Here is a 140,093-nt window from a genome sequence, read left to right on the forward strand (position 1 = left end):
GAATTTGGGAGTGTGAGAGAGAGATTGGGAGTGTGAGAGAGAGATTGGGAGTGTGAGAGAGATTGGGAGTGTGAGAGAGAGAGATTGGGAGTGTGAGAGAGAGAGATATTGGGAGTGTGAGAGAGAGAGATTGGGAGTGTGAGAGAGAGAGAGATTGGGAGTGTGAGACAGAGTCTGGGAGTGTGAGAGAGAGAGAGATTGGGAGTGGGAGAGAGAGAGAGATTGGGAATGTGAGAGAGAGAGAGAGACTGGGAGTGTGTGAGAAAGAGAGACTGGGAGTGTGAGAGAGAGAGAGATTGGGAGTGTGAGAGAGAGAGAGACTGGGAGTGTGAGAGAGAGAGGGACTGGGAGTGTGAGAGAGAGATTGGGAGTGTGAGAGAGAGAGAGACTGGGAGTGTGAGAGAAAGATTGGGAGTGTGAGAGAGAGAGATTGGGAGTGTGAGAGAGAGAGAGATTGGGAATGTGAGAGAGAGAGAGAGACTGGGAGTGTGTGAGAAAGAGAGACTGGGAGTGTGAGAGAGAGAGTCTGGGAGTGTGAGAGAGAGAGAGATTGGGAGTGTGAGAGAGAGAGAGATTGGGAGAGTGAGAGAGAGAGAGAGAGAGATTGGGAGTGTGAGAGAGAGAGATATTGGGAGTGTGAGAGAGAGAGATTGGGAGTGTGAGAGAGAGAGAGATTGGGAGTGTGAGAGAGAGTCTGGGAGTGTGAGAGAGAGAGAGATTGGGAGTGGGAGAGAGAGAGAGATTGGGAATGTGAGAGAGAGAGAGAGACTGGGAGTGTGTGAGAAAGAGAGTCTGGGAGTGTGAGAGAGAGAGAGATTGGGAGTGTGAGAGAGTGAGAGACTGGGAGTGTGAGAGAGATAGGGACTGGGAGTGTGAGTGAGAGATCGGGAGTGTGAGAGAGAGAGAGACTGGGAGTGTGAGAGAAAGATTGGGAGTGTGAGAGAGAGAGATTGGGAGTGTGAGAGAGAGAGAGATTGGGAATGTGAGAGAGAGAGAGAGACTGGGAATGTGTGAGAAAGAGAGACTGGGAGTGTGAGAGAGAGAGACTGGGAGTGTGAGAGAGAGAGAGATTGGGAGTGAGAGAGAGAGAGATTGGGAGTGTGAGAGAGAGAGAGATTGGGAGTGTGAGAGAGAGAGAGAGAGAGATTGGGAGTGTGAGAGAGAGAGAGATTGGGAGTGAGAGAGAGAGAGATTGGGAGTGTGAGAGAGAGAGAGAGATTGGGAGTGTGAGAGACAGATTGGAAGTGTGAGAGAGAGATTGGGAGTGTGAGAGAGAGAGCCTGGGTGTGTGAGAGAGAGAGACTGGGAGTGTGAGAGAGAGATTGGGAGTGTGAGAGAGAGAGACTGGGAGAGGGAGAGAGAGAGAGATTGGGAGTGAGAGTGAGAGAGAGAGATTGGGAGTGTGAGAGATAGAGAGAGATTGGGAGTGTGAGAGAGGGAGAGATTGGGAATGTGAGAGAGAGAGAGAGAGAGATTGGGAGTGTGAGAGAGAGAGAGATAGATTCGGAGTGTGAGAGAGAGAGAGATTGGGAGTGTGAGAGAGAGAGACTGGGAGTGTGAGAGAGAGAGAGATTGCTAGCGTGAGAGAGATTGGGAGCGTGAGAGAGAGAGAGATTGGGAGTGAGAGAGAGAGAGAGTTTGGGAGTGTGAGAGAGAGATTGGGAGTGTGAGAGAGAGATTGGGAGTGTGAGAGAGATTGGGAGTGTGAGAGAGAGATTGGGAGTGTGAGAGAGAGAGAGATTGGGAGTGTGAGAGAGAGAGAGATTGGGAGTGTGAGAGAGAGATTGGGAGTGTGACAGTGAGAGAGATTGGGAGTGAGAGAGAGAGAGATTGGGAGTGTGAGAGAGAGATTGTGAGTGTGAGAGAGAGAGAGAGATTGGGAGTGTGAGAGAGAGAGAGATTGGGAGCGTGAGAGAGAGAGAGAGAGAGATTGGGAGTGTGAGAGAGAGAGAGATTGGGAGTGAGAGAGAGAGGGAGATTGGGAGTGTGAGAGAGAGAGAGAGATTGGGAGTGTGAGAGACAGATTGGAAGTGTGAGAGAGAGCTTGGGAGTGTGACAGAGAGATTGGGAGTGTGAGAGAGAGAGACTGGGAGTGAGAGAGAGAGAGAGATTGGGAGTGAGAGAGAGAGAGAGAGAGATTGGGAGTGCGAGAGAGAGAGAGATTGGGAGTGTGAGAGAGAGAGAGATTAGGAGTGTGAGAGAGAGAGAGAGAGATTGGGAGTTTGAGAGAGAGAGAGAGAGATTGGGAGTGAGAGAGAGAGAGAGATTGGGAGTGTGAGAGAGAGAGACTGGGAGTGTGAGAGAGAGAGAGATTGCTAGCGTGAGAGAGAGAGATTGGGAGCGTGAGAGAGAGAGATTGGGAGTGAGAGAGAGAGAGAGTTTGGGAGTGTGAGAGAGAGATTGGGAGTGTGAGAGAGAGATTGGGAGTGTGAGAGAGATTGGGAGTGTGAGAGAGAGAGATTGGGAGTGTGAGAGAGAGAGATATTGGGAGTGTGAGAGAGAGAGATTGGGAGTGTGAGAGAGAGAGAGATTGGGAGTGTGAGACAGAGTCTGGGAGTGTGAGAGAGAGAGAGATTGGGAGTGGGAGAGAGAGAGATTGGGAATGTGAGAGAGAGAGAGAGACTGGGAGTGTGTGAGAAAGAGAGACTGGGAGTGTGAGAGAGAGAGAGATTGGGAGTGTGAGAGAGAGAGAGACTGGGAGTGTGAGAGAGAGAGAGACCGGGAGTGTGAGAGAAAGATTGGGAGTGTGAGAGAGAGAGATTGGGAGTGTGAGAGAGAGAGAGATTGGGAATGTGAGAGAGAGAGAGACTGGGAGTGTGTGAGAAAGAGAGACTGGGAGTGTGAGAGAGAGAGATATTGGGAGTGTGAGAGAGAGAGATTGGGAGTGTGAGAGAGAGAGAGATTGGGAGTGTGAGACAGAGTCTGCGAGTGTGAGAGAGAGAGAGATTGGGAGTGGGAGAGAGAGAGAGATTGGGAATGTGAGAGAGAGAGAGAGACTGGGAGTGTGTGAGAAAGAGAGACTGGGAGTGTGAGAGAGAGAGAGATTGGGAGTGTGAGAGAGAGAGACACTGGGAGTGTGAGAGAGAGAGGGACTGGGAGTGTGAGAGAGAGATTGGGAGTGTGAGAGAGAGAGAGACTGGGAGTCTGAGAGAAAGATTGGGAGTGTGAGAGAGAGAGATTGGGAGTGTGAGAGAGAGAGAGATTGGGAATGTGAGAGAGAGAGAGAGACTGGGAGTGTGTGAGAAAGAGAGACTGGGAGTGTGAGAGAGAGAGACTGGGAGTGTGAGAGAGAGAGAGATTGGGAGTGTGAGAGAGAGAGAGATTGGGAGAGTGAGAGAGAGAGAGAGAGAGATTGGGAGTGTGAGAGAGAGAGATATTGGGAGTGTGAGAGAGAGAGATTGGGAGTGTGAGAGAGAGAGAGATTGGGAGTGTGAGAGAGAGTCTGGGAGTGTGAGAGAGAGAGAGATTGGGAGTGGGAGAGAGAGAGAGATTGGGAATGTGAGAGAGAGAGAGAGACTGGGAGTGTGTGAGAAAGAGAGTCTGGGAGTGTGAGAGAGAGAGAGATTGGGAGTGTGAGAGAGTGAGAGACTGGGAGTGTGAGAGAGATAGGGACTGGGAGTGTGAGTGAGAGATTGGGAGTGTGAGAGAGAGAGAGACTGGGAGTGTGAGAGAAAGATTGGGAGTGTGAGAGAGAGAGATTGGGAGTGTGAGAGAGAGAGAGATTGGGAATGTGAGAGAGAGAGAGAGACTGGGAGTGTGTGAGAAAGAGAGACTGGGAGTGTGAGAGAGAGAGACTGGGAGTGTGAGAGAGAGAGAGATTGGGAGTGTGAGAGAGAGAGAGATTGGGAGTGTGAGAGAGAGAGAGAGAGAGATTGGGAGTGTGAGAGAGAGAGAGAGAGATTGGGAGTGTGAGAGAGAGAGAGAGATTGGGAGTGTGAGAGACAGATTGGAAGTGTGAGAGAGAGATTGGGAGTGTGAGAGAGAGAGCCTGGGTGTGTGAGAGAGAGAGACTGGGAGTGTGAGAGAGAGATTGGGAGTGTGAGAGAGAGAGACTGGGAGAGGGAGAGAGAGAGAGATTGGGAGTGAGAGTGAGAGAGAGAGATTGGGAGTGTGAGAGATAGAGAGAGATTGGGAGTGTGAGAGAGGCAGAGATTGGGAATGTGAGAGAGAGAGAGAGAGAGAGATTGGGAGTGTGAGAGAGAGAGAGAGAGATTCGGAGTGTGAGAGAGAGAGAGATTGGGAGTGTGAGAGAGAGAGACTGGGAGTGTGAGAGAGAGAGAGATTGCTAGCGTGAGAGAGAGATTGGGAGCGTGAGAGAGAGAGAGATTGGGAGTGAGAGAGAGAGTGAGTTTGGGAGTGTGAGAGAGAGATTGGGAGTGTCGGCCTTCGGAACCAATGCAGCCCGATTATACAAGAAAATTCCTTGGGAAATGAAGCTTCAAACTTTTCAAACAAATCGTTTTATTGACATAATAATACAAGTTTTACAGAGAGAGACTTGTACAACCTCAGTGGTGCAACTCAAAACTCAGAATGTTCAATTCTTCTGCTTCGGGAGAGGGAGAGATGAATTATGAGTTGGTGTCCTCCTTGTTTTTTTTCTGGTCAGTGTTCCAGATCTCCACTCCGTTTGTCTGTCTCCTGGCCTGTCTCCTGGAATGTGTTCTGCTTTTCACTTTCGAATGGCAGCTCTTGTACCATTGCTGCTGACAGAAAAAAGCCTTCCAGTGACTTTCCATTCTCTCTCTCCCATGGATACACAGACTGATGCTACCGGACAGCACCGAGTTTATGGGAAGTTACCTCAGAGACTGTCGAGGCCTCCTTATCTGGAGCTTCCAGACAATCTGCAGAAAACCTTTGGAATTCGGTCAGCAAACCTTCTTGAAGTAAGTGATCCAGTTGTCTCGGCAATCCTTTATTTTCCTTAAAACCGGCATTGAAAATTCCAAAATCCTCCCAGAGGGAGCAGATTGAAGAAAATAATTTACTTGACGTAATTAATTATCATAATGAGAAAACCCGCTGCGAGCAGGGCTCGTATCTGCGCGGGGAAACCCCATTGGATTTCAAGTCCAACGCATTAACCACTCGGCCATCGCAGCCGCGAAAATGTCGGCTCCAAGATACTAAATTCTCAAATCGCTGACCCTGTTTATTGTTGGCGATGACGGTTTCGTGATATTTAATTTGCTGCAAATTCAGCAAGTCCAGAAGAATCGCAGCGGTCATTACATTAAAAGAAAACTTCCGATATTTAACGGAATGTAAGACCTTGAGAACAGTATGGAATATTCTGCAGGGTAATGAAAATAAACAGCAGAAACATTGTGTTCTGCTCCCACATGACACAGATCAGCCACAGCCTCTGCTCCCTGCCCGCCGGCTGCAGAAACCTTGTCTCCAGATTAGAAACTGATTCTAGGTCGGAGATAAATATTCAGGGTAGAGCCTAAACACAGCGGGTGGGATCAAATAATAAAGCAGTTATTTTAGACCAGAGACAGCGATAAATGTCCTATATTGCTCACATGCATCAATTTGTGAATCTGACATTAAATGGGTTGAAATACAGTGGGGGGATTTAAATTAGATTCGGGCCAATAGTTTCCAAGTTGATCTTTCCTGTGTCTCTCTTGCCTCTCTGCCCCCTTCCTCCCACAGGCTGCCGGTTTTTAAACCTTGTTTTAAATCTGCTGCTTGCTGGGCCAGTGCATTCCACAGTCTCACAACCCTTTCTACAAATACCCTTTCAGTGCTTGACTTCTCTGTTTATTAGTTATGAATCACCTTGAGGTGCAATGGTGGCGTTTGTGACGTCAGATTAAAAGGCAGGCTATTGGAAACACGTTGGAGTCACAGTTTCTTTGCACAGAATTGAAACTGAAACTTTTAAGATGGAATATTGTATTTGCTGCATCACAGTAAACAATATCGTGTTCTAACTGTTGGCTTATTTGTTCCCCAGTGTCAGAGGAAGAGTTGTCTGATCCCCCCATTTATTTCATATAAGACACAAACATAGGGTAATCATTCAGAATCACCACACAGATTGACACTGAGATAAATTAAGCGGGAGATACAGAGAGCAATGGGACATATGGCGGAGTGGACAAGAGAGCTGGAGAAATAAGAAACGGCCTGAGAGTCCAGAAGACAGTGACCGGAAGCTGATAGACATCTGTGAGTGGGGGCGAACAGTTGTGCCAGCATTCGGCCCCGTGGCTTAGCTGGTCAAAGCGTCTGTCTAGTAAACAGGAGATCCTGGGTTCGATTCCCAGCGGGGCCTATTTTTAAAGAATCTCCAGGGGTGAGTTTCTTCTCGTGTGAAAAGGCTACAATTCTTTTAAATGTAACTGTGCCTGCACCAGTTCCCATTCTGGATGAAGGCTCCAGTGGCTGCGAGCCATGCGCTGAATTTCACCGCTTCTGTATTTCTGCCGGTGCTGGTTTTGGACTCTTCACCAAAAATCCCTGTTTCCTAAGCAGTGCCATGCGATACTTTGCAGAGCTCCAGTTGTTGATGTGTGGTGCCGTGCTCGTATAGTGATTAATAATCTGCATTCTGGCCGCAGCAACTTCGGCTCCAAACCGAAACATAACGCAGACTTTTCTTCCGTCCACAATCAATAGCTCTCGTTTACTTACCCCCTTCAATTTCATTGTAATTTTCCTGCGGTATTTCCTTAATCTAACATTCACTTTCAGCCACTTAAACTGCTAAGTATGCTCTGCTACCACCGCTCTTCCTGGGCCACATGTCCCATACGCCCCAATCTGAGTTGGTGCTTTGAAACCAGTCGATACATTTAGACCTGCGGGACCTCTCGACAGTCAAGTTCTGCGAAAGCAGAGCCGGCATTCGGAACCAATGCAGCCCGATTATACAAGAAAATTCCTTGGGAAATGAAGCTTCAAACTTTTCAAACAAATCGTTTTATTGACATAATAATACAAGTTTTACAGAGAGAGACTTGTACAACCTCAGTGGTGCAACTCAAAACTCAGAATGTTCAATTCTTCTGCTTCGGGAGAGGGAGAGATGAATTATGAGTTGTTGTCCTCCTTGTTTTTTTTCTGGTCAGTCTTCCAGATCTCCACTCCGTTTGTCTGTCTCCTGGCCTGTCTCCTGGAATGTGTTCTGCTTTTCACTTTAGAATGGCAGCTCTTCTACCATTGCTGCTGACAGAAACCAGCCTTCCAGTGACTTTCCATTCTCTCTCTCCCATGGATACACAGACTGATGCTACCGGACAGCACCGAGTGTATGGGAAGGTACCTCAGAGACTGTCGAGGCCTCCTTATCTGGAGCTTCCAGACAATCTGCAGAAAACCTTTGGAATTCGGTCAGCAAACCTTCTTGAAGTAAGTGACCCAGTTCTCTCGGCAATCCTTTATTTTCCTTAAAACCGGCATTGAAAATTCCAAAATCCTCCCAGAGGGAGCAGATTGAAGAAAATAATTTACTTGACGTAATTAATTATCATAATGAGAAAACCCGCTGCGAGCAGAGCTCGAACCTGCGCGGGGAAACCCCATTGGATTTCAAGTCCAACGCCTTAACCACTCGGCCATCGCAGCCGCGAAAATGTCGGCTCCAAGATACTAAATTCTCAAATCGCTGACCCTGTTTATTGTTGGCGATGACTGTTTCGTGATATTTAATTTGATGCAAATTCAGCAAGTCCAGAAGAATCGCAGCGGTCATTACAACAAAAGAAAACTTCCGATATTTAACGGTATGTAAGACCTTGAGAACAGTATGGAATATTCTGCAGGGTAATGAAAATAAACAGCAGAAACATTGTGTTCTGCTCCCACATGACACAGATCAGCCACAGCCTCTGCTCCCTGCCCGCCGGCTGCAGAAACCTTGTCTCCAGATTAGAAACGGATTCTAGGTCGGAGTTAAATATTCAGGGTAGAGCCTAAACACAGCGGGTGGGATCAAATAATAAAGCAGTTATTTTAGACCAGAGACAGCGATAAATGTCCTATATTGCTCACATGCATCAATTTGTGAATCTGACATTAAATGGGTTGAAATACAATGGGGGGATTTAAAGTAGATTCGGGCCAATAGTTTCAAAGTTGATCTTTCCTGTGTCTCTCTTGCCTCTCTGCCCCCTGCCTCCCACAGGCTGCCGGTTTTTAAACCTTGTTTTAAATCTGCTGCTTGCTGGGCCAGTGCATTCCACAGTCTCACAACCCTTTCTACAAATGCCCTTTCAGTGCTTGACTTCTCTGTTTATTAGTTATGAATCACCTTGAGGTGCAATGGTGGCGTTTGTGACGTCAGATTAAAAGGCAGGCTATTGGAAACACGTTGGAGTCACAGATTCTTTGCACAGAATTGAAACTGAAACTTTTAAGATGGAATATTGTATTTGCTGCATCACAGTAAACAATATCGTGTTCTAACTGTTGGCTTATTTGTTCCCCAGTGTCAGAGGAAGAGTTGTCTGATCCCCCCATTTATTTCATATAAGACACAAACATAGGGTAATCATTCAGAATCACCACACAGATTGACACTGAGATAAATTAAGCGGGAGATACAGAGAGCAATGGGACATATGGCGGAATGGACAAGAGAGCTGGAGAAAAAAGAAACGGCCTGAGAGTCCAGAAGACAGTGACCGGAAGCTGATAGACATCTGTGAGTGGGGGCGAGAAGTTGTGCCAGCGTTCGGACCCGTGGCTTAGCTGGTCAAAGCGTCTGTCTAGTAAACAGGAGATCCTGGGTTCGATTCCCAGCAGGGCCTATTTTTAAAGAATCTCCAGGGGTGAGTTTCTTCTCGTGTGAAAAGGCTACAATTCTTTTAAATGTAACTGTGCCTGCACCAGTTCCCATTCTGGATGAAGGCTCCAGTGGCTGCGAGCCATGCGTTGAATTTCACCGCTTCTGTATTTCTGCCGGTGCTGATTTTGGACTCTTCACCAAAAATCCATGTTTCCTGAGCAGTGCCATGCGATACTTTGCAGAGCTCCAGTTGTTGATGTGTGGTGCCGTGCTCGTATAGTGATTAATAATCTGCATTCTGGCCGCAGCAACTTCGGCTCCAAACCGAAACATAACGCAGACTTTTCTTCCGTCCACAATCAATAGCTCTCGTTTACTTTCCCCCTTCAATTTCATTGTAATTTTCCTGCGGTATTTCCTTAATCTAACATTCACTTTCAGCCACTTAAACTGCTAAGTATGCTCTGCTACCACCGCTCTTCCTGGGCCACATGTCCCATACGCCCCAATCTGAGTTGGTGCTTTGAAACCAGTCGATACATTTAGACCTGCGGGACCTCCCGATAGTCAAGCTCTGCGAAAGCAGAGCCGGCCTTCGGAACCAATGCAGCCGATTCAGAAAATTCCTTGGCAAATGAAGCTTCAAACTTTTCAAACAAATCGTTTTATTGACATAATAATACAAGTTTTACAGAGAGAGACTTGTACAAACTCAGTGGTGCAACTCCAAACTCAGAATGTTCAATTCTACTGCTTCGGGAGAGGGAGAGATGAATTATGAGTTGGTGTCCTCCTTGTTTTTTTTCTGGTCAGTCTTCCAGATCTCCACTCCGTTTGTCTGTCTCCTGGCCTGTCTCCTGGAATGTGTTCTGCTTTTCACTTTAGAATGGCAGCTCTTGTACCATTGCTGCTGACAGAAACAAGCCTTCCAGTGACTTTCCATTCTCTCTCTCCCTTGGATACACAGACTGATGCTACCGGACAGCACCGAGTGTATGGGAAGGTACCTCAGAGACTGTCGAGGCCTCCTTATCTGGAGCTTCCAGACAATCTGCAGAAAACCTTTGGAATTCGGTCAGCAAACCTTCTTGAAGTAAGTGATCCAGTTCTCTCGGCAATCCTTTATTTTCCTTAAAACCGCATTGAAAATTCCAAAATCCTCCCAGAGGGAGCAGATTGAAGAAGATAATTTACTTGACGTAATTAATTATCATAATGAGAAAACCCGCTGCGAGCAGGGCTCGAACCTGCGCGGGGAAACCCCATTGGATTTCAAGTCCAACGCCTTAACCACTCGGCCATCGCAGCCGCAAAAATGTCGGCTTCAAGGTACTAAATTCTCAAATCGCTGACCCTGTTTATTGTTGGCGATGACGGTTTCGTGATATTTAATTTGCTGCAAATTCAGCAAGTCCAGAAGAATCGCAGCGGTCATTACAGTAAAAGAAATCTTCCGATATTTAACGGTATGTAAGACCTTGAGAACAGTATGGAATATTCTGCAGGGTAATGAAAATAAACAGCAGAAACATTGTGTTCTGCTCCCACATGACACAGATCAGCCACAGCCTCTGCTCCCTGCCCGCCGGCTGCAGAAACCTTGTCTCCGGATTAGAAACTGATTCTAGGTCGGAGATAAATATTCAGGGTAGAGCCTAAACACAGCGGGTGGGATCAAATAATAAAGCAGTTATTTTAGACCAGAGACAGCGATAAATGTCCTATATTGCTCACATGCATCAATTTGTGAATCTGACATTAAATGGGTTGAAATACAGTGGGGGGATTTAAAGTAGATTCGGGCCAATAGTTTCCAAGTTGATCTTTCCTGTGTCTCTCTTGCCTCTCTGCCCCCTTCCTCCCACAGAGCTGCCGGTTTTTAAACCTTGTTTTAAATCTGCTGCTTGCTGGGCCAGTGCATTCCACAGTCTCACAACCCTTTCTGCAAATACCCTTTCAGTGCTTGACTTCTCTGTTTATTAGTTATGAATCACCTTGAGGTGCAATGGTGGCGTTTGTGACGTCAGATTAAAAGGCAGGCTATTGGAAACACGTTGGAGTCACAGTTTCTTTGCACAGAATTGAAACTGAAACTTTTAAGATGGAATATTGTATTTGCTGCATCACAGTAAACAATATCGTGTTCTAACTGTTGGCTTATTTGTTCCCCAGTGTCAGAGGAAGAGTTGTCTGATCCCCCCATTTATTTCATATAAGACACAAACATAGGGTAATCATTCAGAATCACCACACAGATTGACACTGAGATAAATTAAGCGGGAGATACAGAGAGCAATGGGACATATGGCGGAATGGACAAGAGAGCTGGAGAAATAAGAAACGGCCTGAGAGTCCAGAAGACAGTGACCGGAAGATGATAGACATCAGTGAGTGGGGGCGAGAAGTTGTGCCAGCGTTCGGCCCCGTGGCTTAGCTGGTCAAAGCGTCTGTCTAGTAAACAGGAGATCCTGGGTTCGATTCCCAGCGGGGCCTATTTTTAAAGAATCTCCAGGGGTGAGTTTCTTCTCGTGTGAAAAGGCTACAATTCTTTTAAATGTAACTGTACCTGCACCAGTTCCCATTCTGGATGAAGGCTCCAGTGGCTGCGAGCCATGCGTTGAATTTCACCGCCTCTGTATTTCTGCCGGTGCTGATTTTGGACTCTTCACCAAAAATCCCTGTTTCCTAAGCAGTGCCATGCGATACTTTGCAGAGCTCCAGTTGTTGATGTGTGGTGCCGTGCTCGTATAGTGATTAATAATCTGCATTCTGGCCGCAGCAACTTCGGCTCCAAATCGAAACATAACGCAGACTTTTCTTCCGTCCACAATCAATAGCTCTCGTTTACTTTCCCCCTTCAATTTCATTGTAATTTTCCTGCGGTATTTCCTTAATCTAACATTCACTTTCAGCCACTTAAACTGCTAAGTATGCTCTGCTACCACCGCTCTTCCTGGGCCACATGTCCCATACGCCCCAATCTGAGTTGGTGCTTTGAAACCAGTCGATACATTTAGACCTGCGGGACCTCTCGACAGTCAAGTTCTGCGAAAGCAGAGCCGGCCTTCGGAACCAATGCAGCCCGATTATACAAGAAAATTCCTTGGGAAATGAAGCTTCAAACTTTTCAAACAAATCGTTTTATTGACATAATAATACAAGTTTTACAGAGAGAGACTTGTACAACCTCAGTGGTGCAACTCAAAACGCAGACTGTTCAATTCTTCTGCTTCGGGAGAGGGAGAGATGAATTATGAGTTGTTGTCCTCCTTGTTTTTTTTCTGGTCAGTCTTCCAGATCTCCACTCCGTTTGTCTGTCTCCTGGCCTGTCTCCTGGAATGTGTTCTGCTTTTCACTTTAGAATGGCAGCTCTTGTACCATTGCTGCTGACAGAAACCAGCCTTCCAGTGACTTTCCATTCTCTCTCTCCCATGGATACACAGACTGATGCTACCGGACAGCACCGAGTGTATGGGAAGTTACCTCAGAGACTGTCGAGGCCTCCTTATCTGGAGCTTCCAGACAATCTGCAGAAAACCTTTGGAATTCGGTCAGCAAACCTTCTTGAAGTAAGTGATCCAGTTCTCTCGGCAATCCTTTATTTTCCTTAAAACCGGCATTGAAAATTCCAAAATCCTCCCAGAGGGAGCAGATTGAAGAAAATAATTTACTTGACGTAATTAATTATCATAATGAGAAAACCCGCTGCGAGCAGGGCTCGAACCTGCGCGGGGAAACCCCATTGGATTTCAAGTCCAACGCCTTAACCACTCGGCCATCGCAGCCGCAAAAATGTCGGCTTCAAGGTACTAAATTCTCAAATCGCTGACCCTGTTTATTGTTGGCGATGACGGTTTCGTGATATTTAATTTGCTGCAAATTCAGAAAGTCCAGAAGAATCGCAGCGGTCATTACAGTAAAAGAAATCTTCCGATATTTAACGGTATGTAAGACCTTGAGAACAGTATGGAATATTCTGCAGGGTAATGAAAATAAACAGCAGAAACATTGTGTTCTGCTCCCACATGACACAGATCAGCCACAGCCTCTGCTCCCTGCCCGCCGGCTGCAGAAACCTTGTCTCCAGATTAGAAACTGATTCTAGGTCGGAGATAAATATTCAGGGTAGAGCCTAAACACAGCGGGTGGGATCAAATAATAAAGCAGTTATTTTAGACCAGAGACAGCGATAAATGTCCTATATTGCTCACATGCATCAATTTGTGAATCTGACATTAAATGGGTTGAAATACAGTGGGGGGATTAAAAGTAGATTCGGGCCAATAGTTTCCAAGTTGATCTTTCCTGTGTCTCTCTTGCCTCTCTGCCCCCTTCCTCCCACAGGCTGCCGGTTTTTAAACCTTGTTTTAAATCTGCTGCTTGCTGGGCCAGTGCATTCCACAGTCTCACAACCCTTTCTACAAATACCCTTTCAGTGCTTGACTTCTCTGTTTATTAGTTATGAATCACCTTGAGGTGCAATGGTGGCGTTTGTGACGTCAGATTAAAAGGCAGGCTATTGGAAACACGTTGGAGTCACAGATTCTTTGCACAGAATTGAAACTGAAACTTTTAAGATGGAATATTGTATTTGCTGCATCACAGTAAACAATATCGTGTTCTAACTGTTGGCTTATTTGTTCCCCAGTGTCAGAGGAAGAGTTGTCTGATCCCCCCATTTATTTCATATAAGACACAAACATAGGGTAATCATTCAGAATCACCACACAGATTGACACTGAGATAAATTAAGCGGGAGATACAGAGAGCAATGGGACATATGGCGGAGTGGACAAGAGAGCTGGAGAAATAAGAAACGGCCTGAGAGTCCAGAAGACAGTGACCGGAAGCTGATAGACATCTGTGAGTGGGGGCGAGAAGTTGTGCCAGCATTCGGCCCCGTGGCTTAGCTGGTCAAAGCGTCTGTCTAGTAAACAGGAGATCCTGGGTTCGATTCCCAGCGGGGCCTATTTTTAAAGAATCTCCAGGGGTGAGTTTCTTCTCGTGTGAAAAGGCTACAATTCTTTTAAATGTAACTGTACCTGCACCAGTTCCCATTCTGGATGAAGGCTCCAGTGGCTGCGAGCCATGCGTTGAATTTCACCGCCTCTGTATTTCTGCCGGTGCTGATTTTGGACTCTTCACCAAAAATCCCTGTTTCCTAAGCAGTGCCATGCGATACTTTGCAGAGCTCCAGTTGTTGATGTGTGGTGCCGTGCTCGTATAGTGATTAATAATCTGCATTCTGGCCGCAGCAACTTCGGCTCCAAACCGAAACATAACGCAGACTTTTCTTCCGTCCACAATCAATAGCTCTCGTTTACTTTCCCCCTTCAATTTCATTGTAATTTTCCTGCGGTATTTCCTTAATCTAACATTCACTTTCAGCCACTTAAACTGCTAAGTATGCTCTGCTACCACCGCTCTTTCTGGGCCACATGTCCCATACGCCCCAATCTGAGTTGGTGCTTTGAAACCAGTCGATACATTTAGACCTGCGGGACCTCTCGACAGTCAAGTTCTGCGAAAGCAGAGCCGGCCTTCGGAACCAATGCAGCCCGATTATACAAGAAAATTCCTTGGGAAATGAAGCTTCAAACTTTTCAAACAAATCGTTTTATTGACATAATAATACAAGTTTTACAGAGAGAGACTTGTACAACCTCAGTGGTGCAACTCAAAACGCAGAATGTTCAATTCTTCTGCTTCGGGAGAGGGAGAGATGAATTATGAGTTGTTGTCCTCCTTGTTTTTTTTCTGGTCAGTCTTCCAGATCTCCACTCCGTTTGTCTGTCTCCTGGCCTGTCTCCTGGAATGTGTTCTGCTTTTCACTTTAGAATGGCAGCTCTTGTACCATTGCTGCTGACAGAAACCAGCCTTCCAGTGACTTTCCATTCTCTCTCTCCCATGGATACACAGACTGATGCTACCGGACAGCACCGAGTGTATGGGAAGTTACCTCAGAGACTGTCGAGGCCTCCTTATCTGGAGCTTCCAGACAATCTGCAGAAAACCTTTGGAATTCGGTCAGCAAACCTTCTTGAACTAAGTGATCCAGTTCTCTCGGCAATCCTTTATTTTCCTTAAAACCGGCATTGAAAATTCCAAAATCCTCCCAGAGGGAGCAGATTGAAGAAAATAATTTACTTGACGTAATTAATTATCATAATGAGAAAACCCGCTGCGAGCAGGGCTCGAACCTGCGCGGGGAAACCCCATTGGATTTCAAGTCCAAAGCCTTAACCACTCGGCCATCGCAGCCGCGAAAATGTCGGCTTCAAGGTACTAAATTCTCAAATCGCTGACCCTGTTTATTGTTGGCGATGACGGTTTCGTAATATTTAATTTGCTGCAAATTCAGCAAGTCCAGAAGAATCGCAGCGGTCATTACAGTAAAAGAAATCTTCCGATATTTAACGGTATGTAAGACCTTGAGAACAGTATGGAATATTCTGCAGGGTAATGAAAATAAACAGCAGAAACATTGTGTTCTGCTCCCACATGACACAGATCAGCCACAGCCTCTGCTCCCTGCCCGCCGGCTGCAGAAACCTTATCTCCAGATTAGAAACTGATTCTAGGTCGGAGATAAATATTCAGGGTAGAGCCTAAACACAGCGGGTGGGATCAAATAATAAAGCAGTTATTTTAGACCAGAGACAGCGATAAATGTCCTATATTGCTCACATGCATCAATTTGTGAATCTGACATTAAATGGGTTGAAATACAGTGGGGGGATTTAAAGTAGATTCGGGCCAATAGTTTCCAAGTTGATCTTTCCTGTGTCTCTCTTGCCTCTCTGCCCCCTTCCTCCCACAGGCTGCCGGTTTTTAAACCTTGTTTTAGATCTGCTGCTTGCTGGGCCAGTGCATTCCACAGTCTCACAACCCTTTCTACAAATACCCTTTCAGTGCTTGACTTCTCTGTTTATTAGTTATGAATCACCTTGAGGTGCAATGGTGGCGTTTGTGACGTCAGATTAAACGGCAGGCTATTGGAAACACGTTGGAGTCACAGTTTCTTTTGCACAGAATTGAAACTGAAACTTTTAAGATGGAATATTGTATTTGCTGCATCACAGTAAACAATATCGTGTTCTAACTGCTGGCTTATTTGTTCCCCAGTGTCAGAGGAAGAGTTGTCTGATCCCCCCATTTATTTCATATAAGACACAAACATAGGGTAATCATTCAGAATCACCACACAGATTGACACTGAGATAAATTAAGCGGGAGATACAGAGAGCAATGGGACATATGGCGGAATGGACAAGAGAGCTGGAGAAATAAGAAATGGCCTGAGAGTCCAGAAGACAGTGACCGGAAGCTGATAGACATCTGTGAGTGGGGGCGAGAAATTGTGCCAGCGTTCGGCCCCGTGGCTTAGCTGGTCAAAGCGTCTGTCAATAAACAGGCGACCCTGGGTTCGATTCCCAGCGGGGCCTATTTTTAAAGAATCTCCAGGGGTGAGTTTCTTCTCGTGTGAAAAGGCTACAATTCTTTTAAATGTAACTGTGCCTGCACCAGTTCCCATTCTGGATGAAGGCTCCAGTGGCTGCGAGCCATGCGTTGAATTTCACCGCTTCTGTATTTCTGCCGGTGCTGATTTTGGACTCTTCACCAAAAATCCATGTTTCCTAAGCAGTGCCATGCGATACTTTGCAGAGCTCCAGTTGTTGATGTGTGGTGCCGTGCTCGTATAGTGATTAATAATCTGCATTCTGGCCGCAGCAACTTCGGCTCCAAACCGAAACATAACGCAGACTTTTCTTCCGTCCACAATCAATAGCTCTCGTTTACTTTCCCCCTTCAATTTCATTGTAATTTTCCTGCGGTATTTCCTTAATCTAACATTCACTTTCAGCCACTTAAACTGCTAAGTATGCTCTGCTACCACCGCTCTTCCTGGGCCACATGTCCCGTACGCCCCAATCTGAGTTGGTGCTTTGAAACCAGTCGATACATTTAGACCTGCGAGACCTCTCGACAGTCAAGTTCTGCGAAAGCAGAGCCGGCCTTCGGAACCAATGCAGCCCGATTATACAAGAAAATTCCTTGGGAAATGAAGCTTCAAACTTTTCAAACAAATCGTTTTATTGACATAATAATACAAGTTTTACAGAGAGAGACTTGTACAACCTCAGTGGTGCAACTCAAAACTCAGAATGTTCAATTCTTCTGCTTCGGGAGAGGGAGAGATGAATTATGAGTTGGTGTCCTCCTTGTTTTTTTTCTGGTCAGTCTTCCAGATCTCCACTCCGTTTGTCTGTCTCCTGGCCTGTCTCCTGGAATGTGTTCTGCTTTTCACTTTAGAATGGCAGCTCTTGTACCATTGCTGCTGACAGAAACAAGCCTTCCAGTGACTTTCCATTCTCTCTCTCCCATGGATACACAGACTGATGCTACCGGACAGCACCGAGTGTATGGGAAGGTACCTCAGAGACTGTCGAGGCCTCCTTATCTGGAGCTTCCAGACAATCTGCAGAAAACCTTTGGAATTCGGTCAGCAAACCTTCTTGAAGTAAGTGATCCAGTTCTCTCGGCAATCCTTTATTTTCCTTAAAACCGGCATTGAAAATTCCAAAATCCTCCCAGAGGGAGCAGATTGAAGAAAATAATTTACTTGACGTAATTAATTATCATAATGAGAAAACCCGCTGCGAGCAAGGTTAGAACCTGTGCGGGGAAACCCCATTGGATTTCAAGTCCAACGCCTTAACCACTCGGCCATCGCAGCCGCGAAAATGTCGGCGCCAAGATACTAAATTCTCAAATCGCTGACCCTGTTTATTGTTGGCGATGACTGTTTCGTGATATTTAATTTGCTGCAAATTCAGCAAGTCCAGAAGAATCGCAGCGGTCATTACAATAAAAGAAAACTTCCGATATTTAACGGTATGTAAGACCTTGAGAACAGTATGGAATATTCTGCAGGGTAATGAAAATAAACAGCAGAAACATTGTGTTCTGCTCCCACATGACACAGATCAGCCACAGCCTCTGCTCCCTGCCCGCCGGCTGCAGAAACCTTGTCTCCGGATTAGAAACTGATTCTAGGTCGGAGATAAATATTCAGGGTAGAGCCTAAACACAGCGGGTGGGATCAAATAATAAAGCAGTTATTTTAGACCAGAGACAGCGATAAATGTCCTATATTGCTCACATGCATCAATTTGTGAATCTGACATTAAATGGGTTGAAATACAGTGGGGGGATTTAAAGTAGATTCGGGCCAATAGTTTCCAAGTTGATCTTTCCTGTGTCTCTCTTGCCTCTCTGCCCCCTTCCTCCCACAGAGCTGCCGGTTTTTAAACCTTGTTTTAAATCTGCTGCTTGCTGGGCCAGTGCATTCCACAGTCTCACAACCCTTTCTGCAAATACCCTTTCAGTGCTTGACTTCTCTGTTTATTAGTTATGAATCACCTTGAGGTGCAATGGTGGCGTTTGTGACGTCAGATTAAAAGGCAGGCTATTGGAAACACGTTGGAGTCACAGTTTCTTTACACAGAATTGAAACTGAAACTTTTAAGATGGAATATTGTATTTGCTGCATCACAGTAAACAATATCGTGTTCTAACTGTTGGCTTATTTGTTCCCCAGTGTCAGAGGAAGAGTTGTCTGATCCCCCCATTTATTTCATATAAGACACAAACATAGGGTAATCATTCAGAATCACCACACAGATTGACACTGAGATAAATTAAGCGGGAGATACAGAGAGCAATGGGACATATGGCGGAATGGACAAGAGAGCTGGAGAAATAAGAAACGGCCTGAGAGTCCAGAAGACAGTGACCGGAAGATGATAGACATCAGTGAGTGGGGGCGAGAAGTTGTGCCAGCATTCGGCCCCGTGGCTTAGCTGGTCAAAGCGTCTGTCTAGTAAACAGGAGATTCTGGGTTCGATTCCCAGCGGGGCCTATTTTTAAAGAATCTCCAGGGGTGAGTTTCTTCTCGTGTGAAAAGGCTACAATTCTTTTAAATGTAACTGTGCCTGCACCAGTTCCCATTCTGGATGAAGGCTCCAGTGGCTGCGAGCCATGCGTTGAATTTCACCGCTTCTGTATTTCTGCCGGTGCTGATTTTGGACTCTTCACCAAAAATCCATGTTTCCTAAGCAGTGCCATGCGATACTTTGCAGAGCTCCAGTTGTTGATGTGTGGTGCCGTGCTCGTATAGTGATTAATAATCTGCATTCTGGCCGCAGCAACTTCGGCTCCAAACCGAAACATAACGCAGACTTTTCTTCCGTCCACAATCAATAGCTCTCGTTTACTTTCCCCCTTCAATTTCATTGTAATTTTCCTGCGGTATTTCCTTAATCTAACATTCACTTTCAGCCACTTAAACTGCTAAGTATGCTCTGCTACCACCGCTCTTCCTGGGCCACATGTCCCATACGCCCCAATCTGAGTTGGTGCTTTGAAACCAGTCGATACATTTAGACCTGCGGGACCTCCCGACAGTCAAGCTCTGCGAAAGCAGAGCCGGCCTTCGGAACCAATGCAGCCGATTCAGAAAATTCCTTGGCAAATGAAGCTTCAAACTTTTCAAACAAATCGTTTTATTGACATAATAATACAAGTTTTACAGAGAGAGACTTGTACAAACTCAGTGGTGCAACTCCAAACTCAGAATGTTCAATTCTACTGCTTCGGGAGAGGGAGAGATGAATTATGAGTTGGTGTCCTCCTGTTTTTTTTCTGGTCAGTCTTCCAGATCTCCACTCCGTTTGTCTGTCTCCTGGCCTGTCTCCTGGAATGTGTTCTGCTTTTCACTTTAGAATGGCAGCTCTTGTACCATTGCTGCTGACAGAAACAAGCCTTCCAGTGACTTTCCATTCTCTCTCTCCCATGGATACACAGACTGATGCTACCGGACAGCACCGAGTGTATGGGAAGGTACCTCAGAGACTGTCGAGGCCTCCTTATCTGGAGCTTCCAGACAATCTGCAGAAAACCTTTGGAATTCGGTCAGCAAACCTTCTTGAAGTAAGTGATCCAGTTCTCTCGGCAATCCTTTATTTTCCTTAAAACCGCATTGAAAATTCCAAAATCCTCCCAAAGGGAGCAGATTGAAGAAAATAATTTACTTGACGTAATTAATTATCATAATGAGAAAACCCGCTGCGAGCAGGGCTCGAACCTGCGCGGGGAAACCCCATTGGATTTCAAGTCCAACGCCTTAACCACTCGGCCATCGCAGCCGCGAAAATGTCGGCTCCAAGATACTAAATTCTCAAATCGCTGACCTTTTTATTGTTGGCGATGACTGTTTCGTGATATTTAATTTGCTGCAAATTCAGCAAGTCCAGAAGAATCGCAGCGGTCATTACAATGAAAGAAAACTTCCGATATTAACGGTATGTAAGACCTTGAGAACAGTATGGAATATTCTGCAGGGTAATGAAAATAAACAGCAGAAACATTGTGTTCTGCTCCCACATGACACAGATCAGCCACAGCCTCTGCTCCCTGCCCGCCGGCTGCAGAAAACTTGTCTCCAGATTAGAAACTGATTCTAGGTCGGAGATAAATATTCAGGGTAGAGCCTAAACACAGCGGGTGGGATCAAATAATAAAGCAGTTATTTTAGACCAGAGACAGCGATAAATGTCCGATATTGCTCACATGCATCAATTTGTGAATCTGACATTAAAAGGGTTGAAATACAGTGGGGGGATTTAAAGTAGATTCGGGCCAATAGTTTCCAAGTTGATCTTTCCTGTGTCTCTCTTGCCTCTCTGCCCCCTTCCTCCCACAGGCTGCCGGTTTTTAAACCTTGTTTTAAATCTGCTGATTGCTGGGCCAGTGCATTCCACAGTCTCACAACCCTTTCTACAAATACCCTTTCAGTGCTTGACTTCTCTGTTTATTAGTTATGAATCACCTTGAGGTGCAATGGTGGCGTTTGTGACGTCAGATTAAAAGGCAGGCTATTGGAAACACGTTGGAGTCACAGTTTCTTTGCACAGAATTGAAACTGAAACTTTTAAGATGGAATATTGTATTTGCTGCATCACAGTAAACAATATCGTGTTCCAACTGTTGGCTTATTTGTTCCCCAGTGTCAGAGGAAGAGTTGTCTGATCCCCCCATTTATTTCATATAAGACACAAACATAGGGTAATCATTCAGAATCACCACACAGATTGACACTGAGATAAATTAAGCGGGAGATACAGAGAGCAATGGGACATATGGCGGAGTGGACAAGAGAGCTGGAGAAATAAGAAACGGCCTGAGAGTCCAGAAGACAGTGACCGGAAGCTGATAGACATCTGTGAGTGGGGGCGAGAAGTTGTGCCAGCATTCGGCCCCGTGGCTTAGCTGGTCAAAGCGTCTGTCTAGTAAACAGGAGATCCTGGGTTCGATTCCCAGCGGGGCCTAATTTTAAAGAATCTCCAGGGGTGAGTTTCTTCTCGTGTGAAAAGGCTACAATTCTTTTAAATGTAACTGTACCTGCACCAGTTCCCATTCTGGATGAAGGCTCCAGTGGCTGCGAGCCATGCGTTGAATTTCACCGCCTCTGTATTTCTGCCGGTGCTGATTTTGGACTCTTCACCAAAAATCCCTGTTTCCTAAGCAGTGCCATGCGATACTTTGCAGAGCTCCAGTTGTTGATGTGTGGTGCCGTGCTCGTATAGTGATTAATAATCTGCATTCTGGCCGCAGCAACTTCGGCTCCAAATCGAAACATAACGCAGACTTTTCTTCCGTCCACAATCAATAGCTCTTGTTTACTTTCCCCCTTCAATTTCATTGTAATTTTCCTGCGGTATTTCCTTAATCTAACATTCACTTTCAGCCACTTAAACTGCTAAGTATGCTCTGCTACCACCGCTCTTCCTGGGCCACATGTCCCATACGCCCCAATCTGAGTTGGTGCTTTGAAACCAGTCGATACATTTAGACCTGCGGGACCTCTCGACAGTCAAGTTCTGCGAAAGCAGAGCCGGCCTTCGGAACCAATGCAGCCCGATTATACAAGAAAATTCCTTGGGAAATGAAGCTTCAAACTTTTCAAACAAATCGTTTTATTGACATAATAATACAAGTTTTACAGAGAGAGACTTGTACAACCTCAGTGGTGCAACTCAAAACGCAGAATGTTCAATTCTTCTGCTTCGGGAGAGGGAGAGATGAATTATGAGTTGTTGTCCTCCTTGTTTTTTTTCTGGTCAGTCTTCCAGATCTCCACTCCGTTTGTCTGTCTCCTGGCCTGTCTCCTGGAATGTGTTCTGCTTTTCACTTTAGAATGGCAGCTCTTGTACCATTGCTGCTGACAGAAACCAGCCTTCCAGTGATTTTCCATTCTCTCTCTCCCATGGATACACAGACTGATGCTACCGGACAGCACCGAGTGTATGGGAAGTTACCTCAGAGACTGTCGAGGCCTCCTTATCTGGAGCTTCCAGACAATCTGCAGAATACCTTTGGAATTCGGTCAGCAAACCTTCTTGAAGTAAGTGATCCAGTTCTCTCGGCAATCCTTTATTTTCCTTAAAACCGGCATTGAAAATTCCAAAATCCTCCCAGAGGGAGCAGATTGAAGAAAATAATTTACTTGACGTAATTAATTATCATAATGAGAAAACCCGCTGCGAGCAGGGCTCGAACCTGCGCGGGGAAACCCCATTGGATTTCAAGTCCAACGCCTTAACCACTCGGCCATCGCAGCCGCAAAAATGTCGGCTTCAAGGTACTAAATTCTCAAATCGCTGACCCTGTTTATTGTTGGCGATGAGGGTTTCGTGATATTTAATTTGCTGCAAATTCAGCAAGTCCAGAAGAATCGCAGCGGTCATTACAGTAAAAGAAATCTTCCGATATTTAACGGTATGTAAGACCTTGAGAACAGTATGGAATATTCTGCAGGGTAATGAAAATAAACAGCAGAAACATTGTGTTCTGCTCCCACATGACACAGATGAGCCACAGCCTCTGCTCCCTGCCCGCCGGCTGCAGAAACCTTGTCTCCAGATTAGAAACTGATTCTAGGTCGGAGATAAATATTCAGGGTAGAGCCTAAACACAGCGGGTGGGATCAAATAATAAAGCAGTTATTTTAGACCAGAGACAGCGATAAATGTCCTATATTGCTCACATGCATCAATTTGTGAATCTGACATTAAATGGGTTGAAATACAGTGGGGGGGTTAAAAGTAGATTCGGGCCAATAGTTTCCAAGTTGATCTTTCCTGTGTCTCTCTTGCCTCTCTGCCCCCTTCCTCCCACAGGCTGCCGGTTTTTAAACCTTGTTTTAAATCTGCTGCTTGCTGGGCCAGTGCATTCCACAGTCTCACAACCCTTTCTACAAATACCCTTTCATTGCTTGACTTCTCTGTTTATTAGTTATGAATCACCTTGAGGTGCAATGGTGGCGTTTGTGACGTCAGATTAAAAGGCAGGCTATTGGAAACACGTTGGAGTCACAGATTCTTTGCACAGAATTGAAACTGAAACTTTTAAGATGGAATATTGTATTTGCTGCATCACAGTAAACAATATCGTGTTCTAACTGTTGGCTTATTTGTTCCCCAGTGTCAGAGGAAGAGTTGTCTGATCCCCCCATTTATTTCATATAAGACACAAACATAGGGTAATCATTCAGAATCACCACACAGATTGACACTGAGATAAATTAAGCGGGAGATACAGAGAGCAATGGGACATATGGCGGAGTGGACAAGAGAGCTGGAGAAATAAGAAACGGCCTGAGAGTCCAGAAGACAGTGACCGGAAGCTGATAGACATCTGTGAGTGGGGGCGAGAAGTTGTGCCAGCATTCGGCCCCGTGGCTTAGCTGGTCAAAGCGTCTGTCTAGTAAACAGGAGATCCTGGGTTCGATTCCCAGCGGGGCCTAATTTTAAAGAATCTCCAGGGGTGAGTTTCTTCTCGTGTGAAAAGGCTACAATTCTTTTAAATGTAACTGTACCTGCACCAGTTCCCATTCTGGATGAAGGCTCCAGTGGCTGCGAGCCATGCGTTGAATTTCACCGCCTCTGTATTTCTGCCGGTGCTGATTTTGGACTCTTCACCAAAAATCCCTGTTTCCTAAGCAGTGCCATGCGATACTTTGCAGAGCTCCAGTTGTTGATGTGTGGTGCCGTGCTCGTATAGTGATTAATAATCTGCATTCTGGCCGCAGCAACTTCGGCTCCAAATCGAAACATAACGCAGACTTTTCTTCCGTCCACAATCAATAGCTCTTGTTTACTTTCCCCCTTCAATTTCATTGTAATTTTCCTGCGGTATTTCCTTAATCTAACATTCACTTTCAGCCACTTAAACTGCTAAGTATGCTCTGCTACCACCGCTCTTCCTGGGCCACATGTCCCATACGCCCCAATCTGAGTTGGTGCTTTGAAACCAGTCGATACATTTAGACCTGCGGGACCTCTCGACAGTCAAGTTCTGCGAAAGCAGAGCCGGCCTTCGGAACCAATGCAGCCCGATTATACAAGAAAATTCCTTGGGAAATGAAGCTTCAAACTTTTCAAACAAATCGTTTTATTGACATAATAATACAAGTTTTACAGAGAGAGACTTGTACAACCTCAGTGGTGCAACTCAAAACGCAGAATGTTCAATTCTTCTGCTTCGGGAGAGGGAGAGATGAATTATGAGTTGTTGTCCTCCTTGTTTTTTTTCTGGTCAGTCTTCCAGATCTCCACTCCGTTTGTCTGTCTCCTGGCCTGTCTCCTGGAATGTGTTCTGCTTTTCACTTTAGAATGGCAGCTCTTGTACCATTGCTGCTGACAGAAACCAGCCTTCCAGTGATTTTCCATTCTCTCTCTCCCATGGATACACAGACTGATGCTACCGGACAGCACCGAGTGTATGGGAAGTTACCTCAGAGACTGTCGAGGCCTCCTTATCTGGAGCTTCCAGACAATCTGCAGAATACCTTTGGAATTCGGTCAGCAAACCTTCTTGAAGTAAGTGATCCAGTTCTCTCGGCAATCCTTTATTTTCCTTAAAACCGGCATTGAAAATTCCAAAATCCTCCCAGAGGGAGCAGATTGAAGAAAATAATTTACTTGACGTAATTAATTATCATAATGAGAAAACCCGCTGCGAGCAGGGCTCGAACCTGCGCGGGGAAACCCCATTGGATTTCAAGTCCAACGCCTTAACCACTCGGCCATCGCAGCCGCAAAAATGTCGGCTTCAAGGTACTAAATTCTCAAATCGCTGACCCTGTTTATTGTTGGCGATGAGGGTTTCGTGATATTTAATTTGCTGCAAATTCAGCAAGTCCAGAAGAATCGCAGCGGTCATTACAGTAAAAGAAATCTTCCGATATTTAACGGTATGTAAGACCTTGAGAACAGTATGGAATATTCTGCAGGGTAATGAAAATAAACAGCAGAAACATTGTGTTCTGCTCCCACATGACACAGATCAGCCACAGCCTCTGCTCCCTGCCCGCCGGCTGCAGAAACCTTGTCTCCAGATTAGAAACTGATTCTAGGTCGGAGATAAATATTCAGGGTAGAGCCTAAACACAGCGGGTGGGATCAAATAATAAAGCAGTTATTTTAGACCAGAGACAGCGATAAATGTCCTATATTGCTCACATGCATCAATTTGTGAATCTGACATTAAATGGGTTGAAATACAGTGGGGGGGTTAAAAGTAGATTCGGGCCAATAGTTTCCAAGTTGATCTTTCCTGTGTCTCTCTTGCCTCTCTGCCCCCTTCCTCCCACAGGCTGCCGGTTTTTAAACCTTGTTTTAAATCTGCTGCTTGCTGGGCCAGTGCATTCCACAGTCTCACAACCCTTTCTACAAATACCCTTTCATTGCTTGACTTCTCTGTTTATTAGTTATGAATCACCTTGAGGTGCAATGGTGGCGTTTGTGACGTCAGATTAAAAGGCAGGCTATTGGAAACACGTTGGAGTCACAGATTCTTTGCACAGAATTGAAACTGAAACTTTTAAGATGGAATATTGTATTTGCTGCATCACAGTAAACAATATCGTGTTCTAACTGTTGGCTTATTTGTTCCCCAGTGTCAGAGGAAGAGTTGTCTGATCCCCCCATTTATTTCATATAAGACACAAACATAGGGTAATCATTCAGAATCACCACACAGATTGACACTGAGATAAATTAAGCGGGAGATACAGAGAGCAATGGGACATATGGCGGAGTGGACAAGAGAGCTGGAGAAATAAGAAACGGCCTGAGAGTCCAGAAGACAGTGACCGGAAGCTGATAGACATCTGTGAGTGGGGGCGAGAAGTTGTGCCAGCATTCGGCCCCGTGGCTTAGCTGGTCAAAGCGTCTGTCTAGTAAACAGGAGATCCTGGGTTCGATTCCCAGCGGGGCCTATTTTTAAAGAATCTCCAGGGGTGAGTTTCTTCTCGTGTGAAAAAGCTACAATTCTTTTAAATGTAACTGTGCCTGCACCAGTTCCCATTCTGGATGAAGGCTCCAGTGGCTGCGAGCCATGCGTTGAATTTCGCCGCCTCTGTATTTCTGCCGGTGCTGATTTTGGACTCTTCACCAAAAATCCCTGTTTCCTAAGCAGTGCCATGCGATACTTTGCAGAGCTCCAGTTGTTGATGTGTGGTGCCGTGCTCGTATAGTGATTAATAATCTGCATTCTGGCCGCAGCAACTTCGGCTCCAAATCGAAACATAACGCAGACTTTTCTTCCGTCCACAATCAATAGCTCTCGTTTACTTTCCCCCTTCAATTTCATTGTAATTTTCCTGCGGTATTTCCTTAATCTAACATTCACTTTCAGCCACTTAAACTGCTAAGTATGCTCTGCTACCACCGCTCTTCCTGGGCCACATGTCCCATACGCCCCAATCTGAGTTGGTGCTTTGAAACCAGTCGATACATTTAGACCTGCGGGACCTCTCGACAGTCAAGTTCTGCGAAAGCAGAGCCGGCCTTCGGAACCAATGCAGCCCGATTATACAAGAAAATTCCTTGGGAAATGAAGCTTCAAACTTTTCAAACAAATCGTTTTATTGACATAATAATACAAGTTTTACAGAGAGAGACTTGTACAACCTCAGTGGTGCAACTCAAAACGCAGAATGTTCAATTCTTCTGCTTCGGGAGAGGGAGAGATGAATTATGAGTTGTTGTCCTCCTTGTTTTTTTTCTGGTCAGTCTTCCAGATCTCCACTCCGTTTGTCTGTCTCCTGGCCTGTCTCCTGGAATGTGTTCTGCTTTTCACTTTAGAATGGCAGCTCTTGTACCATTGCTGCTGACAGAAACCAGCCTTCCAGTGACTTTCCATTCTCTCTCTCCCATGGATACACAGACTGATGCTACCGGACAGCACCGAGTGTATGGGAAGTTACCTCAGAGACTGTCGAGGCCTCCTTATCTGGAGCTTCCAGACAATCTGCAGAAAACCTTTGGAATTCGGTCAGCAAACCTTCTTGAAGTAAGTGATCCAGTTCTCTCGGCAATCCTTTATTTTCCTTAAAACCGGCATTGAAAATTCCAAAATCCTCCCAGAGGGAGCAGATTGAAGAAAATAATTTACTTGACGTAATTAATTATCATAATGAGAAAACCCGCTGCGAGCAGGGCTCGAACCTGCGCGGGGAAACTCCATTGGATTTCAAGTCCAACGCCTTAACCACTCGGCCATCGCAGCCGGGAAAATATCGGCTCCAAGGTACTAAATTCTCAATTCGCTGACCCTGTTTATTGTTGGCGATGACGGTTTCGTGATATTTAATTTGCTGCAAATTCAGCAAGTCCAGAAGAATCGCAGCGGTCATTACAGTAAAAGAAAACTTCCGATATTTAACGGTATGTAAGACCTTGAGAACAGTATGGAATATTCTGCAGGGTAATGAAAATAAACAGCAGAAACATTGTGTTCTGCTCCCACATGACACAGATCAGCCACAGCCTCTGCTCCCTGCCCGCCGGCTGCAGAAACCTTGTCTCCAGATTAGAAACTGATTCTAGGTCGGAGATAAATATTCAGGGTAGAGCCTAAACACAGCGGGTGGGATCAAATAATAAAGCAGTTATTTTAGACCAGAGACAGCGATAAATGTCCTATATTGCTCACATGCATCAATTTGTGAATCTGACATTAAATGGGTTGAAATACAGTGGGGGGATTTAAAGTAGATTCGGGCCAATAGTTTCCAAGTTGATCTTTCCTGTGTCTCTCTTGCCTCTCTGCCCCCTTCCTCCCACAGAGCTGCCGGTTTTTAAACCTTGTTTTAAATCTGCTGCTTGCTGGGCCAGTGCATTCCACAGTCTCACAACCCTTTCTGCAAATACCCTTTCAGTGCTTGACTTCTCTGTTTATTAGTTATGAATCACCTTGAGGTGCAATGGTGGCGTTTGTGACGTCAGATTAAAAGGCAGGCTGTTGGAAACACGTTGGAGTCACAGTTTCTTTTGCACAGAATTGAAACTGAAACTTTTAAGATGGAATATTGTATTTGCTGCATCACAGTAAACAATATCGTGTTCTAACTGTTGGCTTATTTGTTCCCCAGTGTCAGAGGAAGAGTTGTCTGATCCCCCCATTTATTTCATATAAGACACAAACATAGGGTAATCATTCAGAATCACCACACAGATTGACACTGAGATAAATTAAGCGGTAGATACAGAGAGCAATGGGACATATGGCGGAATGGACAAGAGAGCTGGAGAAATAAGAAACGGCCTGAGAGTCCAGAAGACAGTGACCGGAAGCTGATAGACGTCTGTGAGTGGGGGCGAGAAATTGCGCCAGCGTTCGGCCCCGTGGCTTAGCTGGTCAAAGCGTCTGTCTCGTAAACAGGCGATCTTGGGTTCGATTCCCAGCGGGGGCTATTTTTAAAGAATCTCCAGGGGTGAGTTTCTTCTCGTGTGAAAAAGCTACAATTCTTTTAAATGTAACTGTGCCTGCACCAGTTCCCATTCTGGATGAAGGCTCCAGTGGCTGCGAGCCATGCGTTGAATTTCACCGCTTCTGTATTTCTGCCGTTGCTGATTTTGGACTCTTCACCAAAAATCCATGTTTCCTAAGCAGTGCCATGCGATACTTTGCAGAGCTCCAGTTGTTGATGTGTGGTGCCGTACTCGTATAGTGATTAATAATCTGCATTCTGGCCGCAGCAACTTCGGCTCCAAACCGAAACATAACGCAGACTTTTCTTCCGTCCACAATCAATAGCTCTCGTTTACTTTCCCCCTTCAATTTCATTGTAATTTTCCTGCGGTATTTCCTTAATCTAACATTCACTTTCAGCCACTTAAACTGCTAAGTATGCTCTGCTACCACCGCTCTTCCTGGGCCACATGTCCCATACGCCCCAATCTGAGTTGGTGCTTTGAAACCAGTCGATACATTTAGACCTGCGGGACCTCCCGACAGTCAAGCTCTGCGAAAGCAGAGCCGGCCTTCGGAACCAATGCAGCCGATTCAGAAAATTCCTTGGCAAATGAAGCTTCAAACTTTTCAAACAAATCGTTTTATTGACATAATAATACAAGTTTTACAGAGAGAGACTTGTACAAACTCAGTGGTGCAACTCCAAACTCAGAATGTTCAATTCTACTGCTTCGGGAGAGGGAGAGATGAATTATGAGTTGGTGTCCTCCTTGTTTTTTTTCTGGTCAGTCTTCCAGATCTCCACTCCGTTTGTCTGTCTCCTGGCCTGTCTCCTGGAATGTGTTCTGCTTTTCACTTTAGAATGGCAGCTCTTGTACCATTGCTGCTGACAGAAACAAGCCTTCCAGTGACTTTCCATTCTCTCTCTCCCATGGATACACAGACTGATGCTACCGGACAGCACCGAGTGTATGGGAAGGTACCTCAGAGACTGTCGAGGCCTCCTTATCTGGAGCTTCCAGACAATCTGCAGAAAACCTTTGGAATTCGGTCAGCAAACCTTCTTGAAGTACGTGATCCAGTTCTCTCGGCAATCCTTTATTTTCCTTAAAACCGCATTGAAAATTCCAAAATCCTCCCAGAGGGAGCAGATTGAAGAAAATAATTTACTTGACGTAATTAATTATCATAATGAGAAAACCCGCTGCGAGCAGGGCTCGAACCTGCGCGGGGAAACCCCATTGGATTTCAAGTCCAACGCCTTAACCACTCGGCCATCGCAGCCGCGAAAATGTCGGCTCCAAGATACTAAATTCTCAAATCGCTGACCTTTTTATTGTTGGCGATGACTGTTTCGTGATATTTAATTTGCTGCAAATTCAGCAAGTCCAGAAGAATCGCAGCGGTCATTACAATGAAAGAAAACTTCCGATATTAACGGTATGTAAGACCTTGAGAACAGTATGGAATATTCTGCAGGGTAATGAAAATAAACAGCAGAAACATTGTGTTCTGCTCCCACATGACACAGATCAGCCACAGCCTCTGCTCCCTGCCCGCCGGCTGCAGAAAACTTGTCTCCAGATTAGAAACTGATTGTAGGTCGGAGATAAATATTCAGGGTAGAGCCTAAACACAGCGGGTGGGATCAAATAATAAAGCAGTTATTTTAGACCAGAGACAGCGATAAATGTCCGATATTGCTCACATGCATCAATTTGTGAATCTGACATTAAATGGGTTGAAATACAGTGGGGGGATTTAAAGTAGATTCGGGCCAATAGTTTCCAAGTTGATCTTTCCTGTGTCTCTCTTGCCTCTCTGCCCCCTTCCTCCCACAGGCTGCCGGTTTTTAAACCTTGTTTTAAATCTGCTGCTTGCTGGGCCAGTGCATTCCACAGTCTCACAACCCTTTCTACAAATACCCTTTCAGTGCTTGACTTCTCTGTTTATTAGTTATGAATCACCTTGAGGTGCAATGGTGGCGTTTGTGACGTCAGATTAAAAGGCAGGCTATTGGAAACACGTTGGAGTCACAGTTTCTTTGCACAGATTTGAAACTGAAACTTTTAAGATGGAATATTGTATTTGCTGCATCACAGTAAACAATATCGTGTTCCAACTGTTGGCTTATTTGTTCCCCAGTGTCAGAGGAAGAGTTGTCTGATCCCCCCATTTATTTCATATAAGACACAAACATAGGGTAATCATTCAGAATCACCACACAGATTGACACTGAGATAAATTAAGCGGGAGATACAGAGAGCAATGGGACATATGGCGGAGTGGACAAGAGAGCTGGATAAATAAGAAACGGCCTGAGAGTCCAGAAGACAGTGACCGGAAGCTGATAGACATCTGTGAGTGGGGGCGAGAAGTTGTGCCAGCATTCGGCCCCGTGGCTTAGCTGGTCAAAGCGTCTGTCTAGTAAACAGGAGATCCTGGGTTCGATTCCCAGCGGGGCCTATTTTTAAAGAATCTCCAGGGGTGAGTTTCTTCTCGTGTGAAAAGGCTACAATTCTTTTAAATGTAACTGTACCTGCACCAGTTCCCATTCTGGATGAAGGCTCCAGTGGCTGCGAGCCATGCGTTGAATTTCTCCGCCTCTGTATTTCTGCCGGTGCTGATTTTGGACTCTTCACCAAAAATCCCTGTTTCCTAAGCAGTGCCATGCGATACTTTGCAGAGCTCCAGTTGTTGATGTGTGGTGCCGTGCTCGTATAGTGATTAATAATCTGCATTCTGGCCGCAGCAACTTCGGCTCCAAACCGAAACATAACGCAGACTTTTCTTCCGTCCACAATCAATAGCTCTCGTTTACTTTCCCCCTTCAATTTCATTGTAATTTTCCTGCGGTATTTCCTTAATCTAACATTCACTTTCAGCCACTTAAACTGCTAAGTATGCTCTGCTACCACCGCTCTTCCTGGGCCACATGTCCCGTACGCCCCAATCTGAGTTGGTGCTTTGAAACCAGTCGATACATTTAGACCTGCGGGACCTCTCGACAGTCAAGTTCTGCGAAAGCAGAGCTGGCCTTCGGAACCAATGCAGCCCGATTATACAAGAAAATTCCTTGGGAAATGAAGCTTCAAACTTTTCAAACAAATCGTTTTATTGACATAATAATACAAGTTTTACAGAGAGAGACTTGTACAACCTCAGTGGTGCAACTCAAAACGCAGAATGTTCAATTCTTCTGCTTCGGGAGAGGGAGAGATGAATTATGAGTTGTTGTCCTCCTTGTTTTTTTTCTGGTCAGTCTTCCAGATCTCCACTCCGTTTGTCTGTCTCCTGGCCTGTCTCCTGGAATGTGTTCTGCTTTTCACTTTAGAATGGCAGCTCTTGTACCATTGCTGCTGACAGAAACCAGCCTTCCAGTGACTTTCCATTCTCTCTCTCCCATGGATACACAGACTGATGCTACCGGACAGCACCGAGTGTATGGGAAGTTACCTCAGAGACTGTCGAGGCCTCCTTATCTGGAGCTTCCAGACAATCTGCAGAAAACCTTTGGAATTCGGTCAGCAAACCTTCTTGAAGTAAGTGATCCAGTTCTCTCGGCAATCCTTTATTTTCCTTAAAACCGGCATTGAAAATTCCAAAATCCTCCCAGAGGGAGCAGATTGAAGAAAATAATTTACTTGACGTAATTAATTATCATAATGAGAAAACCCGCTGCGAGCAGGGCTCGAACCTGCGCGGGGAAACCCCATTGGATTTCAAGTCCAACGCCTTAACCACGCGGCCATCGCAGCCGCAAAAATGTCGGCTTCAAGGTACTAAATTCTCAAATCGCTGACCCTGTTTATTGTTGGCGATGACGGTTTCGTGATATTTAATTTGCTGCAAATTCAGCAAGTCCAGAAGAATCGCAGCGGTCATTACAGTAAAAGAAATCTTCCGATATTTAACGGTATGTAAGACCTTGAGAACAGTATGGAATATTCTGCAGGGTAATGAAAATAAACAGCAGAAACATTGTGTTCTGCTCCCACATGACACAGATCAGCCACAGCCTCTGCTCCCTGCCCGCCGGCTGCAGAAACCTTGTCTCCAGATTAGAAACTGATTCTAGGTCGGAGATAAATATTCAGGGTAGAGCCTAAACACAGCGGGTGGGATCAAATAATAAAGCAGTTATTTTAGACCAGAGACAGCGATAAATGTCCTATATTGCTCACATGCATCAATTTGTGAATCTGACATTAAATGGGTTGAAATACAGTGGGGGGATTTAAAGTAGATTCGGGCCAATAGTTTCCAAGTTGATCTTTCCTGTGTCTCTCTTGCCTCTCTGCCCCCTTCCTCCCACAGGCTGCCGGTTTTTAAACCTTGTTTTAAATCTGCTGCTTGCTGGGCCAGTGCATTCCACAGTCTCACAACCCTTTCTACAAATACCCTTTCAGTGCTTGACTTCTCTGTTTATTAGTTATGAATCACCTTGAGGTGCAATGGTGGCGTTTGTGACGTCAGATTAAAAGGCAGGCTATTGGAAACACGTTGGAGTCACAGATTCTTTGCACAGAATTGAAACTGAAACTTTTAAGATGGAATATTGTATTTGCTGCATCACAGTAAACAATATCGTGTTGTAACTGTTGGCTTATTTGTTCCCCAGTGTCAGAGGAAGAGTTGTCTGATCCCCCCATTTATTTCATATAAGACACAAACATAGGGTAATCATTCAGAATCACCACACAGATTGACACTGAGATAAATTAAGCGGGAGATACAGAGAGCAATGGGACATATGGCGGAGTGGACAAGAAAGCTGGAGAAATAAGAAACGGCCTGAGAGTCCAGAAGACAGTGACCGGAAGCTGATAGACATCTGTGAGTGGGGGCGAGAAGTTGTGCCAGCATTCGGCCCCGTGGCTTAGCTGGTCAAAGCGTCTGTCTAGTAAACAGGAGATCCTGGGTTCGATTCCCAGCGGGGCCTATTTTTAAAGAATCTCCAGGGGTGAGTTTCTTCTCATGTGAAAAGGGTACAATTCTTTTAAATGTAACTGTACCTGCACCAGTTCCCATTCTGGATGAAGGCTCCAGTGGCTGCGAGCCATGCGTTGAATTTCACCGCCTCTGTATTTCTGCCGGTGCTGATTTTGGACTCTTCACCAAAAATCCCTGTTTCCTAAGCAGTGCCATGCGATACTTTGCAGAGCTCCAGTTGTTGATGTGTGGTGCCGTGCTCGTATAGTGATTAATAATCTGCATTCTGGCCGCAGCAACTTCGGCTCCAAACCGAAACATAACGCAGACTTTTCTTCCGTCCACAATCAATAGCTCTCGTTTACTTTCCCCCTTCAATTTCATTGTAATTTTCCTGCGGTATTTCCTTAATCTAACATTCACTTTCAGCCACTTAAACTGCTAAGTATGCTCTGCTACCACCGCTCTTCCTGGGCCACATGTCCCATACGCCCCAATCTGAGTTGGTGCTTCGAAACCAGTCGATACATTTAGACCTGCGGGACCTCTCGACAGTCAAGTTCTGCGAAAGCAGAGCCGGCCTTCGGAACCAATGCAGCCCGATTATACAAGAAAATTCCTTGGGAAATGAAGCTTCAAACTTTTCAAACAAATCGTTTTATTGACATAATAATACAAGTTTTACAGAGAGAGACTTGTACAACCTCAGTGGTGCAACTCAAAACGCAGAATGTTCAATTCTTCTGCTTCGGGAGAGGGAGAGATGAATTATGAGTTGTTGTCCTCCTTGTTTTTTTTCTGGTCAGTCTTCCAGATCTCCACTCCGTTTGTCTGTCTCCTGGCCTGTCTCCTGGAATGTGTTCTGCTTTTCACTTTAGAATGGCAGCTCTTCTACCATTGCTGCTGACAGAAACCAGCCTTCCAGTGACTTTCCATTCTCTCTCTCCCATGGATACACAGACTGATGCTACCGGACAGCACCGAGTGTATGGGAAGTTACCTCAGAGACTGTCGAGGCCTCCTTATCTGGAGCTTCCAGACAATCTGCAGAAAACCTTTGGAATTCGGTCAGCAAACCTTCTTGAAGTAAGTGATCCAGTTCTCTCGGCAATCCTTTATTTTCCTTAAAACCGGCATTGAAAATTCCAAAATCCTCCCAGAGGGAGCAGATTGAAGAAAATAATTTACTTGACGTAATTAATTATCATAATGAGAAAACCCGCTGCGAGCAGGGCTCGAACCTGCGCGGGGAAACCCCATTGGATTTCAAGTCCAACGCCTTAACCACTCGGCCATCGCAGCCGCGAAAATGTCGGCTTCAAGGTACTAAATTCTCAAATCGCTGACCCTGTTTATTGTTGGCGATGACGGTTTCGTAATATTTACTTTGCTGCAAATTCAGCAAGTCCAGAAGAATCGCAGCGGTCATTACAGTAAAAGAAATCTTCCGATATTTAACGGTATGTAAGACCTTGAGAACAGTATGGAATATTCTGCAGGGTAATGAAAATAAACAGCAGAAAAATTGTGTTCTGCTCCCACATGACACAGATCAGCCACAGCCTCTGCTCCCTGCCCGCCGGCTGCAGAAACCTTGTCTCCAGATTAGAAACTGATTCTAGGTCGTAGATAAATATTCAGGGTAGAGCCTAAACACAGCGGGTGGGATCAAATAATAAAGCAGTTATTTTAGACCAGAGACAGCGATAAATGTCCTATATTGCTCACATGCATCAATTTGTGAATCTGACATTAAATGGGTTGAAATACAGTGGGGGGATTTAAAGTAGATTCGGGCCAATAGTTTCCAAGTTGATCTTTCCTGTGTCTCTCTTGCCTCTCTGCCCCCTTCCTCCCACAGGCTGCCGGTTTTTAAACCTTGTTTTAGATCTGCTGCTTGCTGGGCCAGTGCATTCCACAGTCTCACAACCCTTTCTACAAATACCCTTTCAGTGCTTGACTTCTCTGTTTATTAGTTATGAATCACCTTGAGGTGCAATGGTGGCGTTTGTGACGTCAGATTAAACGGCAGGCTATTGGAAACACGTTGGAGTCACAGTTTCTTTTGCACAGAATTGAAACTGAAACTTTTAAGATGGAATATTGTATTTGCTGCATCACAGTAAACAATATCGTGTTCTAACTGTTGGCTTATTTGTTCCCCAGTGTCAGAGGAAGAGTTGTCTGATCCCCCCATTTATTTCATATAAGACACAAACATAGGGTAATCATTCAGAATCACCACACAGATTGACACTGAGATAAATTAAGCGGGAGATACAGAGAGCAATGGGACATATGGCGGAGTGGACAAGAGAGCTGGAGAAATAAGAAACGGCCTGAGAGTCCAGAAGACAGTGACCGGAAGCTGATAGACATCTGTGAGTGGGGGCGAGAAATTGTGCCAGCATTCGGCCCCGTGGCTTAGCTGGTCAAAGCGTCTGTCTAGTAAACAGGAGATCCTGGGTTCGATTCCCAGCGGGGCCTATTTTTCAAGAATCTCCAGGGGTGAGTTTCTTCTCGTGTGAAAAGGCTACAATTCTTTTAAATGTAACTGTGCCTGCACCAGTTCCCATTCTGGATGAAGGCTCCAGTGGCTGCGAGCCATGCGTTGAATTTCACCGCTTCTGTATTTCTGCCGGTGCTGATTTTGGACTCTTCACCAAAAATCCATATTTCCTAAGCAGTGCCATGCGATACTTTGCAGAGCTCCAGTTGTTGATGTGTGGTGCCGTGCTCGTATAGTGATTAATAATCTGCATTCTGGCCGCAGCAACTTCGGCTCCAAACCGAAACATAACGCAGACTTTTCTTCCGTCCACAATCAATAGCTCTCGTTTACTTTCCCCCTTCAATTTCATTGTAATTTTCCTGCGGTATTTCCTTAATCTAACATTCACTTTCAGCCACTTAAACTGCTAAGTATGCTCTGCTACCACCGCTCTTCCTGGGCCACATGTCCCATACGCCCCAATCTGAGTTGGTGCTTTGAAACCAGTCGATACATTTAGACCTGCGGGACCTCTCGACAGTCAAGTTCTGCGAAAGCAGAGCCGGCCTTCGGAACCAATGCAGCCCGATTATACAAGAAAATTCCTTGGGAAATGAAGCTTCAAACTTTTCAAACAAATCGTTTTATTGACATAATAATACAAGTTTTACAGAGAGAGACTTGTACAACCTCAGTGGTGCAACTCAAAACGCAGAATGTTCAATTCTTCTGCTTCGGGAGAGGGAGAGATGAATTATGAGTTGTTGTCCTCCTTGTTTTTTTTCTGGTCAGTCTTCCAGATCTCCACTCCGTTTGTCTGTCTCCTGGCCTGTCTCCTGGAATGTGTTCTGCTTTTCACTTTAGAATGGCAGCTCTTGTACCATTGCTGCTGACAGAAACCAGCCTTCCAGTGACTTTCCATTCTCTCTCTCCCATGGATACACAGACTGATGCTACCGGACAGCACCGAGTGTATGGGAAGTTACCTCAGAGACTGTCGAGGCCTCCTTATCTGGAGCTTCCAGACAATCTGCAGAAAACCTTTGGAATTCGGTCAGCAAACCTTCTTGAAGTAAGTGATCCAGTTCTCTCGGCAATCCTTTATTTTCCTTAAAACCGGCATTGAAAATTCCAAAATCCTCCCAGAGGGAGCAGATTGAAGAAAATAATTTACTTGACGTAATTAATTATCATAATGAGAAAACCCGCTGCGAGCAGGGCTCGAACCTGCGCGGGGAAACCCCATTGGATTTCAAGTCCAACGCCTTAACCACTCGGCCATCGCAGCCGCGAAAATGTTGGCTCCAAGGTACTAAATTCTCAAATCGCTGACCCTGTTTATTGTTGGCGATGACGGTTTCGTGATATTTAATTTGCTGCAAATTCAGCAAGTCCAGAAGAATCGCAGCGGTCATTACAGTAAAAGAAAACTTCCGATATTTAACGGTATGTAAGACCTTGAGAACAGTATGGAATATTCTGCAGGGTAATGAAAATAAACAGCAGAAACATTGTGTTCTGCTCCCACATGACACAGATCAGCCACAGCCTCTGCTCCCTGCCCGCCGGCTGCAGAAACCTTGTCTCCAGATTAGAAACTGATTCTAGGTCGGAGATAAATATTCAGGGTAGAGCCTAAACACAGCAGGTGGGATCAAATAATAAAGCAGTTATTTTAGACCAGAGACAGCGATAAATGTCCTATATTGCTCACATGCATCAATTTGTGAATCTGACATTAAACGGGTTGAAATACAGTGGGGGGATTTAAAGTAGATTCGGGCCAATAGTTTCCAAGTTGATCTTTCCTGTGTCTCTCTTGCCTCTCTGCCCCCTTCCTCCCACAGGCTGCCGGTTTTTAAACCTTGTTTTAAATCTGCTGCTTGCTGGGCCAGTGCATTCCACAGTCTCACAACCCTTTCTACAAATACCCTTTCAGTGCTTGACTTCTCTGTTTATTAGTTATGAATCACCTTGAGGTGCAATGGTGGCGTTTGTGACGTCAGATTAAAAGGCAGGCTATTGGAAACACGTTGGAGTCACAGATTCTTTGCACAGAATTGAAACTGAAACTTTTAAGATGGAATATTGTATTTGCTGCATCACAGTAAACAATATCGTGTTCTAACTGTTGGCTTATTTGTTCCCCAGTGTCAGAGGAAGAGTTGTCTGATCCCCCCATTTATTTCATATAAGACACAAACATAGGGTAATCATTCAGAATCACCACACAGATTGACACTGAGATAAATTAAGCGGGAGATACAGAGAGCAATGGGACATATGGCGGAGTGGACAAGAGAGCTGGAGAAATAAGAAACGGCCTGAGAGTCCAGAAGACAGTGACCGGAAGCTGATAGACATCTGTGAGTGGGGGCGAGAAGTTGTGCCAGCATTCGGCCCCGTGGCTTAGCTGGTCAAAGCGTCTGTCTAGTAAACAGGAGATCCTGGGTTCGATTCCCAGCGGGGCCTATTTTTAAAGAATCTCCAGGGGTGAGTTTCTTCTCGTGTGAAAAGGCTACAATTCTTTTAAATGTAACTGTACCTGCACCAGTTCCCATTCTGGATGAAGGCTCCAGTGGCTGCGAGCCATGCGTTGAATTTCACCGCCTCTGTATTTCTGCCGGTGCTGATTTTGGACTCTTCACCAAAAATCCCTGTTTCCTAAGCAGTGCCATGCGATACTTTGCAGAGCTCCAGTTGTTGATGTGTGGTGCCGTGCTCGTATAGTGATTAATAATCTGCATTCTGGCCGCAGCAACTTCGGCTCCAAATCGAAACATAACGCAGACTTTTCTTCCGTCCACAATCAATAGCTCTCGTTTACTTTCCCCCTTCAATTTCATTGTAATTTTCCTGCGGTATTTCCTTAATCTAACATTCACTTTCAGCCACTTAAACTGCTAAGTATGCTCTGCTACCACCGCTCTTCCTGGGCCACATGTCCCATACGCCCCAATCTGAGTTGGTGCTTTGACACCAGTCGATACATTTAGACCTGCGGGACCTCTCGACAGTCAAGTTCTGCGAAAGCAGAGCCGGCCTTCGGAACCAATGCAGCCCGATTATACAAGAAAATTCCTTGGGAAATGAAGCTTCAAACTTTTCAAACAAATCGTTTTATTGACATAATAATACAAGTTTTACAGAGAGAGACTTGTACAACCTCAGTGGTGCAACTCAAAACGCAGAATGTTCAATTCTTCTGCTTCGGGAGAGGGAGAGATGAATTATGAGTTGTTGTCCTCCTTGTTTTTTTTCTGGTCAGTCTTCCAGATCTCCACTCCGTTTGTCTGTCTCCTGGCCTGTCTCCTGGAATGTGTTCTGCTTTTCACTTTAGAATGGCAGCTCTTGTACCATTGCTGCTGACAGAAACCAGCCTTCCAGTGACTTTCCATTCTCTCTCTCCCATGGATACACAGACTGATGCTACCGGACAGCACCGAGTGTATGGGAAGTTACCTCAGAGACTGTCGAGGCCTCCTTATCTGGAGCTTCCAGACAATCTGCAGAAAACCTTTGGAATTCGGTCAGCAAACCTTCTTGAAGTAAGTGATCCAGTTCTCTCGGCAATCCTTTATTTTCCTTAAAACCGGCATTGAAAATTCCAAAATCCTCCCAGAGGGAGCAGATTGAAGAAAATAATTTACTTGACGTAATTAATTATCATAATGAGAAAACCCGCTGCGAGCAGGGCTCGAACCTGCGCGGGGAAACCCCATTGGATTTCAAGTCCAACGCCTTAACCACTCGGCCATCGCAGCCGGGAAAATATCGGCTCCAAGGTACTAAATTCTCAATTCGCTGACCCTGTTTATTGTTGGCGATGACGGTTTCGTGATATTTAATTTGCTGCAAATTCAGCAAATCCAGAAGAATCGCAGCGGTCATTACAGTAAAAGAAAACTTCCGATATTTAACGGTATGTAAGACCTTGAGAACAGTATGGAATATTCTGCAGGGTAATGAAAATAAACAGCAGAAACATTGTGTTCTGCTCCCACATGACACAGATCAGCCACAGCCTCTGCTCCCTGCCCGCCGGCTGCAGAAACCTTGTCTCCAGATTAGAAACTGATTCTAGGTCGGAGATAAATATTCAGGGTAGAGCCTAAACACAGCAGGTGGGATCAAATAATAAAGCAGTTATTTTAGACCAGAGACAGCGATAAATGTCCTATACTGCTCACATGCATCAATTTGTGAATCTGACATTAAATGGGTTGAAATACAGTGGGGGGATTTAAAGTAGATTCGGGCCAATAGTTTCCAAGTTGATCTTTCCTGTGTCTCTCTTGCCTCTCTGCCCCCTTCCTCCCACAGGCTGCCGGTTTTTAACCTTGTTTTAAATCTGCTGCTTGCTGGGCCAGTGCATTCCACAGTCTCACAACCCTTTCTACAAATACCCTTTCAGTGCTTGACTTCTCTGTTTATTAGTTATGAATCACCTTGAGGTGCAATGGTGGCGTTTGTGACGTCAGATTAAAAGGCAGGCTATTGGAAACACGTTGGAGTCACAGTTTCTTTTGCACAGAATTGAAACTGAAACTTTTAAGATGGAATATTGTATTTGCTGCATCACAGTAAACAATATCGTGTTCTAACTGTTGGCTTATTTGTTCCCCAGTGTCAGAGGAAGAGTTGTCTGATCCCCCCATTTATTTCATATAAAACACAAACATAGGGTAATCATTCAGAATCACCACACAGATTGACACTGAGATAAATTAAGCGGGAGATACAGAGAGCAATGGGACATATGGCGGAATGGACAAGAGAGCTGGAGAAATAAGAAACGGCCTGAGAGTCCAGAAGACAGTGACCGGAAGCTGATAGACATCTGTGAGTGGGGGCGGGAAGTTGTGGCAGCATTGGCCCCGTGGCTTAGCTGGTCAAAGCGTCTGTCTAGTAAACAGGCGATCCTGGGTTCGATTCCCAGCGGGGCCTATTTTTAAAGAATCTCCAGGGGTGAGTTTCTTCTCGTGTGAAAAGGCTACAATTCTTTTAAATGTAACTGTGCCTGCACCAGTTCCCATTCTGGATGAAGGCTCCAGTGGCTGCGAGCCATGCGTTGAATTTCACCGCTTCTGTATTTCTGCCGGTGCTGATTTTGGACTCTTCACCAAAAATCCATGTTTCCTAAGCAGTGCCATGCGATACTTTGCAGAGCTCCAGTTGTTGATGTGTGGTGCCGTACTCGTATAGTGATTAATAATCTGCATTCTGGCCGCAGCAACTTCGGCTCCAAACCGAAACATAACGCAGACTTCTCTTCCGTCCACAATCAATAGCTCTCGTTTACTTTCCCCCTTCAATTTCATTGTAATTTTCCTGCGGTATTTCCTTAATCTAACATTCACTTTCAGCCACTTAAACTGCTAAGTATGCTCTGCTACCACCGCTCTTCCTGGGCCACATGTCCCGTACGCCCCAATCTGAGTTGGTGCTTTGAAACCAGTCGATACATTTAGACCTGCGAGACCTCTCGACAGTCAAGTTCTGCGAAAGCAGAGCCGGCCTTCGGAACCAATGCAGCCCGATTATACAAGAAAATTCCTTGGGAAATGAAGCTTCAAACTTTTCAAACAAATCGCTTTATTGACATAATAATACAAGTTTTACAGAGAGAGACTTGTACAACCTCAGTGGTGCAACTCAAAACGCAGAATGTTCAATTCTTCTGCTTCGGGAGAGGGAGAGATGAATTATGAGTTGTTGTCCTCCTTGTTTTTTTTCTGGTCAGTCTTCCAGATCTCCACTCCGTTTGTCTGTCTCCTGGCCTGTCTCCTGGAATAATGTGTTCTGCTTTTCACTTTAGAATGGCAGCTCTTGTACCATTGCTGCTGACAGAAACCAGCCTTCCAGTGACTTTCCATTCTCTCTCTCCCATGGATACACAGACTGATGCTACCGGACAGCACCGAGTGTATGGGAAGTTACCTCAGAGACTGTCGAGGCCTCCTTATCTGGAGCTTCCAGACAATCTGCAGAAAACCTTTGGAATTCGGTCAGCAAACCTTCTTGAAGTAAGTGATCCAGTTCTCTCGGCAATCCTTTATTTTCCTTAAAACCGGCATTGAAAATTCCAAAATCCTCCCAGAGGGAGCAGATTGAAGAAAATAATTTACTTGACGTAATTAATTATCATAATGAGAAAACCCGCTGCGAGCAGGGCTCGAACCTGCGCGGGGAAACCCCATTGGATTTCAAGTCCAACGCCTTAACCACTCGGCCATCGCAGCCGGGAAAATATCGGCTCCAAGGTACTAAATTCTCAATTCGCTGACCCTGTTTATTGTTGGCGATGACGGTTTCGTGATATTTAATTTGCTGCAAATTCAGCAAGTCCAGAAGAATCGCAGCGGTCATTACAGTAAAAGAAAACTTCCGATATTTAACGGTATGTAAGACCTTGAGAACAGTATGGAATATTCTGCAGGGTAATGAAAATAAACAGCAGAAACATTGTGTTCTGCTCCCACATGACACAGATCAGCCACAGCCTCTGCTCCCTGCCCGCCGGCTGCAGAAACCTTGTCTCCAGATTAGAAACTGATTCTAGGTCGGAGATAAATATTCAGGGTAGAGCCTAAACACAGCAGGTGGGATCAAATAATAAAGCAGTTATTTTAGACCAGAGACAGCGATAAATGTCCTATACTGCTCACATGCATCAATTTGTGAATCTGACATTAAATGGGTTGAAATACAGTGGGGGGATTTAAAGTAGATTCGGGCCAATAGTTTCCAAGTTGATCTTTCCTGTGTCTCTCTTGCCTCTCTGCCCCCTTCCTCCCACAGGCTGCCGGTTTTTAACCTTGTTTTAAATCTGCTGCTTGCTGGGCCAGTGCATTCCACAGTCTCACAACCCTTTCTACAAATACCCTTTCAGTGCTTGACTTCTCTGTTTATTAGTTATGAATCACCTTGAGGTGCAATGGTGGCGTTTGTGACGTCAGATTAAAAGGCAGGCTATTGGAAACACGTTGGAGTCACAGTTTCTTTTGCACAGAATTGAAACTGAAACTTTTAAGATGGAATATTGTATTTGCTGCATCACAGTAAACAATATCGTGTTCTAACTGTTGGCTTATTTGTTCCCCAGTGTCAGAGGAAGAGTTGTCTGATCCCCCCATTTATTTCATATAAAACACAAACATAGGGTAATCATTCAGAATCACCACACAGATTGACACTGAGATAAATTAAGCGGGAGATACAGAGAGCAATGGGACATATGGCGGAATGGACAAGAGAGCTGGAGAAATAAGAAACGGCCTGAGAGTCCAGAAGACAGTGACCGGAAGCTGATAGACATCTGTGAGTGGGGGCGGGAAGTTGTGGCAGCATTGGCCCCGTGGCTTAGCTGGTCAAAGCGTCTGTCTAGTAAACAGGCGATCCTGGGTTCGATTCCCAGCGGGGCCTATTTTTAAAGAATCTCCAGGGGTGAGTTTCTTCTCGTGTGAAAAGGCTACAATTCTTTTAAATGTAACTGTGCCTGCACCAGTTCCCATTCTGGATGAAGGCTCCAGTGGCTGCGAGCCATGCGTTGAATTTCACCGCTTCTGTATTTCTGCCGGTGCTGATTTTGGACTCTTCACCAAAAATCCATGTTTCCTAAGCAGTGCCATGCGATACTTTGCAGAGCTCCAGTTGTTGATGTGTGGTGCCGTACTCGTATAGTGATTAATAATCTGCATTCTGGCCGCAGCAACTTCGGCTCCAAACCGAAACATAACGCAGACTTCTCTTCCGTCCACAATCAATAGCTCTCGTTTACTTTCCCCCTTCAATTTCATTGTAATTTTCCTGCGGTATTTCCTTAATCTAACATTCACTTTCAGCCACTTAAACTGCTAAGTATGCTCTGCTACCACCGCTCTTCCTGGGCCACATGTCCCATACGCCCCAATCTGAGTTGGTGCTTTGAAACCAGTCGATACATTTAGACCTGCGGGACCTCCCGACAGTCAAGCTCTGCGAAAGCAGAGCCGGCCTTCGGAACCAATGCAGCCGATTCAGAAAATTCCTTGGCAAATGAAGCTTCAAACTTTTCAAACAAATCGTTTTATTGACATAATAATACAAGTTTTACAGAGAGAGACTTGTACAAACTCAGTGGTGCAACTCCAAACTCAGAATGTTCAATTCTACTGCTTCGGGAGAGGGAGAGATGAATTATGAGTTGGTGTCCTCCTTGTTTTTTTTCTGGTCAGTCTTCCAGATCTCCACTCCGTTTGTCTGTCTCCTGGCCTGTCTCCTGGAATGTGTTCTGCTTTTCACTTTAGAATGGCAGCTCTTGTACCATTGCTGCTGACAGAAACAAGCCTTCCAGTGACTTTCCATTCTCTCTCTCCCATGGATACACAGACTGATGCTACCGGACAGCACCGAGTGTATGGGAAGGTACCTCAGAGACTGTCGAGGCCTCCTTATCTGGAGCTTCCAGACAATCTGCAGAAAACCTTTGGAATTCGGTCAGCAAACCTTCTTGAAGTACGTGATCCAGTTCTCTCGGCAATCCTTTATTTTCCTTAAAACCGCATTGAAAATTCCAAAATCCTCCCAGAGGGAGCAGATTGAAGAAAATAATTTACTTGACGTAATTAATTATCATAATGAGAAAACCCGCTGCGAGCAGGGCTCGAACCTGCGCGGGGAAACCCCATTGGATTTCAAGTCCAACGCCTTAACCACTCGGCCATCGCAGCCGCGAAAATATCGGCTCCAAGATACTAAATTCTCAAATCGCTGACCTTTTTATTGTTGGCGATGACTGTTTCGTGATATTTAATTTGCTGCAAATTCAGCAAGTCCAGAAGAATCGCAGCGGTCATTACAATGAAAGAAAACTTCCGATATTAACGGTATGTAAGACCTTGAGAACAGTATGGAATATTCTGCAGGGTAATGAAAATAAACAGCAGAAACATTGTGTTCTGCTCCCACATGACACAGATCAGCCACAGCCTCTGCTCCCTGCCCGCCGGCTGCAGAAAACTTGTCTCCAGATTAGAAACTGATTGTAGGTCGGAGATAAATATTCAGGGTAGAGCCTAAACACAGCGGGTGGGATCAAATAATAAAGCAGTTATTTTAGACCAGAGACAGCGATAAATGTCCGATATTGCTCACATGCATCAATTTGTGAATCTGACATTAAATGGGTTGAAATACAGTGGGGGGATTTAAAGTAGATTCGGGCCAATAGTTTCCAAGTTGATCTTTCCTGTGTCTCTCTTGCCTCTCTGCCCCCTTCCTCCCACAGGCTGCCGGTTTTTAAACCTTGTTTTAAATCTGCTGCTTGCTGGGCCAGTGCATTCCACAGTCTCACAACCCTTTCTACAAATACCCTTTCAGTGCTTGACTTCTCTGTTTATTAGTTATGAATCACCTTGAGGTGCAATGGTGGCGTTTGTGACGTCAGATTAAAAGGCAGGCTATTGGAAACACGTTGGAGTCACAGTTTCTTTGCACAGATTTGAAACTGAAACTTTTAAGATGGAATATTGTATTTGCTGCATCACAGTAAACAATATCGTGTTCCAACTGTTGGCTTATTTGTTCCCCAGTGTCAGAGGAAGAGTTGTCTGATCCCCCCATTTATTTCATATAAGACACAAACATAGGGTAATCATTCAGAATCACCACACAGATTGACACTGAGATAAATTAAGCGGGAGATACAGAGAGCAATGGGACATATGGCGGAGTGGACAAGAGAGCTGGATAAATAAGAAACGGCCTGAGAGTCCAGAAGACAGTGACCGGAAGCTGATAGACATCTGTGAGTGGGGGCGAGAAGTTGTGCCAGCATTCGGCCCCGTGGCTTAGCTGGTCAAAGCGTCTGTCTAGTAAACAGGAGATCCTGGGTTCGATTCCCAGCGGGGCCTATTTTTAAAGAATCTCCAGGGGTGAGTTTCTTCTCGTGTGAAAAGGCTACAATTCTTTTAAATGTAACTGTACCTGCACCAGTTCCCATTCTGGATGAAGGCTCCAGTGGCTGCGAGCCATGCGTTGAATTTCACCGCCTCTGTATTTCTGCCGGTGCTGATTTTGGACTCTTCACCAAAAATCCCTGTTTCCTAAGCAGTGCCATGCGATACTTTGCAGAGCTCCAGTTGTTGATGTGTGGTGCCGTGCTCGTATAGTGATTAATAATCTGCATTCTGGCCGCAGCAACTTCGGCTCCAAACCGAAACATAACGCAGACTTTTCTTCCGTCCACAATCAATAGCTCTCGTTTACTTTCCCCCTTCAATTTCATTGTAATTTTCCTGCGGTATTTCCTTAATCTAACATTCACTTTCAGCCACTTAAACTGCTAAGTATGCTCTGCTACCACCGCTCTTCCTGGGCCACATGTCCCATACGCCCCAATCTGAGTTGGTGCTTTGAAACCAGTCGATACATTTAGACCTGCGGGACCTCTCGACAGTCAAGTTCTGCGAAAGCAGAGCCGGCCTTCGGAACCAATGCAGCCCGATTATACAAGAAAATTCCTTGGGAAATGAAGCTTCAAACTTTTCAAACAAATCGTTTTATTGCCATAATAATACAAGTTTTACAGAGAGAGACTTGTACAACCTCAGTGGTGCAACTCAAAACGCAGAATGTTCAATTCTTCTGCTTCGGGAGAGGGAGAGATGAATTATGAGTTGTTGTCCTCCTTGTTTTTTTTCTGGTCAGTCTTCCAGATCTCCACTCCGTTTGTCTGTCTCCTGGCCTGTCTCCTGGAATGTGTTCTGCTTTTCACTTTAGAATGGCAGCTCTTGTACCATTGCTGCTGACAGAAACCAGCCTTCCAGTGACTTTCCATTCTCTCTCTCCCATGGATACACAGACTGATGCTACCGGACAGCACCGAGTGTATGGGAAGTTACCTCAGAGACTGTCGAGGCCTCCTTATCTGGAGCTTCCAGACAATCTGCAGAAAACCTTTGGAATTCGGTCAGCAAACCTTCTTGAAGTAAGTGATCCAGTTCTCTCGGCAATCCTTTATTTTCCTTAAAACCGGCATTGAAAATTCCAAAATCCTCCCAGAGGGAGCAGATTGAAGAAAATAATTTACTTGACGTAATTAATTATCATAATGAGAAAACCCGCTGCGAGCAGGGCTCGAACCTGCGCGGGGAAACCCCATTGGATTTCAAGTCCAACGCCTTAACCACGCGGCCATCGCAGCCGCAAAAATGTCGGCTTCAAGGTACTAAATTCTCAAATCGCTGACCCTGTTTATTGTTGGCGATGACGGTTTCGTGATATTTAATTTGCTGCAAATTCAGCAAGTCCAGAAGAATCGCAGCGGTCATTACAGTAAAAGAAATCTTCCGATATTTAACGGTATGTAAGACCTTGAGAACAGTATGGAATATTCTGCAGGGTAATGAAAATAAACAGCAGAAACATTGTGTTCTGCTCCCACATGACACAGATCAGCCACAGCCTCTGCTCCCTGCCAGCCGGCTGCAGAAACCTTGTCTCCAGATTAGAAACTGATTCTAGGTCGGAGATAAATATTCAGGGTAGAGCCTAAACACAGCGGGTGGGATCAAATAATAAAGCAGTTATTTTAGACCAGAGACAGCGATAAATGTCCTATATTGCTCACATGCATCAATTTGTGAATCTGACATTAAATGGGTTGAAATACAGTGGGGGGATTTAAAGTAGATTCGGGCCAATAGTTTCCAAGTTGATCTTTCCTGTGTCTCTCTTGCCTCTCTGCCCCCTTCCTCCCACAGGCTGCCGGTTTTTAAACCTTGTTTTAAATCTGCTGCTTGCTGGGCCAGTGCATTCCACAGTCTCACAACCCTTTCTACAAATACCCTTTCAGTGCTTGACTTCTCTGTTTATTAGTTATGAATCACCTTGAGGTGCAATGGTGGCGTTTGTGACGTCAGATTAAAAGGCAGGCTATTGGAAACACGTTGGAGTCACAGATTCTTTGCACAGAATTGAAACTGAAACTTTTAAGATGGAATATTGTATTTGCTGCATCACAGTAAACAATATCGTGTTCTAACTGTTGGCTTATTTGTTCCCCAGTGTCAGAGGAAGAGTTGTCTGATCCCCCCATTTATTTCATATAAGACACAAACATAGGGTAATCATTCAGAATCACCACACAGATTGACACTGAGATAAATTAAGCGGGAGATACAGAGAGCAATGGGACATATGGCGGAGTGGACAAGAGAGCTGGAGAAATAAGAAACGGCCTGAGAGTCCAGAAGACAGTGACCGGAAGCTGATAGACATCTGTGAGTGGGGGCGAGAAATTGTGCCAGCATTCGGCCCCGTGGCTTAGCTGGTCAAAGCGTCTGTCTAGTAAACAGGAGATCCTGGGTTCGATTCCCAGCGGGGCCTATTTTTAAAGAATCTCCAGGGGTGAGTTTCTTCTCGTGTGAAAAGGCTACAATTCTTTTAAATGTAACTGTGCCTGCACCAGTTCCCATTCTGGATGAAGGCTCCAGTGGCTGCGAGCCATGCGTTGAATTTCACCGCTTCTGTATTTCTGCCGGTGCTGATTTTGGACTCTTCACCAAAAATCCATGTTTCCTAAGCAGTGCCATGCGATACTTTGCAGAGCTCCAGTTGTTGATGTGTGGTGCCGTGCTCGTATAGTGATTAATAATCTGCATTCTGGCCGCAGCAACTTCGGCTCCAAACCGAAACATAACGCAGACTTTTCTTCCGTCCACAATCAATAGCTCTCGTTTACTTTCCCCCTTCAATTTCATTGTAATTTTCCTGCGGTATTTCCTTAATCTAACATTCACTTTCAGCCACTTAAACTGCTAAGTATGCTCTGCTACCACCGCTCTTCCTGGGCCACATGTCCCGTACGCCCCAATCTGAGTTGGTGCTTTGAAACCAGTCGATACATTTAGACCTGCGAGACCTCTCGACAGTCAAGTTCTGCGAAAGCAGAGCCGGCCTTCGGAACCAATGCAGCCCGATTATACAAGAAAATTCCTTGGGAAATGAAGCTTCAAACTTTTCAAACAAATCGTTTTATTGACATAATAATCCAAGTTTTACAGAGAGAGACTTGTACAACCTCAGTGGTGCAACTCAAAACTCAGAATGTTCAATTCTTCTGCTTCGGGAGAGGGAGAGATGAATTATGAGTTGGTGTCCTCCTTGTTTTTTTTCTGGTCAGTCTTCCAGATCTCCACTCCGTTTGTCTGTCTCCTGGCCTGTCTCCTGGAATGTGTTCTGCTTTTCACTTTAGAATGGCAGCTGTTGTACCATTGCTGCTGACAGAAACAAGCCTTCCAGTGACTTTCCATTCTCTCTCTCCCATGGATACACAGACTGATGCTACCGGACAGCACCGAGTGTATGGGAAGTTACCTCAGAGACTGTCGAGGCCTCCTTATCTGGAGCTTCCAGACAATCTGCAGAAAACCTTTGGAATTCGGTCAGCAAACCTTCTTGAAGTAAGTGATCCAGTTCTCTCGGCAATCCTTTATTTTCCTTAAAACCGGCATTGAAAATTCCAAAATCGTCCCAGAGGGAGCAGATTGAAGAAAATAATTTACTTGACGTAATTAATTATCATAATGAGAAAACCCGCTGCGAGCAGGGCTCGAACCTGCGCGGGGAAACCCCATTGGGTTTCAAGTCCAACGCCTTAACCACTCGGCCATCGCAGCCGCGAAAATGTCGGCTCCAAGATACTAAATTCTCAAATCGCTGACCCTGTTTATTGTTGGCGATGACTGTTTCGTGATATTTAATTTGCTGCAAATTCAGCAAGTCCAGAAGAATCGCAGCGGTCATTACAGTAAAAGAAAACTTCCGATATTTAACGGTATGTAAGACCTTGAGAACAGTATGGAATATTCTGCAGGGTAATTAAAATAAACAGCAGAAACATTTGTGTTCTGCTCCCACATGACACAGATCAGCCACAGCCTCTGCTCCCTGCCCGCCGGCTGCAGAAACCTTGTCTCCAGATTAGAAACTGATTCTAGGTCGGAGATATATATTCAGGGTAGAGCCTAAACACAGCGGGTGGGATCAAATAATAAAGCAGTTATTTTAGACCAGAGACAGCGACAAATGTCCTATATTGCTCACATGCATCAATTTGTGAATCTGACATTAAATGGGTTGAAATACAGTGGGGGGATTTAAAGTAGATTCGGGCCAATAGTTTCCAAGTTGATCTTTCCTGTGTCTCTCTTGCCTCTCTGCCCTCTTCCTCCCACAGGCTGCCGGTTTTTAAACCTTGTTTTAAATCTGCTGCTTGCTGGGCCAGTGCATTCCACAGTCTCACAACCCTTTCTACAAATACCCTTTCAGTGCTTGACTTCTCTGTTTATTAGTTATGAATCACCTTGAGGTGCAATGGTGGCGTTTGTGACGTCAGATTAAAAGGCAGGCGATTGGAAACACGTTGGAGTCACAGATTCTTTGCACAGAATTGAAACTGAAACTTTTAAGATGAAATATTGTATTTGCTGCATCACAGTAAACAATATCGTGTTCTAACTGTTGGCTTATTTGTTCCCCAGTGTCAGAGGAAGAGTTGTCTGATCCCCCCATTTATTTCATATAAGACACAAACATAGGGTAATCATTCAGAATCACCACACAGATTGACACTGAGATAAATTAAGCGGGAGATACAGAGAGCAATGGGACATATGGCGGAGTGGACAAGAGAGCTGGAGAAATAAGAAACGGCCTGAGAGTCCAGAAGACAGTGACCGGAAGCTGATAGACATCTGTGAGTGGGGGCGAGAAGTTGTGCCAGCATTCGGCCCCGTGGCTTAGCTGGTCAAAGCGTCTGTCTAGTAAACAGGCGATCCTGGTTTCGATTCCCAGCGGGGCCTATTTTTAAAGAATCTCCAGGGGTGAGTTTCTTCTCGTGTGAAAAGGCTACAATTCTTTTAAATGTAACTGTGCCTGCACCAGTTCCCATTCTGGATGAAGGCTCCAGTGGCTGCGAGCCATGCGTTGAATTTCACCGCTTCTGTATTTCTGCCGGTGCTGATTTTGGACTCTTCACCAAAAATCCATGTTTCCTAAGCAGTGCCATGCGATACTTTGCAGAGCTCCAGTTGTTGATGTGTGGTGCCGTGCTCGTATAGTGATTAATAATCTGCATTCTGGCCGCAGCTACTTCGGCTCCAAACCGAAACATAACGCAGACTTTTCTTCCGTCCACAATCAATAGCTCTCGTTTACTTTCCCCCTTCAATTTCATTGTAATTTTCCTGCGGTATTTCCTTAATCTAACATTCACTTTCAGCCACTTAAACTGCTAAGTATGCTCTGCTACCACCGCTCTTCCTGGGCCACATGTCCCATACGCCCCAATCTGAGTTGGTGTTTTGAAACCAGTCGATACATTTAGACCTGCGGGACCTCTCGACAGTCAAGTTCTGCGAAAGCAGAGCCGGCCTTCGGAACCAATGCAGCCCGATTATACAAGAAAATTCCTTGGGAAATGAAGCTTCAAACTTTTCAAACAAATCGTTTTATTGACATAATAATACAAGTTTTACAGAGAGAGACTTGTACAACCTCAGTGGTGCAACTCAAAACGCAGAATGTTCAATTCTTCTGCTTCGAGAGAGGGAGAGATGAATTATGAGTTGGTGTCCTCCTTGTTTCTTTTCTGGTCAGTCTTCCAGATCTCCACGCCGTTTGTCTGTCTCCTGGCCTGTCTCCTGGAATGTGTTCTGCTTTTCACTTTAGAATGGCAGCTCTTGTACCATTGCTGCTGACAGAAACCAGCCTTCCAGTGACTTTCCATTCTCTCTCTCCCATGGATAAACAGACTGATGCTACCGGACAGCACCGAGTGTATGGGAAGTTACCTCAGAGACTGTCGAGGCCTCCTTATCTGGAGCTTCCAGACAATCTGCAGAAAACCTTTGGAATTCGGTCAGCAAACCTTTTTGAAGTAAGTGATCCAGTTCCCCCTGCAATGCTTTATTTTCCTTAGAACCTGCATTGAAAATTCCAAAATCCTCCCAGAGGGAGCAGATTGAAGAAAATAATTTACTTGACGTAATTAATTATCATAATGAGTAAACCCGCTGCGAGCAGGGCTCGAACCTGCGCGGGGAAACCCCATTGGATTTCAAGTCCAACGCCTTAACCACTCGGCCATCGCAGCCGCGAAAATGTCGGCTCCAAGGTATTAAATTCTCAAATCGCTGACCCTGTTTATTGTTGGCGATGACGGTTTCGTGATATTTAATTTGCTGCAAATTCAGCAAGTCCAGAAGAATCGCAGCGGTCATTACAGTAAAAGAAAACTTCCGATATTTAACGGTATGTAAGACCTTGAGAACAGTATGGAATATTCTGCAGGGTAATGAAAATAAACAGCAGAAACATTGTGTTCTGCTCCCACATGACACAGATCAGCCACAGCCTCTGCTCCCTGCCCGCCGGCTGCAGAAACCTTGTCTCCAGATTAGAAACTGATTCTAGGTCGGAGATAAATATTCAGGGTAGAGCCTAAACACAGCAGGTGGGATCAAATAATAAAGCAGTTATTTTAGACCAGAGACAGCGATAAATGTCCTATATTGCTCACATGCATCAATTTGTGAATCTGACATTAAATGGGTTGAAATACAGTGGGGGGATTTAAAGTAGATTCGGGCCAATAGTTTCCAAGTTGATCTTTCCTGTGTCTCTCTTGCCTCTCTGCCCCCTTCCTCCCACAGGCTGCCGGTTTTTAAACCTTGTTTTAAATCTGCTGCTTGCTGGGCCAGTGCATTCCACAGTCTCACAACCCTTTCTACAAATACCCTTTCAGTGCTTGACTTCTCTGTTTATTAGTTATGAATCACCTTGAGGTGCAATGGTGGCGTTTGTGACGTCAGATTAAAAGGCAGGCTATTGGAAACACGTTGGAGTCACAGTTTCTTTGCGCAGAATTGAAACTGAAACTTTTAAGATGGAATATTGTATTTGCTGCATCACAGTAAACAATATCGTGTTCTAACTGTTGGCTTATTTGTTCCCCAGTGTCAGAGGAAGAGTTGTCTGATCCCCCCATTTATTTCATATAAGACACAAACATAGGGTAATCATTCAGAATCACCACACAGATTGACACTGAGATAAATTAAGCGGGAGATACAGAGAGCAATGGCACATATGGCGGAATGGACAAGAGAGCTGGAGAAATAAGAAACGGCCTGAGAGTCCAGAAGACAGTGACCGGAAGCTGATAGACATCTGTGAGTGGGGGCGAGAAGTTGTGCCAGCATTCGGCCCCGTGGCTTAGCTGGTCAAAGCGCCTGTCTAGTAAACAGGAGATTCTGGGTTCGATTCCCAGCGGGGTCTACTTTTAAAGAATCTCCAGGGGTGAGTTTCTTCTCGTGTGAAAAGGCTACAATTCTTTTAAATGTAACTGTGCCTGCACCAGTTCCCATTCTGGATGAAGGCTCCAGTGGCTGCGAGCCATGCGTTGAATTTCACCGCTTCTGTATTTCTGCCGGTGCTGATTTTGGACTCTTCACCAAAAATCCATATTTCCTAAGCAGTGCCATGCGATACTTTGCAGAGCTCCAGTTGTTGATGTGTGGTGCCGTGCTCGTATAGTGATTAATAATCTGCATTCTGGCCGCAGCAACTTCGGCTCCAAACCGAAACATAACGCAGACTTTTCTTCCGTCCACAATCAATAGCTCTCGTTTACTTTCCCCCTTCAATTTCATTGTAATTTTCCTGCGGTATTTCCTTAATCTAACATTCACTTTCAGCCACTTAAACTGCTAAGTATGCTCTGCTCCCACCGCTCTTCCTGGGCCACATGTCCCATACGCCCCAATCTGAGTTGGTGCTTTGAAACCAGTCGATACATTTAGACCTGCGGGACCTCTCGACAGTCAAGTTCTGCGAAAGCAGAGCCGGCCTTCGGAACCAATGCAGCCCGATTATACAAGAAAATTCCTTGGGAAATGAAGCTTCAAACTTTTCAAACAAATCGTTTTATTGACATAATAATACAAGTTTTACAGAGAGAGACTTGTACAACCTCAGTGGTGCAACTCAAAACGCAGAATGTTCAATTCTTCTGCTTCGGGAGAGGGAGAGATGAATTATGAGTTGGTGTCCTCCTTGTTTCTTTTCTGGTCAGTCTTCCAGATCTCCACTCCGTTTGTCTGTCTCCTGGCCTGTCTCCTGGAATGTGTTCTGCTTTTCACTTTAGAATGGCAGCTCTTGTGCTTTGTGCATTGAGTGCTGCTGGAGTTTTGCTAAGTGGGAGAGTTCGGATAAGTGGGAGGTGAGGGTGTGTTTTTTGCTCTGTTTTATTCCCCACTCCCAGGCTTAGACAGCACTGCGGAGGCGGAGCAGCGAGACGAGTCAACCAAACAGGCTCCACAGACAGTATTCAAGGAGGAGGTTGGTGATCAGCTGGTTGGTTGGTTTTCTTCCTTCTCTTCTCTTTCATACCTTTAAGTTGGTAAGTCCTATTGAATAGTGGTGTGATATTATCATATATATCCGGGCAGGGTCTTCATAACTAATAATAAGAAATTTAATTAATTATATAGAATGGAGCAGGTGATGTGTTACTGTTGCGAGATGTGGGAGCCGGTGAACCCCATTGAGGCTAACGGTGATTACATCTGCGACAAGTGTTTGCTGCTAGAGGAACTCAAGTTCCATGTTATGGAGCTTGAGACCGAGCTTCGGACACTGCGACACATCAGGGAGGGGGAGAAGTTCCTGGACTCTATGTTTCAGGAGATGGTCACACCTATGAAGTTAATTACTGCAGATGTAGTCCGTGGTCAGGGACAGGACGGTGTGACTACGAGTGAGGAAGGTACAGGGATCCAGGATGTAGTGTTGAAGGAGACGCAGCCCTTGTTCTTGTCCAGCAGGATCGAGGTTCTCACTCCCTGTGAGGGCGGGAGCGGGGACTGCAGGGAGGATGAGCAACCTGGCCACAGCACCGTGGTACAGGGGGCCATTCAAGTGGAGGGAGTAAAAAGAAATGTTGTAGTGGTAGGGGATAGTATCATTAGGGGGATAGATAGGGTTCTCTGCAGTCAAGAGCGGGAGTCCCGAAGGCTGTGTTGCCTGCCTGGTGCCAGGGTTAAGGACATCTCTTCTGGGCTGGAAAGAAACTTGCAGTGGGAGGGGGAGGATCCAGTTGTCGTGGTCCATGTTGGTACAAACGACGTAGATAGGACAAGGAAGACGGTTCTGTTAAAGGAGTATGAGCAGCTAGGGGTCAAATTAAAAAACAGAACCTCAAGGGTAATAATCTCTGGGTTATTACCTGAGCCACGAGCGAATTTGGCTAGGATAAATAAAATTAAAGAGTTAAATGCGTGGCTCAAAGACTGGTGTGGGAGAAATGGGTTTTGCTTCTTGGGACACTGGCACCAGTACTGGGACAGGAGGGAGCTGTTCTGTTGGGACGGACTCCACTTGGCCAGTGCTGGGACTAGAGTCCTGGCGAATCATATAACTAGGGCTGTAGAGAGGGCTTTAAACTAATTAGTGGGGGGGAGGTTTCTAGAGAGCAAATAATAGAAATGACAACAGAGAAGGTCATAGACTTAGGTAGCAGTGGGGGAATTAAAAAACAGAATGTGTCAGGAAGGGACAGAAGGTATGGAGTAAAAAGTAAAGTACTAAAAAGGGAAAAAACAGGAACTAAGTGTTACAAAACATATTTGAAAGTTCTTTATCTGAATGCACGTAGCATTCGTAACAAAATGAATGAGTTAACGGTACAAATAATGACATATGGGTATGATCTTGTGGCCATTACAGAAACATGGCTGCAGGGTGACCATGACTGGGAATTAAACATACCAGGTTATTTAACAATCAGGAAGGACAGGCAGGAAGGGAGAGGAGGTGGGGTGGCTATGTTAATAAAGGAAGGAATCACTATAATACAGAGAAATGATATTGGGTCAAAGGAGCAGGATAGTGAAACAGTTTGGGTGGAGGTAAGGAATAATAAGGGGAAAAAAACACTAGTGGGTGTAGTCTATAGGCCTCCGAACAGTTGCAACTCTGTTGGACGGAGTATTAATCAGGAAATAGTTGAGGCTTGTAATAAGGGAACAGCTATAATTATGGGGGATTTTAATTATCATATTAACTGGACAAATCAAATTGGGCAGAGCAGCCTTGAGGAAGAGTTCATTGAGTGTATTAGGGATGGGTTTCTTGAGCAGTATGTAACTGAACCGACCAGGGGGCAAGCAACCTTAGATTTGGTCCTGTGTAATGAGACAGGATTAATTAAAAATGTCCTAGTAAAGGATCCCCTTGGAATGAGTGACCATAACATGGTTGAGTTCCATATTCAATTAGAGGGTGAGAAGGTTGGATCTCAAACAAGCGTGCTGAGCTTGAATAAAGGAGACTATGAAGGTATGAGAGCGGAATTAATTAGAGTGGACTGGGAAAATAGATTAAAGGGTAAGACGGTACATGACCAGTGGTGTACATTTAAGGAGTTATTTTACAACTTCCAAAAAAAATATATTCCACTGAGGAAAAAAGGGTGTAAAAGAAAAGATAGCCATCCGTGGCTAAGTAAAGTAATTAAGGATAGTATCCGACTAAAAACAAGGGCATATAAGGTAGCCAAATCTAGTGGGAGGATGGAAGATTGGGAAGTCTTTAAAAGACAGCAAAAAATAACAAAAAGATTGATTAAGAAAGGGAAGATAGATTATGAAAGTAAATTAGCAAAAGATATAAAAACAGACAGTAAAAGTTTCTATAGTTATATAAAAAGAAAAAGGGTGGCTAAAGTAAATGTTGGTCCCTTAGAGGATGAGACCGGGAAATTAATGGTGGGAAACATGGAGATGGCAAAAACACTGAACAATTATTTTGTATCAGTCTTTACAGTAGAGGACACTAAGAATATCCCAACACTGGACAAACAGGGGGCTCTAGGGGGGGAGGAACTAAATACGATTAAAATCACTAAGGAAGTGGTACTTGGTAAAATAATGGGACTCAAGGCGGATAAATCCCCTGGACCTGATGGCTTGCATCCCAGGGTCTTGAGGGAAGTAGCGGTAGGGATTGTGGATGCATTGGTAATAATTTTCCAAAACTCACTGGACTCAGCAAAGGTCCCGGCAGATTGGAAAACTGCTAATGTAACACCCTTATTTAAAAAGGGTAGTAGGCAGAAGGCTGGAAACTATAGACCTGTTAGCCTAACATCTGTGGTTGGTAAAATGTTAGAGTTCATTATTAAGGAGACAGTCATGGGACATTTGGATAAACATAATTTAATAGGGCAAACTCAGCATGGTTTCATGAAGGGGAAGTCATGTTTAACAAATTTGCTTGAGTTTTTTGAGGAAGTAACATACAGGGTGGATAAAGGGGAACCAGTGGACGAACTGTATTTAGACTTCCAAAAGGCATTTGACAAGCTGCCACACAAAAGATTATTGCTCAAGATAAAAAATCACGGGATTGGGGGTAATATTCTGGCGTGGGTGGAGGATTGGCTCTCTAACAGAAAGCAGAGAGTTGGGATAAATGGTTCGTTCTCAGATTGGCAACCAGTAACTAGTGGTGTTCCGCAGGGGTCAGTGCTGGGTCCCCAACTCTTTACAATCTATATTAACGATTTGGAGGAGGGGACCGAGTGTAACATATCAAAGTTTGCAGATGATACAAAGATGGGAGGGAAAGTAGTGAGTGAGGAGGACATAAAAAACCTGCAAAGGGACATAGACAGGCTAAGTAAGTGGGCAGAGATTTGGCAGATGGAATACAATACTGGAAAGTGTGAGGTTATGCACTTTGGCAGGAAAAATCATAGAGCAAGTTATTATCTTAATGGCAAGAAACTGGAAAGTACTGTAGTACAAAGGGATCTGGGGGTCCTGGTGCACGAAACTCAAAAAGTTAGTATGCAGGTGCAGCAAGTGATTAAGAATGCCAATGGAATGTTGGCTTTTATTGCTAGGGGGTTGGAATATAAAAACAGGGAGGTATTGCTGCAGTTGTACAAGGTATTGGTGAGGCCGCACCTGGAATACTGCATACAGTTTTGGTGTCCATACTTAAGAAAAGACATACTTGCTCTCGAGTCAGTACAAAGAAGGTTCACTCGGTTAATCCCGGGGATGAGGGGGTGGTCATATGAGGAGAGGTTGAGTAGATTGGGACTCTACTCATTGGAGTTCAGAAGAATGAGAGGCGATCTTATTGAAACATATAAGATTGTGAAGGGGCTTGATCGGGTGGATGCGGTGAGGATGTTCCCAATGATGGGTGAAACTAGAACTAGGGGGCATAATCTTAAAATAAGGGGCTGCTCATTCAAAACTGAGATGAGGAGAAACTTCTTCACTCAGAGGGTGGTAGGTTTGTGGAATTTGCTGCCCCAGAAAGCTGTGGAAGCTACATCATTAAATAAATTTAAAACAGAAATAGATAGTTTCCTAGAAGTAAAGGGAATAAAGGGTTACAGGGAGCGGGCAGGAAATTGGACATGAGTCTGGGTTCGGAATGGTCATGGCCCTGTGGGTAGTGGAGCGGGCCCAGGGGCCGTGTAGCCTTGTTCTGCTCCTACTGTGTTCTAATTCTGTTAGATTTCAGGAGATGGTTTTATTCCTGTTCTTGGCTGGGGTGGAGATCGCCTTTACAGAAGGTAAGTACTGTAGAAAATATAGGGACAGAGTGATCTCCTGGAAGAATTTCGATCGCCTAGATGGGTCGGAGAGGAATTTCCCAGATTTTTTTCTCCCAAATTGGCCATTGGGTCTTTATCTGGTTTTTCGCCTCTCCCGGGAGATCACATGGGTTCGGGTGGATGCAGAGTGATAGAAGATTTGAGGTTAGGATCAGATCAGCCATGATCTTATTGAATGGTGGCGCAGGCTCGAGGGGCCGATTGGCCTACTCCTGCTCCTATTTCTTATGTTCTTATGTTCTTATGTACAGAAGAATCGCAGCGGTCATTACAATAAAAGAAAACTTCCGATATTTAACGGCATGTAAGACCTTGAGAACAGTATGTAATATTCTGCAGGGTAATGAAAATAAACAGCAGAAACATTGTGTTCTGCTCCCACATGACACAGATCAGCCACAGCCTCTGCTCCCTGCCCGCCGGCTGCAGAAACCTTGTCTCCAGATTAGAAACTGATTCTCGGTCGGAGATAAATATTCAGGGTAGAGCCTAAACACAGCGGGTGGGATCAAATAATAAAGCAGTTATTTTAGACCAGAGACAGCGATAAATGTCCGATATTGCTCACATGCATCAATTTGTGAATCTGACATTAAATGGGTTGAAATACAGTGGGGGGATTTAAAGTAGATTCGGGCCAATAGTTTCCAAGTTGATCTTTCCTATGTCTCTCTTGCCTCTCTGCCCCCTTCCTCCCACAGGCTGCCGGTTTTTAAACCTTGTTTTAAATCTGCTGCTTGCTGGGCCAGTGCATTCCACAGTCTCACAACCCTTTCTACAAATACCCTTTCAGTGCTTGACTTCTCTGTTTATTAGTTATGAATCACCTTGAGGTGCAATGGTGGCGTTTGTGACGTCAGATTAAAAGGCAGGCTATTGGAAACACGTTGGAGTCACAGTTTCTTTGCACAGAATTGAAACTGAAACTTTTAAGATGGAATATTGTATTTGCTGCATCACAGTAAACAATATCGTGTTCGAACTGTTGGCTTATTTGTTCCCCAGTGCCAGAGGAAGAGTTGTCTGAACCCCCCATTTATTTCATATAAGACACAAACATAGGGTAATCATTCAGAATCACCACACAGATTGACACTGAGATAAATTAAGCGGGAGATACAGAGGGCAATGGGACATATGGCGGAATGGACAAGAGAGCTGGAGAAATAAGAAACGGCCTGAGAGTCCAGAAGACAGTGACCGGAAGCTGATAGACATCTGTGAGTGGGGGCGAGAAGTTGTGCCAGCATTCGGCCCCGTGGCTTAGCTGGTCAAAGCGTCTGTCTAGTAAACAGGTGATCCTGGGTTCGATTCCCAGCGGGGCCTTTTTTTAAAGAATCTCCAGGGGTGAGTTTCTTCTCGTGTGAAAAGGCTACAATTCTTTTAAATGTAACTGTGCCTGCACCAGTTCCCATTCTGGATGAAGGCTCCAGTGGCTGCGAGCCATGCGTTGAATTTCACCGCTTCTGTATTTCTGCCGGTGCTGATTTTGGACTCTTCACCAAAAATCCATGTTTCCTAAGCAGTGCCATGCGATACTTTGCAGAGCTCCAGTTGTTGATGTGTGGTGCCGTGCTCGTATAGTGATTAATAATCTGCATTCTGGCCGCAGCAACTTCGGCTCCAAACCGAAACATAACGCAGACTTTTCTTCCGTCCACAATCAATAGCTCTCGTTTACTTTCCCCCTTCAATTTCATTGTAATTTTCCTGCGGTATTTCCTTAATCTAACATTCACTTTCAGCCACTTAAACTGCTAAGTATGCTCTGCTACCACCGCTCTTCCTGGGCCACATGTCCCATACGCCCCAATCTGAGTTGGTGCTTTGAAACCAGTCGATACATTTAGGCCTGCGGGACCTCTCGACAGTCAAGTTCTGCGAAAGCAGAGCCGGCCTTCGGAACCAATGCAGCCCGATTATACAAGAAAAATCCTTGGGAAATGAAGCTTCAAACTTTTCAAACAAATCGTTTTATTGACATAATAATACAAGTTTTACAGAGAGAGACTTGTACAACCTCAGTGGTGCAACTCAAAACTCAGAATGTTCAATTCTTCTGCTTCGGGAGAGGGAGAGATGAATTATGAGTTGGTGTCCTCCTTGTTTTTTTTCTGGTCAGTCTTCCAGATCTCCACTCCGTTTGTCTGTCTCCTGGCCTGTCTCCTGGAATGTGTTCTGCTTTTCACTTTAGAATGGCAGCTCTTGTACCATTGCTGCTGACAGAAACAAGCCTTCCAGTGACTTTCCATTCTCTCTCTCCCATGGATAGACAGACTGATGCTACCGGACAGCACCGAGTGTATGGGAAGTTACCTCAGAGACTGTCGAGGCCTCCTTATCTGGAGCTTCCAGACAATCTGCAGAAAACCTTTGGAATTCGGTCAGCAAACCTTCTTGAAGTAAGTGATCCAGTTCTCTCGGCAATCCTTTAGTTTCCTTAAAACCGGCATTGAAAATTCCAAAATCCTCCCAGAGGGAGCAGATTGAAGAAAATAATTTACTTGACGTAATTAATTATCATAATGAGAAAACCCGCTGCGAGCAGGGCTCGAAACTGCGCGGGGAAACCCCATTGGATTTCAAGTCCAACGCCTTAACCACTCGGCCATCGCAGCCGCGAAAATGTCGGCTCCAAGATACTAAATTCTCAAATCGCTGACCCTGTTTATTGTTGGCGATGACGGTTTCGTGATATTTCATTTGCTGCAAATTCAGCAAGTCCAGAAGAATCGCAGCGGTCATTACAATAAAAGAAAACTTCCGATATTTAACGGTATGTAAGACCTTGAGAACAGTATGGAATATTCTGCCGGGTAATGAAAATAAACAGCAGAAACATTGTGTTCTGCTCCCACATGACACAGATCAGCCACAGCCTCTGCTCCCTGCCCGCCGGCTGCAGAAACCTTGTCTCCAGATTAGAAACTGATTCTAGGTCGGAGGTAAATATTCAGGGTAGAGCCTAAACACAGCGGGTGGGATCAAATAATAAAGCAGTTATTTTAGACCAGAGACAGCGATAAATGTCCTATATTGCTCACATGCATCAATTTTGAATCTGACATTAAATGGGTTGAAATACAGTGGGGGGATTTAAAGTAGATTCGGGCCAATAGTTTCCAAGTTGATCTTTCCTGTGTCTCTCTTGCCTCTCTGCCCCCTTCCTCCCACAGGCTGCCGGTTTTTAAACCTTGTTTTAAATCTGCTGCTTGCTGGGCCAGTGCATTCCACAGTCTCACAACCCTTTCTACAAATACCCTTTCAGTGCTTGACTTCTCTGTTTATTAGTTATGAATCACCTTGAGGTGCAATGGTGGCGTTTGTGACGTCAGATTAAAAGGCAGGCTATTGGAAACACGTTGGAGTCACAGTTTCTTTGCACAGAATTGAAACTGAAACTTTTAAGATGGAATATTGTATTTGCTGCATCACAGTAAACAATATCGTGTTGTAACTGTTGGCTTATTTGTTCCCCAGTGTCAGAGGAAGAGTTGTCTGATCCCCCCATTTATTTCATATAAGACACAAACATAGGGTAATCATTCAGAATCACCACACAAATTGACACTGAGATAAATTAAGCGGGAGATACAGAGAGCAATGGCACATATGGCGGAATGGACAAGAGAGCTGGAGAAATAAGAAACGGCCTGAGAGTCCAGAAGACAGTGACCGGAAGCTGATAGACATCTGTGAGTGGGGGCGAGAAGTTGTGCCAGCATTCGGCCCCGTGGCTTAGCTGGTCAAAGCGTCTGTCTAGTAAACAGGAGATCCTGGGTTCGATTCCCAGCGGGGCCTTCTTTTAAAGAATCTCCAGGGGTGAGTTTCTTCTCGTGTGAAAAGGCTACAATTCTTTTAAATGTAACTGTGCCTGCACCAGTTCCCATTCTGGATGAAGGCTCCAGTGGCTGCGAGCCATGCGTTGAATTTCACCGCTTCTGTATTTCTGCCGGTGCTGATTTTGGACTCTTCACCAAAAATCCATGTTTCCTAAGCAGTGCCATGCGATACTTTGCAGAGCTCCAGTTGTTGATGTGTGGTGCCGTGCTCGTATAGTGATTAATAATCTGCATTCTGGCCGCAGCAACTTCGGCTCCAAACCGAAACATAACGCAGACTTTTCTTCCGTCCACAATCAATAGCTCTCGTTTACTTTCCCCCTTCAATTTCATTGTAATTTTCCTGCGGTATTTCCTTAATCTAACATTCACTTTCAGCCACTTAAACTGCTAAGTATGCTCTGCTACCACCGCTCTTCCTGGGCCACATGTCCCATACGCCCCAATCTGAGTTGGTGCTTTGAAACCAGTCGATACATTTAGACCTGCGAGACCTCTCGACAGTCACGTTCTGCGAAAGCAGAGCCGGCCTTCGGAACCAATGCAGCCCGATTATACAAGAAAATTCCTTGGGAAATGAAGCTTCAAACTTTTCAAACAAATCGTTTTATTGACATAATAATACAAGTTTTACAGAGAGAGACTTGTACAACCTGAGTGGTGCAACTCAAAACTCAGAATGTTCAATTCTTCTGCTTCGGGAGAGGGAGAGATGAATTATGAGTTGGTGTCCTCCTTGTTTTTTTTCTGGTCAGTCTTCCAGATCTCCACTCCGTTTGTCTGTCTCCTGGCCTGTCTCCTGGAATGTGTTCTGCTTTTCACTTTAGAATGGCAGCTCTTGTACCATTGCTGCTGACAGAAAAAAGCCTTCCAGTGACTTTCCATTCTCTCTCTCCCATGGATACACAGACTGATGCTACCGGACAGCACCGAGTGTATGGGAAGGTACCTCAGAGACTGTCGAGGCCTCCTTATCTGGAGCTTCCAGACAATCTGCAGAAAACCTTTGGAATTTGGTCAGCAAACCTTCTTGAAGTAAGTGATCCAGTTCTCTCGGCAATCCTTTATTTTCCTTAAAACCGGCATTGAAAATTCCAAAATCCTCCCAGAGGGAGCAGATTGAAGAAAATAATTTACTTGACGTAATTAATTATCATAATGAGAAAACCCGCCGCGAGCAGGGCTCGAACCAGAGCGCGGAAACCCCATTGGATTCCAAGTCCAACGCCTTAACCACTCGGCCATCGCAGCCGCGAAAATGTCGGCTCCAAGATACTAAATTCTCAAATCGCTGACCCTGTTTATTGTTGGCGATGACTGTTTCGTGATATTTAATTTGCTGCAAATTCAGCAAGTCCAGAAGAATCGCAGCGGTCATTACAATAAAAGAAAACTTCCGATATTTAACGGTATGTAAGACCTTGAGAACAGTATGGAATATTCTGCAGGGTAATGAAAATAAACAGCAGAAACATTGTGTTCTGCTCCCACATGACACAGATCAGCCACAGCCTCTGCTCCCTGCCCGCCGGCTGCAGAAACCTTGTCTCCAGATTAGAAACTGATTCTAGGTCGGAGATAAATATTCAGGGTAGAGCCTAAACACAGCGGGTGGGATCAAATAATAAAGCAGTTATTTTAGACCAGAGACAGCGATAAATGTCCTATATTGCTCACATGCATCAATTTGTGAATCTGACATTAAATGGGTTGAAATACAGTGGGGGGATTTAAAGTAGATTCGGGCCAATAGTTTCCAAGTTGATCTTTCCTGTGTCTCTCTTGCCTCTCTGCCCCCTTCCTCCCACAGGCTGCCGGTTTTTAAACCTTGTTTTAAATCTGCTGCTTGCTGGGCCAGTGCATTCCACAGTCTCACAACCCTTTCTACAAATACCCTTTCAGTGCTTGACTTCTCTGTTTATTTGTTATGAATCACCTTGAGGTGCAATGGTGGCGTTTGTGACGTCAGATTAAAAGGCAGGCTATTGGAAACACGTTGGAGTCACAGTTTCTTTTGCACAGAATTGAAACTGAAACTTTTAAGATGGAATATTGTATTTGCTGCATCACAGTAAACAATATCGTCTTCTAACTGTTGGCTTATTTGTTCCCCAGTGTCAGAGGAAGAGTTGTCTGATCCCCCCATTTATTTCATATAAGACACAAACATAGGGTAATCATTCAGAATCACCACACAGATTGACACTGAGATAAATTAAGCGGGAGATACAGAGAGCAATGGGACATATGGCGGAATGGACAAGAGGGCTGGAGAAATAAGAAACGGCCTGAGAGTCCAGAAGACAGTGACCGGAAGCTGATAGACATCTGTGAGTGGGGGCGAGAAGTTGTGACAGCATTCGGCCCCGTGGCTTAGCTGGTCAAAGCGTCTGGCCAATAAACAAACGATACTGGGTTCGATTCCCAGCGGGGCCTATTTTTAAAGAATCTCCAGGGGTGAGTTTCTTCTCGTGTGAAAAGGCTACAATTCTTTTAAATGTAACTGTGCCTGCACCAGTTCCCATTCTGGATGAAGGCTCCAGTGGCTGCGAGCCATGCGTTGAATTTCACCGCTTCTGTATTTCTGCCGGTGCTGATTTTGGACTCTTCACCAAAAATCCATGTTTCCTAAGCAGTGCCATGCGATACTTTGCAGAGCTCCAGTTGTTGATGTGTCGTGCCGTGCTCGTATAGTGATTAATAATCTGCATTCTGGCCGCAGCAACTTCGGCTCCAAACCGAAACATAACGCAGACTTTTCTTCCGTCCACAATCAATAGCTCTCGTTTACTTTCCCCCTTCAATTTCATTGTAATTTTCCTGCGGTATTTCCTTAATCTAACATTCACTTTCAGCCACTTAAACTGCTAAGTATGCTCTGCTACCACCGCTCTTCCTGGGCCACATGTCCCATACGCCCCAATCTGAGTTGGTGCTTTGAAACCAGTCGATACATTTAGACCTGCGAGACCTCTCGACAATCACGTTCTGCGAAAGCAGAGCCGGCCTTCGGAACCAATGCAGCCCGATTATACAAGAAAATTCCTTGGGAAATGAAGCTTCAAACTTTTCAAACAAATCGTTTTATTGACATAATAATACAAGTTTTACAGAGAGAGACTTGTACAACCTGAGTGGTGCAACTCAAAACTCAGAATGTTCAATTCTTCTGCTTCGGGAGAGGGAGAGATGAATTATGAGTTGGTGTCCTCCTTGTTTTTTTTCTGGTCAGTCTTCCAGATCTCCACTCCGTTTGTCTGTCTCCTGGCCTGTCTCCTGGAATGTGTTCTGCTTTTCACTTTAGAATGGCAGCTCTTGTACCATTGCTGCTGACAGAAAAAAGCCTTCCAGTGACTTTCCATTCTCTCTCTCCCATGGATACACAGACTGATGCTACCGGACAGCACCGAGTGTATGGGAAGGTACCTCAGAGACTGTCGAGGCCTCCTTATCTGGAGCTTCCAGACAATCTGCAGAAAACCTTTGGAATTTGGTCAGCAAACCTTCTTGAAGTAAGTGATCCAGTTCTCTCGGCAATCCTTTATTTTCCTTAAAACCGGCATTGAAAATTCCAAAATCCTCCCAGAGGGAGCAGATTGAAGAAAATAATTTACTTGACGTAATTAATTATCATAATGAGAAAACCCGCCGCGAGCAGGGCTCGAACCAGAGCGCGGAAACCCCATTGGATTCCAAGTCCAACGCCTTAACCACTCGGCCATCGCAGCCGCGAAAATGTCGGCTCCAAGATACTAAATTCTCAAATCGCTGACCCTGTTTATTGTTGGCGATGACTGTTTCGTGATATTTAATTTGCTGCAAATTCAGCAAGTCCAGAAGAATCGCAGCGGTCATTACAATAAAAGAAAACTTCCGATATTTAACGGTATGTAAGACCTTGAGAACAGTATGGAATATTCTGCAGGGTAATGAAAATAAACAGCAGAAACATTGTGTTCTGCTCCCACATGACACAGATCAGCCACAGCCTCTGCTCCCTGCCCGCCGGCTGCAGAAACCTTGTCTCCAGATTAGAAACTGATTCTAGGTCGGAGATAAATATTCAGGGTAGAGCCTAAACACAGCGGGTGGGATCAAATAATAAAGCAGTTATTTTAGACCAGAGACAGCGATAAATGTCCTATATTGCTCACATGCATCAATTTGTGAATCTGACATTAAATGGGTTGAAATACAGTGGGGGGATTTAAAGTAGATTCGGGCCAATAGTTTCCAAGTTGATCTTTCCTGTGTCTCTCTTGCCTCTCTGCCCCCTTCCTCCCACAGGCTGCCGGTTTTTAAACCTTGTTTTAAATCTGCTGCTTGCTGGGCCAGTGCATTCCACAGTCTCACAACCCTTTCTACAAATACCCTTTCAGTGCTTGACTTCTCTGTTTATTTGTTATGAATCACCTTGAGGTGCAATGGTGGCGTTTGTGACGTCAGATTAAAAGGCAGGCTATTGGAAACACGTTGGAGTCACAGTTTCTTTTGCACAGAATTGAAACTGAAACTTTTAAGATGGAATATTGTATTTGCTGCATCACAGTAAACAATATCGTCTTCTAACTGTTGGCTTATTTGTTCCCCAGTGTCAGAGGAAGAGTTGTCTGATCCCCCCATTTATTTCATATAAGACACAAACATAGGGTAATCATTCAGAATCACCACACAGATTGACACTGAGATAAATTAAGCGGGAGATACAGAGAGCAATGGGACATATGGCGGAATGGACAAGAGGGCTGGAGAAATAAGAAACGGCCTGAGAGTCCAGAAGACAGTGACCGGAAGCTGATAGACATCTGTGAGTGGGGGCGAGAAGTTGTGACAGCATTCGGCCCCGTGGCTTAGCTGGTCAAAGCGTCTGGCCAATAAACAAACGATACTGGGTTCGATTCCCAGCGGGGCCTATTTTTAAAGAATCTCCAGGGGTGAGTTTCTTCTCGTGTGAAAAGGCTACAATTCTTTTAAATGTAACTGTGCCTGCACCAGTTCCCATTCTGGATGAAGGCTCCAGTGGCTGCGAGCCATGCGTTGAATTTCACCGCTTCTGTATTTCTGCCGGTGCTGATTTTGGACTCTTCACCAAAAATCCATGTTTCCTAAGCAGTGCCATGCGATACTTTGCAGAGCTCCAGTTGTTGATGTGTCGTGCCGTGCTCGTATAGTGATTAATAATCTGCATTCTGGCCGCAGCAACTTCGGCTCCAAACCGAAACATAACGCAGACTTTTCTTCCGTCCACAATCAATAGCTCTCGTTTACTTTCCCCCTTCAATTTCATTGTAATTTTCCTGCGGTATTTCCTTAATCTAACATTCACTTTCAGCCACTTAAACTGCTAAGTATGCTCTGCTACCACCGCTCTTCCTGGGCCACATGTCCCATACGCCCCAATCTGAGTTGGTGCTTTGAAACCAGTCGATACATTTAGACCTGCGAGACCTCTCGACAGTCACGTTCTGCGAAAGCAGAGCCGGCCTTCGGAACCAATGCAGCCCGATTATACAAGAAAATTCCTTGGGAAATGAAGCTTCAAACTTTTCAAACAAATCGTTTTATTGACATAATAATACAAGTTTTACAGAGAGAGACTTGTACAACCTGAGTGGTGCAACTCAAAACTCAGAATGTTCAATTCTTCTGCTTCGGGAGAGGGAGAGATGAATTATGAGTTGGTGTCCTCCTTGTTTTTTTTCTGGTCAGTCTTCCAGATCTCCACTCCGTTTGTCTGTCTCCTGGCCTGTCTCCTGGAATGTGTTCTGCTTTTCACTTTAGAATGGCAGCTCTTGTACCATTGCTGCTGACAGAAAAAAGCCTTCCAGTGACTTTCCATTCTCTCTCTCCCATGGATACACAGACTGATGCTACCGGACAGCACCGAGTGTATGGGAAGGTACCTCAGAGACTGTCGAGGCCTCCTTATCTGGAGCTTCCAGACAATCTGCAGAAAACCTTTGGAATTTGGTCAGCAAACCTTCTTGAAGTAAGTGATCCAGTTCTCTCGGCAATCCTTTATTTTCCTTAAAACCGGCATTGAAAATTCCAAAATCCTCCCAGAGGGAGCAGATTGAAGAAAATAATTTACTTGACGTAATTAATTATCATAATGAGAAAACCCGCCGCGAGCAGGGCTCGAACCAGAGCGCGGAAACCCCATTGGATTCCAAGTCCAACGCCTTAACCACTCGGCCATCGCAGCCGCGAAAATGTCGGCTCCAAGATACTAAATTCTCAAATCGCTGACCCTGTTTATTGTTGGCGATGACTGTTTCGTGATATTTAATTTGCTGCAAATTCAGCAAGTCCAGAAGAATCGCAGCGGTCATTACAATAAAAGAAAACTTCCGATATTTAACGGTATGTAAGACCTTGAGAACAGTATGGAATATTCTGCAGGGTAATGAAAATAAACAGCAGAAACATTGTGTTCTGCTCCCACATGACACAGATCAGCCACAGCCTCTGCTCCCTGCCCGCCGGCTGCAGAAACCTTGTCTCCAGATTAGAAACTGATTCTAGGTCGGAGATAAATATTCAGGGTAGAGCCTAAACACAGCGGGTGGGATCAAATAATAAAGCAGTTATTTTAGACCAGAGACAGCGATAAATGTCCTATATTGCTCACATGCATCAATTTGTGAATCTGACATTAAATGGGTTGAAATACAGTGGGGGGATTTAAAGTAGATTCGGGCCAATAGTTTCCAAGTTGATCTTTCCTGTGTCTCTCTTGCCTCTCTGCCCCCTTCCTCCCACAGGCTGCCGGTTTTTAAACCTTGTTTTAAATCTGCTGCTTGCTGGGCCAGTGCATTCCACAGTCTCACAACCCTTTCTACAAATACCCTTTCAGTGCTTGACTTCTCTGTTTATTTGTTATGAATCACCTTGAGGTGCAATGGTGGCGTTTGTGACGTCAGATTAAAAGGCAGGCTATTGGAAACACGTTGGAGTCACAGTTTCTTTTGCACAGAATTGAAACTGAAACTTTTAAGATGGAATATTGTATTTGCTGCATCACAGTAAACAATATCGTCTTCTAACTGTTGGCTTATTTGTTCCCCAGTGTCAGAGGAAGAGTTGTCTGATCCCCCCATTTATTTCATATAAGACACAAACATAGGGTAATCATTCAGAATCACCACACAGATTGACACTGAGATAAATTAAGCGGGAGATACAGAGAGCAATGGGACATATGGCGGAATGGACAAGAGGGCTGGAGAAATAAGAAACGGCCTGAGAGTCCAGAAGACAGTGACCGGAAGCTGATAGACATCTGTGAGTGGGGGCGAGAAGTTGTGACAGCATTCGGCCCCGTGGCTTAGCTGGTCAAAGCGTCTGGCCAATAAACAAACGATACTGGGTTCGATTCCCAGCGGGGCCTATTTTTAAAGAATCTCCAGGGGTGAGTTTCTTCTCGTGTGAAAAGGCTACAATTCTTTTAAATGTAACTGTGCCTGCACCAGTTCCCATTCTGGATGAAGGCTCCAGTGGCTGCGAGCCATGCGTTGAATTTCACCGCTTCTGTATTTCTGCCGGTGCTGATTTTGGACTCTTCACCAAAAATCCATGTTTCCTAAGCAGTGCCATGCGATACTTTGCAGAGCTCCAGTTGTTGATGTGTCGTGCCGTGCTCGTATAGTGATTAATAATCTGCATTCTGGCCGCAGCAACTTCGGCTCCAAACCGAAACATAACGCAGACTTTTCTTCCGTCCACAATCAATAGCTCTCGTTTACTTTCCCCCTTCAATTTCATTGTAATTTTCCTGCGGTATTTCCTTAATCTAACATTCACTTTCAGCCACTTAAACTGCTAAGTATGCTCTGCTACCACCGCTCTTCCTGGGCCACATGTCCCATACGCCCCAATCTGAGTTGGTGCTTTGAAACCAGTCGATACATTTAGACCTGCGAGACCTCTCGACAGTCACGTTCTGCGAAAGCAGAGCCGGCCTTCGGAACCAATGCAGCCCGATTATACAAGAAAATTCCTTGGGAAATGAAGCTTCAAACTTTTCAAACAAATCGTTTTATTGACATAATAATTCAAGTTTTACAGAGAGAGACTTGTACAACCTCAGTGGTGCAACTCAAAACTCAGAATGTTCAATTATTCTGCTTCGGGAGAGGGAGAGATGAATTATGAGTTGGTGTCCTCCTTGTTTTTTTTCTGGTCAGTCTTCCAGATCTCCACTCCGTTTGTCTGTCTCCTGGCCTGTCTCCTGGAATGTGTTCTGCTTTTCACTTTAGAATGGCAGCTCTTGTACCATTGCTGCTGACAGAAACAAGCCTTCCAGTGACTTTCCATTCTCTCTCTCCCATGGATACACAGACTGATGCTACCGGACAGCACCGAGTGTATGGGAAGGTACCTCAGAGACTGTCGAGGCCTCCTTATCTGGAGCTTCCAGACAATCTGCAGAAAACCTTTGGAATTCGGTCAGCAAACCTTCTTGAAGTAAGTGATCCAGTTCTCTCGGCAATCCTTTTTTTCCTTAAAACCGGCATTGAAAATTCCAAAATCCTCCCAGAGGGAGCAGATTGAAGAAAATAATTTACTTGACGTAATTAATTATCATAATGAGAAAACCCGCTGCGAGCAGGGCTCGAACCTGCGCGGGGAAACCCCATTGGATTTCATGTCCAACGCCTTAACCACTCGGCCATCGCAGCCGCGAAAATGTTGGCTCCAAGATACTAAATTCTCAAATCGCTGACCCTGTTTATTGTTGGCGATGACGGTTTCGTGATATTTCATTTGCTGCAAATTCAGCAAGTCCAGAAGAATCGCAGCGGTCATTACAATAAAAGAAAACTTCCGATATTTAACGGTATGTAAGATGTTGAGAACAGTATGGAATATTCTGCAGGGTAATGAAAATAAACAGCAGAAACATTGTGTTCTGCTCCCACATGACACAGATCAGCCACAGCCTCTGCTCCCTGCCCGCCGGCTGCAGAAACCTTGTCTCCAGATTAGAAACTGATCCTAGGTCGGAGTTAAATATTCAGGGTAGAGCCTAAACATAGCGGGTGGGATCAAATAATAAAGCAGTTATTTTAGACCAGAGACAGCGATAAATGTCCAATATTGCTCACATGCATCAATTTGTGAATCTGACATTAAATGGGTTGAAATACAGTGGGGGGATTTAAATTAGATTCGGGGCCAATAGTTTCCAAGTTGATCTTTCCTGTGTCTCTCTTGCCTCTCTGCCCCCTTCCTCCCACAGCCTGCCGGTTTTTAAACCTTGTTTTAAATCTGCTGCTTGCTGGGCCAGTGCATTCCACAGTCTCACAACCCTTTCTACAAATACCCTTTCAGTGCTTGACTTCTCTGTTTATTAGTTATGAATCACCTTGAGGTGCAATGGTGGCGTTTGTGACGTCAGATTAAAAGGCAGGCTATTGGAAACACGTTGGAGTCACAGTTTCTTTTGCACAGAATTGAAACTGAAACTTTTAAGATGGAATATTGTATTTGCTGCATCACAGTAAACAATATCGTGTTATAACTGTTGGCTTATTTGTTCCCCAGTGTCAGAGGAAGAGTTGTCTGATCCCCCCATTTATTTCATATAAGACACAAACATAGGGTAATCATTCAGAATCACCTCACAGATTGACACTGAGATAAATTAAGCGGGAGATACAGAGAGCAATGGGACATATGGCGGAATGGACAAGAGAGCTGGAGAAATAAGAAACGGCCTGAGAGTCCAGAAGACAGTGACCGGAAGCTGATAGACATCAGTGAGTGGGGGCGAGAAGGTGTGCCAGCATTCGGCCCCGTGGCTTAGCTGGTCCAAGCGTCTGTCTAGTAAACAAGAGATCCTGGGTTCGATTCCCAGCGGGGCCTATTTTTAAAGAATCTCCAATGGTGAGTTTCTTCTCGTGTGAAAAGGCTACAATTCTTTTAAATGTAACTGTGCCTGCACCAGTTCCCATTCTGGATGAAGGCTCCAGTGGCTGCGAGCCATGCGTTGAATTTCACCGCTTCTGTATTTCTGCCGGTGCTGATTTTGGACTCTTCACCAAAAATCCATGTTTCCTAAGCAGTGCCATGCGATACTTTGCAGAGCTCCAGTTGTTGATGTGTGGTGCCGTGCTCGTATAGTGATTAATAATCTGCATTCTGGCCGCAGCAACTTCGGCTCCAAACCGAAACGTAACGCAGACTTTTCTTCCGTCCACAATCAATAGCTCTCGTTTACCTTCCCCCTTCAATTTCATTGTAATTTTCCTGCGGTATTTCCTCAATCTAACATTCACTTTCAGCCACTTAAACTGCTAAGTATGCTCTGCTACCACCGCTCTTCCTGGGCCACATGTCCCATACGCCCCAATCTGAGTTGGTGCTTTGAAACCAGTCGATACATTTAGACCTGCGGGACCTCTCGACAGTCAAGTTCTGCGAAAGCAGAGCCGGCCTTCGGAACCAATGCAGCCCGATTATACAAGAAAATTCCTTGGGAAATGAAGCTTCAAACCTTTCGAACAAATCGTTTTATTGACATAATAATACAAGTTTTACAGAGAGAGACTTGTGCAACCTCAGTGGTACAACTCAAAACTCAGAATGTTCAATTCTTCTGCTTCGGGAGAGGGAGAGATGAATTATGAGTTGGTGTCCTCCTTGTTTTTTTTCTGGTCTGTCTTCCAGATCTGCACTCCGTTTGTCTGTCTCCTGGCCTGTCTACTGGAATGTTTTCTGCTTTTCACTTTAGAATGGCTCCTCTTGTACCATTGCTGCTGACAGAAACAAGCCTTCCAGTGACTTTCCATTCTCTCTCTCCCATGGTTACACATACTGATGCTACCGGACAGCACCGAGTGTATGGGAAGGTACCTCAGAGACTGTCGAGGCCTCCTTATCTGGAGCTTCCGGACAATCTGCAGAAAACTTTTGGAATTCGGTCAGCAAACCTTCTTGAAGAAAGTGATCCAGTTCTCTCGGCAATCCTTTAGTTTCCTTAAAACCGGCATTGAAAATTCCAAAATCCTCCCAGAGGGAGCAGATTGAAGAAAATAATTTATTTGAAGTAATTAATTATCATAATGAAAAGCCCGCGGGGAGCAGGGCTCGAACCTGCGCGGGGAAACCCCATTGGAATTCAAGTCCAACGCCTTAACCACTCGGCCATCGCAGCCGCGAAAATGTCGGCTCCAAGATATTAAATTCTCAAATCGCTGACCCTGTTTATTGTTGGCGATACGGTTTCGTGATATTAAGGGCCTTCAGTGAGAGGATTCGAGTACAGGAGCAAGGATCTCTTGCTGCAGTTGTACACGCCTTGGTGAGACCACACCTTGAGTATTGTGTGCAGTTTTGGTCGCCTTATCTGAGGAAGGATTTTATTGCCATGCAGGGAGTGCAGCGAAGATTCACTAGCCTGATACCTGGAATGGAAGTAATGATGTATGAAGAGAGATTGGGTCGATTAGGCTCATATTCGCTAGAGTTTAGAAGATTGAGAGGGGATCTCATTGAAACTTATACAATTCTAACAGGACAGACAGACTGGATGTAACGAGAAAGGATTAATTAGCAATCTTGTTGTACGAGGCCCCTTGGGTCGGAGCGATTATAAAATGATCGAATTCTTCATTAAGATGGAGAATGAAGTAGTCGACCTATGGACTAGTGTCCTAAATGTAAATAAAGGAAACTATGATGGTCTGAGGTGCGAGTTGGGTAGGATTGATTGGGGAATGGCACTCAAAGGGTTGACGGTGGATAGGCAATGGCACACATTCAAAGAACGCATGGATAAACGACAGAATTTGTTCAAAACAGTTTGGAATAAAAATAAATCAAAAAAGGTGACACAACCGTGGCTAACAAGCGATATTAGGGATAGCATAAGATCCAAGGAGAGGATATATAAATTGGACAGAAAAAGCAGTAATCCTGAGGATTGGGAGCAGTTTAGGATTCAACAAAGGAGGACAAAGGGATTAATTAAGAAAGGGAAATTAGAATATGAGAGTAAATTTTCAGGGAACATAAAAACTGACTGTAAAAGCTTTTATAGATTTCTGAAGAGAAAAAGATTGGCGACGTCAAGCGTGGGTCCCTTGCAGTCAGAATCAGGGGAATTTATAATGGGGAGTAAAGAAATGGCAGACCAATTAAATACATATTTTGGTTCTGTCTTCAAAAAGGAGGGCACAAATAACCTCCTAGAGATGTCGGGGAACATAGAGTCTGATGAAAGGGAGGAACTGAAAGAAATCAGTATATGCCGGAAATGGTGTTAGGGAAATTCATGGGATTGAAGACCGATAATCCCCCAGGGCCTGATAACCTACATCCTTGGATACTTAAGGAAGTGGCCCTACAAATAATACATGCATTGCTGATCATTTTCCAACATTCGATGGAATCTGGAACAGTTCCCATGGATTGGAGGGTAGCTAATGTTACCGCACTATTCAAAAATTTGGTAGAGAGAAAACGGGGAATTACAGACTGGTAAGCCTGACATTGGTAGTGGGGAAAATGCTAGAGTCCATTATAAAAGATGTAATAGCAGAGCACTTGGAAAGCAGTGACAGGGTTGGACAAAATCAGCATGGATTTACAAAAGGTAAATCGTGCTTGACTAATCCACTGGAGTTTTTTGAGGATGTAACTGGTAAAATAGATAAGGTAGAACCAGTGGATGTGATGTATTTGGACTTCCAGAAGGCTGTCGATAAGGTCCCGCATAAGAGATTAGCGTGTAAAGTTAAGGCACATGGGATTGGGGGCAAGGTATTGACTTGGATAGAGAACTGGTTGGCAGACAGAAAGCAAAGAGTTGGAATAAACGGGTCTTTTTCTGAGTGGCAGGCAGTGGCTAGTGCGGTACCGCAGGGATCGGTTCTTCGACCCAAGCTATTTAAAATATATGTTAATGATCTAGACAAGGGAAGTAGATGTAATATCTCCAAATTTGCAGACGAAACAAAGCTGAGTGGGCGTGTGTGCTGTGAGGAGGATGCCGAGAAACTCCAGGATGATTTGGACAGGTTGGGGGATTGGGCAAAAATCATGGCAGATGCAATTTCACGTGAATAAATGTGAAGTTATCCACTTTGGTGGCAAAAATAGGAAGGCAGATTACTATCTGAATGGCAATAGATTGGGTGAAGGGGAAGTGCAAAGAGACCTGGGTGTCCTGTGCACCAATTGCTGAAGGTTAGCATGCAGCTGCAGCAGGCGGTTAAGAAGGCAAATGGTATGTTGGCCTTCATAGCGAAAGGGTTTGAGTACAGGAACAAAGGTGTCTTGCTGCAGTTATACAGGGCCCTGGTGAAACCACATCTTGAGTATTGTGTGCAGTTTTAGTCGACTTATCTGAGGAAGGATGTTCTTGCCATGGAAGGAGTTCAGCGAGGATTCACCAGGCTGACACCTGGGATGGCAGGAATAATGTATGAGGAGAGATTTGGTCCATTGGGATTGTACTCTCTGGAGTTTAGAAGAATGCGAGGGGATCTCATTGAAACTTATAAAATTCTGACAGAACAGACAGACTAGATGCAGGAAGGCTGTTCCCGATGGCGGGGAGTCCAGAACCAGGGGTCATAATTTAAGCATAAGGGGAAAGCCATTTAGGACTGAGATGAGGAGGAATTTCTTCACCCAGTGAGTGGTGAACCTGTGGCATTCTCTACCACAAAAGACAGTTGAGGCCAATTCATTAAATATATTCAAGAAGGAGTTAGATATATTTCTTAAGGCTAAATGGGTCAAGGGATATGGGGAGAATGCAGGGAGAGGGTACTGAATTCGGATGATCAGCCATGATATCATTGAATGGCGGAGCAGGCTCGAGGGGCCGAATGGCCTACTCCTGCTCCTATTTCCTAAGTTTCTATGTTCTTATGTCTCTCTCCTGGAATGTGTTTTGCTTTTCACTTTAGAATTGCAGCTCTCATAAAATTGCTGCTGACAGTAAATAATAATTCTAATAGGCCGAAGACCGTTAAAAAACACAAGCCTGGAGGCTTTGTGTCTTAATGCGAGGAGCATTCGTAATAAGGTGGATGAATTACCTGCGCAAATAGAGGTAATCGAATATGATTTGATTGGGATTACGGAAACATGGCTCCAGGATGGCCAAGGCTGGTAACTCAACATGCAGGGGTATTCAATATTCAGGAAAGATAGGCAAAAAGGAAAGGGAGGTGGGGTAGCTTTGCTGGTTAAAGAAGGGATTAACACAATTGTAAGGAAAGATATTGGCTCTGATTATGTGGAATCTGTATGGATAGAACTGAGAAAAACCAAGGGTCAGAAAACGTTAGTGGGAGTGGTATATCGACCTCCAAACAGTAATGTGGAGGCTGGGGATGGCATTACAAGGGAAATTAGAGAAGAGGACAATAAGGGCACAGCAGTCATCATGGGTGACTTTAATCTACATATAGATTGGGCTAACCAAATTAGTAACAATACTGTGGAGGAGGGATTCCTGGAGCGTTTACGGGATGGTTTCCTGGACCAATACGTCGAGGAACCAACCAGAGAGCAGGCCATCTTAGACTAGGTATTACGTAACGAGAAAGGATTAATTAGCAATCTTGTTGTACGAGGACCCTTGGGTCGGAGCGATCATAAAATGATCGAATTCTTCATTAAGATGGAGAATGAAGTAGTCGACCCAGAGACAAGGGTCCTAAATGTAAATAAAGGAATCTATGATGGTCTGAGGTGCGAGTTGGGTAGGATTGATTGGGGAAAGTCACTCAAAGGGTTGACGGTGGATAGGCAATGGCACACATTCAAAGACCGCATGGATAAACTACAGAATTTGTTCATCCCAGTTTGGCATAAAAATAAAACAAAAAAGGTGACGCAACCGTGGCTAACAAGGGAAATAAGGGATAGCATAAGATCCAAGGAGAGGACATATAAATTGGCCAGAAAAAGCAGTAAACCTGAGGATTGGGAGCAGTTTAGGATTCAACAAATAAGGACAAAGAGATTAATTCAGAAAGGGAAATTAGAATATGAGAGTATGCTTTCAGGGAACATAAAAACTGACTGTAAAAGCTCTTATAGATATCTGAAGAGAAAAAGATTGGTGAAGTCAAGTGTAGGTCCCTTGCAGTCAGAATCAGGGGAATTTATAATGGGGAACAAAGAAATGGCTGACCAATTAAATACATATTTTGGTCCTGTCTTCACAAAGGAGGACATAAATAACCTCCTAGAGATGTCGGGGAACATAGAGTCTGATGAAAGTGAGGAACTGAAAGAAATCAGTATATGTCGGGAAATGCTGTTAGGGAAATTGATGGGATTGAAGGCCGATAAATCCCCAGGGCCTGATAACCTACATCCTAGGATACTTAAGGAAGTGGCCCTCGAAATAATAGATGATTTGCTGATCATCTTCCAACATTTGATGGAATCTGGAACAGTTCCCATGGATTGGAAGGTAGCTAATGTTACCCCACTATTCAAAAAAGTTGGCAGAGAGAAAACGGGGAATTACAGACTGGTAAGCCTGAGATTGGTAGTGGAGAAAATGCTAGAGTCCATTATAAAAGATGTAATAGCAGAGCACTTGGAAAGCAGTGACAGGATCGGACAAAATCAACGTGGATTTAAAAAACGTAATTCGTGCTTGACTAATCCACTGGAGTTTTTTGAGGTTGTAACTGCTAAAATAGATAAGGGAGAACGAGTGGATGTGGTGTATTTCGACTTCCAGAAGGCTGTCGATAAGGTCCCGCATAAGAGATTGGCGTGTAAAGTTAAGGCACAAGGGATTGGCGGCAAGTTATTGACTTGGATAGAGAACTGGTTGGCAGACAGAAAGCAAAGAGTTGGAATAAACAGGTCTTTTTCTGAGTGGCCGGCAGTGACTAGTGGGGTACTGCACGGATCGGTCCTTCGGCCCAAGCTATTCAAAATATATATTAATGATCTAGACAAGGAAACTAGATGTAATATCTCCAAATTTGCAGACGAAACAAAGCTGGGTGGGCTTGTGTGCTGTGAAGAGGATGCTGAGAAACTCCAGGGTCATTTGGACAGGTTGGGTGATTGGGCAAAAAGCATGGCAGATGCAATATAAAGTGGATAAATGCGAGGGTATCCACTTTGTTGGCAAAAACAGGAAGGCAGATTATTATCTAAATGGTAATAGATTGGGAGAAGGGGAAGGGCAACGAGACCAGGGTGTCCTTGTGCACCAGTCGCTGAAGGTAAGCATGCAGGTGCAGCAGGCGGTTAAGAAGGCAAATGGTATGTTGGCCTTCGTAGCGAAAGGGTTTGAGTACAGGAACAAGGATGTCCTGCTACAGTTGTACAGGGGCTTGGTGAGACCACATCTTGAGTATTGTTTGCTGTTTTGGTCGCCTTATCTGAGGAAGGATGTTCTTGCCATGGAAGGAGTTCAGCGAACATTCACCAGGCTGATACCTGGGATGGCAGGAATGATGTATGAGGAGAGATTGGTTCGATTGGGCATATACTCGCTGGAGTTTAGAAGAATGAGAGGGGATCTCATTGAAACTTATAACATTCTGAAGGACTGGACAGACTCGATGCAGGAAGGATGTTCCCGATGGCCGGGGAGTCCAGAACTAGGGGTCACAGTCTAAGGATAAGGGGTAAGCCATTTAGGACAGAAATGTGAAGGAATTTCTTCACCCAGGGAGTGGTGAACCTGTGGAATTCTCTACCACAGAAGGCAGTAGAGGCCAATTCATTAAATATATTCAAGAAGGAGTAGCATATATTTTTTAAGGCTAAAGGGATCAAGGGGTATGGGGGGAAAGCAGGGACAGGGTACTGAAGTTAGATGATCAGCCATGATCGCATTGAATGGCGGAGTAGGCTCGAGGTGCCGAATGGCCTACTCCTGCTCCTATCTTCTATGTTTCTATGTTTAACTCTGGAACAATCTGCTGGTTCGGGCAGTGGATGCCGATTCGCTGAATTTCTTCAAGCGAGAGCTGGACCTGTTTCTGGCTGGGACAGCTTCACCTCTTGCAACAGCTCGATACTGTGAGGGATACAGGGCCAGGGTGATTTCCTGGGCTCATTCCACTCACCTAGATGTGTCAGAGAGGATTTTCCCCGAATGGAAACCGAGATGGAATGGGCACACGCTGTTTGAAAGGCGGGCTGATGGGGTTTTGGTGGCAGTTAAATTCTACACTGGCTGAACGGCTATGTTGCCAACGGCTCGTTGATTTGGTGGTGTGATTCTCGCTAAAGGGTTTCACTGATTGATATGTGAGGTCACATGTACAAATCCCGGACAAGCACAATATGTTACCATTTGTAGTGAATAACCATCAGTTTCTTGCGCAGCACAAAGCATCTTGCCTCGCGCTTGCTGCAACATATATGTAATAATAATGACGCACGCCTTCAATGCATCATTATTGTGATTCGAGTTCCGAGCAATGTCAGGCTCCATAATCATAATTGATCATAAGCTGCCATTCAGCGATTCTGGTTTGTCTAAATTGAGACTCATAATGTAAAAGTCCACGTTCGCTCCACGTTTCTATAGCCTCCCACGTCCCTATAATGTCCGATTCTCCCATTTATTCACACAGAAATTGCTGCCCTGCCAATCCAGGTCAGTAAGCACAGGAGTGATGGCTGGATGGGACTTGGTGCGAGTAAGGACATGGGCAGGCAGGATTACCTCAGTTTTCTGAAGGATAGAACGTAGAAGGCCGGCCAGGCGTGCTTTGGAATAGTCAAGCCTGTTGTTTTCTGTTCTGGTCACCGCACGCAGGAAGAATATATTGTCCTTGGAGTGGTGCAGTGCAGATTTACCAGATTAATACCGTGGCTTACAGGGTTAAATTATGAGGATTAATTGCATAAATTAGGCTTCTGTTCTCTTGAATGTAGTAGGTTGATGGGTGAGCTGATCATGGTGTTTTAAGTGTTAAAAGGTTTAATAGTGTAGATAGAGTTAAACTCCTTCCTCTGACTGGGGAATCAAGTACAAGGGGGAAAAACTTAAAACTACAGCCGTTGCATTCAAAAGTCAAATCCGAAAGCATCTTTTCACATAAAGGTTTGTAGGAATCTGGAACTCTCTCCCCAATAATTCCGTGGGGGTCAATTGTTGCTTCCAAGACTGAGATCGGCAAGTTGTTGTTAGGTAAGGGGATCAAGCTATATGGAGCAACGCCAGACAAATGTAGGTGAGGTGCAGATCAGCCATGAACTAATGTAATGTCGGAGCAGGTCGAAGGTTGAAAGCATTACACCCGCTCTAAGTTCGAGGAATTCTGTTCTCTTCCTTCTCAGATAAGTTTACCCTATATTAGGTGTCTGCAGACTGGATCAAGAAATCGTCCTTTCACTCCTTCTTTTCTGGAAGGTCGCTTCATTCTCCTTTTCCAGTTCTGGCACAGCTAGAAGCAGAGGTCGTCGAAGTTGGACCAGGTTCAACCATACACAGCAGTACTGCGCAGCAGCCAGCAGAGGGAGCAGCAGAACCAGGTGGTGCAATACTGCACAGCGGCCAGAGGAGGGAGCAGAAGTACCAGATGGTGCAATACTGCACAGCGGCCAGAGGAGGCTGCAGCAGCGCCAGGTGGTGCAATACTACACAGCGGCCAGAGGAGGGAGCAACAGTACCAGACACACCTGGATACTGTTGAACAAACATACACACGTGGAGGGATTTTACCCCTACCCGCTCGGGGTTAAAATCGAAATTGTCAGCCTAGTATGGAGGCAGCTGCGGCAATGGAGAGATCTACAAGAAAGTAACTCGTGTGGAATACCAGATTACAAGAAGAAACAGCCTCAAAAGTAAAAGTGATCTCTTTAGGGCTGATATCAGGAGAATGATCAACACTTAGAATGGACTCCAGGCAGAGCGGTGGTGGTTAAACCCTTGGAATGATTTAGGAATAAACTGGATTAAACAATGAGGTGAAGACTATGGATGCTCTGGAGGGCTGTATTAGAATGGGCTGAATGGCCTTCCTCAGAGGTAAGGAGCTTGTGATCAATGCGGGTAGGTGTGAAAACTGTGTCCTTCCCAGTCCCAATCATTATTTATCTTAATGACTGCATGTATACTGAATAAAACTGGGACATCAATCATTCTGGCCAATTTTTATTCCTCAATCAACATAACAAAAAATAACAGATGATCTGGTCATTATCTGATTGCAGTTTGTGGCAGCTTGCTGTGCGCAAATTGGTAACCATGTTTCCTACATTACAACAGTGATGTACAACAGTACTTCATTGGCTGTAAAGTGCTTTGGGACGTCCGTTTGTGGTAAAAGGCGCACGATAAATACAAATCTTTCGTTCATTTATCTACTTCAATGCAATGAAAATCCAGAACTGGTTGAATATCGCATTCAACTTCCAGAAAAAACTCGTTTATACAAACAATAGGCCGTAGAGATTACCTTTGATCCGGCATATTTACACTGACCCTCTTACCAAAGCGCTTGAGATTCACGTGGATTGATTTGGAAACTTCTCTTTTATCTTTCCAAATGTTTCAAAGGGAATTCAAGGTCAAAAGTAAGTCTGGGATTTGAACCCGGGACCTCTCGCATAATCTAAACTAACCAACCCGAAGCGAGAATCATACCCCTAGACCAACGGGCCATTGGCATGAAAAGTGGCACTTAGAGCGTTTGCATAAGTAAGCCATGTGTTGGCTGTTCTTGATAAGCAGATCACTTGAGCCCGGGACAGCTCTGACATTGCCTTGTCTGCCAGTCTTCTGAAGCGCTGCACTGCTCCACTCAGACAGTTAATTAATTGTTAGGACGGTAATGTATAGAGGCAGCAGGTGCCCATCCCGAGAGCAGCAGCAGCATTTCTGCATTAGTTTGGTGCGAGGCCTCAGATTTGCACAATATCTCAGCAAAGGCAGTGTGAAAACATGGAGGCAGTGAGTGATGCAACAACCGCCCAGGAAGTAACCATTCGTTTCTGTGACTGAGGCAAGTTTTGTTTGGGCAGGGGGTTTACTGTCCCAGCCATGTCCTCCCATGCCCATCGTGATTTCTGCCACATTTGCACATTCAGGAACAGGCCCGGGCAGATTCACCCCTGTCTCACCCGGGGGCGCTGAGGCTCCAACCGCCCCTGATTATCATTTCACCCATCTGTAAATTAAAACGTAAATAAAACTGCTTTACAAAGCACAGGTGAGGACGAAGACGCTGTGACCTTTTGACGAAATCTCAGCCCCATCAGACAGATGTTTTTGTCTATAAAGATCAAAGCAGTTCCTATTTAGTCCCAGAAAACTTCGGTTCAGACCCGTAAGCATATTCAGACCTAGAAGGTGACAGAGGGAGCACCATCACAGGCACAGACTTTATAGACGGAGCCAGTCAGCTCCTACCCTAACACAGGGAGCACCACCACAATTACAGGCTTTCCTACACAGACCCAGGTAGCTCCTGCCCTGACACAGGGAGCACCATCACAAGCACAGACTTTCATACACAGACCCAGTCAGCTCCTGCCCTGACACTGGTAGCACCATCACAGACACAGACTTAACTACACAGACCCAGGGAGCTCCTATACTGACACAGGGAGCGTCACCACAGGCACCGACTGTCCTACACAGGCCCAGGGAGCTCCTACCCAGAAGCAGGGAGCACCATCACAGGCACAGACTGTCCTACACAGACACAGGGTGCTCCTACCCTGACACAGGGAGCACCGTCACAGGCACAGACTATCCTACAGAAAACCAGATAGCTCCAACACTGATCCATGGAACACATGTGCTGACCCAAGAGCTCCTGCTCTGACCCATTCGCTCCTACATAGACCCAGACAATTCCAACAATGACTCAGCCAGCAGCTATGCATAAGCTACTACACTGACATGGAAACTTCCTACATGGGCATAGACAGTTCCAAGAAAGGCACAGAATGTGCCTACACGGTCCCCGGCATTCCTACACAGAACCAGACAGCACAAACACAGACCCAGACATTCCTATTCAGAACTAGACAGCTCCTACGCAGACCCAGGCCGCTCCAACACAGACATTCCTACACAGACCCAGACAGCTCCTGCTCAGACCCAGACCTACCTACACAGACACAGACAGCTCCTACAAAGACCCAGACACTCATACACAAATCCAGACAGATCCTGCACAGACCCAGATATTCCTACACAGACCCAGGCATCTGCATCATAGAAACCAAAGCAAAGTGCTGCTGATGCTGGAAATCTGAAATAAAAACAGTAAATGCTGGATATACTGAGCAGGTCTGGCAGCATCTGTAGAGAGAGAAACAGTTAATGTTGCAGGTTGATTGCCTTTCGTTAGCTTCTTCATAAACCCTGGTTGCTCCTATACAAACCTAGAAAGAACCTACACTGACTCAGATATAACATACAGAGCCAAACAATTCCTACCCTGACACAGACTGCCCTTACACAGATCCAGATATAACGTACAGACCCTGACAGCTCCGACCCTGACACAGACAGCGCTTACAGAGATCCAGATATAATATGCAGAACTAGACAGCTGCTACCCTGGCAAGACAGCTCGTACACAGATTCAGAAATAACGTACTGTCCCAGACAGTCCCTACGCTGACACAGACTGCCCTTACACAGATCCAGATGGTTGGCCCAGAAATTAGGTTTGGGGGCTTGCCGTGCGTGCAAGCCCACGATGTGCACTCACCCGGCGCGCCAACATCTGAAGCCTGGGCCTGCTTGCAATTCCTGTCACTGGCCCGGTTCAGATGTTGGCATGCTGTGCTTGCCTGATCCAGTGGCGTAGTTTAAGCGATGTGCCGGCTGGGATCAGGTGAGCACTATGCAGCCAATCAGGGGAGGGGAAACTTCATTCATGAGTTTGATAGTAAGATCTGTCAAACTCATGAAAAGTACGGGCGCCCAAAAGACTAGTTTAACTTTAAATAAAATTTAAAAAAGCCTCCCAATAATTAAATAAACTATAAATAACTTTAACAAACCACTTTAAACAATTAACAATTAAACAATCGGGTCTAAAAATAAACTTACCTTACTGTAAAGTCCTTGAAAACAATAAAGCTGTGGAAAAAATGTTATAATTTAAAATAATAGACCACTTACCTTAAAGAATCAAGTCCTTACGCCTCCTTTTTATATGTCAAAAAAGGAATAGAGTCCTTACAGGCAGCACGGTGGGAGGACGTGGCTTCAAGTTAGCTTTGGGAGCAGCTGGGCTTCTTTGGTTGAAGTGAGTAGATTCAAAGGAGAAATAGTTCAATGTAAGTTCAATACAAGTTCAGCCAGGCGGCGGAGGGTGGTAGTGGATGGTGACTGTGATGGCCTCCGTTCAAGGAAGAAGCGGAGGGTCATCCAGCCGTCCTGGTGGGGGATGGAGGTGTAGCGGGATTGGACGCCCACAGTGAAAGGGAGACGGTGAGGACCAGGAAACCGGAAAGTAACTGATGTTAATTTTCCCACAGCAGCTTTCAAATCACTGGCATTATCAATGGATTTGTATTTTGACGTGAAAGGAATTTGTTGAATTGTGTACAACTGCGCGTCGCTGTTTATATCACCAGGATGGCCGAGTGGTTAAGGGCTCTGAGTGAAGATTGAATGTACATCATTATGTGTGAATTCTGAGCCCCCCAATGTTGGATGTTATCGATTGTGATAACTCATCGAAGTATTGTAATCATTGGAAAGGAAATTTCAATATTTATATTTCACATTTCCAGGCAGCGATCCTACATTTACAGCAGGTGCTCCGCCAATTGAGAGAAAATAGAAAAAGGAGTGGGCCATTCAACTCTTCGAGCCTATTCCACCATTCAGTGAGGTCATGGCTGACCTGGACCTTAACTTCACCCACCTGCTTTGAACGTCTAATCCATTCGTACCCTTGTCTAAAAGAAAACTATCGATCGCAGGTTTAAATTATTAATTTAATTGGCAAAAGAACGCAAGGTGAGATGAGATTGTTTTATTACTGAGGGGATGAGATTTTTTTATTGCCCAGAGGGTAGCTATGGTCTGGAATGCATTGTCTGAACTTTTGGTGGAAGCAGATCCGATCGCTGATGCAATAGTCAGGAGGGAATTGGATAAATACTTGATGACGAACAATGTGCAGGTCTGTGGGGAAAGTGCGTCATTCTATGGTTCTATGATGCGACAATCCTCTACCTCAGTGAGCTTGTGTTATCACCGGTAAACCTCAGGTCACGGCTTTAATTCGCGCCCGTGCCTTTAATGTGATGTTTCTCTTTTTCTCGCTCTATGATTCGCTCTATTTCTCTCTGTTGCTGTATTTCTTTCCTTGTGTCAGTCTCTTTGTATGTCTCACTCAGTCTCAGTCACTTTCTGTAAGCTTTTCTAATTGGGTCTCTGTTTATCCGTCCAACTATTACCTTCTCTCCGTCACTCTCTCCATCGCTCCCCCACATCATTTTACTCTGCACCTCACGTGTTAACCCTTTAAGCGCTGGTTCAGTTTACAGCTTGCTGATCCTGAGTGTTTCACGTGCATTTTAACATTATTCCTTCATAGCTGTTCGGTGTTGAACCGGAGGGTTACATGGTCTATGGGCTAAAAGCCGAGGGAGTTCTTGTTTAGTTACGCACGATCAGTTCAATGCATCACTTGCCCAGCTACTGTGCTTTTGCAGTTCAGCTTTTCACCATCCATAGCTTTAAGAAAATGTCTTTATCCTCTTACATTTTTAGATTATGCTGACGTGTAGTTTGCTCGGCGCTGAAAACTAAATTTAGAGTCTGCAAGGGATTTGTCGAATTTTCAAGCACTGCGCGGCATGGATTCTATCACCAGGATGGCCGAGTGTTTAAGGCGTTAGATTAAATTCTAATAGAAGTGTGTTCACGTGTGCTCAAACACCACTTCTGGTAGATGCTCAGGCAACGGGGGTTGAAAGTAAAACCTCCAGACAATTTTGGTATGAAATGGATTAAAAGTCATTTGATCTCTGCAAGGGATGGTGCCATATTTATAATTCACCCTTCAAGACAGCGTTTCTTCATTTACAATTGGTGTTCTGAACATAGGAACAGGAGGAGGCCATTCAGCCCCTTGAGCCTTTTCGCCATTCACTGAATTCCTGTCTGAGCTGTGTCTTAACTCCATCCATCTGCTTTGGCAACACATCATTTCAACGCATGTCTAGCAAAGATGTACCGATCTCAGGTTAACATTATTAGTTGAGCTGGCATATACTGCTATTTTGTGGGAGAGAGTTCCACACTGCTGCCAACCTTCACGTGAACAAATGCTTCCTAACTTCTTTCCCGAATGGCCTGCCTCTGATTTTACAATTATGTCCCCTTGTCCTAGATTCGGCCACCAATGGCAAAAAAGGTTTCTCTCTATCTACCTGATCAATTCGTTTCAAAATCTTAAAAACCTCAATCAAATGCCCCAACCTTCTAAATTCCGGGAAGTGGAAGCCCAGTTTATGTAATCTCTCCTCATATTTTAACCCTTGGAGCGCTGGTAACGTTTTGGTGAATGTGCACTGCAAACCCTCCATCGTCAATCCATACTTTCTAACGGCCGGTGCCCAGAACTGTACATAGAACCAAGTATCTGTTAGCTGTAGAATAACTTCCTCTCCTTTATATTCTAGCCTCTCGTTATAAAGCCTTATATGCTGTGCGATTTCTTGATTATTTCTGTACCTTACTGCTACCTTTTAGTGGTCTGTGTGCATGAACCCGAAATAACTTCGGAAGTCCACTGTTCCGATCTGTGCACTATGTAATCAATACTCCGATCTACATTTTTGGTCTAAAATGAATGACGACATAAGTACCTGCGTTGAAATCCATCAGGCACGGTTTCGCCCATTCACTTAAGCTATCAATATATCTTTGTAATTATATGCTGCTGGCTACACGACTTACCGTAGCACCAACCTTTGCACCATCGGCAAACTTGGATATATGGCTCTATATTGTGTTTTCTAAGTCATTAATGATGATAGAAGGAACAATTTATTTAATATCAACATTTACGAATGGGCCTTGCTGGGACAACCTGGCAGGGTCTGTGGGGAGAGGAAGTTGGAGTTAAGGTTTCAGCCCGATGACCATCTGTTACTACAAATAAACATCACGCAATTGTTAGTAGTTTTTAAATAGTGAAAAAGAAAACTCGCTCTCCTATAGCAGCTTTCACGACCATGGGACGTCCGGATTGCTCACGAATGCTCAGTCTGAGTCCCGACAGGACCACTAAGATCCAGACCTCATTACACCCTTGATCCTAACATGGCCAAAGGCGAGGTGAGAGTGATTGCTCTTAGCATCAAAATAACATTAGGCCGAATGTTGCATCAAGGAGCCCGAGTAAAATTGAAGTCAATGGAATCTTTCAGGGGACGTGGGGTAGGGGGAAACTCATCTGCTGGACACATGCCTAACATAAAGGAAGATGCTTGTGGTTGTTGGAGGCCAATCATATCAGCACCGGGACATCACTGCAGGAGTTAATCTTCACCTGCTTCATCAAAGAACTTCCCTCTATCATAAGATCAGAAGTGGGGATGTTCAGCGATGATTACACAGTGTTCAGTTGCATTCTCATCCCATCAGACAATGAAGCAATCCTGGCCTGCATGCAGCAAGAACTGGACAACATTCAGGCTTGAGTTGATACGTAGAAAGTAACAATCGCGCTACACAAGTGCCAAAGCTTCTTCCACAGCACCTCCCAAAACCGATGCCTGTACCTCCTAGAAGGACAAGAGCAGTTAGTGCATGGGAACATCAACACCTGCAAGTTCCCCTCCAAGGCATGCACCATCCTGACTTGGAAATATATCGTCGTTCCTTCATTGTCGCTGGGTCAAAACCCGGGAACTCCTTCCCTAACAGCACTCTGGGTATCTTCACCTCACGGACTGCAGTGGTTCAAAAAGGCACTCATCACCATCTTCTCAAGGGCAATTGGGGATGTTCAATAAATGCTAGTATTGCCAGCGACACCCACATCGCATGAATGGCGAATGTTTTTTGAAAAATTACTTTACAGAAAATGAAGTACTTTTTGAAGCGTGGTCACTGCTTGTAATGTATGAAAACACGGCTGCCAATTTCTACACAGCAAGATCCCACTGGTGATGTTGGCTGTCGGACACAGATATATCCAGGACACCTAGGAGAACTCACTACCTCTTAGAATCATAGAACCCTAGGAATTTGTGGCACAGAAGGAGGGCCATCTGCTCTGGTCGAAAGACCTATCCAGCCTAATCCCACTTTCCATCTATTGGTCCGTAGCCCTGCAGTTTACGGCACATCAAGTACTTTTCAAATATGATGAGGGCTTCTGCCTCTACCACCATTTCAGGTAGTGCGTTCCAGACCTCCACCACCCTTTGGGTGATAAAAGTTCTCCTGAACACCTCTCTAATTCTTCTACCAATTACTTTAAATCTATGGCTCCTTGTTATTGACCTCTCTGCTAACTGAAATAGGTGCTTCCTATCCACTCTAGCTCGGCCCCTCGTAATTTTATACACCTCAATTAAGTCTCCCCTCCGCCTCCCCTGTTCCAAAGAAAACAACTCCAGTCTGTCCAATCTTTCCTCAACGCCAACATTCGCCAGTCCTGGCAACACCCAGAGGACAACAGAGGACTCAAACTGAATGTAATTGGAAAGAGCACCAGAGGGCACATGAGGATATATTTTTTTACATTGCTAGTTATTATAATCTGTAATGCTCTGCCTGAAATGGTGCTGGAAGCAGATTCAATAGTAACTTTCGAAAGGGAATTGGATAAATACGTGAATTGGATAATTTTGCAGGGGTATGGGGAAAGAGCTGGGAATAATTGGATTGCTCTTTCAAGAGCACGACAGGGCAAATGGCCTCCTTCTGTGATGTATGATTCTCTAATTCTCTGAAAGGTTTTATTAAAGGATTCATGTACACGAGGCTGTTATTTGCCTGCTCCACTATCTCAGTTTATTTCTGTTTACAAGTGCCTGTTGTGTTTCAACCTCGTTGAAATGATTCGGGGTTCGGTACTAATGAAGCTCAAGTTAAACTCTGATGTACGGCGTAGTGGCCAAGTGGTAAGGCGTTGGTCTCATAAATCGCTAAAAGCTTGGGTTCGACCCCCATCTACACCTGTGGGCATTTAATTTGACATTTTTAATGTTTCTCCTTTTTATCTCTGTCAAATACATTCATAACTTTGAACATTTCTGTCAACTCTCCTCTTGACATTCTTTGCTCTAAAGAGAAAAATCCCTGCTTCTCCAGTCTCTTTGCATAAATGAGGTCCCGCATCCCTGGTACCATTCCAATAAATCGATTCTGCAGTCCCTCCAAGGCCTTGCCTTCTTTCGTAAAGTGTGGTGCCCAGAATTGAACGCAATACTCCAGCTGAGGCCTCACCAGTGCTTTATAAATGTTTAGCATAATTTCCTTGCTTTTACACTCTATTCAGCTATTAATAAAAGACAGGATCTCAAATACGTTTACACAGCTTTCTCAACTTATCCTGCCACCTTCAATGATTTGTGTGCGCACACCCCATGTGTTCCAGTTCGTGCACCCTCTTTCAAATTGTACCATTTCGAGCTGGTTAATTAATTGCAGGGGAGAGCATTCTGAGTGGTTTCGGGGCCAGTGGTCTGCCGAGGGAGCCGATTAAACGAAATAATTGGCCCCATTAAAGTTCTACCATTTAGTTGACATTGCCTCTCCTTATTCTCCGGACCAAAATATATCACTTTGCACTTCTCTACGTTAACTTTATCTGCCATGTGTCTGCCGATTTCACCAGTCTCTTTCTCTTCATACTCCCCCTTTGTAGCTCTTACTATCTGCTTTGTGACCCTTTGCTGTTCTTTGTAACTTTCCCATTCACCAGGATCGCTGCAATGTTTTGCATTTGTGTTTGCTTCTCCTTTTATTTTAATGCGGTCTCTTACCTCTAGCCGCCCATGCCTATTTTTTGGCCAGTAAAGTTCTTGCCCCTCAGATGTTTAAACTGATTCAATTTCATGTTAAATTATTTCAGAACACCTCCCACTTCTGTCGTTTTACTTGTGAACAGATTTGCCCAGTTTATTGTGGACAGGCTCTGTCTTGTTGAAGACGGCCTTGCCAAAACGTAGAATCTTTGTAGCTGCTTTGCATTTCTCCCTCTCAAACATGTGTGGAGTTTGTACATTCTCCCCGTGTTTGCGTGGGTTTTCTCCGGGTGCTCCGGTTTCCTCCCACAGTCCAAAGATGTGCGGGTTAGGTTGATTGGCTATGATAAATTGACCCTTAGTGTTAGGGGGATTAAATACATGGGGTTACAGGGATAGGGTGGGATATGTGTTAGTGTAAGGGTTACGGGGATCGGGTGGGATATGTGTCGGTGCAGGCTCGATGGGCCGAAATGGCCTCTATCTGCACTGTGGGGTTTCTGTGATTCTGTGAAACATTGCGGTGAACTCGAACATGTTATGATCACTATTAAATACAGTTTCACGTACGCTAAATCTGATGAATAAATCTGGCTTGTTACTCATTACTAAATCTAATATGGCATGCCCCCTTATTGGTTCTAAGACATATCGTTGTAGAAAACTATCCCGGACACACTTAAAAAACCTTTCTGATAAGTGCTAGTCTGCTTAGCCCAATCTCTGTGAAAGTTAATATCCCCCATTAATACAACTCTGCCTTTAAGTTCGCAGATGACACGAAAATTGGTGGGGTGGTAAATTGCGAGGAGGAAAGCCTCCGGCTACAGGACGATATAAACGGGTTGGTCAGATGGGCGGAAAAGTGGCAAATGGAATTTAAACCTGAAAAGTGCGAGGTGATGCATTTTGGACGGACAAATAAGGCAAGGGAATACACAATGAGTGGTAGGACCCTAGGAAGTACAGAGGGTCAGAGGGACCTTGGTGTACATGTACATAGATCCCTGAAGGCAGCGGAGCAGGTAGATAAGGTGGTTAAAAAGGCATATGGGATACTTGCCTTCATTAGCCGAGGCATAGAATATAAGAGCAGTGAGGTTATGATGGAGCTGTACAAAACGCTGGTGAGGCCACAGCTGGAGTACTGTGTGCAGTTCTGGTCGCCTCACTATAGGAAGGATGTGATTGCTTTGGAGAGGGTGCAGAGAAGATTCACCAGGATGTTACCTGGGATGGAGCGCCTCAGCTATGAAGAGAGGCTGGACAGGCTGGAGTTGTTTTCCTTGGAGCAGAGAAGGCTGAGGGGGGACCTGATTGAGGTGTACAAAATAATGAGGGGCATAGATAGGGTAGATAAAGAGGAACTTTTCCCCTTAGTGGGGGGGTCAATAACAAGGGGGCATAGATTCAGGGTAAGGGGCAGGAGATTTAGAGGGGATTTGAGGAGGAACTTTTTCACCCAGAGGGTGGTTGGAATGTGGAACTCAATGCTTGAAAGGGTGGTGGAGGCAGTAACCCTCACAACATTCAAGAAGCATTTGGATGAGCACTTGAAAGGCCATTGCATACAAGGCTATGGACCAAATGCTGGAAAATGGGATTAGACTGGACAGGGATGGATGGGCGGCGCAGACACGATGGGCCGAAGGGCCTCTTTCTGTGCTGTAAAACTCTATGACTCTATGACTCTATGACGCGCTTGTCTAATTGCTGCATTTATACAATCTAGCACTTCAGACCAGCGACCAGGGAGCCTATACACAAATCCCACTTTCTTAATCGCTCAGCCTTAAATCGTTTCCTATTTCTTAATTCTAACCAAAAATACTCCACTGTCTGTTTACCTCTCGTTATATCCTCTCTTAACATTGAATTGATTTCATCCTGATTCACTAAGGCTACTCCTCCCCCTGCACCATTTCCCTATCTTTCCTGTAGTCCTCCAGCAGCACCTCCGCCCCTTTGTATTCCCGCCATCTTGAAATTAAGGCTAATATTCCATGAACCTAGCATTTTTTTGTACGTGTCCGGTAATTTGAAGTAATTACTCTACGTTTTCTTTTAAATCTCTCTGCTCCTGCACAGTTCCTAACTTCTTGCCATTTTGAAATTACTCTAATCCAACTTTCTTAGTTCGAAAGTGGATGATCTCACAGTTCCCTACATTGAACACCGTCAGCCACAGTTTTGCCCATTCACTTAAACTCTAAATGTTCCCTTGCAAATTTCTGTTCCCATCTACACTACTTACTGTGCCGCCTAACCTGGTGCCGTCAGCAAACTTGAACATACGATGGAAGTCATCGAACTGTGAAAGAGGGCTCAGAATGGGAATCGAACTTTGGGCTGGCGTGAAAGGGCGTTGGTATTCGGAATGTATAAAATTCAGTCCCCAATGCTCTGCTTATCTGCAGCAGAACGAACGTAATTCGTAATATATTTTCTATCCTTATTGGATGCTGTAACCTGATGCTGTTGCTCGGTGAATCATTGTTTCAATATGGAAAGGGTTGTGCCTCTGTGGGACAATCAGTTAACACGGTCGGCCGTGAGCTCAAAAATTAATGGGTAATCTTTACATTATTGGCTCACAGTTTCAGATTTCAACGTGTGTTTTGATTGAAAGGAAATGTGCTACAAACATTGCCAGCTGGGCAGAGCTGACATTCCCACCATTTACCCTGCGACCGGATAGCAGGCACATCAAAAATATATAAAAGCCTGAGATTGGCTTCACGGAAATCAGATTTCATCTTAGCAGACAAGTCTCCGAAAGGCCAATGGGAGGCTGCACTGGTTGCAGGAGAGCTGGTTAGCTGTGACATGCATATTTCCGCAGTGAGCCAGACCAGACTCTATCCAGGTTACCACAATTAAAGTCACACCGTTTATTTTGGAAAAGCAAAATGATACTTATATCCTGACTGGTTTCAGTTGAAATTTGAGAGATCATTATAAGATCCTGCAGGGCTGCCTCGCTTAATAACAACTGTCCGAAGCTGCATTTCAGACATGCCATCAAATCCATCGTTTTGTTGCCGTTTTCCAGAACCCCGAATGAGTGAGGCCGCGAAAAGCAGCTCTCTTCAATCACCCGCTGCTGGCAAAAAGCCGCTAATGTGGCCTCAGACAGCGCATTACAGCCCATCTCTGGGGAACACGATACCACTGAAGCAGAGTTGTGCACAACTTTGCATCTCTTGCCTATAGGTGTCGTTGTGGAGGTCGATATTATAGAATGGTAGAATATTACAGCACAGAAGTGGGCATTCGGCCCATCGTGCCTGTGCCGGCTCTTTGAAAGAGCGAAACAATTAATCCCACTCCCCTGCAATTTCACCATAGCCCAGAATTTTTTTCAAGTAGTTATCCAATTACATTTTGAAAGTTACGATTGAATGTGCTTCCACTACCCTTTCAGGCAGTGCATTACAGATCTTAAATATCGCTGCGTATTAATGTTTCCTCATCTCTAAACATAACAGAAGTCTTTCATCCCTTGTGCCATTCTAGTAATACTCTACTGCAGATTCTCTGAGGCCTTTACATCCTTCCTCACTGTGGTGCCCAGAATTTGCCACACTACTCAAGCTTATTCCTAATTGATGTTTTATGAAGTTTGAGCACAGATTCCTTGCTTTTGTTTTCTATTTTCCTGTTTATAATATCAAGGATCCCGAATGCTGAATACTGTCCTGCTGAATATTTAAAATGTTGCCAACCCATCAGCAAACTTTGAAATTTGCTCCCGATACACAAGTCCAGGTCATTTATATATAACAGGAAAAGCGATGGTGCTAATACCCACCCCTGAGGGACCCCACTGCAGCGAAGGCAGCGCATTGCTGTCCAGCCTTAGGAAGCAAGATACAATATGGCCTGGTGAAGCCTCCTCATACACCGAGCACAGCGACAGTAAAATCCGTGGAGATTGAATCCAGGTCACTCGGCCTTCCAGCAACAGTTGGCGAGGACCGAATTAAATGAAACGTTTTACTTGCCTCAGTCAGGAAATCACTGGATAATGTTACAGGAAAAAAAACAGAAAATGCTGGAAATACTCAGCAGGTCAGCCAGCATCTGTGAAGAGAGAATCAGAGTGAACGTTTTGTCAGAACTGGAAAAAAGCAGGAAAAAGAACAGATTTTTAAGCAAGCGTAGGTGCTGGGAAAGGGGGAGGGAATGAAAGAACAACAGGGATGGTCTGTGATAGGATAGGAGGCAGTAGAGGGTAAGAGACATTAACCGATATTCAAGGCAAAAGGAGATGGTAATGGGGCAGCTTAAGAAACAAATGATGGCCCTAGATGAAGTGTAAATGGCGCTGACAGGAGGAAAGACAGCTGCCATGTGGGAGCGAAGAAAATAAAACAGAAATAAACAAAACAGAATTGTGGAAAAAAATATACATGATAGGTGCCGATGTTATGGTCTGAAATTGTTGAAATCTATGTTGAGTCCAGAAGGCTGTAAAGTGCCTAATCAAAAGACGAAGTGCTGCTCTTCGAGCTTACTTTGAATTTCAGTGGAACAATTTAAGAGGCCTAGGATGGTGAGGTCTGAGTGGAATGCAGCGGAGAATGACAGTGACAGGCGACCAGAAGCTCCGGGTCACCCTTACCGACTGCATGGAAGTGTTCTGCAAAAGGTCACCCAATCTGCGTTTGGTCTCCCCAATGTACAGAAGACCCCATCGTGAGCATCGAGTACACTATAGTAAATTGCAAGAAGTACAAGTAAATCGCTGTTTCACCTGGAATTGGTGTTTGGGGCCCCTGACAGTGGGAAGCAGGTGGTATAAGGGCATGCATTGCATCTCCTGCGCTTGCACGGGAAGGTGACGGGTGAAGGGGAAGAGGTGATTGGGGCGATAGGGGAGTGGACCAGGGTGTCGCGGAGGGTGTGGTCCCTTCGGAATGGTGAAAGGGGAGGTGAGAGGAAGATGTGTTTGGTGGGAGGATCACGCTGGAGGTGGCAGAAATGGTGGAGGTTGATCCGTTGATTTTTGAGGCTGTTGGGGTGAAAGCGTAGGGGAACCCTATGGTGGTTGCAGGAGGGAGGGGCAGAGGTGAGGGCAGAAGTTCGGGAGATAGAACGGACATGGCTAAGGGCCGTGTCAACCACAGTAGAGTGGAACCCTCAGTTGAGGAAAAAGGAAGACACGTCAGAGGAACTAGTATGGAAGGGGGAATCGTCAGAGTAGATGCAGCGCAGATGGAGAAACTGGGAGAATGGAAGAGAGTCCTTACAGGAAGCAGGGTATGAGGGAGTGTAGTCCAGGTATCTGTGGGAGGAAGTGGGCTGAAAGTGAATGTTTGTCAATAACCTATCCACAGAGATGTTGACTTAGAAGTCAAGGAAGGTAAGGGAAGAGTCAGAGATGGACCATGTGAAGGTGAGGGACGGGTGGAAATTGGAAACAAAGTGAATGAAATTTTCTAGTTCAGGGCGAGAGCAGGAAACAGCACCGATACAGTCATCAATGTACCAGAAAAAGAGGTGAGGGAGGGGACGTGAGTTTGATTGGAACAGTAAGTCAGGATGACCAATCGGTCTCAGGTGTTTCGGTCGGGGTCGCTCCTGGAGGTGTGGGTTCGCATCCCACTTCTAACGTTTACTCCTTTGTTTATATAGCACGATTTTGCGGGAGGTCATTTTTCGGCCCTGTTGATTATTGCTTCCAGAAAACGAAGCCGACTTCCATCCACGGCAGATTTGTTTTAATGGTTGTAAGTATGTATTGTGTTGGGAGTCAACAGAACAGGGCCCGTGGAATCAATCCATTATGCTCAAATTTGCAGTAATCCACACAAGAAATTATCGGACATGACCGAAATCATTCCATAACAATTTCCAGCGGTTCTGGAAGAAGGTCACTGCAAACCACGATATTGATATCAAGCCTTTAAAGACATCAATTAATGTCTTTCTTAGCAATCAATTACCTGTGGTCCTTGTAAATATAATCGGATGTGTCCATGTTAGATAAAAATGTATTTGTGAGTTGCTGTTGTGTTGAATGTAAGTGATTTTGCGTCTCTGTAAGTTGCTGATATACTTAGATGTGTCTGTATTATTATTAATGTATTGGTGGGTGATCTGTGTCAGTTATAAATGTATTCCTGAGGTCTGAAAATGTCCAGTCCGGCACGATTTTACCTTCTCATTGCCCCACGTCGGGTACGGTAGACTATCTGTTACATTCGGATTCAACATTTGCTTTTATTAACTATGTTGACATTTAGAAATGTGATAATTATAAAAAAACAACTCTTGTTCCACCGGCCTCTCTGACACCTCTCCGCGTCACATAATCTCTCTGCTACCTCCCAAGTGTCCCTCAATCTTCCTGATACAACCTGAGTGTTCATTTCCCAATCTGATATCTCCATAGCATTGCTCACCCTCGCTGATAGATCCTCAGCGTCTCTTACATTCTTCGGTACATCCGAAGCGTCCCTTACGCGCTCTGATACATCCCGAGAGTCTCTTAACCTGCCTGATACCTCCACAGAGTCCACTACTCTCTCTGATATCCGCTCAAAGCCCTCATACCCTTTTGATACTATCTCAGAAACCCTTCAATTCCATCACAGCCTCTGAGCTCACCTTTGCTCTCGCAATCCCCTCTGAGAAACTTTTAGACTCTCTGATACCAGGTGCAAAGTATATTTGGAATTCCGTGGCTCAGGACAATGTGGGTGGAACCGGCTGACTTCACAGCGTGTGTAGGAAAGTTAAGTGGACTTTGTGTGTGGGAAGAGTACCGAAACCTTTTGCTTGGAGCTCCACCCTTGAGGCAAGTTTTGTGTTGTTAGGTAAACTGCTACAGTGAAAGCACAAAATTAAAAACAGAAAAAGCTGGAAATATTCAGCAGCTCAGGCAGCATCTGTGGAGAAATATTCATTTTACCAGGACATCACTGTCCACTTTGACTGATACTTCACGTGGGTCATAACTTACAATTTCAACACCTCCGTGCAAGGAACAGTTTGGGCGGGAATGAGGACCTTGCTGATTTGAGAAAATAGAGCGAGGCAGCAAAACAAAACTCCCCACTGCGGATTGGGCAAAGATGGCACTCAAATGCAGGAGCCTTGGATATGTTGAAGTAATGAAAAAAAGTTCTAGTCTGAAATGCAACAACGCTAGATTTCGAAACCCTGCGTGTAGAGCGGAGTCGATTAATGGTCCACCTCCTTAACCTCTCAACCACCTCGCCCCGTGAACACAGCGCAGAGAGATCTTTTCTTTCCTTCTTTCTCAATGCAAATCCCTGGGCCCAAAGCAAAAGCAACAGGAAAGCCAGCTTTCAATTGTCAGTCACCAGCATCAGAAGTGAGATAGTAATGACGTGCTAACGTGGCTGAGCGTTCTAAGGCGCTGGGTTTAATTTTCAGTCTTTTCGGGGAAGTGGGTTCAAATCCCACTGCTGCCACAATTATGTTTATTTTCGGGTTTTACCAAAGAAATGCTCGCTGCAAAGTTCAAAATAAAAATATATGATATAGGAAGCATTGATTAGGTCAAGCAGCATCTAATGAGTCATAATCTTCATCAACAATCCCTTTATTAAGTGGTATCGTGCGTGGCAATGCTATTCTTTTTATTCCTTCCTGGAATGTGAGCATCGCTGACAAGGCCATCACTTATTGCCCATCCCTCATTGGCCTTGAGAAGGTGGTGGTGAGCCGCCTTCTGGAACCGCTGCAGTCCATGTGGTGAAGATACTCCCACATTGCTGTTAGAGAGGGAGATCCAGGATTTTAACCAAGTGATAATGAAGGAACGGTGATAAATTTCCAAATGACAATGGTGTGTGACTTGGAGGGGAACCTGGAGCTGATGGTATTCCCATGTCCTTCGAGGTGGAAGAATTCAGAGGTTCGGGAGGTGCTGCCTAAGAAGCCTTGGCGAGTTGCTGCAATGCATCTTGTAGATGGTACACACTGCAGTCACGGTACGCCGGTGGTGGAGTGAGTGAATGTTTAAGGTGGTGAATGGGGTGTCAATCAACCACGCTGCTTTGTCCTGGATGGTGCCCAGCTTCTTGACTGTTATTGGAGCTGCACACATCCAAGCATGTGGAGAGTATTCCATCACACACATGACTTGTGCCTTGTAGATGGTGGAACGGCTTCGGGGAGTAAGGAGGTGCGACACACGCCACAGAATGCCCAGCCTCTGACCTGCTCTTGTAGCCACAATGTTCATCGGTTCCCAGACACGGCTCAGGCCGGGACCACCAGCTCTGCTTCGGCTGGATTAGAGAGCGGGGATCCTGCGCTGTTGTTGAGGCGGTCTGGCTGCTGCTGCTTCCGCCTCTCGCACTCCGAGAGCCCGGGCGGTAGTCCCACCAGCTTTTCAGGCCGTGCTTTCCACATCCTAACCACTCGCTGTGTAAACAAAGTTTGTTCTTATGTCGCCTTTGGTTCTTTTGCCAATCACCCAAAATGTGCCCCCTCTGGTTCTCGACACTTCTGCCAATGGGAACAGTTTCTCTCTATCTACTTGTCCAGACGCTCATTATTTTGAACCCCTCTGTCAAATCTCTTCTCAGACTTCTCTGCTCCAAAGAGAACAACCCTAGCTTCTCCAGTTTATCCACATAACTGAAGTCCCTCATCCCTAGAATTATTCTTGTAAATCTTTTTCTGTACCATTTCTAAGGCCTTCACAACCTGTCTAAATTTTGGTGCCCAGAATTGGACACAATACTCCAGTTGGAGCCGAATCAAGTTTTATACAGGATCATCATAATTTCCACGCTTTTGTACTCTATACCTCTATTTTGCAGGGCTACGCGGAAAAGGCGGGAGCGTAGGAGTAGCTGAAGTGCTCTTGCTGAGAGCCGTCACGGGCTCGACGTGCCGAATGGCCTTCTTCCATGCTGTAAACATTCTATTCTCTGATTCTGTGAAAGGCACTATATATATTCAAGTTGTTGTTGTATTACGGTTTGTTATAATATTCGTAACATGCAAAATCCAAACATTACATAATTAAATCCACACAAAATGCCACGGGGAAATTATTTTGAATAACATCCATTGCACCTTTGCAACACATCTTTCCTTTTATTTGTCTTTCCTCGGTTTGTTGATGAACGTTTAACTCACGGCCTGTTCACGTTAATGGTCACAAGCAGGAACAGATAGACAGAGCGTGCCTGACCGCCCCGCGATGTGCCAAAGTCATAACGGCACAGCAGGAGGACATTCGGCACATTGAGTTGGGGCCGGCTCTGTGTAGAGCAATCCAGTCCGTCCCATTCCCCCGCTCTATCCCCATAGCCCTGCAAGTTTATTTCCCTCAAGATCCTATCGAGTCTCCCCTTGAAAACATTGAGTGTCTCCACTTCCACCACTTGTGTCGGCAGCGAATTCCAGGTCATCATCACTCGTTGTGTAAAAAAGGATTTCCGCTTCTACAGATATTTTGTCAGCATCCACCTCCTTAGTAAACACTGATACCAAGTACTCACTGAGTATTCTAGCCTTCCCTGTGCATCTAAGCATGCATCACCTTCTTTTTCCCTAACTGGCCCCACCTCGCCTCTTACTACCCACTTACTGTTTGTATGCTGGTAGAAGATTTTTGAGTTCCCTTTTATATTAACCGCCATTCTACTCTCATACTCTCTTTGCCAATAATATTTTCATCTTCACTTCCCCTCTTAACTGATTGTATTTGTTCTGGTTCTCCCTTGAAGAATGCACCTCTCATTCATCGTACACCCTCTTTTTGTTTCATCATCTTCTCTATCTCCCTCGTCATCCAAGGGGCCCTTGCTTTGGTTCCCTTACTTCTCCCACTTGTTGGAATGTAACTAGCCTGTACTTGGAACGTTTCCTCCTTAAGGGTCACCCATTGTTCCATTACAGTTTTTCCTGTCTGTCTTTGGTTCCATTTTATCCTGGCTGGATCCTTTCACATCCCATTGAAGTTAGCACTATTCCACTTTACAAGATCCCCTCTAGATTGTTCCTTGCTCCTCTCCATTGCTAATCCACATCTTATGATACGATGATCACTCATACCCAAGTGTTCTCCCACAGACACTTGGTCGACCTGCCCCACCTCATTCCCCAGCGCCAGATCCAGAAATGCTTTCTTCCTAGTTGGGCCAAGAACATATTGGTCAAGGAAAATCTCCTGAACAGATTTCAGAAATTCCTCCCCTCCTTTCCTTTTACCTTAGCATTAGCCCAATCGATATTTGGGGAATTAAAGCCCGCCAATATCATCATTTTATAGCTGTATAGCATTAGTTTAGGACAAATGCATCAAATCAAATGTTCACCCGACAGAGAGAGAGAAAAAATCAGAGAAATGGGTTGAAGGAGATATGGAAACAAATCTAAATACAGAAAATATAAATATTTCCCATCCTTGATTTATCTCTATTCCAACCCAATACTTCAGTGGTGGATAAATAACTTCAGTGTAAATCATTCAGTTCGAGAATCGGACTAAAGAAAAAGACACGCAACAACTAAAAGCGGCTGAAACCAGAGACCTTAGGATCGTCAATCGAACGCTCTCCCACTGAGCTATTCTGGCCCCTCGTTAATGAAGCTTCGTTTCACACTTTTGGAGGAAAACCTAACCCCGGGTGGACTCTGCTCATTCCTCACTCCGGGGGAATGGGACCCGACCAGATCTCGGAGCTCAGGTTATGTTAATGATCTGCTGAAGTGTTTATAAACACAGAAAGCTGACACACCAAGGGAGACCTCACAGGGTTGGACACGGAGTGAAATACACTGAAGGCTTGTTTGTAACCTTTACAGAGCACACTAGCCCCGAGCTGCAGAGGAAATTATATGAAGTTCAATGTTCAGCATCGAGATGCTGGAGAGATAAGTGTCCCGAATCAGGGAGAGATTTTCTGATACCGCTGCTGACTTTCGTTGATGTCAAACACTCCCTGAACTCACTGCATGAATTCAGATCTGGTGACCGCCTGAGAAATCAGCCTAAGAGCTAAAGTAACACAACCGCCCAACGTAGGACTCGAACCCACGAGCCTGAGATTAAGAGACGCATGCTCGACCGACGGAGCAAGTCGGGTCCACACCCATGTTCACCCTCTCTGTCTGTTAATGCTGAGCGAAATCTGTTGGCTCCGCCCCAGGAGCCCGTCTTGTTCTGCAAACCATGAACCAGCTTCCTCTCAATTCCCAGGTTTATCAGTAAACTGACCCACACAAGCCCGAGAGGGCGATGGATTCCTCTCACTGATCGATAATAAAACTCATATGTTCTGCCTTTTTCACCTTCCAAACATTCACATCCATTCTGCTCAGTATTTATTTCGCTTTCCTTTTTATTCTGTTCGTGCTTCTCTTTATAAACATTTCATTGCAATTATTTATGAGAGGGAAGAAATGAACAGAAGAGATTTACTGGAATGGTTCCAGGGATGAGGAACTTCAGTTAGGTGGAGAGACTGGAGAAACTGGGGTTGTTTAGAGCAGAGACGGCTAAGAGGAGATTTTACAGATGTGTTCAAAATCATGAACGGTTTTGACATCGTAAATAAGGAGAAACTGTGTCCAGTGGCAGAAGGGTCGGTAACCAGAAACCACAAATTGAATCTCATTAGTAATAGAACCAGAGGCGACATAACGGACCATTGCTTCATACGGCGAGTTGTTGTGATCTGGAATGCAATGCCTGAAAAGATGGTGGAAGCAGATTCAATAATAACTTTCAAAAGGAAATTGGATTAATACTGGAAGGGAAATATTTACATGGCTACAGAAAAATATCCGGGTATTGGAACTAATGGAGAGTTCTAACAAAGAGGCAGCACAGGTGCGATTGAAAGTCCCAGGTTTCATTTCTGCCTGCACTGAGATCGATTGTCTCACCCAGTGTGCTGCCGGGCTCCACAGAAAGTAGGAAGGGCCGAGGTTCCTACACTGGCCTGTGCTTCATCAGCTGATCTCACCCAGCATGATATTGAGCGGCACAAAGCAGGATGGGCCCAAGCTTCATCACCGGCCTGTGGTGTGTTAGATCACCTCATGCTGTGTAATACTGAGCCATCCAATTCAGTAAACTCTCTGTATACATCCCCGGCTTGTGCTGAGTTAGCAGATATCACCCGGTGTGGTACTGAGCATCATACAGAGCAGGATGGGCCCAGGATCATTGCACGGCTTGTGGTGTGTTTGCTTATCTTATTTTGTGAGTTACTGAGCCATAAGAACAGGAAAGGTCCAGGCTTCATCTCTGGTCTAAGCTGAATTATCTAAGCTGAATTCTCTGGTCCAACCTGCTGGCTGGGCCTCTGTTGGGCATATCTGCGTCCTTGTAGCAACAGTCCGAGTTAAAGGTCATGGTGTGTGCAGGAGTTGTTCAGGTCTTTGTAGAAACTTCCTGGGCCTGTGTAAGATCTTACTGGGTCTGTGGTTGAGCTACCTGTGTCTGTGTAAGAGCTGTATATTTCAGGGTAGGCGCTGTCTGGGCCTGTATGTTATATCTTGGACTGTGTAAGAGCTGTCAGTTTCAGGGTAGGAGCTATCTGGGTCTGTATGTTATATCTGGGTCTGTGTAAGAGCTGTATGTGTCAGGGTAGGAACTGTCTGGATCTGTATATTATATCTGGGTTTGTGTAAGGGCAGCCTGTGTCAGGGTGGCAATTGTATGGCTCTCTATGTTATATCTGAGTCACTGTAGGTTATTTCTAGGTTTGTGTAGGAGCAACCAGGGTATACGAAGAAGCTGATGAAAGGCAATCAACCAGCAACATTAACTGTTTCTCTCTCCACAGATTCTGCCAGACCTGCTCAGTATATCCAGCATTTACTGCTTTTATTTCAGATTTCCAGCATCAGCCGCATTTTGCTTTGATTTCTATGAAGAAGATGTCTGGGCCCGTGTAGGAATGTCTGGGTCTGTGCAGGAGCTGCCTGAATTTGTGTATGAATGTCTGGGTCTGTTTAAGAGCTGTCTGGGTCGGTGTAGGAATGTCTAGGTCTGTGGAGGAGCTGTCTGGATCTGTGTATGAATGTCTGGATCTGTGTAGGATCTGTCTGGAGCTGTGTAGCAATGTCTGGGTCTGTGTAGGAGCTGGCTCGGTCTGCGTAGGAATGTCCGGGTCTCTGTAGGAGCAGTCTGGGTCTGCGTAGGAATGTCTGGGTACGTGTTGGAACATTCTGTGCCTTTCTTGGAACAGTCCGTGCCCGTGTATGAAGTGTCCATTTCAGTATACGGGCTCATGTATAGGCGCTGGCTGTGTCATTGTAGGAATTATCTAGGTCTATGTAGGAGCGAAAGGATCGGTGCAGGAGTACTTGGATCTCTCCAGGTGCTCCCTGGATCAGGGCAGGAGCTATCTGGATCTGTGTAGGGAAGTCTGTGCCTGTGACGGTGCTCCCTGAATCAGGGTAGGTGCTGACTGGGTCTGTGTAGGAAGGTTTGTGCTTGTGATGGTGCTCCTGTGTCAGGTTAGGAGCTGTGGGGGTCTGTGTAGGAAAGTCCGTGCCAGTGATGTTGCGCCCTGTGTCAAGACAGTTGCTGACTGGGTCTGTCTAAGAAAATATGTGCTTGTGATGGTGCTACCTGTGTCAGGGTAGGAGCTGCCTCGGTCCGCTAGGAAAGTCTGTGCCTTTGGTGATGCTCCCTGTTTCACTGTAGGAGCTGTCTGGGTCTGTGTAGGAAAGTCTGTGCCTTTGGTGGTTCTCGCTCTGTCAGGATAAGAGCTGCCTGGGTCCATCTATGACAGTCTGTGCCCGTGACGGTGCTCCCCATGTCAGTGTAGGTACAGTCTATGTCTGAGTAAGCTGATTGTTCTGAATCGAAGCTGTCTGGGAGTACATAGGAACTGCTTTGATCTTTATAGACAGAAGAATCATCTGACGGGGCTGAGATTTGGTCAGAAGGTCACAGCGCCTCCGTCCGCATCTGTGCTTTGTAAAGCAATTTTTTTAGGTTTTAATTTACAGATGGGTAAATTGATAACCAGGGGTGGTAGGAGCCTCAGCGCCCCCGGGTGAGACATGGGTGAATCTGCCCGGGCCCGATCCTGAATGTGCAAATGTGGCAGAAATCACGATGGCCGGGGGAGGAGATGGGCGGTGCTATGAACTGTAACCCCTGCCCAAAACAAAACTTGCCACAGTCCCGGAACCGAATAGTCACTTCCGGGCTGTTGATAGATCACTTTCTGCCTCCATGTCTTCTCAATGCCTTTGCTGATACATTGTACAAATCTGAGGCACCGCGCCAAACTAGTGCAGAAAATGTGCTGCTGCTCTCGTGATGGGCAGCTGCTGCCTCGATACATTACCGTCCTAACAGCTCAGTAACTGTCTGAGTGGAGCAGTGCGGCGGTTCAGAAGATGGTAGAGAAGGCAATGTCAGAGCTGTCTCGGTCTCAAGAGCTCTGCTTATCAAGAACGGCCAACAGATGGCTTGATTATGGAAACGCTTTAAGTGTACTTGCTTCACTAGCGGCTCATTGGTCTAGGGGCATGATTCTCGCGTCGGATTGATGAGCATAGAATATGCGTGAGATCCCGGACGAGCCCTCATTTTGCTCGCGACTTTTGACCTTGAATTCAAAACAAAGAAACATAGAAGATAGGAGCAGGAAGGCCATTCGGCCCCTCGAGCCTGCTCCGCCATTCAATGAGATCATGGCTGATCATCCGAAATCAGTACCCTGTCCCTGCCTTCTCCCCATATCCCTTGATCCTTTTAGCCTTAAGAAATATATCTAAATCCTTCTTGAATATATTTAATGAATTGGCCTCAACTGCCTTCTGTGGTAGAGAATTGCACAGGTTCACCACTCTCTGGGTGAAGAAATTCCTCCTCATCTCTGTCCTAAATTGTTTACCCCTTATCTTTTGACTGTGACCCCTGGTTCTGGACTCGCCCGCCATCGGGAACATCCTTCCTGCCTCTAGTCTGTTAGAATTTTATAAGTTTCAATGAGATCCCCTCTCATTCTTCTAAACTCCAGCGAGTATAAACCCAATCGACCCAATCTCTCCTCATATGTCATTCCTGCCATCCCAGGTATCAGTCTGGTGAATCTTCGCTGCACTCCCTCAATGGCAAGAACATCCTTCCTCAGGTAAGTCGACCAAAACTGCAGAAAATACTCAAGGTGTGGTCTCACCAAGGCCCTGTACAACTGCAGCAAGACATCCTTTTTCCTGTACTCGAATCCTCTCGCTATGAAGGCCAACATACCATTTTCCTTCTTAACCGCCTGCTGCACCTGCATGCTTACCTTCAGCGACTGGTGCACAAGGACATCCAGGTCTCGTTGCACATCCCCTTCTCCCAATCTATTGCCGTTCAGATAATAATCTGCCTTCCTGTTTATGCCACCATAGTGGATAAACTCGCAATTATCCACATTATACTGCATCTGCCATACATCTGCCCAATCACCCAACCTGTTCAAATCATACTGGAGTTTCTCAGCATCCTCCTCACAGCAGACACGCCCACCCAGCTTTGTGTCATCTGCAAACTTGGAGATATTACATCTAGTACCCTCGACCAGATCATTAATATATATTGTGAATAGCTGGGGTCCTAGCGCCAATCCCTGCGGTACCCCACTAGTCACTGCCTGGCACTCGGAAGAAGAGCCGTTTATTCCAACTCTTTGCCTCCTGGCTGCCAACCAGTTCTCTATCCAAGTCAGTACCTTGCCCCCAATTCCATGTGCTTTCGCTTTACCCGCTAATCTCTTATGACAGACCTTATCGAAAGCTTTCTGAAAGTCCAAATACACCACATCCATTGGTTCTCCCTTATTTACTCTACCAGTTTCATCCTGGAAAAATTCCACTAGATTAGTCAATCACGATGAACCTTTTGTAAATTCATGTTGACTTTGTCCGATCCCATCACTGTTTTCCAAGTGCTCTGCTATTACGTCTTTTATAATGGACTCTAGCAGTTTCCCCACTACCGATGTCAGGCTTACCGGTCTATAATTCCCCGTTTTCTCTCTACCACCTTTTTTGAATAGTGGGGTATAATTAGCTACCCTCCAATGCATGGGAACTGTTCCTGAATCTATAGAATTCTGGAAGATGACCAGCAATGCATCGACTATTTCTAGGGCCACTTCCTTATGTACCCTAGGATGTAGATTATCAGGCCCTGGGGATTTATCGGCCTTCAATCCCTTTGAAATATTTGGAAAGATAAAAGAGAAGTTTCCAAATCTATCCAAGTGAATTTCAAGCGCTTTGGGAAGAGGGTCAGTGCAAATATTTTGGATCAGAGGCAATCTCTACTGGCTACACTTGCTATCAACGAGTTTTTTCGGAAAGTTGAATGTGATATTCAACCAGCTCTGGATTTTCATCTAACTGAAGCAGATAAATGAACGAAATACTTGCATTTATTGAGCGCCTTTTACCACCGTACATCCCAAAGCACTTTACAGCTAATGAAGTACTATTGCCTATCCCTGTTTTAATGTAGGAAACGCGGCAGCCATTTTGCGCGCAGCAAGCTCCCACAAACAGCAATGTGATAATGACCAGTTCATGTGGTATTTGTTGTTATGTTGATTGAGGTATAAAAATTGGCCAGAATGATTGATGTCCCTGTTTAATTCAGTATACAGACAGTCATTAAGATATATAATGATGGAGACTGGGAAGGACACCGTTTTCACACCTACCCGCAATGATCACAAGATCCTTGAGGAAGGTCAGTCAGCCAATTCTAATACAGCCCTCCAGAGCATCCCTAGACTTCACCTCATTGTTTAATCCAGTTTTGTCCTAAATCATTCCGGGGTTTTCACCACCACTGCTCTGCCTGGAGTCCATTCTAAGTGTTGATCATTCTCCTGATGTCAGTACTGAAGTGTTCACTTTTACTTTTGAGGCTTTTTCTTCTTGCTATTTCTCCCAAAATGTAATCTTGTATTCTTGTAGATCTCTGAAATACCATGTCGCAGATGCCTCCGTTCTAGACTGAAGATTTCGATTTTAACTCCCAGCGGTCAGGGGTAAATTCCCTCCAGTCTATGTTTGTTCCACAGGATCGAGGCGTTTCTGGTACTGCTGCTACCTCCTCTGGCCGCTGTGCAGTATTGCACCACCTGCTCCCTCTGCTGGCTGCTGCGCAGTACTGCTGTGTTCGGCTGAAACTGGTACAACTTCGACCTCCTCTGCTTCTAGCTTGCCAGAACTGGAAGAGGAGAATGAAGGGTAGAGAAGCGACCTTACAGAATCGAAGGAGTGAAAATACGATGTTTTGATCCAGTCTGCTGACACCTAATGTAGGGTAAAGTTATCTGAGAAGGAAGAGAACAGAATTCACGAACTTAGAGCGGGAGTAGTCCTTTCAACCTTCTACCTGATCCAACATTACATTAGATCATTGCTCATCTGCATCTCATCTACATTTTTCTGCCGTTGCTCCATCTAACTTGATCCCCTTACCTAAGAACAACGTGTCGATCTCAGTCTTGGAAGCAACAATTGACCCCCACGGACTTATCAGGGAGAGTGTTCCAGATTCCTACAAACTTTTATGTGAAAAGAATCTTTCGGATTTGAGTTTGAATGGAGCGGCTGTAGTTTTATTTTTCCCCCCTTGTACTTGATTCCCCAGTCAGAGGAACTAGTTTAACTCTATCTACCCAATAAACCGTTTAACACTTTAAACACCCATCAGCTCACCCATCAATCTACTAGATTCAAGAGAACAGAAGCCAAGTTTATACAATTAATCCTCATAATTTAACCCTGTAGGCCTCGGTATTAATCTGGAAAATCTGCGCTGCACCACTCCAAGGGCAATATATCCTCCCTGCGTGCGGTGCCCAGAACAGAACAAAACAGACTTGACTATTCCAATGCACGCCTGGCCGGCTTCCTATGTTCTATCCTTTGGGAAACTAAGGTAATCCTGATGGCCCGTGTCCTTACTCGCACCAAGTCCTGTCCAACATTACCCTGTGCTTACTGACCTGGATTGGCAGGGCAACAATTTCTGTGTGAATAACCTGGAGAATCGGATATTATAGGCACGTGTGATGTTATTGAAACCCATCGCGAAAGAGGACTTTTTCATTTTGAGTCTAACTATAGACAAACCAGAATCACTGAATGGCAGCTTATGATCAATTATGATCATGGAGCCTGATATTGCTGGGAACTCGAATCATAATAATGATGCAATAAAGGCGTGCGTCATTATTATTACACAAATTTTGCAGCAAGCACGAGGCGAGATGGGTTGCACTGCACCATAAACTGATGGTTTTTCGCTACAAATGGGAACATATTGTGCTTGTCCGGGATTTATACATGACACCTCTCACATATCAATCAGTGAAGCCCTTTAACAAGAATCAGACCACCAAAAGAATGAGCCACTGGGAACGTAGCCGTTCAGCCAGTGTGGAATGTATCGGCCACCAGCACCCCATCAGCCGGCGTTTCAGACAGCTTGTGTCCATTCCATCTCGGTCTCTATTCGGGGAAATTCCTCTCTGACCCATCTAGGTGAGCAGATTTAATCCAGGATATCACCCTGGCCCTGTATTCCTCGCAGGACCGAGCTGTTGTACGAGGTGAATCTGCCCCAGCCAGAAACAAGTCCAGCTGTCGCTTGAAGAAATTCAGCAAATTGGTGTCCACTGCCCGAGCCGGCAGATTGTTCCAGAGTTCCACTATTCTCTGCGAAAAGAACCACCTCCAGACATCTGATCAAGATCTGGCCTTATACAACTTAAAATTGTCACACTGGTCCTCCCTCAAATATTTAATTGGAACAAATTGTGAACTGGACCAACATCTACTCTTTATCATCTTGTAAACATCGATCAGATCAATCCTCAGTCTAGGCTTCTGTAAAGTGTCGACACGCAACTCGTTCAGTCGATCTTGACAACTAAGATGCTTTATACTGGGAATTTGTCTCCTGGTTCTTCTCGGCACCCTTTCCAAAGCAGGTTGGCCTTTACCTCAAGAGGGCTGAAATACTAAAGAGGAGGAAGATATTCTCCAGTTTACAATGTTCTAGTTGGACCACAGCTAGAATATTGTGTTCTGTTCTGGGCACGACATGCAGGAAGGATATATTGGCCTTGGCGTTGTGCAGTGCAGATTTACCAGATTAACACCGTGACTTACAATGGTGAATTATGAGGATTGATTGTATAAATTTGCCTTCTGTTCTCGTGAGTTTAAAAGATTAAAGGGTGATCGGATGGTAGTGTTTAACATATTAAATGGATTATTAGGGTAGATAGAGATAAACTATTGCCTCTGGTTGGGGAATTATAGACAAGGGTCATAGCCTCAAAATTAGAGCCGGGCAATTTAGAAATCAAATCCGAAAGCAACTTTGCTCACAAAGGTTTGTAGAAATCCAGAACTCTCTATCTGGAAAGGCTTTGAATGCTGGAGGTCAATTGTTGCTTCCAAGACTGAGATCTACGCGTTGTTGTTAGGTAAGGGAACCAAGATATATGGAGGGAAAGAAGAAAAATGGAAGAGAACTGCAGATCTTTTCTGTCCTAAAGCCAATTTATTATCCAAGCTGCCACTGACCCACCTATTCCATGAACCTCAATTTTGTCAACTAGCCTTCTATGTGCTATTTTGTCAATAGCCTTCTGTAATTCCATGTTGACAACATCCATTGCATTCCCTTCATCAATCCTCCCTGTTACTTCATCAAAAAATGCAATTAGATTAAGCAAACATGGTGTGCCCTTTACAAATCCGTGTTGTCTCTCCTTAATGAGCTTAAACCTCTCCAATTGCCCATTAATTTTAAACTTGATTATTGTTTCTAAAACTTTACCCACCACTGATGTTAACATGACCGGCCTGTAGTTATTCGGCTTGCCCTTAGACGTTGTCTTGAAAAATGTTCTCACATTTGCCAGTATCCAATCCTCTTGCACCACCCCGCATCTAGAGAAGATTGGAAAATTATGGCAAGCACTTCCGCTATCTCCTCCCCCAATTCCCTTAGCAACCTGACATGCAAGCCATCTGGACCAGGCGACGTATCCACTCGAAGAATACCCAGCCTGATGCAAAAGGACGAATGAGCTCTTGCTTTGAGTATAAAACAGGACTTTAATCAACTGTTTCGAAACCATGAGATGTCTGGTTGCATCACCAGTTCCTGGTTACAGAAACATCCAGAGCAAACTGGGCCCACGGCCGAGTATTTATACTCCTTGGATGGCGCCACCAGCTGGCCGCCCAGTGTTACTTCATGCGTCGTTTCTTCATGATGAGATTTTTAACATTCTTCCTGCCTAAAAGATTTGGAAGTTCGATGACTTCCTTCTAACGGATTAGGCGGCCCACGAATAGCTGCAGTCTTTTAGATCTTTGTTTATGGCTGGAAGGCACGTCTCCCCGGACCATGTCTTGGTCCCTGGATTGCTTGATACGTACTGGTTGCTCGACAGGGCCCGTGTCGCTTTGATCAGCCTGAGGGAGACTGGGGAGATCGTGACTCCGTGTGAGGACCCCACAGGCACAGAGCTGGCTTCAACTTGGTTGATAGCTCGGAAATGACCGGCGTCCTGGCTTCGGGTGGCCATCCCATGGGGAGCGCTCGGCTCCCTTAGTTGATCCGGTGGAGTAGCTGGCAGATCTCTTGATGTCCCAGGTAGGGCGTCATCTTCAAAGGAGCGCAGAGTGTTGGCATCATTACCGTGGTCCCTCTATCAGTTGGGTCATAGAGTCATAGAGTTTTACAGCACAGAAAGAGGCCCTTCGGCCCATCGTGTCTGTGCCGCCCATCCATCCCTGTCCAGTCTAATTCAATTTTCCAGCATTTGGTCCATAGCCTTGTATGCAATGGCATTTCAAGTGCTCATCCAAATGCTTCTTGAATGTTGTGAGGGTTCCTGCCTCGACCACCCTTTTAGGCATTGAGTTCCACATTCCAACCACCCTCTGGGTGAAAAAGTTCCTCCTCAAATCCCCTCTAAATCTCCTGCCCCTTACCCTGAATCTATGCCCCCTTGTTATTGACCCCCCTACTAAGGGGAAAAGTTCCTCTTTGTCTACCCTATCTATGCCCCTCATCATTTTGTGCACCTCAATCAGGTCCCCCCTCAGCCTTCTTTGCTCCAAGGATAACAACCCCAGCCTGTTTAGTCTTTCTTCATAGCTGAGGCGCTCCATCCCAGGTAACATCCTGGTGAATCTTCTCTGCACCCACTCCAAGGCAATCACATCCTTCCTGTAGTGAAGCGACCAGAACTGCACACAGTACTCCAGCTGTGGCCTCACCAGCGTTTTGTACAGCTCCATCATAACCTCCCTGCTCTTATATTCTATGCCTCGTCTAATGAAGGCAAGTATCCCATATGCCTTTTTAACCACCTTATCTACCTGTTCCGCTGCCTTCAGGGATCTATGTACATGTACACCAAGGTCCCTCTGACCCTCTGTACTTCCTAGGCTCCTACCACTCATTGTGTATTCCCTTGCCTAATTTGTCCATCCAAAATGCATCACCTCGCACTTTTCAGGGTTAAATTCCATTTGCCACTTTTCCGCCCATCTGACCAACCCATTTATATCGTCCTGTAGCCTGAGGCTTTCCTCCTCGCAATTTACCACCCCACCAATTTTCGTGTCATCTGCGAACTTACTGATCATACCTTTCACATTTTCATCCAAATCATTTATGTAGATCACAAACAACAAGGGACCCAGCACCGATCCCTGAGGTACCCCACTGGACACAGGCTTCCAGTCACAAAAGCAACCTTCGACCATCACCCTCCGCCTCCTGCCACTCGGCCAGTTTAGGATCCAACACGCCAAGGCACCCTGGATCCCATGGGCTCTTACCTTCTTGACAAGTCTCCTATGCGGGACTTTGTCAAAAGCTTTACTGAAGTCCATGTAAACCACATCCACAGCATTTCCCTCATCCACCCTCCTAGTCACCCCCTCGAAAAATTCAATCAGATTTGTCAGACATGATTTACCCTTGACAAAGCCATGCTGACTATCCCTGGTTAATCCTTGCCTCTCCAAGTGTAGACTAATTTTGTCCCTCAGAATTTTTTCCAATAATTTCCCTACCACAGATGTTAGGCTTACTGGCCTGTAATTCCCTGGTTTATCCCTGCTACCCTTCTTGTATAATGGTACTACATTAGCTGTTCTCCAGTCCTCTGATACACCCCCGTGGCCAGAGAGGTTCTGAAAATCTGTGTCAGAGCCCCTGCAATCTCCTCCTTTGCCTCCCACAGCAGCCTGGGATACATCTCGTCCGGGCCTGGGGATTTATCCACTTTTTGGCCTGCTAAAACCGCTAGCACCTCCTCCCTCTCGATGCTAATATGTTCAAGTATGTCACAGTCCCCTTGCCCGATTTCTATGTCTGCATCGTCTTTCTCCATAGTGAACACAGATGCAAACAATTCATTTAAAACCCCGCCTACATCATCTGGCTCTACACACAGATTGCCACTTTGGTCCCTAATGGGCCCTACCCTTTCCCTGGTTATCCTCTTGCCCTTAATATACTTATAAAACATCTTAGGATTTTCCTTTATTTTGCTCGCCAGTGTTATTTCATGGCCATTCCTCGCCCTCCTAATTTCTTTTTTAAGTATGCCCCTGCACTTTTTATACTCCTCTAGGGCTTCTTCCGTCTTTAGTCTTTTGTAACTGCCAAAAGCCCCCCTTTTATTTCTAATGCATTTTTGTATATCCCTTGTCATCCAAGTTTCCCTTTGCTTGTTGGTCCCACCCTTGACCTTTAAAGGAACATGTTGGCGTTGTACTCTCTCTATTTCCCTTCTGAAAGTCTCCCACTGTTTTGATGTGGATTTTCCTATAAGTAGCTGCTCCCAGTCCACTTTGGCCAGATCCTGCCTTATCATATTAAAATCGGCCTTCCCCCAATTTAGAACCCTTATTTCCGGGCCGTCTTTGTCTTTTTCCATGACCACCTTAAATCTCACCGAATTATGGTCACTGTCCCCAAAATGATCTCCTACTGATACCTCCACCACTTGCCCGGCTACTTTCCCCAGAATTAGGTCCAGTACCGCCCCCTCTCTTGTAGGACTTTCTACATGTTGGCTCAAAAAGCTCTCCTGGATGCACTTTAAGAATTCTGCACCCTCTAAGCCTTTCACACTCTGACTATCCCAATTTATATTGGGGAAGTTGAAATCCCCCACTATTATTACCCTATTATTTTCGCACTTCTCTGAGATTTGCGCACATATCTGTTCCTCTATCTCCCCCTGACTGTTTGGGGGCCTATAGTACACTCCCAGCAAAGTGCTTGCCCCCTATTTGTTTTTAAGTTCTACCCATATGGCCTCATTAGAGGAACCCGCTAATATATCGTACCTCCTTGCAGCAGTAATTGACTCCTTAATTAATATTGCAACACCCCCTCCCCTTTTACACCCCCCTCTGTCTCGCCTGAAGATTCTATACCCCGGAATATTGAGCTGCCAGTCCTGACCCTCCCTCAACCATGTCTCCATGATAGCAACAATATCGTACTCCCATGTGTTCAACAACAACTTCAGTTCATCCACCTTATTTGTAAGACTCCTTGCATTAAAATATATGCCTTCCCGCCCAGCCATATTCCCTTTTGCCTTCACATATTTGCTCTGCCTTCCCAGCTGACTTGCTTTTTCCTCTGTATTTGGCTGTAACTCACCCCCTAGTATAGCTCCACTCTGTACCCCATCCCCCTGCCAAGTTAGTTTAAACCCCACCCCCAGCAGTGCTAGCAAACCTCCCCGCAAGGATATTGGTTCCCCTCTGGTTCAGGTGTAAACCGTCCGACTTGTACAAGTCCCACCTTTCCCAGAAGCAGACCCAATGATCCAGGAAACTAAAGCCCTCCCCCCTGCACCATCCCTTTAGCCACGCATTCATCTGTTCTATCTTCCTATTCCTATACCCACTAGCACGTGGCACCGGGAGTAATCCAGAGATTACAACCTTTGAGGTCCTGCTCTTTAATCCTTCACCTAGCTCACTAAATTCTTGCTGCAGGACCTCATCCCTCTTTTTACCTATGTCGTTGGTACAAATGTGGACCACGACCTCTGGCTGTTCACCCTCCCCCTCCAGAATGCCCTGCAGCCGCTCAGTGATATCCTTGACCCTGGCACCAGGGTCCTTGGGACCAGTTGGACAGGGAGCCAGATCTCAGAGTGAAACGGTGGACTCCCGGCCATCAGGGTACCGCACGTGAGTGTAAGTGGGATTAACGTCTGTTAGTTCCACCTCGTCGATGTGGGGATCTTTTTCGAACATCGGACGAATCTTCGGAGCAGCACGGGGTGGGAGCACCCAACCATGATGGTAGGGACATCCCATGAGCGGAGCGACGCTGGAACCTGAAGAATCGCTCGTGAGGAGTGACATTAGTGGACAATAGAAAGAAGAGACCTGATGGAATGCAATGCATCAGGGAGCATAGTTTCCCACTGCTGGTCTGGTCGGTTGCGTGACCACAGTGCAAGACGAATAGTGTTCCAAATGATAGCATTGTATCGCTCAACCTGTCCATTACCGATGGGATGATACGGTGTCATTTTACTTGTGGTGATTCCCCCTTGGGAAAGTTAAATTTTGAGTTTGCTTGACATGAAGGAGGGACCCCGATCAGAGTGGATGAAATTGGCCGTACCACAAAGGGAAAAGACTTGATCGAGACATTTGATCACTGTGGAAGTCAGCATATTGGGACAGGGGAAAGCAAAACGAAAGCGTTAATATTCGTCCACCATTGTAAGCAAGTAGGTGTTTCGCGTTGAGGAAGGCCATGGCCCTTTAAATCAATGCTGGGTGACGCATAGGCTGCATAGCATGTATGAGCGAGCCATCCGATGGACGGAAGAATTGTGGTTTTAATTCCACAAAAATTCTACAGGTGGAACAGGTTCTTTTCACATCTTCCATAGCAAATGGGAGATTTTTAGATCGCACAAAGTGTAACATATGGGTAATGGCAGGATGGTATAAGTCAGAATGAAAATCTGCAAGAGTCGAAGTTGACATAGAAGAGCAGAATGCACGCATGAGGGTAGCTCGGGCTACATTCTCTTTGCTGGGTCGATACTGTATGTTGTGGCCAAAGGCAGAAAATTCCATCCTCCAGAGTTGTATTTTGTTATTCTTGACCTCAGTGCATTTCCGGTTATCCAGCATAATGACAATGGAGCGCTGATTGGTTATAAGCATGAAATGACAACGAGCGAGAAAATGACTCCTATTACGTACTGCTTCGATGATAGCCGTAGCCTCCTTCTCGACAGGAGGATAATGGAGCTCGCTACACTGCAAAGTTCTGGACAGAACTGCAACGGGTCGATCACCTTGATTCAACATAGCCGGGATCGCCACCTCTGATGCATCGCACTTGACCATGAAAGGGAGATTTTCATCGATAGAACAAAGCGTGGCTTTTTCCAGTTGTCGCTTGAGGAGGTTGAAAGCTGAAATAGCCGATGCCTCCAACGGAAATGGCTTTGCGTGAAGCAGGGGCTGGACCTTGTCAGAGAAGTGGGCTATCCACTTCGCATAATAGGCGAACATGCCGAGTGCCCGACGAAGAGAGCCACGATTGATAGGGGGAGGGAGTTCCTGAAGCAGATGAAGTTGCTCCGGATCCGGTTCAATGACGCCATTGCCCACCCAGTAGCCAAGGATGTTGACTGATGGTACTGATTTCACAGATTTGGACTCGTTTAAAGTTAAGTAGCGATGACAGAAAACGTCAAAAAAGTTTTTGAGGTTGGCATCATGCTCCTTCTGGTCATGACCAGCAATGGTGGTAATATCCAGACATAGAAAAATGTCCGTTAAGTTCTCCTATTTGACTAGGCTATCCATTGCCCGTTGAAAGATGGCCACCCCATTGGTGACCCCAAATGGAAGGCAACAATACTGATAAAGACGACCGTTGTCCTCAAAGGTCGTATACTTTTTGTCAGAGTCCTTTAACAGTACTTGATGGTATGTGCTCCTTAAATCAAAGGTTGAAAATACCTTGTAGTTGGCAAGGTTATTGACCATGTCATCGATGCGTGGTAGTGGGTAGGCATCCAGGTCGGTATACTGGTTAATATTTTGCGAGTAATCAACGCAAAGACGTTTCTTGTGCTGCTTCAGATGATTTTTAACAACGACGACTTGAGCCCGCCAGGAAGATGAACATGGTACAATGATACCGTCAGCTAGAAGGCGAGAGATTTCTGCCTCGATAAAGGCTTGATCAGCTTGGCTGAAACGTCGTGATTTAGTGACTATGGGCTTAAATCAGGGGGACAAATTGGCAAACATGAATGGCTCATCGAGCGAAGCCGCCGAAAGCACACAAAACAGTACTTTGGAAATAGTAAGCTCCGGCTTTGACCCTCCAAACTCGGAAGTGAGTTTTTTGTGTTGTTTCTGGAAATCCTGTCCCAGAAGCACATCACTGCATAGGTTTTTGAGTACCCAAGCCGGGTGGCAAAATAAGTGCGGCCATTGAGAATAAGGTCGACAAGACAAAAGCCTGAAGAATTGGTGGTCAGTGTCGTCAGAGACATTGCAATTTCCCTGTCCAAGGGGTAAATACGCAGTTTTAACTTACTGACAGTCCACTCACTAATGAAGCTGTCACAGTTGCATGAATGGATTAGTGCACTCAAAATGTGTCCATTTACCGAAACATTCGTGGCTGCATGGGACACAAATTGGGGGAAAAACAGCTGTGATCGGAGGAGGGGCCGTTTTACCCTTGATAGCTGCAACCGTGGTAGTGGTTCTTGTGGAGGAGCAGTTTTATAGATTGCAGCTGTAAGCTTTGTCGTGGTTCTTGGGGGAGGAGCAGTTTTATAGATTGCAGCTGTAACCTTAGTCGTTGCTCTTGGGTAGTAGCAGTTTTATAGATTGCAGCTGTAAAACTAACAGGGTCTCTCAACCTATACCTTAGAAAAGTGGCCTTTGTTAGTAACAGAGGCTCTTGACTGTCATACCTTAGAAAAGTGACCTTTCTTACTGCAATGATTGCAGGTTGTGTTACGAGCAGGACAATATTTCCTATAATGGAATGCACCTCCTCAGAAGAAACACTTCCTTCCAGATTGCCAAGATGCTGCTAGGGCAGCGTCGTCATCATTGAAGGCTTCTAGGGTAGGGTTGTCATCAGCTAGGTTAGAGTCATCATCGGTGAGGGCTTCTGCCCGAGACCTATCAAATGAGTCATTAAAAGTGATAGCAACAGCCGTGCACATGGTAAATGATATGTATCTGCATTCCTCTTTGCTAAGTCCGGGGAACATGCCTGGTTATAAGCAGCCTGTAACTCGAGGGTTTAATTCTCCAACAGACGCTGGCGTACGAAGGGAGACACAATCCCATTAATAAAGGAATCACGAATTTGCTCCTCCTAGTACTGCTCAGCTGTGACAGCTTTAAGATTGCAATCCTTGCTGAGCCTGCAAAGCTTTTGAAGGAATTCGTCAAGTGATTCCCCGGGTTGTTGTCGAGTTGTGGCCAGTAGATGCTGAACAAAAATTTCGTTTGGGGCATTAACATATAGTCGCTGTAAAATTAGGATAGCGGAGTCAAAGTCTACACAGTCTTCGATATAGTCAAACACATGAGGAGATACATAATTGGCAACTATCTCTAATTTATCAGGAAAATTTTCACCACACACCCTGTGGAAGTTGCTGAAGTTACGATACCAGTGTTTCCATACCTTAGCAGTTTTAGGTGAATTCAGGTCCAGGTCAAGACGGGCGGGTCTGAGTAGTTTGTCCATGGTGGATTGATTACTACGCCGGAGTTCTCTTCTACAGTTGAAGTCGTAGCTGGCTTTTCCCGAAATCACTCATAGCATGTACCAGGTTCAGTTGATTAACTTGATGTAAAAAGACTATTGAGTACTTGGTTTGAGTATAAATCAAGGCTTTAATCAACTGTTTCGAAACCATGAGATTTCTAGTTACATCACTAGTTCCTGGTTACAGAAACATCCTGAGCAAGCTGGGCCCAGGCACGAGTATTTATACTCCTTGGACGGCGCCACCAGCTTGCCACCCAGTGTTACTTCATGAGTCGTCTCTTCATGATGATGAGATTTATAACATAGCCTATCTAGTACATCCTGTTTATCAATTTTCACCCCTTCCATTGCTTCTAACTTTTCCACTTCTATTGATATTTTGTCAGCATCCACCTCCTTAGTAAACACAGATACAAAGTACTCATTGAGTGTTCCAGCCTTGCCCTGCGCCTCTAAGCATATATCACCTTCTTTGTCCCTAATAGGCCCCTCCCTGCCTCTTACTACCCACTTACTGTTTACATGCCAGTAGAAGATTTTTGGGTTTCCCTTTTATGTTAACCGCCATTGTACTCTCATATTCTCCCTTTGCCAATCTTATTTTCATCTTCACGTCCCCTCTGAACTTATTGTATTTGGTATGGTTCACCGTTGAAGAATCCACCTGACATTCATCATGCACGCTCTTTTTTTGTTTCGTCCTCTTCTCTATCTCCTTCGTCATCCAAGGAGCCCTTGCATTGGTTCCCTTACCCTTCGCTTTTTTTGGAATGTACCTAGCCTGTACTTGGAACATCTCCTCCTTAAAGATCACCCATTGTTCCATTAAAGTTTTTCCTGTCATCATTTTGTTCAATTTAAATCTGGCTGTCTCCTTTCGCTTCCCATTGAAGTAAGCCCTAATCTAGTTTAGAAGTTCCACTATAGATTATTCCTTGCTCCTCTCCATTGTTAATCTAAATCTTATGATACGATGATCATTCCTACGCAAGTGTTCTCCCACAGACACTTGGCCGACCTGGCACACCTCATTCTCCAGCACTAGTTCCAGCAATGCCTCCTTCCTACATGAGCCAAGAACATATTGGTCAAGGAAATTTGCTTGAAATTCTTCCTCCTCCTTTCCCTTTACTCTAGCATTATCCCAATTGACATTTGGGTAATCAAAGACCTCCAATATCACCACTCTATAGCTCTTGCATATCTCTGTGATTTCCCTGCAGATTTGCTCCTCTGCCTCCCTCTCACTATTTGGGGGCCTGTAGAATACCTCCAATACCGTAATGACACCCTTTTTACACGTCAACTCTAATCAAATGGATTCTGTCCTTGTCCCCTCAAGAACATCTTTCGTTTCCAACACTACAATGTCTTCCTTAATCAGCACTGTCACTCCATCTCCCATTTTCCTTCCATATGCTTTCTGAACATTGTTGAATATTAAATGCCAAGTCCTTGCCGTTTTTAAGACGCACTCCCGTTGTTGCCACAACATCATATTGCCACACGACTAATTGTGCTTCTACTCACCAACCTTATTCACCACACTTTGTGATTTTATGTACATGCATTGTAAACCAATTTTTATTTTTTTCATTGTCTTGCTTAGTCTGCTCCTATCTAATATTGTACTACTTCCTCCTCTAGTACGACTTTCTTCTCTAGTACTATCCAAAACACTCACTCTTTTATGCACCTTATTCCGCTTTTGTATGCCTATATTCTGGTGCCCATCCCCCTGCCAAGCTAGATTTAAACACTCCCCAACAGCACTAGCAAACTTCCCCATGACAATATTGGTTCTGGCTCTCTTGAGGTGTAACCCGTTCAGCTTGCAGAGGTCCCACCTTCCCCAGAAATGGTGCCAATGCCTCTGGAATCTAAAGCCCTCCCTCCTGCACCATCTCTACAGCCACGCATATAGGACAAGAAACTTCGTGGCCAATGTCTTCACTCAAATGCTTCTTCGCTGTCACAGTGAAATAACGCAACATTTTCAGTACAGTTGCTTATTCTAGAGTGTATTATAAGAGGATGCTGAGACAGACGACAATGTTGAGCTATTAATTCTGCAACAATAATTAGGAGCAGGAGTCGGCCATCCGGCCCCTCAAGCCTGCTCCGCAATACAATAAGATCATGGCTGATCATCGACCTCAACTCCACTTTCCCGCCCAATCCCCATATCCCGTAATTCCCTCAGAATCCAAAAATCTATCGATTTCAGCCTTGAATATATTCAACGACTGAGCCTCCACAGCCCTCTGGAATTTCTCCTCAGCTCCGGCCTAAATGGCCAACCCCTTATTCTGAGATTATGCCCCCTGGTTCTAGACTCTCCAGCCAGGGGAAACAACCCCTCAGCAACCACCCTGTCAAATCCCCTCAGAATCTTCTGTTTCAATGATATCACCTCTCATTTTTCGAAACTCCAGAGGGTATAGGTTCCTCAATACGTTATGGGTAATACTCATCAGTGAAGCTTGACAATGAGTTGGTGGGCTATTAGAGCTGGTGCGGGGCGGGGAGTATCAGCCAACTCAAGCCTTGCCCCCACCCAATGGATCCACGCACAGATCCGCCAGGATAGTGATGAGTAGTAGAACCTCTCCAGAGGCCTTTTGAGGAGATCAGCCAGCTAAGCAAAGGTCGAGAATGGGAGATGGGACGTTCTCCTGAAACGGCCTTGAACTTTACCAACAGCTACCTCTTATCTGACCTTGTTCCGTCGCCTCTGCCAACTTTGAAAACTTGGCTCTTATCACGGGTGCAGTGGCCATGGCAAGAAACCACAGACCATATCCTGCTCCTCCGCCAACCAGTTGCAGCTGCGGCTCCAGTTGCCGCTGAGGTCACACTCAGCACTCAGGGTGCGGAAGATTTTCTGGGTACTGAGCGGGGCCACCAGCGCCAGTGTGGCAAGAAACAGCACTGGCTCCACTGTCAGGCGGCCGTGGCATTGCCTGATCCGCAGCCCGGCCATCGGCGACAGGGACTCGGACTTGGAACAGGCCCCAGCCCCAAACTCGAGCCCGGCTCCGGCCATGGCGACTCGGCCTGGGGAGGGGGCAGAGCAGTAACTTATTTGATAATATAAGTCATAAATCCAAAACTGATTTTGTAATGAGATTCTACAATTGTTGACTCGTAAAATAGATAAGGGAGAACCAGTGGATGTGGTGTATTTGGACTTTCAGAAGGCTTTCGATAAGGTCCCACATAAGAGATTAGCGTGCAAAATTAAGGCACATGGGATTGGGTGCAAGGTATTGACTTGGATAGAGAACTGGATGGCGGACAGAAGGCAGAGAGTTGGAATAAACGGGTCATTTTCCGAGTGGCAGGCAGTGACTAGTGGGGTACCGCAAGGATCGGTCCTAGGACCCCAGCTGTTCACAATATATATTAATGATCTGGACGAGGGAATTGGATGTAATATCTCCAAATTTGCAGACGACACAAAGCTGGGTGGGAGGGTAAGCTGTGAGGAGGATGTCGAGAAACTTCAGTACGATTTGGACAGATTGGGTGATTGGGCAGGAACATGGCAAAAGCACTATAATGTGGATAAATGTGAGGTTATCCACTTTGGTGGCAAAAACAGGAAGGCAGTTTATTATTTGAGTGGCAATAGATTAGGAGAAGGGGAAGTGCAAAGAGACCTGGGTGTTCTTGTGCACCAGTCGCTGTAGGTAAGCATGCAGGTGCAGCAGGCGGTTAAGAAGGCAAATGGTATGTTGGCCTTCGTAGCAAGAGGGTTCGAGTACAGGAGCAAGGATGTCTTGCTGCAGCTGTACAGGGCCTTGGTGAGACCGCACCTTGAGTATTGTGTGCAGTTTTGGTCGCCTTACCCGAGGAAGGACGTTCTTGCCATGGAAGGAGTACAGCGAAGATTCACCAGGCTGATACCTGGGATGGCAGCAATGACGTATGAGGAGAGATTGTGTCGATTGGGCTTATACTCACTGGAGTTTAGAAGATTGAGAGGGGATCTCATCGAATCCTATAAAATTCTGTCAGGCCTCGACAGACTAGATGCAGGAAGGATGTTTATGATGGCCGGGGAGTCCAGAACCAGGGGTCATAATCTAAGGATAAAGGGTAAGCCATTTAGGACTTAAATGAGGAGGAATTTCTTCACCCAGAGAGTGGTAAACCTGTGGAATTCTCTGCCACAGATGGCGGTGGAGGCCATTTCATTAAATATATTCAAAAATGAGTTGGATATATTTCTTAAGGCTAAAGGGATCAAGTGATATGGGGAGAAGGCAGGGACAGGGTACTGAATTTGGATGATCAGCCATGATCTCATTGAATGGTGGAGCAGGCTCGAAGGGCCGAATGGCCTACTCCTGCTCCTATCTTCTATGAACTAGTCAGCAATGCTCGCACGACAATTGGATGCCTGTGTCCAGTTGGAAAGCTGTCTGAAAGAACATGCAGTCTGGCAGAGCTGGAAGTCCAGCAGATTGACTGTTCTGCTGAGCAGACGATGAGACTCCCTCCAGAAAATGGTTCGTCAGTCCAGCTCAGCGGGGATTAAGCATCTTGAAATTGGGATGGGACTGGTGCCACTTGTGTGACAAGAAGTGCAAGGGGTAGTTTCCCTTCCTTGAAGAACATTAATGATTCAGTTGCAGGCTGTGTTTGCACCACTCGCCACTCGGCCCAAGGATGAGCCGAGCCGATCAAGTTGAGTCAAAGCTTTTCCACCAGTCAGTTAATTCAGTGGAATTTCAAGAACAATTAGAAATCAGATAATAATAACCGCACCACATAATGGCTAAGGTGTTTAACTTTGACGTGTATTATTATGTTATCAGAAAATTGTAGTTTCCAGTCTTCTGCCGTCGGTTTGCACACTGGGTTCCATCCTGGATCGGACCTGTTTTACGCCTGACCATTTCTAACAATCACTGACCTCAGGTAATGGAAATATCTAAATTCCTTTTGTTCACAGAAGCTGACTGTACATTTTCAACGCTGTGGATCCGGGTGTAACGTGCAGGACTTGTGGTGAAGAGAACTTTTGTGCACATTGCTTCTGTTTGGATGTCATCATTTTTTATCTCCGTCATTTCACTCCAGCCGAATGAACCGAAGGAAGAAGGAAGAAAGTTCTCTCTCCGACTCACGATCTCTGTTTCACCTTCATTTGAGAAGGTGAAAAATTCCAATGGTCCGTGATATATAAACAAGATATGAACAATGAAGAGGCCAAGACCAGTGGTTTAGACGAGATTAGAATTTAAAGCTAATTTTATGTAAGATTCAGTCAAATGCTGGGAAGGTTTATCAGCATCAAACATTCAACACAATAAATAAGCACAATGGATTAGCATTCCATCGTCTTAACCTCTCGTCTCCCGCCTACGACTCAGACATTCCATTTCCTGCTTTTTGCATCCAAACAGAAATACTCCACAAGGAAGTCCCCTTTACAGCTTGTCCTGCCCATGCACCCAGATCGACAATGTTGAATATATAGAATCAGCTTCTGTAAGCAAAAGGCATTCCGTTACTTCAGGAAGGCAGTAATGCGCCTGATCGAAAGAAGAGGTGCGCACCCCTTTTAATCAGACCAGGCAGGCTGGTCAGGACAGTTTGATTCCTGGCCAGTACAGAACCCTGTACGGTTTGAATTCGGCACCCAAAGGACCAGTTCACAAGCCAGCTTCTCACATCCTTTCAGCGCTAGAGAAAGCAGGACTGACTAATATTCGGGAAGAGGCTGTATCAAGAAGATTGACGCCGAATGTAAGTTTATCACAATTCAGGCCAGCTCATGGGTGCAGAAAGCAAAATGTAAAGGTCCAGCATTGGCCGGAATCCAACACGGGTCCAAGACGTCCAATGATACACCGAGCAGAATACACCTGGGAGCCTTTAACTTTTTTCAGTTGGTTTGTTTTTAGTTGCTTAAGTGCAGCTCTATGATTTCGAAATATATGGGCAAAATGACACGAAATCTCATGTATTTAATGGTAAGTATTTATGTTTTCTGAAATGTCGATCAGCTGTAAGAAGCTGAGTTTTGACTAAAATCTAGCGGGGTTATTCCGGGATTTGAACACAGGGCGTCTCGCAGCTATGAAACACCAAAGCAAGAATGTGAGCAAACCCGTTTCAAAGAGACAGTGAATGATCCGCTACTGACGGCAATCCCAATTACGATTAGCAATGACGTCAGATGCTTTATCCATTAGGCGAAGAAAATTTCTTGTGCAATCCGGTTGTTTTGCTTCCAAAAGCCAGCCCTGCTTTCTAAATGCTTGTCTGTCGAGCGGTCCCGCAGTTCTAAATGTATCGACAGTTTTCAAAGCATCAATTCAGATTGCTGCGAATGGGACATGTGCCGCCAGGAACAGCGGTGGTAGCAGAGCAAACTTAACAGTGTAAGTAGGTGAAAGTGAATGTTAGATTAAGGTAATGCCGCAGGAAAGTGACAAAGAAACGGAAGGAGGAAAGTGAAGGAGGGCTATAGATTGTGGACGGAAGAAAAAGCTGGGAGAAGAGGCGGGTTTGAATTATGGAGCATCAAGCTCAGGCATGTGAGAGCGCATGGTTTGAAAGAGTAAATAAGTTTTCACCATCAATAAAAAAAATGCTGTTTGATGTAGAGAAGATTGATTTCTTGCTGTGTTCTATCAGCAGGTGCTGCAGAGAAAATAAGATATAAAGCGAACTATACCGTGATTTAGATTCAAACTAAGGTTGCTGTGGCCGCAACACAGAGTACTGACCACTAAACGATCCTGCATCACACATCAGCTGCGCCAGCTCTGCCCTAACCACAGCCAAGTCACGCAGGGCACTGCTTAGAAACGATCGATTTTTGGTGAAGATGCAAAATCAGCACCGCCAGAAATTTTGACACTGGTGGAGTTCGACCCACGACCCGCAGCGAATGGAGCCTTAATCCATAATGGGAACTAGTGCAGCTGCAGTTATATTAAAAAGGATTGTATCCCTTTCGCACGAGAAGAAAATTACCCCTGGAGATTCATTCGGGCAAAGAAAATGGCCCTGCTGGGAATCGAAATCAGGATTTTCTGTTTACCAAAGAAGCGCTTTAACCAGCCAAGAATCCAAATCACATCTCAATTCTGCCGCCTCCTCTCACTGATATCTATCAGCTACCTGTCACTGTCTGTTGGAGGCTGAGGCCTTTTTTTATTGATTCTCCTCTCCTGTCTATTCCGCCATGTATCCCGATGTTGTTTGTATCTCACTGTGTTTCTCTCAGTTTCAATCTGTGGGTTGATTCTGAATGAATACCTGTGTTTGTGTCTTACATGAAATAAATGAGGGGATCAGACAATTCTTCCTCTGACACTGGGGAACTAATGCGCCTACATTTTTAACAAGATTGTGATGCAACAATTACAATATTCGAACTTGAATGATTTAGGTTCAACTCTGTGCAAAAACACGTGTGATCCCAACGGAGGAAGCGGAAGAGAGAGGCAAGAGAGACACAGAAAAGATCACCTTGGAAATTACTGGCCCCGAATCTACTTTAAACCCCCCACTGCATTTAAACACATTTAATGTCATATTTACATATTGATGCATTTGAGCAATATAGGACATCTATCGCTGTCTCTGGTCTAAAATAACTGATTTATATATTTGATCTCTCCCGCTGTGTTCAGTTTCTATCCTGAATATTGATCTCCAAATGTAGAATCAGTTAATAATCTGGAGACAAGGTTTCTGCAGCCGGCGGGCAGGGAGCAGAGGCTAAGGCTGATCTGTGTCTTGTGGCAGCAGAACACAATGTTCCAGCTGTTTATGGTCATTATCCTGCAGAATATTCCATACTGTTCTCAACATCTTACATTACCATTAAATATCGGAAGTTTTGTTTTATTGTAATGATGATCACTGTGATTCTTCTGGACTTGCTGAACTTGCAGCAAATTAAATATCACGAAACCATCATCACCAATAATAAACAGGGTCAGCGATTTGAGAATTTAACTTGTTGGAGATAGCGTTTTTATAGCTGCGATGGCCGAGTGGTTATGTTGTTGGACTTGGAATCCAATGGGATTTCTCCATGCACATTCGACCTCTGCGCGCAGCAGATTCTCTCATTATTGTAATTAATTACTTCAAATAATTTATTTTCTTCAATCTTCTCCCTCTGGAAGGATTTTGGAATTTTCAATGCAGGTTTTAAGAAAAGTAAAGGATTGCCGAGAGACCTGGATCACTTACTTACTTCAAGTAGTTTTGCTGACCGAATTCCAAAAGTGTCCTGCAGATTGTCTGGAAGCTCCAGATAAGGAGGCCTCGACAGTCTCTGAGGAACATTCACATACACTCGGTGCTGCCTGGTAGTATCAGTCTGTGTAACCATGGGAGAGAGAGAATGAAAAGTCACTGGAAGGCTTGTTTCTGCCAGCAGCAATGGTACAAGAGCAGCAATTCTAAAGTGAAACGCAGAACACATTCCAGAAGGCAGTCCAGGAGACAGACAAACGGAGTGGAGATCTGGAAGACTGACCAGAAAAACACCAAGAAGGACACCAACACATACTTCATCTCTCCCTCTCCCGAAGCAGAAGAATTGAACATTCTGAGTTTTGAGTTGCACCACTGAGGTTTTACAAATCGCTCTCTGTAAAACTTGTATTATTATGTTAATAAAACGATTTGTTTGAAAAGTTTAAAGCCTTGGTTGATCTGAGCTCTGATCACCCTAAAGAGTGAAGAGAGTTAAAACTAAAACCCTACAGATCCGTCTGTCCAAAGTCACATTTTCCTCCCAAGCTTGCTGCACTTAGCTCATGGCACGGCTTGAATTACTAATATACAGATGGAATAGAAAATCTTGTCCGACTATGGGGGAGGGCAGCAGAGTGATGCGCGGTCTGTTAACTCACTGGGCGGAACTTGTTCTTCTCTGCTCAGAATCCAGCTTAAAACCGACCATTAAATCCGATGGTCATTCGGACTAATCCATTGTGCTCTGGACTCGTGGGGTTGAATCCCATCATCATCATTGCTGGCCACACTGGGCTTTTCAGTCTGTGCCTCTGCGCTGTTCATGCGAATACTAAAATAAACACGGACTCATTGCATAAACGTAGAACAGAGATCGCGAATCACAGATACACCATTTCCTCTCTATTCTTTCCTCTGAGATTGAAACCCAATGAAAGACTAGCGGGAAAACAAATGATTAGAAAGCAGAAACATAATTTTAAATTTTAGGAAAAAATGTAATTTTAAAAGATTTTATCAACATTAATGACCAGATTATTTGTTTTTTTGTCTTTGGTTGAGAGATAAATAATGGGCAGGACACTGGTGAGAAATCCTCTTTCTTTTCAAAATAGTGCCATGGTATCTGAGGTCTCGGTGTTACGTCTTTTCAGAAAGACGGTACCGTCGAAAGTGCAGCACCCCCTCAATACTGCACTGGAATGTCAGCCTGGATTATGAGCTCAAGTCCCTGGAGTGGGGCTTGAGTTTGCTGCCGCTGAGCCACGGCTGACACCTAAACTCAGTTCATTCGGCTCAAGTGAAATGGCGAAGGCAAACAAATGACAATGGACTAAAACTTCAACTTGGGCCCAAGAATAAACCGCATCATTGTATAACTGTTTAAAAGTGATGAGCTGTCATTCCCGGATCATTCTGTGTCTGGTTAAAAGGTATGTTCTGCCAGTCCCGAATCATTCTGTGTCTGTTTAAAAGGGATGTTCTGCCAGTCCCGGATCATTCTGTGTCTGTTTAAAAGGGCTGTTCTGCCTGTCCCGGATCATTCTGCATCTGTTTGAAAGGGATGTGCTGTCAGTCCCGGATCATTCTGTATCTGTTTAAAAGGGATGTGCTGTCAGTTCTGGATCACTCAGAGTCCGTTTAAAAGAGATGTGCAGTCAGTCCTTGATCATCCTGTTTCTGTTTAAAAGGGATGTGCTGTCGCTCTCATATCATTCTGTTTCTGTATAAAAGGGATGTGCTGTCAGTCCCGGATCATTCTGTATCTGTTTAAAAGGGATGTGCTGCCAGTCCCGGATCATTCTGTGTCTGTTGAAAAGGGATGTGCAGTCAGTCCTTGATCATTCTGTATCTGTTTAAAAGGGATGCGCTGTCAGTCCCGGATCACTCAGAGTCCGTTTAAAAGAGATGTGCAGTCAGTCCTTGATCATTCTGTATCTGTTTAAAAGGGATGTGCTGTCAGTCCCGGATCACTCAGAGTCCGTTTAAAAGAGATGTGCAGTCAGTCCTTGATCATTCTGTATCTGTTTAAAAGGGATGTGCTGTCAGTCCCGGATCATTCTGTGTCTGTTTAAAAGGGATGTGCTGTCAGTCCCGGGGCATTCTGTATCTGTTTAAAAGGGAGGTGCTGTCAGTCCCGGATCATTCTGTGGCTGTTTAAAAGGGATGTGCTGTCAGTCCCGGATCATTCTGTGTCTGGTTAAAAGGGGTGCGCTGTCATTCCTAGATCATTTTTATCTGTTTAAAGGGGATGTGTAAACAAGAAAGGAGATTGTATGATGCGTATCAGGCGAATTCTTCAAGGCAGAATCAGACCAAATATAATAAGTTGAGAGGGGATGTGAAGATACAAATAAGAATGGCAAAGAGAGTATGAGAGTAGAATGGCGTGAAACATAAAATGGAACCCAAAAATCTACTACTGGCATGTAAACAGTAAGCGGGTAGTAAGAGGCGGGGTGCGGCCTATTAGAGACAAAGAATGCTTGCCATAATTTTCCAATCTTCCCCAGATGCGCGGGAGGTGCCTGAGGACTTGAAAGTGGCAAATGTGACACCATTTTTCAAGAAAGGATGTAAGGATGATCCAATAACTACAGGCAGGTTAGTTTAACATCAGCGGTGGGTAAGGTTTTAGAAACAATATTCAAGGAAGATGTTAATGGGCACTTGGAGAAGTTTAAGCTAATTAAGTAGCGCCAACACGGATGTGTAAAATGCAGAATGTGCTTGGCTAATCTAATTGAATTTTTTGATGAAGTAACAGAGAGAATTAATGAAGTGAATGCAATGGATGTTGGCTACATGGATTTTCAGAAGGCGTTTGACAAAGTACCACAGAAAAGGCTGGTTAACAAAATTGAGGCTCATGGAATAGGTGAGTCAGCGGCAGCTTGGATAATGAATGGGCTTAAGGACAGAAAACAGCGAGTTGTGGTAAATGGCTGTACTTCAGATTGGAGAATGGTAGACAGTGGTTTTCCCCAAGGGTCAGTGCTGGGGCCACTGCCTTTTTTTAATATATATAAATGACCTGTATATTGGAATACAGAGTAGAGTTTCTAAATTCGCCGATGACACCAAACCTGGGGGTGTGGCAAACAGTGATGATGATGCCAATCGACTACAACAGGACATAAAAAGGCTAGCAGAACGGGCAGACAAGTTGCAGATGGGATTTAATACGGAGTATTGTGAGGTGATGCATTTTGTCAGAACGAACAGGGAGAGGGAATATACACTTAAAGGCACAGTTTTAAATAGTGTGCAGGGACAGAGGGACCTGGGAGTAATGTGCAAAAGTCCCTAGATGTGGTAGGACATATTGAGAAAGCAAAATGTAAAGGTCCAGCATTGGCCGGAATCCAACACGGGTCCAAGACGTCCAATGATACACCGAGCAGAATACACCTGGGAGCCTTTAACTTTTTTCAGTTGGTTTGTTTTTAGTTGCTTAAGTGCAGCTCTATGATTTCGAAATATATGGGCAAAATGACACGAAATCTCATGTATTTAATGGTAAGTATTTATGTTTTCTGAAATGTCGATCAGCTGTAAGAAGCTGAGTTTTGACTAAAATCTAGCGGGGTTATTCCGGGATTTGAACACAGGGCGTCTCGCAGCTATGAAACACCAAAGCAAGAATGTGAGCAAACCCGTTTCAAAGAGACAGTGAATGATCCGCTACTGACGGCAATCCCAATTACGATTAGCAATGACGTCAGATGCTTTATCCATTAGGCGAAGAAAATTTCTTGTGCAATCCGGTTGTTTTGCTTCCAAAAGCCAGCCCTGCTTTCTAAATGCTTGTCTGTCGAGCGGTCCCGCAGTTCTAAATGTATCGACAGTTTTCAAAGCATCAATTCAGATTGCTGCGAATGGGACATGTGCCGCCAGGAACAGCGGTGGTAGCAGAGCAAACTTAACAGTGTAAGTAGGTGAAAGTGAATGTTAGATTAAGGTAATGCCGCAGGAAAGTGACAAAGAAACGGAAGGAGGAAAGTGAAGGAGGGCTATAGATTGTGGACGGAAGAAAAAGCTGGGAGAAGAGGCGGGTTTGAATTATGGAGCATCAAGCTCAGGCATGTGAGAGCGCATGGTTTGAAAGAGTAAATAAGTTTTCACCATCAATAAAAAAAATGCTGTTTGATGTAGAGAAGATTGATTTCTTGCTGTGTTCTATCAGCAGGTGCTGCAGAGAAAATAAGATATAAAGCGAACTATACCGTGATTTAGATTCAAACTAAGGTTGCTGTGGCCGCAACACAGAGTACTGACCACTAAACGATCCTGCATCACACATCAGCTGCGCCAGCTCTGCCCTAACCACAGCCAAGTCACGCAGGGCACTGCTTAGAAACGATCGATTTTTGGTGAAGATGCAAAATCAGCACCGCCAGAAATTTTGACACTGGTGGAGTTCGACCCACGACCCGCAGCGAATGGAGCCTTAATCCATAATGGGAACTAGTGCAGCTGCAGTTATATTAAAAAGGATTGTATCCCTTTCGCACGAGAAGAAACTTACCCCTGGAGATTCATTCGGGCAAAGAAAATGGCCCTGCTGGGAATCGAAATCAGGATTTTCTGTTTACCAAAGAAGCGCTTTAACCAGCCAAGAATCCAAATCACATCTCAATTCTGCCGCCTCCTCTCACTGATATCTATCAGCTACCTGTCACTGTCTGTTGGAGGCTGAGGCCTTTTTTTATTGATTCTCCTCTCCTGTCTATTCCGCCATGTATCCCGATGTTGTTTGTATCTCACTGTGTTTCTCTCAGTTTCAATCTGTGGGTTGATTCTGAATGAATACCTGTGTTTGTGTCTTACATGAAATAAATGAGGGGATCAGACAATTCTTCCTCTGACACTGGGGAACTAATGCGCCTACATTTTTAACAAGATTGTGATGCAACAATTACAATATTCGAACTTGAATGATTTAGGTTCAACTCTGTGCAAAAACACGTGTGATCCCAACGGAGGAAGCGGAAGAGAGAGGCAAGAGAGACACAGAAAAGATCACCTTGGAAATTACTGGCCCCGAATCTACTTTAAACCCCCCACTGCATTTAAACACATTTAATGTCATATTTACATATTGATGCATTTGAGCAATATAGGACATCTATCGCTGTCTCTGGTCTAAAATAACTGATTTATATATTTGATCTCTCCCGCTGTGTTCAGTTTCTATCCTGAATATTGATCTCCAAATGTAGAATCAGTTAATAATCTGGAGACAAGGTTTCTGCAGCCGGCGGGCAGGGAGCAGAGGCTAAGGCTGATCTGTGTCTTGTGGCAGCAGAACACAATGTTCCAGCTGTTTATGGTCATTATCCTGCAGAATATTCCATACTGTTCTCAACATCTTACATTACCATTAAATATCGGAAGTTTTGTTTTATTGTAATGATGATCACTGTGATTCTTCTGGACTTGCTGAACTTGCAGCAAATTAAATATCACGAAACCATCATCACCAATAATAAACAGGGTCAGCGATTTGAGAATTTAACTTGTTGGAGATAGCGTTTTTATAGCTGCGATGGCCGAGTGGTTATGTTGTTGGACTTGGAATCCAATGGGATTTCTCCATGCACATTCGACCTCTGCGCGCAGCAGATTCTCTCATTATTGTAATTAATTACTTCAAATAATTTATTTTCTTCAATCTTCTCCCTCTGGAAGGATTTTGGAATTTTCAATGCAGGTTTTAAGAAAAGTAAAGGATTGCCGAGAGACCTGGATCACTTACTTACTTCAAGTAGTTTTGCTGACCGAATTCCAAAAGTGTCCTGCAGATTGTCTGGAAGCTCCAGATAAGGAGGCCTCGACAGTCTCTGAGGAACATTCACATACACTCGGTGCTGCCTGGTAGTATCAGTCTGTGTAACCATGGGAGAGAGAGAATGAAAAGTCACTGGAAGGCTTGTTTCTGCCAGCAGCAATGGTACAAGAGCAGCAATTCTAAAGTGAAACGCAGAACACATTCCAGAAGGCAGTCCAGGAGACAGACAAACGGAGTGGAGATCTGGAAGACTGACCAGAAAAACACCAAGAAGGACACCAACACATACTTCATCTCTCCCTCTCCCGAAGCAGAAGAATTGAACATTCTGAGTTTTGAGTTGCACCACTGAGGTTTTACAAATCGCTCTCTGTAAAACTTGTATTATTATGTTAATAAAACGATTTGTTTGAAAAGTTTAAAGCCTTGGTTGATCTGAGCTCTGATCACCCTAAAGAGTGAAGAGAGTTAAAACTAAAACCCTACAGATCCGTCTGTCCAAAGTCACATTTTCCTCCCAAGCTTGCTGCACTTAGCTCATGGCACGGCTTGAATTACTAATATACAGATGGAATAGAAAATCTTGTCCGACTATGGGGGAGGGCAGCAGAGTGATGCGCGGTCTGTTAACTCACTGGGCGGAACTTGTTCTTCTCTGCTCAGAATCCAGCTTAAAACCGACCATTAAATCCGATGGTCATTCGGACTAATCCATTGTGCTCTGGACTCGTGGGGTTGAATCCCATCATCATCATTGCTGGCCACACTGGGCTTTTCAGTCTGTGCCTCTGCGCTGTTCATGCGAATACTAAAATAAACACGGACTCATTGCATAAACGTAGAACAGAGATCGCGAATCACAGATACACCATTTCCTCTCTATTCTTTCCTCTGAGATTGAAACCCAATGAAAGACTAGCGGGAAAACAAATGATTAGAAAGCAGAAACATAATTTTAAATTTTAGGAAAAAATGTAATTTTAAAAGATTTTATCAACATTAATGACCAGATTATTTGTTTTTTTGTCTTTGGTTGAGAGATAAATAATGGGCAGGACACTGGTGAGAAATCCTCTTTCTTTTCAAAATAGTGCCATGGTATCTGAGGTCTCGGTGTTACGTCTTTTCAGAAAGACGGTACCGTCGAAAGTGCAGCACCCCCTCAATACTGCACTGGAATGTCAGCCTGGATTATGAGCTCAAGTCCCTGGAGTGGGGCTTGAGTTTGCTGCCGCTGAGCCACGGCTGACACCTAAACTCAGTTCATTCGGCTCAAGTGAAATGGCGAAGGCAAACAAATGACAATGGACTAAAACTTCAACTTGGGCCCAAGAATAAACCGCATCATTGTATAACTGTTTAAAAGTGATGAGCTGTCATTCCCGGATCATTCTGTGTCTGGTTAAAAGGTATGTTCTGCCAGTCCCGAATCATTCTGTGTCTGTTTAAAAGGGATGTTCTGCCAGTCCCGGATCATTCTGTGTCTGTTTAAAAGGGCTGTTCTGCCTGTCCCGGATCATTCTGCATCTGTTTGAAAGGGATGTGCTGTCAGTCCCGGATCATTCTGTATCTGTTTAAAAGGGATGTGCTGTCAGTTCTGGATCACTCAGAGTCCGTTTAAAAGAGATGTGCAGTCAGTCCTTGATCATCCTGTTTCTGTTTAAAAGGGATGTGCTGTCGCTCTCATATCATTCTGTTTCTGTATAAAAGGGATGTGCTGTCAGTCCCGGATCATTCTGTATCTGTTTAAAAGGGATGTGCTGCCAGTCCCGGATCATTCTGTGTCTGTTGAAAAGGGATGTGCAGTCAGTCCTTGATCATTCTGTATCTGTTTAAAAGGGATGCGCTGTCAGTCCCGGATCACTCAGAGTCCGTTTAAAAGAGATGTGCAGTCAGTCCTTGATCATTCTGTATCTGTTTAAAAGGGATGTGCTGTCAGTCCCGGATCACTCAGAGTCCGTTTAAAAGAGATGTGCAGTCAGTCCTTGATCATTCTGTATCTGTTTAAAAGGGATGTGCTGTCAGTCCCGGATCATTCTGTGTCTGTTTAAAAGGGATGTGCTGTCAGTCCCGGGGCATTCTGTATCTGTTTAAAAGGGAGGTGCTGTCAGTCCCGGATCATTCTGTGGCTGTTTAAAAGGGATGTGCTGTCAGTCCCGGATCATTCTGTGTCTGGTTAAAAGGGGTGCGCTGTCATTCCTAGATCATTTTTATCTGTTTAAAGGGGATGTGTAAACAAGAAAGGAGATTGTATGATGCGTATCAGGCGAATTCTTCAAGGCAGAATCAGACCAAATATAATAAGTTGAGAGGGGATGTGAAGATACAAATAAGAATGGCAAAGAGAGTATGAGAGTAGAATGGCGTGAAACATAAAATGGAACCCAAAAATCTACTACTGGCATGTAAACAGTAAGCGGGTAGTAAGAGGCGGGGTGCGGCCTATTAGAGACAAAGAATGCTTGCCATAATTTTCCAATCTTCCCCAGATGCGCGGGAGGTGCCTGAGGACTTGAAAGTGGCAAATGTGACACCATTTTTCAAGAAAGGATGTAAGGATGATCCAATAACTACAGGCAGGTTAGTTTAACATCAGCGGTGGGTAAGGTTTTAGAAACAATATTCAAGGAAGATGTTAATGGGCACTTGGAGAAGTTTAAGCTAATTAAGTAGCGCCAACACGGATGTGTAAAATGCAGAATGTGCTTGGCTAATCTAATTGAATTTTTTGATGAAGTAACAGAGAGAATTAATGAAGTGAATGCAATGGATGTTGGCTACATGGATTTTCAGAAGGCGTTTGACAAAGTACCACAGAAAAGGCTGGTTAACAAAATTGAGGCTCATGGAATAGGTGAGTCAGCGGCAGCTTGGATAATGAATGGGCTTAAGGACAGAAACAGCGAGTTGTGGTAAATGGCTGTACTTCAGATTGGAGAATGGTAGACAGTGGTTTTCCCCAAGGGTCAGTGCTGGGGCCACTGCCTTTTTTTAATATATATAAATGACCTGTATATTGGAATACAGAGTAGAGTTTCTAAATTCGCCGATGACACCAAACCTGGGGGTGTGGCAAACAGTGATGATGATGCCAATCGACTACAACAGGACATAAAAAGGCTAGCAGAACGGGCAGACAAGTTGCAGATGGGATTTAATACGGAGTATTGTGAGGTGATGCATTTTGTCAGAACGAACAGGGAGAGGGAATATACACTTAAAGGCACAGTTTTAAATAGTGTGCAGGGACAGAGGGACCTGGGAGTAATGTGCAAAAGTCCCTAGATGTGGTAGGACATATTGAGAAAGCAAAATGTAAAGGTCCAGCATTGGCCGGAATCCAACACGGGTCCAAGACGTCCAATGATACACCGAGCAGAATACACCTGGGAGCCTTTAACTTTTTTCAGTTGGTTTGTTTTTAGTTGCTTAAGTGCAGCTCTATGATTTCGAAATATATGGGCAAAATGACACGAAATCTCATGTATTTAATGGTAAGTATTTATGTTTTCTGAAATGTCGATCAGCTGTAAGAAGCTGAGTTTTGACTAAAATCTAGCGGGGTTATTCCGGGATTTGAACACAGGGCGTCTCGCAGCTATGAAACACCAAAGCAAGAATGTGAGCAAACCCGTTTCAAAGAGACAGTGAATGATCCGCTACTGACGGCAATCCCAATTACGATTAGCAATGACGTCAGATGCTTTATCCATTAGGCGAAGAAAATTTCTTGTGCAATCCGGTTGTTTTGCTTCCAAAAGCCAGCCCTGCTTTCTAAATGCTTGTCTGTCGAGCGGTCCCGCAGTTCTAAATGTATCGACAGTTTTCAAAGCATCAATTCAGATTGCTGCGAATGGGACATGTGCCGCCAGGAACAGCGGTGGTAGCAGAGCAAACTTAACAGTGTAAGTAGGTGAAAGTGAATGTTAGATTAAGGTAATGCCGCAGGAAAGTGACAAAGAAACGGAAGGAGGAAAGTGAAGGAGGGCTATAGATTGTGGACGGAAGAAAAAGCTGGGAGAAGAGGCGGGTTTGAATTATGGAGCATCAAGCTCAGGCATGTGAGAGCGCATGGTTTGAAAGAGTAAATAAGTTTTCACCATCAATAAAAAAAATGCTGTTTGATGTAGAGAAGATTGATTTCTTGCTGTGTTCTATCAGCAGGTGCTGCAGAGAAAATAAGATATAAAGCGAACTATACCGTGATTTAGATTCAAACTAAGGTTGCTGTGGCCGCAACACAGAGTACTGACCACTAAACGATCCTGCATCACACATCAGCTGCGCCAGCTCTGCCCTAACCACAGCCAAGTCACGCAGGGCACTGCTTAGAAACGATCGATTTTTGGTGAAGATGCAAAATCAGCACCGCCAGAAATTTTGACACTGGTGGAGTTCGACCCACGACCCGCAGCGAATGGAGCCTTAATCCATAATGGGAACTAGTGCAGCTGCAGTTATATTAAAAAGGATTGTATCCCTTTCGCACGAGAAGAAACTTACCCCTGGAGATTCATTCGGGCAAAGAAAATGGCCCTGCTGGGAATCGAAATCAGGATTTTCTGTTTACCAAAGAAGCGCTTTAACCAGCCAAGAATCCAAATCACATCTCAATTCTGCCGCCTCCTCTCACTGATATCTATCAGCTACCTGTCACTGTCTGTTGGAGGCTGAGGCCTTTTTTTTATTGATTCTCCTCTCCTGTCTATTCCGCCATGTATCCCGATGTTGTTTGTATCTCACTGTGTTTCTCTCAGTTTCAATCTGTGGGTTGATTCTGAATGAATACCTGTGTTTGTGTCTTACATGAAATAAATGAGGGGATCAGACAATTCTTCCTCTGACACTGGGGAACTAATGCGCCTACATTTTTAACAAGATTGTGATGCAACAATTACAATATTCGAACTTGAATGATTTAGGTTCAACTCTGTGCAAAAACACGTGTGATCCCAACGGAGGAAGCGGAAGAGAGAGGCAAGAGAGACACAGAAAAGATCACCTTGGAAATTACTGGCCCCGAATCTACTTTAAACCCCCCACTGCATTTAAACACATTTAATGTCATATTTACATATTGATGCATTTGAGCAATATAGGACATCTATCGCTGTCTCTGGTCTAAAATAACTGATTTATATATTTGATCTCTCCCGCTGTGTTCAGTTTCTATCCTGAATATTGATCTCCAAATGTAGAATCAGTTAATAATCTGGAGACAAGGTTTCTGCAGCCGGCGGGCAGGGAGCAGAGGCTAAGGCTGATCTGTGTCTTGTGGCAGCAGAACACAATGTTCCAGCTGTTTATGGTCATTATCCTGCAGAATATTCCATACTGTTCTCAACATCTTACATTACCATTAAATATCGGAAGTTTTGTTTTATTGTAATGATGATCACTGTGATTCTTCTGGACTTGCTGAACTTGCAGCAAATTAAATATCACGAAACCATCATCACCAATAATAAACAGGGTCAGCGATTTGAGAATTTAACTTGTTGGAGATAGCGTTTTTATAGCTGCGATGGCCGAGTGGTTATGTTGTTGGACTTGGAATCCAATGGGATTTCTCCATGCACATTCGACCTCTGCGCGCAGCAGATTCTCTCATTATTGTAATTAATTACTTCAAATAATTTATTTTCTTCAATCTTCTCCCTCTGGAAGGATTTTGGAATTTTCAATGCAGGTTTTAAGAAAAGTAAAGGATTGCCGAGAGACCTGGATCACTTACTTACTTCAAGTAGTTTTGCTGACCGAATTCCAAAAGTGTCCTGCAGATTGTCTGGAAGCTCCAGATAAGGAGGCCTCGACAGTCTCTGAGGAACATTCACATACACTCGGTGCTGCCTGGTAGTATCAGTCTGTGTAACCATGGGAGAGAGAGAATGAAAAGTCACTGGAAGGCTTGTTTCTGCCAGCAGCAATGGTACAAGAGCAGCAATTCTAAAGTGAAACGCAGAACACATTCCAGAAGGCAGTCCAGGAGACAGACAAACGGAGTGGAGATCTGGAAGACTGACCAGAAAAACACCAAGAAGGACACCAACACATACTTCATCTCTCCCTCTCCCGAAGCAGAAGAATTGAACATTCTGAGTTTTGAGTTGCACCACTGAGGTTTTACAAATCGCTCTCTGTAAAACTTGTATTATTATGTTAATAAAACGATTTGTTTGAAAAGTTTAAAGCCTTGGTTGATCTGAGCTCTGATCACCCTAAAGAGTGAAGAGAGTTAAAACTAAAACCCTACAGATCCGTCTGTCCAAAGTCACATTTTCCTCCCAAGCTTGCTGCACTTAGCTCATGGCACGGCTTGAATTACTAATATACAGATGGAATAGAAAATCTTGTCCGACTATGGGGGAGGGCAGCAGAGTGATGCGCGGTCTGTTAACTCACTGGGCGGAACTTGTTCTTCTCTGCTCAGAATCCAGCTTAAAACCGACCATTAAATCCGATGGTCATTCGGACTAATCCATTGTGCTCTGGACTCGTGGGGTTGAATCCCATCATCATCATTGCTGGCCACACTGGGCTTTTCAGTCTGTGCCTCTGCGCTGTTCATGCGAATACTAAAATAAACACGGACTCATTGCATAAACGTAGAACAGAGATCGCGAATCACAGATACACCATTTCCTCTCTATTCTTTCCTCTGAGATTGAAACCCAATGAAAGACTAGCGGGAAAACAAATGATTAGAAAGCAGAAACATAATTTTAAATTTTAGGAAAAAATGTAATTTTAAAAGATTTTATCAACATTAATGACCAGATTATTTGTTTTTTTGTCTTTGGTTGAGAGATAAATAATGGGCAGGACACTGGTGAGAAATCCTCTTTCTTTTCAAAATAGTGCCATGGTATCTGAGGTCTCGGTGTTACGTCTTTTCAGAAAGACGGTACCGTCGAAAGTGCAGCACCCCCTCAATACTGCACTGGAATGTCAGCCTGGATTATGAGCTCAAGTCCCTGGAGTGGGGCTTGAGTTTGCTGCCGCTGAGCCACGGCTGACACCTAAACTCAGTTCATTCGGCTCAAGTGAAATGGCGAAGGCAAACAAATGACAATGGACTAAAACTTCAACTTGGGCCCAAGAATAAACCGCATCATTGTATAACTGTTTAAAAGTGATGAGCTGTCATTCCCGGATCATTCTGTGTCTGGTTAAAAGGTATGTTCTGCCAGTCCCGAATCATTCTGTGTCTGTTTAAAAGGGATGTTCTGCCAGTCCCGGATCATTCTGTGTCTGTTTAAAAGGGCTGTTCTGCCTGTCCCGGATCATTCTGCATCTGTTTGAAAGGGATGTGCTGTCAGTCCCGGATCATTCTGTATCTGTTTAAAAGGGATGTGCTGTCAGTTCTGGATCACTCAGAGTCCGTTTAAAAGAGATGTGCAGTCAGTCCTTGATCATCCTGTTTCTGTTTAAAAGGGATGTGCTGTCGCTCTCATATCATTCTGTTTCTGTATAAAAGGGATGTGCTGTCAGTCCCGGATCATTCTGTATCTGTTTAAAAGGGATGTGCTGCCAGTCCCGGATCATTCTGTGTCTGTTGAAAAGGGATGTGCAGTCAGTCCTTGATCATTCTGTATCTGTTTAAAAGGGATGCGCTGTCAGTCCCGGATCACTCAGAGTCCGTTTAAAAGAGATGTGCAGTCAGTCCTTGATCATTCTGTATCTGTTTAAAAGGGATGTGCTGTCAGTCCCGGATCACTCAGAGTCCGTTTAAAAGAGATGTGCAGTCAGTCCTTGATCATTCTGTATCTGTTTAAAAGGGATGTGCTGTCAGTCCCGGATCATTCTGTGTCTGTTTAAAAGGGATGTGCTGTCAGTCCCGGGGCAT

The 140,093-nt window shown here is 44.9% G+C and overlaps 46 non-coding genes across 46 annotated transcripts; 21 read left to right on the top strand and 25 right to left on the bottom strand.

The window, feature by feature from the left end:
* The first annotated feature begins 6,215 nt into the window (after window positions 1-6,215).
* On the top strand, window positions 6,216-6,289 carry trnat-agu (transfer RNA threonine (anticodon AGU)). The gene has a single exon. It is a non-coding gene; the product is annotated as a tRNA-Thr (tRNA).
* A 1,210-nt stretch (window positions 6,290-7,499) lies between these two features.
* Window positions 7,500-7,581, bottom strand: trnas-uga (transfer RNA serine (anticodon UGA)). The gene has a single exon. It is a non-coding gene; the product is annotated as a tRNA-Ser (tRNA).
* Window positions 7,582-9,969: 2,388 nt separating this feature from the next.
* Window positions 9,970-10,051, bottom strand: trnas-uga (transfer RNA serine (anticodon UGA)). The gene has a single exon. It is a non-coding gene; the product is annotated as a tRNA-Ser (tRNA).
* A 1,111-nt stretch (window positions 10,052-11,162) lies between these two features.
* trnat-agu (transfer RNA threonine (anticodon AGU)) lies at window positions 11,163-11,236 on the top strand. The gene has a single exon. It is a non-coding gene; the product is annotated as a tRNA-Thr (tRNA).
* Window positions 11,237-12,446: 1,210 nt separating this feature from the next.
* On the bottom strand, window positions 12,447-12,528 carry trnas-uga (transfer RNA serine (anticodon UGA)). Its single transcript has one exon. It is a non-coding gene; the product is annotated as a tRNA-Ser (tRNA).
* Window positions 12,529-13,638: 1,110 nt separating this feature from the next.
* Window positions 13,639-13,712, top strand: trnat-agu (transfer RNA threonine (anticodon AGU)). The gene has a single exon. It is a non-coding gene; the product is annotated as a tRNA-Thr (tRNA).
* A 1,210-nt stretch (window positions 13,713-14,922) lies between these two features.
* Window positions 14,923-15,004, bottom strand: trnas-uga (transfer RNA serine (anticodon UGA)). The gene has a single exon. It is a non-coding gene; the product is annotated as a tRNA-Ser (tRNA).
* A 2,394-nt stretch (window positions 15,005-17,398) lies between these two features.
* On the bottom strand, window positions 17,399-17,480 carry trnas-uga (transfer RNA serine (anticodon UGA)). The gene has a single exon. It is a non-coding gene; the product is annotated as a tRNA-Ser (tRNA).
* Window positions 17,481-18,591: 1,111 nt separating this feature from the next.
* trnat-agu (transfer RNA threonine (anticodon AGU)) lies at window positions 18,592-18,665 on the top strand. Its single transcript has one exon. It is a non-coding gene; the product is annotated as a tRNA-Thr (tRNA).
* Window positions 18,666-19,868: 1,203 nt separating this feature from the next.
* On the bottom strand, window positions 19,869-19,950 carry trnas-uga (transfer RNA serine (anticodon UGA)). The gene has a single exon. It is a non-coding gene; the product is annotated as a tRNA-Ser (tRNA).
* A 1,108-nt stretch (window positions 19,951-21,058) lies between these two features.
* trnat-agu (transfer RNA threonine (anticodon AGU)) lies at window positions 21,059-21,132 on the top strand. Its single transcript has one exon. It is a non-coding gene; the product is annotated as a tRNA-Thr (tRNA).
* A 1,210-nt stretch (window positions 21,133-22,342) lies between these two features.
* Window positions 22,343-22,424, bottom strand: trnas-uga (transfer RNA serine (anticodon UGA)). Its single transcript has one exon. It is a non-coding gene; the product is annotated as a tRNA-Ser (tRNA).
* Window positions 22,425-23,534: 1,110 nt separating this feature from the next.
* On the top strand, window positions 23,535-23,608 carry trnat-agu (transfer RNA threonine (anticodon AGU)). Its single transcript has one exon. It is a non-coding gene; the product is annotated as a tRNA-Thr (tRNA).
* Window positions 23,609-24,818: 1,210 nt separating this feature from the next.
* Window positions 24,819-24,900, bottom strand: trnas-uga (transfer RNA serine (anticodon UGA)). Its single transcript has one exon. It is a non-coding gene; the product is annotated as a tRNA-Ser (tRNA).
* A 1,110-nt stretch (window positions 24,901-26,010) lies between these two features.
* Window positions 26,011-26,084, top strand: trnat-agu (transfer RNA threonine (anticodon AGU)). The gene has a single exon. It is a non-coding gene; the product is annotated as a tRNA-Thr (tRNA).
* Window positions 26,085-27,294: 1,210 nt separating this feature from the next.
* trnas-uga (transfer RNA serine (anticodon UGA)) lies at window positions 27,295-27,376 on the bottom strand. The gene has a single exon. It is a non-coding gene; the product is annotated as a tRNA-Ser (tRNA).
* A 1,112-nt stretch (window positions 27,377-28,488) lies between these two features.
* trnat-cgu (transfer RNA threonine (anticodon CGU)) lies at window positions 28,489-28,562 on the top strand. Its single transcript has one exon. It is a non-coding gene; the product is annotated as a tRNA-Thr (tRNA).
* A 1,204-nt stretch (window positions 28,563-29,766) lies between these two features.
* Window positions 29,767-29,848, bottom strand: trnas-uga (transfer RNA serine (anticodon UGA)). Its single transcript has one exon. It is a non-coding gene; the product is annotated as a tRNA-Ser (tRNA).
* A 1,108-nt stretch (window positions 29,849-30,956) lies between these two features.
* On the top strand, window positions 30,957-31,030 carry trnat-agu (transfer RNA threonine (anticodon AGU)). The gene has a single exon. It is a non-coding gene; the product is annotated as a tRNA-Thr (tRNA).
* Window positions 31,031-32,240: 1,210 nt separating this feature from the next.
* trnas-uga (transfer RNA serine (anticodon UGA)) lies at window positions 32,241-32,322 on the bottom strand. Its single transcript has one exon. It is a non-coding gene; the product is annotated as a tRNA-Ser (tRNA).
* Window positions 32,323-33,432: 1,110 nt separating this feature from the next.
* On the top strand, window positions 33,433-33,506 carry trnat-agu (transfer RNA threonine (anticodon AGU)). The gene has a single exon. It is a non-coding gene; the product is annotated as a tRNA-Thr (tRNA).
* A 1,210-nt stretch (window positions 33,507-34,716) lies between these two features.
* trnas-uga (transfer RNA serine (anticodon UGA)) lies at window positions 34,717-34,798 on the bottom strand. Its single transcript has one exon. It is a non-coding gene; the product is annotated as a tRNA-Ser (tRNA).
* A 1,111-nt stretch (window positions 34,799-35,909) lies between these two features.
* trnat-agu (transfer RNA threonine (anticodon AGU)) lies at window positions 35,910-35,983 on the top strand. Its single transcript has one exon. It is a non-coding gene; the product is annotated as a tRNA-Thr (tRNA).
* A 1,210-nt stretch (window positions 35,984-37,193) lies between these two features.
* On the bottom strand, window positions 37,194-37,275 carry trnas-uga (transfer RNA serine (anticodon UGA)). The gene has a single exon. It is a non-coding gene; the product is annotated as a tRNA-Ser (tRNA).
* Window positions 37,276-38,385: 1,110 nt separating this feature from the next.
* On the top strand, window positions 38,386-38,459 carry trnat-agu (transfer RNA threonine (anticodon AGU)). Its single transcript has one exon. It is a non-coding gene; the product is annotated as a tRNA-Thr (tRNA).
* Window positions 38,460-39,669: 1,210 nt separating this feature from the next.
* trnas-uga (transfer RNA serine (anticodon UGA)) lies at window positions 39,670-39,751 on the bottom strand. Its single transcript has one exon. It is a non-coding gene; the product is annotated as a tRNA-Ser (tRNA).
* Window positions 39,752-40,860: 1,109 nt separating this feature from the next.
* trnat-agu (transfer RNA threonine (anticodon AGU)) lies at window positions 40,861-40,934 on the top strand. Its single transcript has one exon. It is a non-coding gene; the product is annotated as a tRNA-Thr (tRNA).
* A 1,213-nt stretch (window positions 40,935-42,147) lies between these two features.
* Window positions 42,148-42,229, bottom strand: trnas-uga (transfer RNA serine (anticodon UGA)). The gene has a single exon. It is a non-coding gene; the product is annotated as a tRNA-Ser (tRNA).
* A 1,109-nt stretch (window positions 42,230-43,338) lies between these two features.
* Window positions 43,339-43,412, top strand: trnat-agu (transfer RNA threonine (anticodon AGU)). Its single transcript has one exon. It is a non-coding gene; the product is annotated as a tRNA-Thr (tRNA).
* A 1,204-nt stretch (window positions 43,413-44,616) lies between these two features.
* On the bottom strand, window positions 44,617-44,698 carry trnas-uga (transfer RNA serine (anticodon UGA)). The gene has a single exon. It is a non-coding gene; the product is annotated as a tRNA-Ser (tRNA).
* A 1,108-nt stretch (window positions 44,699-45,806) lies between these two features.
* Window positions 45,807-45,880, top strand: trnat-agu (transfer RNA threonine (anticodon AGU)). Its single transcript has one exon. It is a non-coding gene; the product is annotated as a tRNA-Thr (tRNA).
* Window positions 45,881-47,090: 1,210 nt separating this feature from the next.
* trnas-uga (transfer RNA serine (anticodon UGA)) lies at window positions 47,091-47,172 on the bottom strand. The gene has a single exon. It is a non-coding gene; the product is annotated as a tRNA-Ser (tRNA).
* Window positions 47,173-48,282: 1,110 nt separating this feature from the next.
* Window positions 48,283-48,356, top strand: trnat-agu (transfer RNA threonine (anticodon AGU)). The gene has a single exon. It is a non-coding gene; the product is annotated as a tRNA-Thr (tRNA).
* A 1,210-nt stretch (window positions 48,357-49,566) lies between these two features.
* trnas-uga (transfer RNA serine (anticodon UGA)) lies at window positions 49,567-49,648 on the bottom strand. The gene has a single exon. It is a non-coding gene; the product is annotated as a tRNA-Ser (tRNA).
* Window positions 49,649-50,759: 1,111 nt separating this feature from the next.
* On the top strand, window positions 50,760-50,833 carry trnat-agu (transfer RNA threonine (anticodon AGU)). The gene has a single exon. It is a non-coding gene; the product is annotated as a tRNA-Thr (tRNA).
* Window positions 50,834-52,043: 1,210 nt separating this feature from the next.
* On the bottom strand, window positions 52,044-52,125 carry trnas-uga (transfer RNA serine (anticodon UGA)). The gene has a single exon. It is a non-coding gene; the product is annotated as a tRNA-Ser (tRNA).
* A 1,110-nt stretch (window positions 52,126-53,235) lies between these two features.
* Window positions 53,236-53,309, top strand: trnat-agu (transfer RNA threonine (anticodon AGU)). The gene has a single exon. It is a non-coding gene; the product is annotated as a tRNA-Thr (tRNA).
* Window positions 53,310-59,917: 6,608 nt separating this feature from the next.
* Window positions 59,918-59,991, top strand: trnat-agu (transfer RNA threonine (anticodon AGU)). Its single transcript has one exon. It is a non-coding gene; the product is annotated as a tRNA-Thr (tRNA).
* Window positions 59,992-61,201: 1,210 nt separating this feature from the next.
* On the bottom strand, window positions 61,202-61,283 carry trnas-uga (transfer RNA serine (anticodon UGA)). The gene has a single exon. It is a non-coding gene; the product is annotated as a tRNA-Ser (tRNA).
* A 1,109-nt stretch (window positions 61,284-62,392) lies between these two features.
* On the top strand, window positions 62,393-62,466 carry trnat-agu (transfer RNA threonine (anticodon AGU)). The gene has a single exon. It is a non-coding gene; the product is annotated as a tRNA-Thr (tRNA).
* Window positions 62,467-63,676: 1,210 nt separating this feature from the next.
* On the bottom strand, window positions 63,677-63,758 carry trnap-ugg (transfer RNA proline (anticodon UGG)). Its single transcript has one exon. It is a non-coding gene; the product is annotated as a tRNA-Pro (tRNA).
* Window positions 63,759-66,153: 2,395 nt separating this feature from the next.
* On the bottom strand, window positions 66,154-66,235 carry trnap-ugg (transfer RNA proline (anticodon UGG)). The gene has a single exon. It is a non-coding gene; the product is annotated as a tRNA-Pro (tRNA).
* Window positions 66,236-68,630: 2,395 nt separating this feature from the next.
* trnap-ugg (transfer RNA proline (anticodon UGG)) lies at window positions 68,631-68,712 on the bottom strand. The gene has a single exon. It is a non-coding gene; the product is annotated as a tRNA-Pro (tRNA).
* A 2,394-nt stretch (window positions 68,713-71,106) lies between these two features.
* Window positions 71,107-71,188, bottom strand: trnas-uga (transfer RNA serine (anticodon UGA)). The gene has a single exon. It is a non-coding gene; the product is annotated as a tRNA-Ser (tRNA).
* A 1,112-nt stretch (window positions 71,189-72,300) lies between these two features.
* Window positions 72,301-72,374, top strand: trnat-agu (transfer RNA threonine (anticodon AGU)). The gene has a single exon. It is a non-coding gene; the product is annotated as a tRNA-Thr (tRNA).
* A 1,209-nt stretch (window positions 72,375-73,583) lies between these two features.
* trnas-uga (transfer RNA serine (anticodon UGA)) lies at window positions 73,584-73,668 on the bottom strand. Its single transcript has one exon. It is a non-coding gene; the product is annotated as a tRNA-Ser (tRNA).
* Window positions 73,669-140,093: the final 66,425 nt, after the last annotated feature.

The sequence above is a fragment of the Somniosus microcephalus genome, unplaced genomic scaffold (assembly GCF_052327205.1).
Source record: "Somniosus microcephalus isolate GS21.2 unplaced genomic scaffold, FLI_Smic_1.0 scaffold510, whole genome shotgun sequence".
NCBI lineage: Eukaryota > Metazoa > Chordata > Chondrichthyes > Squaliformes > Somniosidae > Somniosus > Somniosus microcephalus.